Genomic DNA, 106,784 nt, shown 5'->3' with positions numbered 1-106,784 from the left:
CTTGAAGGTTAATTTGAGTAGTTTCCCTCCAAGAGTTCCTAGTCATCACAAACAGATGTTATCAATCTTGGATGTATATTCCACTTGGATGTATAAAGCCAACTTTCGAAGTGCTGAGGAGTTTCCTTGACATTATATCTCCCCCAAATCAGGCATGGACCCATATTCCTCCTGAAATAAACTGTTGTACCTTGCGAAGTCATCCTTCTGAAGAGCCATGTTGCTTTCCTGGCTACTCAGTCTGTGTTTATCTATATGCCCTCTGTTGATACAGGTGGATCCTGATCATGTCACCTCATCACCTAATAGCTGGCATGCAACTACTTATTGCCAAGCAAGAAAAGGTTTTTACAGTGTCCAGTTGCCTGCCTGTGAATTAGTACTTGTTTAAACACAAACATGAAACAACAGCATCTAAGCAAGGAACACATTTATGCCACCAAAACAGAAAGGTTCTCTCTGTGGACTGAGGGAATAGTAACATCAGCACAATGCATTGGAGGGAACCGGTGCAGTTTTACTAGGAAGGGAACTGTATCTGTTCAAGTTCCGTCGTCTTTCAGTGACTATAGTGATACGGACTTTTCTGAGCGTTACACGAAACTGATGTTTTGTCCATCTGGTGAAACCCGTGAACTCTGACATGCATAGAGATCCTGGAGCATCCTGAATGACAATCAGCAGATCAACCTGAACTCGAGATCCAAACCAAGCAGAGGACTGAATCCATGGGCTCCTAATGGTGAGTTTGTGTGCACTGCATTGCTGTCTTTGTAAACAAGCAAACCCAAATCACTGTGTAACTTTATGTCCAGAGAGTGGATATTCAACCCACTTGCCCATTCCACTTCAAAATGGTGGCTGTGCTTGGTCTGACTGAGAAGCTCTCTCATGGGAAAGCCACAGAAGAAAAAGGCAGGTTTTTTAGATCAAGAGCCTATGCAGAGTAGAAAATAAATTCACCGATGAATCCCAGACAGCTACAGACAAACTTATACCAAGTTTTCCTTTTACCTAGCTGACAAAGTAGTCTGTGAGACAGTGCTTTACATCTCAAGCATATTGTGCTTTACCCAGAAAGCAGGCTATACTGGAGGGGCAGTCTTCTTGTAGCATGTGATCTTGTGATTGTTTAATTTTGCATAGCATAATAAATATGCAGTAAACTTCATTTTTTAATCATTTGTTATGTTTCCAGTGGTATATTCTAGTGGTTCTGATTTCAAAAAGATCTGAAGGGAAGTGGATTTACATATGACATATACAGAGGTTCTTCTTTAACTGCCCTAATATCCAGATAGCCTAGTCATGATATAGTTGTAGTGGGCCACACATTATACTTTCATCTTGAGTGATCTTTTCCCAGATTTCTTCTTCTAGCAATAGCTGGAATCGGAGGGTTTCGATTTCTGAAAACTCTCAGAACTTGCATCTTTCGTATTTATGTATGGCTGATTGTGTGGCTGATTTTCTCCAGTCCACATGTATAGCTCTTCTGTACTTGCATCTCCACAAAGAACATAACTAGTCATCTTGCTTTCTGTTGGGAATAACCTGCAGGGATTGTCCAAGTACCTTATCAATATGACATAATCATATTAATGAATGTTAAGGATGTGATAAATGCTGTTTATTCACTGATGTTCTTAATGGCTCTGACCTGTTCCTTTCACTGATCCTCAAGGTTTGTCCCTTGCTCTCAGGAAGGCTACCTAAAACATGGAAAGCAGCTATTTAGGCTCCATCTGTGCATTGATTGTATCAATTTCCCATTCTGCAGCTACTCACAGTACACCTCACAGCTCCTTTTTCCTATTCAAGTGTCAGGTAAGGAAGGGCTGGGAAAGTAGGGACTAAACCTTATCTCCCAGAATTAATGGACTACTACTGTCAAGGGAGACCAAAGTAGGAAATATTTCTGTGCTGTAACAGAACAGGCAAATGTCCCTCAAGATCTTGGAGATCTAAAGATCTCTGCAAAAATTATTTGTCCTTCAATGGCAATCTACCATAGAGAAAACCCTTCTTCTGTGGAAGATTATAAGACCAGGTGCAAGGGGTTAAGCACAGACACCCAGACTCTTCCAAAGGCCCAGACATCTTTAGGGAACTGAGCTGGCTAAGAAGATAGCTGGGTGTTCCTGGGAGGCGCTCTGAGACCCACAGAGATGCAGTGGGTAGTTCTGCTGCAACAGCCTTGATGATTAATCTGCTTGTGCCAAGCTGGGTGCCGAGGCCCTGGAACATAACAGTCACAGAAATCAAGGGGAAAGCTCTCATACATGTTTTCCACTCTCACAGCTGCAGTAAGAAACACCAAGAAAGTGCGATTTTGCCATTCTGGAGTTCAGGTTCCAGACACTCGTTGGGATGACCAGCACTCTCTTGAGCTTCTTTTTCACATTCACCTCTGAATTTCCCCACTTTGCGCCCTACAGTGTTTGTCTCCCAGTACTTGCATAGCCTTTGTCTCCTTCTCCTCTCCATGTCATTGCTGCTTTTCAGATTTTGTTAATATTTCCACAATATATTTAATATATATTCCCTCTAGACGTATAAAAAATAGTTTCATACAAAGAGCTTGCAAACTATTCTGCGAATACTCTTACATGTCCTAATTTTTGGTAATTACATGTGAAAATATTTGTAGAATTGGATCAATAAAGAAGCATATAGCAAGAGGATTTACTCCTTTTTTAAAGTGTTTTACTATCCATCTATTTCATACCCTGCCTTTCTTCTTTTATTGTAGAGTTTTAGTTTTTCATAGCTTCTACCTGAAAGCCACCTGGAAGTGGTTTCCAGTATATGGTGTGTTTTAGCCTGAGGAGGACTCTGATGGGACCAGCTGCACTAGAGAAACTTGAACAAGACAGGTAGTTCTTGTACATGACTTGTTTTTGTTACCAGAATAATACTTTTTTTTTTACTAAATATGAAACCGGAAAAGCAAGGGGAATCCCCCACCCCAGCTGCCCTACAAATTGAAACCTCTTTCTAAGTACTAGTGGGCAATATAGATCAGGATAACATCCACAGTCTTTATCACAGGAAGGCAGGGTTTGGAGACAGAGAAGTATTAATCCAAATGGTATATGAATTTTTGAAGGATGTGTGTGCCATTAAGGTTGTTTTTTTGCCGCCTCCTGTGGGTCCATTAGCTGGTCTGACAGACATTACCTCCATTTACAAGCCTTCAGCCTCAGCCCATGCTAGCTTTGTAAGGCGGTTTGTCAGTGACGGTTTTCTGGTGATTTTGCCATCTGGTGGAGAAAAGGGTTTTTTCCATCTTCAGCACACAAAGAAAGGCTCTTAGAAATGCATGGAGAAAACTTGCACAAACCCATTGATGCCACTGGAAAAGCAGGACACAAACGAAACCCTGACTGCAGATGAAGAAGCCACGCAAACTATTGTTCTGTGCTTTGTTTGGTTCCATTGAAGTATTAGTATCTCAGTTATCTCTTGCCTCTGGAGAAAGCAACTGCATGGACTTCTGCCATTCCTTCATTCAGCTGGTTTCACAGGGTCCATCTTAGCATCTTAGTTTAGATCACCCCTGTCATTTAAAAATAATCTTTTTAGCTGTGGTAGCTTTGATTCTGTGCACTTTTCTTGGCAGTTTCTTCTGCCTTTCTTTGTGTACCTGGAGAGATATGCAGGCACTGGACTTTGACTTCTGGCCCACCTTACTTCGCTTAACACCATGTAGTTCAGATATGAGCCAAGGCCAGAGGGAGCACAGCATGGTAGAACATTTTGAGAGAAATACACCATGGTAGTGTTACTCACAAGGGAAAAATCCCAAATCCACCGTTGTGGGTCTGTAAGATATTGCTGCATCATGACGTGGCTGTCAGGAGAAAGGCTGCAGTTTCCTCACGTAAGTAAAATAAGCCTCACACAAACATATCCCGAATTGCAGTGCAGTGAGGTATTTCAGAGCACAGGTCTTCTGGATTTCCATGCCAAAATACAAAGTTTCAACAAGATTCATGAGAACACTTGTTTTCCCCAATATTTACTGAAGAAGGTCTGGTAGAATACAGACCATCCCTTTTGGCAGATAATTGCCTATCCCGATCTTTAAATCATTCAGTGCAGGAGATGCCACAGTATCTAATTTCCTCTTTCTTACTGGATGGAATGCAGGTAAAGCTGCAGAGAATCATTGACCTGGGCCTGCCTTACCCTCTTCCTGATCTCTCATCAGCCATACCTGCTCTGCTCAAAGAAACCTGCCAGTTGCGGGGATTACTCAGCTGCACAGCCACACTAGAATGGTTGTGTTTAATGGTGAGATAGTGAAGATTCAGCATCCATGCATTTGGTCAGCATGCTACTTCACAGAGATCTGTTCCCATCCACCTCTTTCATCCTCTTGCTGCCCCTTCTGTTATACTGATACAGATATTTGTGCATTTATGGCATAAAGTGGATAAAGTGATGTGGCACACCTGAGAAATAGTGCATTTTTTCTGTAGGTTACTTTTCAGGCAGATCAGTTCCCTGAGGTAATCCTGAGTAGCTACACAGCAGCTGGGCCACAACATCACTGGAATGGTGGCAGACAGGTAGGCAGGGGAAAAGGTGGGATCTGCTTCAGTTAGCTTAGGCAGCTGTAGTACTGAAGGTGAAGCTTACAGAAAGCTTGGCTGATTTCAGAGCACACCCACTGCAAAAGAGGTGTCCCATTCTCATCCTTGTCTCCTCACTACTGGCTGCAAGCTCTGATGGCGAGACCTTTTTTGAAAGCAGTGTGGTGTCGGATTGACTCAGCCACCTTGCATGGTTAGGTGATGCAGATGAGCCCATCAAATATCTCACTGAAAGAATGTCCCGAGGCCATCTAATGCCCTGTTGAAACAATGGCCTTGCCAGAGCTGTGTACTCCCAGCCAAGTATTTTGTTGAGCTGGCTTTGGCATACTTGACCACAGATTTAGCTGATTCAACAGCAGGACATTTACTTTTATTTGCTCCTAGTATGTCAGCTTGCTTTATCATGCAGTCACATGAGCACATGAGACATCAGCAGGAAAGCAGCAGGAACACGGCTGGAAGCAGAGAATTGGAGATGAAAATGGAGAAATAACCCCTTCTGAAGGCAGGGAGCCATTCAGTGGTCTTTCCCTTATCATCTAACCACACCTTGAATGTCCTGCTGTTACCTGCGGTATCAGTCACCTGGGTTGATAAGCCCCTGCAGTATCTCCTGTGATAGAACTGGGTCCAAATTCCCAGAAGTTTCCCTCAGGTGTTACTTAGGGAGAAGTAAAGAGTACATGTTACCACTGATAATTACTGTAGCTAGCCCTAGCCAGCTTTTCCTGTGTTGCAAAGGAGCTGAAAGCTTTCTTTGTAAGATGAGTTGGGTTGATTGTATCATTGAAGACACTTCTGATAGTAATTTGCAGGCTGTTCTGTTTTATAGCTCATTGGCTCTGTACTTCAAGCTGAACTTGTTCTCTTCTGTGAAAGCTTCTTTGGAAATGTACATCCTGACATCTGTAGACAGCATGTTTCAGCTGTGTATTTTGCATTCCACTTGTACAGATATTAAGGGAATTTCCTTTGTGATAGCGAATACGCACATTTTACTGTGGCAACTTCTTCTTTTTGATGAAAGACTGAGAAATGAGACCCTCTTTCATCTTGTAGCTGATCTTTCCATCGCTTTTAAAGCTTCTTCCCCACACAGTTTCAAAATTATGATCTTGATATTTCTTCACCTACTAGCAGGCATGATTTCCTGTTGTTATTACAGCTTTGATCAAGCAGCTCTAGCAAATAAAGTTGCTGCAGCTCAAGACATCACTCTTCTCTGCTGTTGATGGTACTTTCTTAGCAAAAGTTACTGCCTTTGCAACACACTAAGTCGGAGGGATCACTACCCACATCTCAGTGGGTTCAGTTCAGAGTCTGGCACGTTAAACTATTACTCAACGATTGCATCCAAGGGAGACCATGGCATAGGCACACATTCCTCTTTGCTGACACAGATGGGAAAGGACAACCATCTGGAAGAGCAGAAGCCACAAGTAGCTGGGGAGCAGTACTGTCTCATACCACCATCAGTGTGTGCACACGGAGTAAGAGTTAAGAGTCCTTGTGGTCCATGTAGCCATACAATTATTTTATGCAAGACCAAAAAGAGGACTGCAGTAAAACTAAGGAGACTTTATGGCTTTGTCTGTGCTTTATATATGCGTATCAGCTCTCCATTTTTACTAGGTTTTGGTTTGAGTTTTCAATGCAAGCAATGCCTCTTTAGAGCCCAAGGTCTCTGGCTTCTTCTTCTGCTACAACCCAATTCTGTCAAGCCACTTTTGCAAAAAAGTCTTTCTGGAAGTTTGTTTCATTTCAGTCATTGCTAGCACCAAAATGTTAAATCCTGTTAGTCAATATGGATGTCACATCCCAAAATAATTTCTTAGATATCTTTGTATGCATTGATTTACATCAATTTTTAAAAGGAAACTCTGGAGGTCAGGGGACTGCTTATCTTTTACACCCAATGAAAACACTGAGAATACTTAACTACAAGATATTTAAATTCTGGCTTGCTTAGGGACAAGTAACTGATTAGAAAATTAACCAGCCTTTAAAAATAATATCCCAATGATTTCCGATTTGTGTGACACCCTGTGAATTATTATAGGCTATCCTATGAGTAAAGCTGTCTTCACAGAAGCAGAAACAGCTGATGTAGCACAGACTGGTTCAGCTAAATACAGCACACTGAAAAATAGGACCAACATACAAACCTTTCAAAGATTTCCCTTTATACGGGGAACAAGGAGAATAGAGAGTTGCCAGTTCATGGGAGGCTGCAGAGGCAGGCAACGAGCCACTGAGGCTCAGAGGCAGCCAGTCTTCCAAAGACTTCAAGACCACTTATAGGCACATAAATATGTTGTGGAGTGCTTGAGAAACTCTTTGAGGGCTTCTGGCTGAGAGGTTGGTAGCTGTACATGAAAAAAGGGCTTTCTCGCCGTTTCATTTGTGTGTGAAACCTTCTCCTTCAAAACCTGCCTTCTGAGGCTGGGCATGTGGACATTACATCCGGATTACTGAAAGAAGAGCCTCCCACCCTGCCCCACTTCCCTCAATCCTGTTTCTAGCCGTGTGGTGTCACTCTTCTCCCTTGTCCCAGCACTGAAACTTGCCTGCCTGCACAATAAGGCATCAACTTGCTGTCTGCACCAGTCATGGTCTAGCAGAGGGCCAGATGAAGTGCTTTATTTCACAACAGTTGATGCTGTATAATACAAGCAGCTTTTCCCATTCAGCTCAGAGACAGAAACCTGAGTGGAATCAACATACACACGTGTAGATAAATTACAAGATCTTAATCAAAGTTTTTAATATGCAAATCCAGTGTATTGTAAAACAAAACCTATTCAGTTACTGCAGTTAGTTACTCCACAGAAAATAGAAGTGTGCAAATGGTTTCTTTTTCCCCAAAGAGTAAGGAGGATTAAAAACACTATGGACAGAGTAAGGAAGCAGAAAAAGGACTCAGTTTCTGTGTTAAACAGCATACCTAATTTAGTTGGAGACCAAAAAATGTCAAATTTGTCAACTATGCAGCTTTATTTCTGGAAATGTCAAGCACATGCCATTCTCCACTAAGTACAACTGAAAGGGAAGAAATTCACACTGACAAATCTGGCTCTGCTATTCAGATGCCTAATCATGGAGTTAAACATCTAAACTTAGACCTTATATATAAAAACCTGCCTAGATGTAGATGTGCTGTATACTCCCCTCAGTTGTCTCTTAATCCACTGTCTCACTTTTTTTTTCCTTTTTTTTTTTAATCACAGCCACCTCTATTCTGTGGTCCCACTAGCCATGATTACTCCACGTGTTTCACCCGATCAGAACACAGCTCCTTTAAACAAATTTGCTTCTCAGCCTTTGCTTTGTAAGAAAGTGAAAAATACAACTGTTTTCTGTGCCAAAGTCATTAAAAATTACATTCTTATGTTGTGCTTCAACCAGAGATCTCCTCCCTGCGCTTCCTGGATGTGACACAGCCATCTACAGTTCTAAAAATAATACTGCTCTTTTCTGACACACTGCTAGCCTGCATGTGCATCCTGCATGTGCATCCTGCATGTGCTAGTTACCCACATGGCTGTACTGGGCTTCTTGGAGCTCCTTAAATATAACCATGTGCCTTCAAATGAAAGGCTTGTATTCATACTCCTGTGAAGCCACTAACAAATCAGAATATATCTTTGCAATGCTAATCCTCAAGCAACCTTTGGATCATCCCCACTACTTGCTTCTAAATAAATAATTTACTTTCATTACATTATATTTAATCTGTCCATGTCTGTTCCTGCCTTTCCATTATAAAGGCAGCATGTTGTGCCTATTAGGTACTGAGTTACTGCAGCTGGGAATGCACATGCAACTCCTGAGCTGACAAATTACTTCTTAATTCAGGTTAACATCACTCATCCTGTATTTTAAGCAATTTTTTTTTTCTGGATTGGAAGGCAGTCAAGGGTCCCTTTAAAAAAAGCAACACTGGGTGAGGTCAATACATTTATGTGAGCAGTGAATACAATTTCTGTCTCAATTCCAGAATTCCCTGAAATATGGCATAATTATACAGAAAGAACAGACTGAAACAGGAGAGGGAGCTTTCTTATGCATCTACTGAAGGGAAATGACAAAGACAAAAATTTGAAAGGATTAGTAACTGCCTTGCAACTAAAACAATGAAAAGGGATCACATTTTCCCTTTCTTTAGTTCTTGTTGTACTGCAGATTGTTACTATGACCCTTTGGGCTGGGTTGGATTCCCTACAGCAGGGCTGACTGGGCACTGCAGTTACACAAGGCAAGGCAGTGTGTTCTACTCCCCAAGGTCCATTAGACCTTTTAGCTGCTGGAGGAAGATAGGAGCACGATCCAAGTCAGTTAGATGAAAGCAGAAACAGTAACTTCAGCAAGACAAGCTCTGTAGGGAGAGGTGGTATGTTTTCATTGGACCAACTGATACCGTTGAAAACAAGCAGACCAGCTTTCAGGAACACAAACTCTCCTTCACTAAGCCCAGCATCACTGGGCTAAGGGGAGGCGGAACAATAGCTCCCTTCTCTCAGAAAGGTTAACCATCGCTGTGGGACGAGTCTGGCAAAGATTTTATACTGTCTGAATCCAGCTATTTATTTTTCTGCATGGCATTTATATTTTCATAGTATTAAATGCTAGTTTAAACTAAATTTGTCAACTACTGCAGCACAGCGAGAATTCATACAATTCAGGTTTTGCATTCTTTGCAATACCTGCCTGGAGATAAACTCACACCTCTCCCCACTGCTTAGCACAGGTCTTTTTGCTAAGATGTCTCTGTGTCTTAGAATAGGATTTCTCATTACCTTAGATTATATCAGGCTCCTGCTAATAGTTTTTCACTTTGTGTTCTTAACCTTCTGCGGCTGACATCCCAATCATTCTTTGCAGCAACTGAGCTGTCAAATGGAAGGCTGAGACTGCCATCAGAGAGAGAGCACCAGCAGGAAGACAGTGAATTTGTATGGAGCAGAAAAATGGTGCCTGTGTGAATCTACCTACCTGATTGTAACAGTAGAGAAACAAACAGAAAGAGCTGCATCTTTACAGTTAGAAGAGTGAAATTCTTGTGCAAAACAAAACATATCTTCACTATATATCCAGTCTATCTTTTGTTTCTTCAACATTCCTTTCTTTTTTGTTTTCTCATTAAACAGGGAAGTTGGTTTGTGAATGGCTAACACAAAATTTTAAGAGGAAAAAACCCGTAACACAAGCAAACACCTGCAAGTCTGCAATCCAAACTCTGTTCTTTTAAAATCTAGGTCAGACACCAACTATGTAACTGGGAGCAAAACAGACATCTTGGGAGAAAAATCTTATTATGAAAGGTGATTTGAGGGAGAGTAAGGCCTGCTCCCAAAATTCTCTTAAACTGCAAGCCTCGAGTTTGTTGTTAAAAGCAAGATAAAAAGCTCTCTCACCTATGAGAGCGAGTCTCCTTTTTCCCTTCCTAAGCACATTGGTGAATTTCAGGCTGGATGTTTCTAAATCACTGCTAAATACATTAACAGTATGTCAGTGTTTAGTAGCACAGTATTGCTCAAGAGCAAGCCCCTTCTCCACATCCCAACTGTATAAATATGTATAGCCAGTTACAAAATCCATCACTACCTTTTGATAGATTTTGCAGAAAATGTGACAAACCAGACAAGGGTTAGACATCAGCTGTACTCCAGAATGTTATAAAACACTCTTCTGAAGCTCCTATTATACAAGACAGAATAAAAATGAGATTTTTACCTTAAATACTTAACCAGCATTAACTACCACTACTATTATTAAAAAAGTTTAACAAAAACTATGGGTAGCCCAAACAAGGCTTTAATGTTGCTTTAGCCCCAGGCCATCACTAGGCATTCATTTCACTAAATGAGACAGGGAGAGGATACATTCCTGCTGAATTGCAGCTCTGTCTTGATGGTAGGCTTCCTGCAAGACAAATCTCCTTTTCATACATGTAACAGTAGCAAACTGCTCTCCTCCAACCTCAAGCCTGAGAGCATAGCTGTTCACCCATCAACAGGAAAACTCCTCTGGCACAGTGCCCCCAGAGCCTGCAAGAACTTAGGAAGTTGTACAAAACCAGATGCAAAATGTCAAGCACCAAAGTTAAAGGTAACACAGAGCTTTTAACTGAGGATCTAAGTGAAGGCATACTTCCTATTCCTTTGGGGAAAATGAGAAAAACTCATATATGTTGTTCTAAAGTGTTTTCAGGGACAAGGCTAGCAAAGATAACTTAACACCAGCCACTAATATTTTAATAAGAATCATCTGGAGATCTGCTCTAATTTTTAAATACCACCCTGGTATCTACACTAGCTTTTCCACTGGAACTGTATTAATGGTAACTTTTTAAAGTAAAGAATGCTAATATAAGCAGCAAAGCACTTGATGGCAGAAAAGGACCAAGCTCTATCTTGTTACCACAGTTTAGTCATATGTAGAATAAGAAGTAAAATGAAAAGCAGAAAGTAAACACTGGGGTTTGTACAGTACGGCTCCAATTGTGACAGCACATACAGGGTGATGACTACGTATTGTTAAAGACGCCAAGTCTCTGATTTCTCTTTCAGGAAAGCCAAAACTGAATGAAATACATACAATTAACAGGAAAACATATTAAAGTGATGTAGTAAGAACTAGACTAATCAAGTTTCCCACCAGGTAAGTATCAGTAATTTTTATAAGACTCCACTTTTACCTCAGGATTTAAAAGTTTGGCCAAGTACGTTATCACAGTGCTTGCAGTAAAACCATTCAACCTGGAAGTCTCTCACACCCCTTCCTTCTCTTTGTTGTTTTACAATCTCCCAAAGAAAGATCAGTCGCCCTAATATATAACTCGACATATACTTGCCTGTGAAGGAAGGAGTTGGCTGATGCCAGTTACCCTACTCTGGCATGGTAATAGTTAATTTCGTTTTGCTCCTGCCCTCCTCCCCAGGACCACTGGGAGAGCATGAGGACTTCTCTGCTAAGGGATTCGGGAAGAGGTCTGAGTGGCAAGGGAAGCATGCACAGTTTTAGCATAGGGGAAAGCGAGACCAAACAACCTGAGCACTGGGGACCTTTGTGCAGGACACAGAAGGAAATGCAGAACTTGCAGAGACTGGAGCATTCAGGAAGGACTTAGGTGCGGGAAAGAAAAGGCAAAGAAAAGCCCACAGGCGGCTTGTCAGTAGCCAAGTGTGTGCATACATACATGCAGGTTCCTGTATTTGCCCAGGGGAGGGGAGGCATGCAGCCTCCCTCATTTGTGTCATGAGTTCAGCCGCAAAACATGCAAACTCATTGAAATATTTATATAGACAGAAATCCAAGTGGCACCATTTTGTCTTGTACACACCTAGACACCCAAAGTGTATGCAATTCAAGCAGAAGATGAAAAAAGACAAGAACAACTGTTCTCCCCTGCAATAAACAGGTATCAGTCAAGTGATCAAAAAATTTATTCCCACCCTACACATGGTATCCAAAGAAACAATACATACAAAGATCTATTTATCCCACGATTACACAAGCCGCCTGGATTTAGTATTTTGAACCGTATGACAAAGTTCAAGATACTTTATTAGATACAACAGGTAAATCTCGAAAGAGAGTTCTTGAACGTATTAAAAAAAATCACGTCACTTAAGTGACCTCCACGACTTACACGTTCCAGCAACAAAATGTATTTATAATGTATTGGTTTGATGATACTGTTAACTTTCTCTTGCAGATATGCTCCTCTCCTTAAGAATTCTTTTGTACTTTCAGACATGGTTCTTTTGTTCATTCTACCACTTTCTATTTACATCAGTATCATCCCAAATATTGTTGTCACACAGGCTTCTAATTCAGTTGTTTTCTAACTGTAAGAGTCTTTGCAGTCTATCTACATTTTAGAAGAACTTGTGCACAGCACAAATTAATGCAAATGGCTTTCTCAGTGTACGTACTGAAGGATATGCATCCAGAGGTTGACCGTCTGAACACATCCTTCAGTAGTCCAGGCTGTATTTTTAAACTTATTATAGATTTATAAAAACATATACAAAAAATTATCCTTGGACCAGTACAATGTCTAAGACATAGTTGGTAAAGATGTAAAATTATTCAGATATTTCTAACTCTGAAATGATATAGAGTATTATGGTGTAAACTCGGGTTACACAGAGAAATAACTTTTTCTTAAATCAAAAACTCTGTAACAGAATAAATAATTTACAAGCTTGAGAAGATCTGCATTGTTTCTTACACAAAGACTTGTTACCTGTATTGTAAAAAGCTCAGAGGAACTAAATACCATTTCTGTTGGTGCTTGTAAAACTTAAATACCTGTTTTTGTTCACATAATTCCCCTCTTTAAATCTGCTAGAGGTAGATGAAGATAAAATGAACCCCAAAATGTAAGGATTAAGATACTGCAAATAAATTCTAACCCTGTGAATCTAGTGAACATATGTTCTCACCAGATTTACTGAAAGCAGTTATTTTTTCTTTCTTTTTTTAAATAGAACAGCACTCAACTTCTTCCTTCCACACTGTCAAAATCAGTGCTTGATACTGGCATAAAATAATTTTCAAAGCATTCCCAAATTAGAGCAGAAGCAGGTCCCACCTCAGGCTCTTCAGTCACTCTGACACGTTTCCGGGGACTTGTCTGTTGAGGAAACACTGCCTACCCAGCACTGCCCAGACAGCCCCTGGGCCTCCCCCCGAAACAACAGCAGAAAAATCTGCAGATCCCACTGAACCTAACTCTTGGGGAAAGGTGTGGGAGCGAGGGAGGTGGGGTTGAAGGCAGGAGAGAGAACCAGGCAACCTTCACGTCCATTATAGATGGTGAGCCTTCCGAAGGTTTCTCCAAAAATATTTTTAGCATGGGTGTCTGCGTGCACAGGCTGCAAAACATTTGGTTACTACCTCAAAATCAGAGATTTTATTAGGCTCACGAGTATTTACAAGATCTCATGTAAAGCCTTGGTTTTGGCATAGAGAAAATAATAAAGCAGTAACAGAATTTTCTAAAACATGAATGACTTGATTAACGGTCTGATGGACCAAAAGAAAAATTTAAGATGAACTGTTTAGATCTGATTTCCTACTTTTCTATAGCTTGGCCTGTGGCTTCAAGTGTTCCAATGTCTCCTCTAGTCTCTCTCCACCTGTAGTTTCCTCTACTTTCTTCAGACAAAATTTATCAATGTGTTGAAGCCAAACGTACATAAGAAGTATAGAAGAAATAGGAATGAGCTTGGTGGCCCTTTTTAAAACTACTGGATAAAGTATGTTTCCTCTCCATCGTTGACCAGACAAAAAGGAAGAAGCATCACTACATACCAGAACATCTGCATAAAAATGCCTCCAAGTTTCTTCACAACAGTAATACTGGCATGATCACAAAAACAAGATTCCTTTTCTTTCTCTCCCTATTATAACTGTAGCCATCATGATCTCATTTGGAATGCAAAAAAATATAATTACTTCAGTACAATTTCCACAGCAATTTGAAGTGTGCCATTTTCTCTTTTAAGTTACCATTTAAATTTAATGAAAACGATAGGATGGACTGAGATGGCAGAACACCAGCATTTTACATAATTCAGTTCGTTTGATTTAGTTACAGAATAACGATCCTGGTGGTTAAACTAAAACCATAGTTCTAAATGAATTTTGTGGAGGCAATTTTGTGCATTCTAGAATCAATGCATATTTAAATATTTGTCTTCCTTCACAATATTATTAATCTCCAGAAACCCTTGCTTTATGGACGCTGAACCAATTTACTGTTACTGCTTTCCTGCTCACTAAGCTTGAAGTGGGTGTAAGCCAAAATGCCCAACAATGTGCACAGAATCCCAAGGCCTTGATTAACAGACAGTGGATCCTTAAATAAGAGGCACCCTCCCAGGAGGGTGATGCAGAACTTGAAATGTCCAAACATGTTATACCTAGACACCTGTTAAGGATAATAGCAAATATCAGTATTATTATTTGTAAATAGAAACACTTAGGAATTTCATTAATTACATCCAAAGCAGGCAATGGTATGTCACACTGACTTCAACTCATGCAACTTTCTGCAGCTCTGCAGCTATGAGAATTAACCTCCATGTAAAGCCTTTCACCCATCGTACACTACAAACTGACACACCAACACTTCCTGAAGGTAGCCAAATTGTGGGTAAATGTTCTTCATAGGTATGAAGGTCATGTCACTAAGTTAACCGCCTTTATCTACACAAACCACGAACAAAGAAACAGAATACACTAAAACATGAACATGCTTTTCCAGCTTCATCATTTAAGATAAAAGCAAGTTACCAACCAATTTTCCCACAGCAAATCAATCCGAATGAATGCTAACATAATTCATCTGGAAACAGGAGCAACAACTAATGTTACAAAGGATACGTGACAGGTGATGTATTTCCAATGATCCAGTAAATGGACAAGTTTACCATAAAGGCTATTACACCAGACAGCAGTACCATTATCTGTGGATTAATGGACACAGTCAGTAATCTGACCCGTTTTTGGCCATTTGTAGATACATTTCAGGTTATTTAGTTAGTTTCCTTTACTTTCAGATGTAAAATATCAGGCAAGAAAAACATATGGAGAACAAAAATAGAAACAGCTTCAAATCAGTATAGACATTGGTGTTATGTATAAGTAGCTCAGGGTATGATGTCCATAAATAAATACTGATATAACCACAAGCCTTTTCTCCTTACTCTCAGTGACCATTTAAGAGTGATTTGGAAAACCTGGCTACTCACACACGTAGAAGTTGTATTCTTTACCTTTGAGACAAAGACTTATTTATGGTCACACAAAAAAACTCTTTTGGAAAAATAACTGATTTTATTATTGCGAATACTTGCTATTCCATTCATGAACTGCAGCACTATGAGAAATGACCCATCACTGAGCGGCATGAACAGCAGAGGTAAGAATATGCCACTGGTTCTTTTTTGGACAGAAGGATAAAGAGAGAAAGTATATCCTTCTTGGTGAAAATAAACTAGCAATTCTAAAGAACAATCGATGTTGGCATCCTTCCACAGAAGAGGAGTTTAGAGTGTCAAAAGTGAGCATGCTTATCTCTTTTCTGAGTGGACAGTAAGAGCTGGGACTAGGGCACTTACATATTTTTAATTTAATACACTAGGGGAAGCTTCTGGATTTTGTCAGATTTTCCTGCTGTTCAGATGCCCTCTAAACAGAAACAAGAATAAGGAGGTAAATCAATTGACAGACAGACTCCTCTAGGAGGAAGTGGGGCAGACACAACAAGGGTTTTCTTTTTCTCTTCCACATACCCCCCTCATCTCATCGTAGTCAATGACTGTACAAAAATCTGTTTCACAAAGAAACAGATATTAGTATCAAATTTAACTACATCAATGATGATTATTTATTTAATTAAAGTAAATAAAAGCCTTACCACAGCAGAAAGTGTCCAGGGCCCAAATATTCCCCCTTCTCCAAAGACTGGCTCAAAGAAGGGTATGATGAACAACAACATAGCCGAGGACATTGGTGCCTGATAGTACAGCAACTGCATAGAGTTTACCTGCAACTCATGCTGCTTAGCTCCTACCCACTAAAACCAAAAGAGAAAGCTGTTAAACGTAAGGAAAAAAAACCCGTAACGAAAACTTGAGCAAAAGCAAACTGGGTACTAACACAGAGGGATTCTCATGTGGACAATACTACACAAATGGACTGTTGAGCATCATCTTCCACCTTTGCCTAACCAGAGGCCTACATGTTTGTCTCTTGTGAGCAGGCAAGCGGTAGAGCGCAGTCATGTGAGGACGAAAGCATATGCAGGGGCAGTGAAAACCCCCTTAGATACCTAAACTTTCCTTTTCCCATAGCCTGGAGGTAAGGTATTATACTTGAGGAAGAACAAAAACGTAGCGGAGCTGGGAAGAAAATGCCAGCTCCCTTTTATTCTCAAGACAAGTTCCAGATCCTGTCTATGACTGAGCTGAGTGCCTTTACCTAAGCAGACATCTGCTTTTGCTCTTTTGCCTTTTCCTCCACACAGAAGCTAACAAAACCAGTTTATTCCAAATTTACTGGATGTCATTTCAATATTGATTATAACTTGGATTTGCAATGTAGCACACTTTAAGAGACACTAGTTATCTCCAGATATGAAGATAGATGCAACAGGCAAAAGGATGTACCTTTATATCATACTGAAGAGTGACGTTTACATTAATACTTCATAAATCACATTAATCGGTAACATGGGTTCCAGTGTATACAATATGAACTTACTAAGTTTTTTTAAAAACTACAGGGTACTTTCACTCAGTTACTATCATTTCTGCAGTACACAAACCATCACCTAAAGTTACTAGGCAGCATCTCTTGCCTCCTCCTACCCCAAAACAGGACAAAAGACCCGTTATTTGTCATCTTGCACACTACAGGTCAAAGAGCCTTGCTTCTTTTGGAGGCAAATTCACGTTTAAATGGATGCAGACTATCACATCAACATGACAGTGGACTCTAATCTGGGAGGCTTTTACAATCATGGCCAATAACGAACTGGTAGTGAGCTTTCTGTACAGTGTTACAGCAGAAAGCGTTAAGGCAGCAGTCCTTGGATGTATTTATTTTTTCAACCATAATCAGCAAGAAAGGTTATATTGTACCTATATTTGGCCTTAGTGCACCCTCTGCAAAAACACCTTGAACTGTGTATAGTTGAAATTGAAGAAGGATGCTTGTAAAATGTCAATAGCTCAAGGATAAGCCATGGGATTAACTGAAGGACTGGAAAACGTCCTTTCTAGGGAAAGGCTCAAACGCAAGGCACTTGCTTCAGCTAAGAGAAAACCCCTACTCTCTACTAAAACAGAGTTTTACCAATGAAGCAATCTTCACCCCTTGAAAATATGCTCATGAACATATTAAAGATAACACACGGATTTTTAGCAGCGAGGACAATCAATTCCTTGAACAATTTTCCACGGGTTGTGGTGGATTATAACAATTCGGGTTTGTTTTTTATTTTAATAAATAACTGAGTATGGAGGGTTTCCTGGGAGGCAGGGTGCTGTTTAAAGGTGATCTAAGTGAGGGACAGCAGACTGAAGACCAAACACCACATCGCTCCCGCCCTCCCGCCCCCCCCCGCCGCCATTACCCACCACTTGGTAGAGGGAGGTCACCAGGACGCCCAAGGTGGCGAAGGCCATCCCGAGGACGCTGAACTTCACGTCGTAGTAGGAGTTGAGAAAGACGCCCAGCGTGATGGGGACCTGTGGAGGAGGACAGAGGGGTTTTAGGCCGGGCCGCTGCCCCCCCCCCGCTCCCCTCAGCCCCGCCGCCTCCTCACCAGAGTAAGCTTGATACGGAGGGGGAAGGTCTTTCCATAAGCCAGGCTCTGGATGACCACGATGACCGGCGTGGTCATGGCCTTAGCCAGCTGGTAGGTACCGATGGTGTTGCTCTGCAGGGAGAGGTTGGTGAAGACGACGAAGCCGCAGAAGCTGAGGGCCAACGGCAGCACCTGGGCGGGCTGCAGGCTCTTGGGGGAGAAGGCGCCGAGCACCTGGCACAGGTAGAGGCCGAGCCAGGTGATGGCGAAGTGCACCAGGGTGAGGCTGAGGTTGGGGAAGCCCAGCCGCACGTACAGCCACTTGTTCAGGAAGACGATGCAGATGGAGGCAGCCAGGTTCACCAGCAGCCCCGCCGCCAGCCGACCCTGCGCCGGCATCCAGCCCATGGCGCCCCGCGGGGCCGGGCAGCAGCGGCTGAGGCAGCCCGCCGGCCGCCAGCGCACCGGCCGGGCCGCCGCCGCCTGCCCCCGCCCCCGCCGGGACACGTGGACTCGCGCCTTCCGGTGGCCCCGCCCGCCCCAGCCCCAGCCCCAGGCCCCGCCCCGTGGGCGGAGCTGCGGCTCCGCCCGCCCTCGGGAGCTGCCGGACGCGGGGGGGGCGCTGCAGCCGCCCCTCCCGGGGCAGGAGCCACGCTTCCGCGGCCCCCCTGCCACGAGCGAGAGGCACACGGAGAACGGGCGCCGGAAGACGCGCCCTGCGGCCCGCGCGAACGTGCAGGACCCCTCCCCAACCCGCGTAGCCCCACGCAGGCCGACCCGCCCCCCCCGCTCCTGCCCCGCTGTCCCACAGTCCGGCGAGGGGCAGAAACACACCTTCTCTCCAAGGTACAAGTACCTCTCAACTGCACTGGGCGTTTCTATAAACACAGACGTAAAAACATACCTACGGATAGGTATAGCACAAACGACGTTCTCCATCAAGTGTCAGAAGACACCGAGTGGGTGAAGGAGCTGAAGCCCTTGCCTAACTGTGCTACAGCTCTCCTCCGCACTCTCCAGTTAAGGGAAAAGCAGCTAAATGTGTGCTTACATATGTAAACATGGCCAGAACAAGGTTTCTAAATAAAGTACAGAATCCCAAACTTGGGAGTTTCAAGGTACAATCACCTTTCCTCCGGTTCAGGATTACATCAGCATTTTAGTAACGACAAAATTCATGGGAGAACAGCACAAATCCTGAAGCAAGCCCTTCTCTCTTCCGAAGGGCTAGCGGTAGCCCTTCACTTTCTCTCTTCCTTTAATGCTCCTTTCCTCCAGCCCCTCGCATCTGCTTTCTTCTCCCCTGCTTTCCGCATACATCCTCCTCCCGTCTTGCCTTCCTCTCCGTGGTACCCTTGCACATTCTTCTTCTGCCAAGTAATGTTTCCAGTCTACAGGCAGCTCTTTGGCATGTAGCAAAGAGATCAAGGAGGTACATACAATCACTGTATTTATATAATGACATTTTAGATTAGAATGAAAAAACATTTTCTGTTTGTGAAGCACTTTTATTAGAAAAAAAAAAACCATTATGAAAAAGGTTGTATAACAAATATCCTCTGCGAAGCTGGTCAGAATTTTTCAAGTTGAATTGAAATCTGAGGGGTGGGTGTGTGTCCCGCCCCCCCCAAAGATCAGTTTATCTGAGTCTTTTTTATAAGCATATTGTTCTTTTTTATAAGCAAAATGTCCACATTGAGAAGTTTTTGCAAGTGTCTACAATAAATCCTATGACTGAATTTCATATCCCAAAGGATCAAGATCCTGGTCCAGAAGCATCAGAGAAGATTCCCTTAGCTTCTGTAGAAGCTTTCGGAGTTCTTCTTTTGAAAATACCTAAGAATAAAAAAAGACATAAAGAAGTTAAATTTATTTGGAATGAATAGCACTGATATAAAAGTAAATGGTGGTTAAGTTAATAAATGTTTTCTTTTTTTTTTTTCTCTCTTCCTTTTTTCTATTTAGGACAGTGTGAACACCAGACATTTCAGAATGGCATTTATTAAAGGACTGGAAGCTAGTAGTAGTATCCAAAATCTGAAGATACTCTCAAGATAGCTCTGCCTCATATCTACTACAAAGATCACTGGTAAACAGCCAAATTTAACTTTCTTGTTATTACTGGCAGAGATCTTAAGCCAATCCAGCCGAATGCATCACAGTATTTTTCTTAGCCTTGATGTTTCTTTTCAGATTTCTAATCCTTGGTTGTTTGGGTTTTTTTTTTTTTTTTCGGGGTGGGAGTGCTGTGGTTTAGTTTTTTTGATTGGTTTGATGAAGGTTTTTTGTGTTGTTTTTCAGGCTTTTGGAGAGAGAGAAGATTAGATAAACCAATTACTCCAGAACAAAACCTGCTTATACAATGTTCTGAAATGTAATGGAAATACATAAAAATTAATCAATTACAATTCTACCGTTCAACTTATTTCAATAGCCCCCATTCAAAAATTAGTAACTGCACTACTCAGAAGAACTGCTTGTCAAAACATTGGCATCATCTTTGGTGTTTCAGAGTTAACTCTTTGATTCCTTAAGTCAGCATAGAAGGAAACCCTTTACTACTGCAGTGAATGGGAAGAGATGAAGGAACTTACGAAGTTAAGGAACATATGGCATCTTCCTCTCTCTACAGAAGTTTTTTCCACAGTCAACCCACAGAACTTTTAAATGGAAGCTAAGCTGCCTGCAGCTCTCAATAACGCACCGTATAAAGCTTGTGCCGCTCAGAGGCAACCATGTCGGCCAGTCGCAGGCACTCCTGATACTGTCCAGTACTATGTAACACCGTGTGCAGTAAAAAGCACATCATTGGCAGACACAGCTTTCGCAGCAAAATCATCTGGTGTGTTCGTTCAGGGTCATCCTCGGCATCCTTACCATAGCAAAATAATATATTAGTATTATGAACATTTACCTTTAAAAGGCAACTCAGCACAACCACATAATCAGCAGCGTCAGACACAAAAAACCGGACTAACCAGCCTAGACTGGACTGCCAGATCCGATTTACGTGGTAACTGAAGGGGAAGCAATCCGTAACTGGTCACAGCAAGGCCAGAGTGAATTATAACAGAGTAAACAGAAGCACATCAAATTAAAGATGACAAAGGTACAACCGGATACAATCTGGCTTTGTGGTCTACGCCATGATACAAAAAAATAATTTTACCTCTCTAACATCAACCATCCATCCTCCATCAACAAACAGCAACACATTGTACATTTTCTCTTTCACATCAGCTGTAAGAGCATCCAAGAGGCCTTTCCAAATACCATAGTCCATCTGGCAAAGAAACAGAAAATAAGCTACTGCAGAACAGGATAATTTCCAAGGCTATTTTAACACAGGCTCTTCACCTAGCATGCAACAGCCAGTGCAGCTCCAATTCAAATTAGAATCTTCAGCCATTTGCCAAAACCTAAAAGCCTGCTGCTAACAGCTATTTCCATCCTTGCTTAATTCCCTGTCCAGAGAGTCAGACAGGTTGTTCAGAAGCAGTCGAAGCCACTAGAGAAAGATAATTTTAAACAACTTGTTCTGCCATGTTTATATAACAAATACTTGTATAAACTGAATACAGTTTTCATACTGGCCAGACGTGCACAGAGAACTTTTGGGAAAACAAAGAGAACTGCAGCATCTTTTAGAGAAGAAAATGTGACAAATGCAAGAACACAAGACAGCCTTCATCCTCCATTTCCAGGGAAGAGTTAACAGCAAAATCGAGTACTCAGGTTTATTAATAACACTGACAGTCAACATATTATAATGAATATTTACTATTACAGTAGACAATATTCTATGTAAAGCTGAGTCATATAAAAACAAAGCATGAGAATTTATTGTGCAGTGGCATTACCATTCTCTCTCATACTCCCTCTTTTCACATAAAATGAGAACAATTTATAATAGAGTTCTTAAGCAATATGAATTAGCAGACTTCTACTCTGTTTCATTAAACTAAGACTGCCTCCTAAGCAAGAACGTAAATGTTTATAGAACTTCTACCTACCTCATACTTCTTTTCTTTATGTTCATGGGCCACTTTTTCAGTGAAACTTGCTTGTGGTGACAAAGAAGGCTTCTGTGGAGCAGCGTTCATGTGTTTAAACCATTCATTGAAGGTTTCGTGGGCTTCCTGGATTGCATTGAAAACAGTGTTTTGACAATTTTGACTAATTTACATAATTACAAGAATGTCACTAAATGTACAAAAGCCAAAAATTAGTTTTAAGTATAAAAAGAATCTCACTGTTCTGTAAACTCTGAGGTATAGTGCATCCAGGAATCAGAAGTTAAATGGACAAAGCTTAAAGTTTCACTACCAAGGCAAAACCACCATTATTTCTAAGTTATAACTTGGAATAACAGCATATTTGAAACTCACCAAATATGCCCGAATACATAAATGTTCCCGTATAGCATTGTCATCTTCAGCTGGAAGTGGAGTATCCATTCCCTGTTCTTCCCATTGGTTATATATTTCTGCTATAGAGTCTTGGGGAATCTTCACAAACACATCTTTTGCCGCTTCATGTTTCTTGGATGCTATGAGAATGTGAACTGAGTATCAACAGCTTTGCAATTTCCATACTTTATTTTTATAAACTGACAAACCCATGCTTTTTAACAGACTAGATTCAAAGTTGTATCAAATGTACCGCCAAGAGCCAATGAGAACAAAACCAATGTTTAAGAAGTATACAATATTTGTGAAGTTTAGTACCCAAGAACTTCCTCATGATTGCATTGCTTTGCTTAAGTGCTTCTGCCCTCTGTGCAGGATCAAATACGAGCCAGTCAATTACATCTATTTTCAGCCGATCCGCCTGTAAAAACCAATATATAGATTCACTAACATTTCAAGCATACAGCTGATGTTAGACGCGTTAAATCTGATCAATGAAGTACACCCGTTTCTAGAGATCTTTGGATAGCATTATGACATACTAACAAGGATCGCCTTATTCACAACTTTAGTATCAAAAGCTTAGAAAACAATCTTTGCAATCTAAAATCGTTTAAAAATCCATTTCTAAGTATTCCCAAGATATTCAGACCAATGGATGAGCAACAGCTCTCAAAAATTTTTATGGATTGCCATGCATCCTCCTCAAACTTTAATATGAATACACTGTACAAACATGGTTTATGGAGCCCTTGCTACATCTTCAGGGGTGCTATCAGCCTGCAACCACAGTTTTCCAACTCTTGCATTAGATAAACTACCTGTTTGGCTTAGAAAGTTTGAACTTTGTACTGAACAGCAAAAAAATTGCCACAAGTTGGGAAACCATCAGTTGTTTTCTAAACAGTACTTTCAATTCAAGCTATTAGTGACAGTGAGGTACTGTTAAAGTACTGAGTTGGATCCAACCAAAACTCAATAGTGATAACAAGGAAACTGTCAGTAAAGGCAATGTCTGTTGTAGCTAGAATATGTCACTTGAGCATGTAATAAGGTACATCTGAGATCCAAAGTATTAATCCTCATAATTCTTAGAAGCTACAATGATATCCTACTCTCAGCTACAATATATTTTGTTACAGTCATTTCAAGGGCTTTATCTTCACTTATTGTTTGCATACAGACATGCTGCTGAGCAATATACACCACAGCCCAGAAGATCAAGGAGATGTAGAAACAGAAGTTATGAATTAATGCAATTCAACTCCTCATACTTGGTCACATGGAAAGTGCATTTCCCTCACAGGCTTTTTCAAGGCAATTTCTACCATCGTTGAAAGAGAAATATGGATCATGTACGGTAAAAGACACTGTAGTTGATTGCAAACTAGAATATCTGCTCTACAAAGTATACTCACCTCCGTTGTGCCTGTATCTAACATATGGTCATGGTGACTGAATTCACCAGCATCCTTCTTGCGGATGTTTTCAACAACAGTTTTTGTTATTGTTGCAACATCCAGACCTGGGATAAGAGAGAACTATGTAAGAGCAATCATGAATTCAAACTTGCCACAAAATTAATTTCAGACTCCAGTTGTTGATCTTATTCCTTACTACTAGTAATTCTTATCACTCTGTTCACACTCAGATTGTCAGACTAAATTATAAGCTTTTGAGATACGTAATTTATTGCAGGTATTTTAGAAGAATGATATTTGACATAACAGAGAACATAAAACATGGGAAGAAGAACAAAACAACTACCAAGTTTTTCAGTCTGTGCTGTGTACCAGCATATAGATATATAGATCTCTCCCTCTCTAGATATATATATATAGAGATATATTTGCCAAGACCATCGACTCCTACAATTCTGACGGCAAGACTATGATTTGACAGGAATGCACCAGGAAAAGCTCAGAATAGTTCTTTTACAGATCCTGAAGCAGGACGTTTTATTTTTTGAAACCTTACCCAAGTTTTTAAAAGAAAATGACTAAAAAATGATTGAAGAAAAATTAGACACTGAAGTGTGCAGTAAATCTATTTCTTTGTGAATTTTGAGTGGCACAGAGGCATTGTAAAACAACGGACAGTGTGCTGCTTCACTGTAGTCCTTTTTAGTTTGATGTATGGGCCTGGAAGGAAGCTTACAATTAATGCAAGCAACCCACCACAGCTAAGAAAGAGCACTATAAATAGGACAAAAAACTTAAGATACTCATAACCTTCCTAAATCCACAAACAGGTATGTATTTTTATAATTAATTTTCTGAAAACATTATGATCATGTCAAGCTTCAGAGCATATACTTGAGACAGGCAGCTGGCATTTACTTCCTGCTGTGTTTGGATATAATCCAGAAGCAAATGTGGTATTTGGTTTAATTCAGAAAAAGAATTGCAATTCCAGGTTAGTTAAAAACCACAATATACCTACTTGAAGAAGTGATCAGCAAATTAATTTTATTTAATTGAAAAATGAAGAGACATAGGAAGGAAACAGTATCATCTTCATAGCTAGGTCTTGCATTAAAAACTACTGAAAGACAAAATAACCCAGGATTTAAAATGATAATTTGAATATCAGCATATCTCACCTGCATCTTTTGCTAATTCAAGGCAGTGGTGGCGTTGATCACTGTCAGTAACATCTTCGAGAAATAAAGCATACTGAGCAACAGCTAGGTCTGGGGGCAAGTGACTAACATAAAATGCTATTAAATCTGTGTGCTTCTCAGATATCATCCGCTGCAGAATAAGAAGCAAATATTTAGAAAAACATACTATATTCCTCTGCGTAAACACGTGTTTACACATATGTAAAAACATGTTTTATGTAAAAACATGAATGTGTAACAAATTCGTGATTATTTTGTTGTGATGTAGGAAGATTCCACTTCTCAGCTTCTAAACAAGATTCAATAAAACTGCCTCTTATTTCAGCACTGCTGACAGAAACTCTGCATACTAGGCAAGCTTCCATGTATCTCTTGAGAAAAGACCATTAATTGCATCATAGCTCTTTCCATCCTGTAACCTTAAGTCTCCTCTTCTTCCTCCTTTACATGTAAATTACATCATAGAAAGCAAACTATATTTTTGAAAGCTTACCTGAATGTAGGTCTTTAGGACTTCAACAGAAACTTCCTCCTTATTGCAAACAAATATAAATTCAATGTTAAATCAGATAATGGGGGGCGGGGGGGGGAGGGGGGGGGGGAAGAAAAAAGATACTTTACAGGCTCCCACTGTTACATAGACACAAGGTTATTGCTTATCCCTGCTTCAGTAATCTACACACTCAAACAGGCTCAGCTGGAAGAACTGTTTCTCTCAGAGAGTGATTAAAAAAACATCTTCTGATTCAAAGATTTAGTGTTCCAACGATTGTCTTTTTCAGCGACTGGATAATATAGTTTTTGGTCTAACTGGAAAGTTACTTCTAAAATTATTTTTCAAGTATTTCCATTTTACCATATTTTTTTAATTAATAAATAAGATGTCAGGCGAACAGATGACTATTGCAGTGTGCTACATGCACTGTTGATTACAGAAAATTCTAATGTTCCTGTGTACAGGGTGTAAGTATCACCTGGCTCATCTGTAACAGCCTATACTAAACAACCGAAGTATAGTCTGAGCACCTGAGACTGCTTTAGCTAAGACTCAAGTGTTTGTTAGTGTGAAGAACTATCATTTTAGTTTTATATGTGTAAATGAAATTAGAGATCTTCGTCTAAGCATATACCTATATGAATTGTACTCAAACATCAAATAAGGATCATCATAAAACCTTGCACAACTGCCTCTTCCCTCTGAGGTCTACTCAGGGTCGATAGAGTAATTTTTCAGTAAATTCACCTACTCCAAAATTGTAGAGGCAGTAATCAACAGTTACTCAGAATCCCACAATGGAATTTATGTAGGAAATTGCACCTTTTTTGTCCCCTCTGTTAAACATATGCTAGTAACTAGTTCCACCATACTTTAGCTTAAAGACCTACTCTATCAAATTTTGAGTCTAGCTAAAACATGTGTATGTATACACACACACACAAGTTCCTCTTAATTAGCTAAATGTTAACTGACTTCAAAATAATTTTCAACAAGGGAACAAAGCAATGATTAGAGGCATGAAAAAAACGTAACAACTCAGAGCTGTGTTTAGATCATCTAATGAAAACACATATTTGTCTTTTGCCAAAATAGGTTACATTCAGAAATTTGATACATAAGTGCTTCTAATTTTTAAAACAGTAGAAAAGGAGAGCTTCTAATTACTTGTGATTGCCTCAGAAAAGAAAATTGCAGCCTATGTGACCCATCTGTGTATTTAGCATAAATGGCTAGGTAGCTAGGAGGCTATACTTAGTATATATTTGGGGAAAACATAGAAGTTTCAGCTAGTACCAATTACCTCAAGCAAAAACATTTATGAATTTACAGCAACAGGTACAATTCCAAGGACTGTGTATAAGATCAGGTTATATTCAAAGCATCTTGGGTGCTATGAATAAGCCTAACATTGAAGTTTGAGTGAGGTCCTTCTCAATAAAGGGCTTATGAGTAGAATCCATCATCCTCACAAAACAAATTTCAAGCTGAAGTGGAGGGGAGGATGCTCTTTCCTAATTTGACTGTTGTATTTAGGCTCCAAGATCAACAAATACACGATTTAAGCATGCAGCTCCTCATCAGCCTGGTAGTAATTTACCATCATTGTATGCAGTTTATATACTTACACACAATCATTTCTACTTCAAAGACTAGCTATTGCTAATACAACAAATCAAATACAAATGAACTTACCTTAGTCTGCAGACCCAAAGTGCGGAAAAACAAAATAAGATGCGTCATGAAACGAAGGAGGTGTCCTGGTAGCACACTTCTGTCTTTGGAAAGCCATCTGTTGAATTCTTCCATCAAACCTACAGCCACCAAGGAAATGTTGATATTAGCCATATCACAGGGAAAAAACACCTAAAGTAGTATTTCAAAATTATGCATTTATTCAACAAATGTAATTTAGCCTCAAAAGCCCAACAAAACAGAACAGCAACAGTTTTGGAAAGATTTAGCTGTTAGATTAAATATCTGCTGTATGTATTTTGTCATTTCGCAGAAAAAGTTATAGCAATAGTCTTACATATATTCTGATACATTTACATGATTTCATTACTTCTTTGAAAACTACCTTGTATGTCAAACTGCAGAAAGTCCCTATCGTTCTTGATTAAAGAAGCAGTGTAGCTTTAAGGTGGAGTTTGCCTACTGTGTGTTTCTAAAATCCATTCACATATAAGTTTCTGGAAAGGTCACTTAGAAATAATGTAGTCAGTTGACATTTAAAAATCACTTAAGAGAAAAGCTCACCATCCACATCTCCCAGTATAAGGAATTTCTGAATCACGTGATAGTGTTCTTGATTCTCCTCTATAACCCTCTGGGGAAAGAAAAAGAAAGTTCAAACTTTGAACAAAATCTTATAGCATAATTTACAAAGAAAGCAAACATAAATAAAGCACAGGTTTCTTAGGGAAAAAAAGCTTTCCTATTTCAAAGGGTATTCTGCAAAAAAAGCAGGAGAAAAGGCACTTGCTATCTCAATGTCAAGTTACAAGAACATTGACAAACTGAAGAAAGAACCAGAATACAGATCTGTGGAGTTAATACTTCCATGGAAGAGATCCAAGACTAAGGGCTTTTGGCTCTGAAGAGGAGAATAAATAACCATGTTCAGTTACACAGAATAGATTCTTCAAAGTCATAGAAGCAATAATGTGTATAAATTCTTAAAGAAAAGGTATGTGAAACTTACTTGAGAAGGAAGAATTGGGGTTTTTTTTGGTAGAGGAATTAATGCATGAAATACAATTCAAATGCACCTGTAAAGTTGCTATATGGTGAGGATTGCACCAGAAAGGCAAAGGCAGCTGGGTGTATCTGTGGCTGACTGCATCGATCTGTAAGCTGTCTTGCAACATGTCTTTCTCTTAGCAATGTGATAAATGCTGTATGTCTAGTCTACCAAACAAAAGTTTCAATTTAATCTTTAGAAAATTAACATGTAAGTTATATATTCCATCTTAAATGAAATAAGTATCCTGGGTGTTAAAGGTAACAAAGAAATACAGTCTGTTTAAGCAAATACGCTTTTAAATTTTGAAAGGCCTGTTTTGAAATATGCACACAAACCTCTTGTAAAGAAAACTGAAACACCCTATAAAGAAAACAGCATGTAATCAATCTTTGCACATTTTATCAAAGTGTTAAATAGGTGATTTACTCTGTCTCCTTTGTACATCTGACAACACTTGACAGTCAGCTATTTCTTCAGCACACCCAGCTACTTTGGCAGATATGGGGCAAGACAAAGCCTGTATCTTATTCATCATTAAAAGGTGGCAGCATAATGAAAAATCTATTTGAATTGAGAAATTACACATTACAGAGGTAGAAAACCTACAATCAGTCACTGTGCATATTTGAGCATTTCATTAAATAGTGTAGTAAAAGTAGAACCTAGTGAATAGTTAAAAATTGTAAACAGTGAGGAGAAACACTGTAATTAATATGTACCTTTTTGTCTGTTGCCTGAAGTTCTTCAAAAACTTTTTCTGAAGTCCAGCTTCAAAGTAGGAGAGAAAAGACAAAAAACGTTACCTTGACTATTCCAAACAGATTATACAGGATGCTTTGTTGAGTGTAGGAGCATAATTTTACTTAAAACTTACTTTGTTTCTAAATAATCTCTAGGGAGCTCTTCCATCTCCTCTGCAGTTATTACTGAGGTTCGTATTTCCTGCTCAACAAGAGTGTCCACCATGACCCTGAAATACGCCCAAACAGTATCTTCCCAGGTATCGCAAACTGGAAGAAGCTACATATTAAAAAAACAGCCAAAATTATCAAGAGATGGAGAACTATCAGAATCCGAACACAGCAACTGTAACTTAGGATCAGATTTCCAGGCACCAAAGCAGACTAATAACCATCCTGAACAGCAGCCTTTCCATCATCAAAGCAGGATACAAAAAATCCTTTCGCTGAATAATGCTCTAGTTCCTTGATTATCTTATATCAAAAGTAGTCAAAAGAAATCATCCTATTCTCTTTCCAGAGGCAGCACCACTCTGGCACCATTCCCCTTCGTGTAGCACCTCAGAAAACCAATCCAGATGAAGACTATCCACTTTTCTGCATGACCATTTTAAAGCAGGATCACTTTGCCTTACTGGTTTATGTCATGGTTGCATAAGTCACAGTGCAGTAGCGAGCAGTGAAGGGTAGAAGGAAGGGAGTACTGCTGCTGTGGTGATATAAAGATTTTTATATCCAGTTCTTCTCTGAATCTTGCTAGGCTCTTTCAGCAGTGAAACCCTGGGACAAGTTCCAGGGAAAACACTGCATTTCATGAAACACTTCTCTCTTACAGTAATTTAAAAATTACTGACTTTTACTGAAATTACTGAAATTTAGTTCCATTAAATGTCTCTTTGCTCTGTCACTAGAAGGTAAGTATCTTCTGTTCTGTAAGTCTGTATAATTTTACAATGCCTTTTTTCCTGTAAAAAGAATTAATTTTAAATTTCAATGAATAAAACCTGAAAACATTCCTTATTCCCCCTCCTTTTGTTTTCTGAATTATCTTCATTTCTACTACATCATACCAAGATTGGGGGGGGGGGGGTGGGGGGGTGGTGGTGGAGATGACAGCAGGAAATCAAGCTCCTCAAGTAGGAGCTTCCCACTGATTACTGTAACAGCAAGGAAACTTTTATGATAGTCTGCAATGTTCCTCATTGTTCTTAAAAAAAAAAAATTAAAAATCACTCATTAGGAGTGGGAGAGCACAAAAACATCTGGAAGATTAAAACTAATAAAAAGAAAGAACTACTTAAAGGTAAAAGTGAGCATCGTACAGAGTGTAAAACCTACTGATAATCAAATTCAGGTACAGAATAATCTTTGGATACACCAACTTGTCTGTAAGAATACTATGCATGCACAGGAAAGTGACTAAATAAGTTCTTAAATAATAGTAAACTAGAAAAGAACTAAAACAACATTAGAACTGTTTTACCGGAAGTCAGCAGGAATACTACTACGAAAAGTCTATCGTATATTTAATTAAGGCAGGTCAATCCTACAAAGAACACGTCTACTAAAGCAGCAATGTTTGCTATTGTACTGTTTACTAGATCTTTAAAAGTACAATAACCAGTAATTGCAGTATTTCTGATGATATCACTGTCACATGAAAAAGAAAATGCACAACTACCAAACACCACTTAACTAGGAGGTTTGACGTACCTGTTTGAGGTTTCCACTCAGTGCTGCATAGATTGCTTTCTCATATCTATTAAACTGCTCCTAAAATAAACAGTAAAAAAACCCCCACTTTTAATTACAAAGCGTCTAAGTTTTCTAGTCACTTTACATTTTATTAGAGATTAATCCATTACAAAATGTTTCATCTAACAATTTCCAAAAGCTGGAAATCACAGGACACATCAGGAGCCAAAATAAGAATAGCAAGTGACTTCCCCTTTTACTGGTATCCCCTTGTAACTTACCTGAAAAATTTACATTGACCTGGAAAGAAAGCAATGTTTTTTCCCTTCCCATTCAATTAAGTCAAGATGAAAGTCAAAGTTAGTGTCAACAGTTTCAATTTCAACCATGTAAAAAAAAGTCAGACATTTCCTAAGCCTGAAAAATTGGTGATGATTATGTAGATTTCTCACTACAAGACAAATACATTATTTCAGAAGTCCTCTTACAAACATTAATTGCAAATCGTATAAGCAGCAAACACAGAGGGGGTAGGTTTACTTAAAATCATGTTACAGAGTTCAGGAAAGTTCAAATTTATATATTAATATCAAGCAAATCAGCATTATCTTACCTCTTCAGCCATACGCCAACAACTTATTTTCCAAATGCACCTGTAAGGATTCCCTTGAACAGGCTCCAGCTCTTTTCCTACATGTAAAGGATAATTAATTAAAAAAAAAAAAAAAAAAGGTGCTATTAAAAAAAGAGAAACCAGTAACAAGATAAAGCCTATTTTCTGTTACTAACCCAATTTCAGTCTCTTTGGAACTCTTCCCAAAGCATTTTGATGGTTTCGACTGGACCACAAGGTGTTTTTTCTTAGAAGTTTTGTAAATGCACATCTTAAAATTACAGTATTTTGAAAGCTTTGCTGCTATCTAGTTCTGAAGAAAATAATGTTTTTGACCATAACATATCTACAATGTTTACATTTGGAAAACACAAAGTTAAGGAGAAAAGGAATTTTTATATCTTAAGGAACAAAATTCTAAAAAATGTCACTGCTTCAGTGCTGTTATCCTGCACACATCTGCATGAGGGCATGCATCATGGAATTAGAACCCATAAAACAGCATGCTAGGTAGGTACACTCAAAATAAGACTAGGAAAGTGGTGAAGCACGCGTATAAAAGTAACAGGCTGTCAGGATTTGAAAAGTAGGAAAGCATTATGCCTTCCAGACCCAGCTATGCACACGCTTAGACACATTCTTAAATTCTTTGCTAAATCCTGCAATGTCCTGAGCATAGAGAGAAGAAAGGTACTGTGTTATAAACAGGACCATGTGCAAGGAACCCCAGAACCAAGGAGAAAGGTAATTTAACAATTTTCAGATATCTTAAAAGCACCTCTTTTTCCTGCATTTAAATTTGTTGAACTCTAGTCCTACTATACCTTTCTGAAGTTGGATATAGAGTCCAACTTTGAGTCTGTAAGCAACAAAATGTTTGCTAGGTGGCACAAGTCAGATGTTGAGAAAATACAAACGGAATTATTATATGGAGGTGGAGAAGATCTGTCCAGAACTCCGAGATATCTATTTCCTAGTGAATAGGCTTGATTTTCAAAAAGAAAGTGCCTTTAGCATGTTAAGTGGATTCAGTGACTTCATACCTTCAACTAAAATAATTTCATATAAGTTTTTACATGTTCAGACATGGTAAAATATTTTAGATACAAAAAAGGCTCTTAAGATGAAAGAGTTGATTCTCTTTGCCACAGACAGATATTAAGAGAAAGCCCTTTGCCCTATTTTTACATCTGTCTCAAATGTATTTTGAAGTAGATACCTCCATTTATGTTAGGATCGTGATACAACTTCCATCCTTCCAAAGTTGCAGCTCTCCAGGCCTGTCCACATCGTTTGCATAAGCGCTGTGCCTGAAAAATAATGGATTTTCTCAGCAACAGACTTCAAGGTAGGAAAACGACTAGCTTCTCCTTTAAAAATTTGAACATTATTAAAATAGTTAATTTGTGTAGAGATTCTACTATGCAAAAAATAAGCACAAAGACCCTTAAACTCAAAACAACTGAAAGATTTCAAAGGAAATAAAATATCATTGATTTTTTTTTCACTAAACATTTTCGTTTTGCAGTCAGTATTTATTGCAGTGTGAGAAATATGCTACAGTCTCATCTTTGCTAGCTTAAACAGCTGTTACATATCATTCTGGTAAGTTTAGTTTCAGGTGTCGTCTTGTTGCTTAGATGTATAATCCATCTCTTCATGCAGTCACCTACTTTTCCAGTTGACTTTGTCTTCCAAACCCCTCATGCACTTCCAAAAATTGCAATCCCACCTTTCCCATAACAATAGTCAATAGTCTATGCACAAGCACAAACAGGTTTAATTCAAAACTATTTTGAATAGCATGGAAAGTAGAACAGAAACTGTACAAAAAAAGCTTGCCTACAATTCTTCCAATCCTACACCCCTACAAAAAAAAAAAAGTCAGCTAAAGATTACCTAATTAGTCTGACTGGTACTGTTCCAGGATGGACAAAACAGTATGAACGGTAAGAGACATTGCAATATGCAGTCTTGGTTTGTTTAGCCAAATTCTGTTCTTTTCACACTGGAAGGCTGCAGACATTCGGCCATTTTGGCAATGGTGGCAAACAGTAAATTTAAAGAATAGACAAGCAAATTGTTCTAGCTTACCTGCTGTGTATTAACTATCGTACGGTAAATGAACCAAGGTTCATTCTTAATTCAGAGAAAACTCAAAGTATTTTAACTTCCTTTTTCAATAGTGAATAACCCAATTCATGCTTATCAGACAGTAGGGACATCATAGCAGTGACCGCAGAACAACTGATGCTGCAAATTTATATTCATATTGCCTTGCAGCAACATGCTCACGTGCCCATACTATCAGAAAATGAATAGATGTGCACCACAGTGGAAAAGAACACTAGCAAGTAACCATATTCCTAAGTCTAAGGTCTTGGGCACAAGTCCCATCTCAAGTCCCCTTTTTTCCCCGCATTACTCAAATGCCATTATATATACATAGAGCCTAGTATAAGTGAATCAGTTTCCAGCTGACACCTTTAGACAACACCATAATAGAATTTACATGATTAAATCATGAAAGCCACTTCTCACTGGGAATCATTATTCAGAACAGCTTTAGGACCAAAATTGCCTGGATGTTACTCAGCTAAGGATTAATGCAAACTACACACATCATCTATTCTCTCTAAGGTAGGGGAACAAGCAGACTTATGGTGAAAAAGTTAATGAAGGATAATAATGTGCTTTCTAGAATACTCAGATAAAGTCTAGCAGAGTTTTCTCTGCTGAAGACCTTGCCAAACAATAAAGGTAAGAAAATGAAAGGTAGAAAGCAAGAAAGAAAAGTTATTTTACATATACGCAAGGGAACAGTAGAGGAGCAGAGCAAGTGAAGTTTGCTTAACTTAATGCTATTTTAATGCAAGTGCATTACACTCTGATATATCTAGAAGGAAGCCTGTATGATAACCCACTGATTATTAGAGATGCAATTAGGAAGTTCTTTCAAACATTCTGTGTGTTTGTCTGGAAGTATTTAGTATTGAGCCCCTACAGTAAAAAATTATTGTCAAACAACCAAAAAACCCAAAAGATACAATGTTTTTTCCATAACATCTATACTACCCAAAATAAATGCAGTATTTTATTAAAATAATAATTTGGCAGTCCATCACTGTCAGTATTGATAATAAAATGGAAAATAAATCACTACAAGCCAAATTTTCATTAGCTTTAATGACACTTCTCATTAGCTTTAATACAGATTTAAATATAGATTTAAAATAAGTTAAACTAGTTAACCGAGAAGACACTATAACTTTCTCCAGCTTACCTCATCTGTCATTCCTGCTCTGATGAGGGTGAAGAGATACTTCAATAACCTTGCATCATCTTCTCGATCTAAATCATCAAGTGGCAGTTTCTGTCTTATAGGAGCATCTGGATCCTGCAAGAAAAAAAGTCACCATCCATCCACACAATGCCTATCTATCTCTTCCAATGATTTTCTGCCCTGTTTTATAATCTGGAGTCACTTTTTCATGTTGGCACAACAATCTGTACAACCCCCATAATATCTAGCGCGATAACCTCCTCGTCCTTCCTCTCTCGTTTCTTCTATTCCTCTTTTGTCACTGTTCCTATCAGAAGGAGCCACTGCAATTTCTTTGTTTACTTCACCACCTTGTTTTTTTGCCCCAAACTTCTCATCTTCCAGCTCGTCTCACCTTCAAACACCCCTTCCCCTTCTGCCTCTCTACCTACCAGACTGTTTCTCCACTTCCACCTTCTAACTGAGAAGGCTTTTCACAGCAGCTGTACTTGCTTCTAATCCAAACAGATATTCTCAAGCCAATCAATACCTCAGATCACTCCCCAATTGAATTTATCTTCTACGACTGCTTCACTGTCACTGAGACAGTTCATTACCTCCTTCTACTGGACAGTCCTTTCTTTCCTTGACTTCCCTCCTATTAGCTTTTACTATAGTAGCTCTCAAGGAATCCCATCAGGACTTGGTTTCATTGTACTAGTTACTGTATAAAGACAGCACACCCTGCAAGGGCTTCCAAGCAGTTTTATAAGCTTTTCTGGTTAGGAACGTAAGTTTGTTTCAGATATAAAAAGTACTAATAAAGTCATTTACTTCACCAAATAGACCACAGGTACTTGTGATGGGGGGTAGGGGTGTGGAAGTGACTGCTGAAAGAAAACAGAAGTCCACATGTCCCAAAAGGAACTCCAGAGGTGTCCTGCCTCACAATTTCTGTACTAATTTTAATCTTTTCCAACTTAAATGTCTTGCAAGGCTGTGAAAATAGCATATATGCTCTCTCTAACCCATTTTGAAACCAAACCTTATTTTTAAATAATACTTACCAACTCTGTTACCAGAGCTCGAGAACTTCCAATGTATGTACTTAACTGTCGCTGCTTCAGGGTATGGAGTGTGTTCTCCCTTAAAGCAGTGAAATGTTTTTGAGAAAAATGTTTTTTTAGCAAGCTTCTTTTAATAAGACACAAATATTGAAAGATATTTTTTGTTACATGGAATATGGTTACAGAACAGACACACATGGTTTGGTTGGTTTATCAATGGATTGTGTCACTGTTGTGAAAATGCAACATTTCACAAGAAGTACAATATTAGAATCAATTCACATACCTTTGATTTCTTTCAAAAGTATCCCTTATTTCAATCATTCATGTATCTAACTATGAATTGATTTCTGCATGAGCAAAATTTCCCATTAGCATTCACCAGAAAGTCACTCTAGGACAGAAATTCAGCTTAGGATGAACAGATGATTCCAAAAGCCTGTATTCACTGGCCATTAAAAGCAGACTTATTCTAGACATCTAGAATCAAAGGTAGGCTTTGGTCTTTTTTGCCATAAAACCCATCATTGATAATAAAGATGACAATAGCTTCTGGTGAAAGGTCAGTGACGCAAGTGATGACAAGAATTTAAACAGGCAAAAATTAAAGCCAGTCAAAGTAGTAACTGCCTGAGAAACATGCAATAAAAATGGTTTTATCCAGCATAAATAACAGGCTGATCAGTAGGTGACCATCTCTTATTGTGCCTTATTATGAAAAATCAAATCTGCATCCAGATAAAGATGAAATTAAGTTGCTTTGATGGTTTTCCTTCTATCCTCGCCTCCAAAAGCAGTAATTGCCTTTTGAGAAGACATACTTCAGTGGGCAGGTAGAAAATCTCAATTTTTACATCTAAGAATTTAAAGAAAAAAAGTGAATGAACTGAACAACTTTTACAAATCCACTTCAAGAGTGATTCTGTGTCTGTGAATCTTGTACTTAATGGGAGCATGTATATAATCAAAGAAATTCAGAACTCACCAATATACAGATTTTGCATAAAACTCAATATTATCGGAGAAGTCCCCAATTTCATCCTTGGCAATGCTCTCTAGCCAATCTACCACCAGCTGGAATAAAATTAAATTGCATTTTTAAAACAAATATGTAACAAATAATATTTTAACTGCCTTCCTCTCGTCTCTGGATCTACTTGTTATCTACATGGTAACCAAAGGCATACACATCCTGAAGATTATTCCACTTTCATTTTAAGTATCCAATATGAAGGTTGTTTAGGCACTTGATCTCTATTTCTCACTAAATGCTGCAGTTACTACAGAGCTACTTAACAATTTATTAATCACCATCAACAGTAACCGATGCTCCAAATGGGAATGGCTCTCAGGCTTCCATCCTCTCCAAGCTAGCCTGAAGAACATTTCTGATCTTTAGACACTAGCGCGCATTATTTTTATGCATACAAAGAGTAATGTACTTCAGCAAATATAAAGAAATAAGTATTACTAGTTTCTAAAGATCAGAAATTTAAAAGCATTATTTTTACGCATACAAAGAGTAACACACTTCAGTGAATATGAAGAAATAAGTATTAGAAACAGCTTAATAAAGGGCACAGAACATTAGTGTTATAAACATTTACGTGTCTACTGATCTATTTCCATTCTCATCTTAAAAACCTTCCGTCATACCTGGCTTTGTCGAACAAGTGAATCTTTCTGAAACAAGTTGTCTACATTCGTCTTTTCACTAGCAGTTAAAACCTATTTAAGAAAAAGCTGATTATTACTTCATGGAAAAGAAAACTTGCCACAAAACCACGAATACCAAACCGAACACATGCGAACTCATAAAATTCCTAAAAGTTCAGTATGCTATCTCTCCACTACCTCCTTTTTAGAAACGGATGACACTATACAATTGTTTTATTTGGATGATCATTTACATCCAGTTACTCTAACAAACTGTTAAAATGATATTCAGAATATAATTCACAAATGTATGATCAGAGAAAGATGCTACATAGTAGGTCCATTGATTCCACTGACTGCACTCATGTTATCTTAAACCCCATTTATTACTGTATACATAAAAAAAGATGACATTTTCCAAGACTATATGCACACTTAACATGAACAAGTGAAAAAACCCCCAAAAACCTAAAACCCCAAAAACCCAACCCAACCCCAGAACCCTGATCTTTCTATCTGCTCTTCTGCATTAATTTAGCTTTCATTAGACTTGCAACAAAAGGAGAACAGAAGATGCGTTTTCGTAAAAAACACAGGTAGAAGGAGATTGGTTTTTGGCACAACAGTGTCTAATTTAATAGTGAGAACTTAGCAGTGGGAATCCTAGAAGAAGCTATTTTATGACTGAGAAAAAAGCAACTGTGATCGTAACTTTTACACAGGCAAAGTCCCCTTACTTATTGTTTTGTCTTCCTAAGCATATTCTGGCAGCAAAGGCTGGAAGCACTGTATTGACATAGACAAGACGACTCCAGCTGAAGCAAGAATGCTAAAAAATTTGGATTTCTCTTGAGATAAATTGGAATCAGGATTGCAAAGGCTGGACAGCTTGAGAGCACATGTTCTTCTTTTATGCAAAGCAAAATTATCTCCGACCTATGGGAACATTACCACTACGGATATAACTTTTTAAAATAAATAAATAGTTATTTCTAGTGGATTTTCCAAGTGTATGTGGAATACTTAAGGAAATAAAACATGAGGTATAGTTTATAATATTTTTACACTAGCATTTTCTATTTAGAACTATTTAAATTCACTTTTCACAATATATGAAATAATGTAATATTTGTCTTGATAAAAATCGAATCAGTCTCATTTTTGTTTACATTCTTTCACCTCGGAATTTGAGTGGCTGCAATATTGAGACTGTAAAAATAAAATGCAAGCATTTAGCTTATATTTAGCTTATTATATCACTTAAAAAACCCGAGAAGTCCAAGCTTACTGTGATATCAAATGCAGTTTCATCTTCCAATGCAGACTGTATTCTGTCTCTAGAAATAAAAGTGCAAAACCGTAATGATTAAAATAAAGCTGAGAAAATTCAGCAGAATGCATAAGTGAAAGCACTTAAAAATACCTTTACAAAAATGTTCTTTTAAAAAAATACTAGAAGTTGCAAAAGTAATAAGAATAGGCCCATTTACAACTTTCATTTCTGTAAACAGACAATAAACGGACATATATATCAGCACGTAGTTCTGTAAGATTATTAATAGGTACTTAATTGCTTCACTCCACATTTATAAACACATTAAAAAATATATCCAAGAAGGTCAGCTCAGTGCAAAAACATAATGTGCTTTTCAAAGGAATTACCTATAAAGCGAGGACAACAGTCTCCAAGTTACCATCTCCTGCTTGAGAAGCCACAAGACACTGGCAGTTTTTGAAAACTTTTGCTGTCCAGGAGTTGCCCGATAAACTATTTTACCCAGTATATTCACCTGAGGTAAATAAATTTATACATAGTTAATATTGCTCACCATTGTATTTTTCTTTCTAAGCCATTACAGCAATCTTTTCATTATCCTGAATGCTTTCAACAACCAAGTTTGACTACCATCTCTTCAAAATAGGTAGATGATACTCCATCCCATAAACCTTAATTATTAATAAAAATAATATTAACACAGCCTAGACGGCATAAACCAAGAGAATAGCTTTGTTTTGCAAGGCACTGTACAAACCCAGGATAAAACCAGCTTATGTTGATCAACTGAAAAGCACCAATAGACTAGAAGGGAAAGAAGGCAACCACTGGAAAAAAACAAAACCAAAAAACAACAAACCACCAACCCCCCCATCTTTGTTTCCATATACATCAATATCTAACGTAAAGTCAGCCCTACTGGTATTTGTGACAGTATTTATCACTGCCTGAAATATACCCTTTCCTTTAGCTCCGGTAAATGAGAAAACCCAAACTGTTGGTTCCCACATAATTTCCAGTGTCACCAAAAAGAAATTCTGTTATATTTTCCTTTATTTATTATGAAGAAAACTTGGGCAGTAAGTCTTCTCCATCAGTAGCTAGTCCCAGAGCTCCTACTACTTCTAAGAATGGCCCCAAACTCTTACGTTTTTAGGAGTACCCAATTTGTCAGGCATCAATATATTCACCAGTTTTCAAGTGAGAGGTGAGCAACAGATTTAGAGGAAAGAATGAAATGTACAATCACAGTGCAAGAGAGGAGCATGATCTTCTGTTCCTTTCTATTATCTCCCAGAAAAAAAATGAAAAGAGTTCATGGCTGCTAGGAGCCACTGGTCTGATCACAGGGTACAGCTAAGAGGCAGCATGAGAACTCAGGGCTGCCTCTACACCCCCATCCCAAGCCTTGTCAGCAACATCCAAGCTGACCCTTGCAGCAACATCCTTCACTCTACTTCTGTAGGTCCTTGGCAACATACAATCAACTCCCCACAATTCCAGGTGGCTTAAACCAACCACTCTATAGTCCATGATTTTGTAGACGGTATCCCTTTTTCTCAAACAGGAGGAATGGAAGAGACCTTGGAAGTTCTACCATCTCACAAAATAATCAAGTTCACGTTTATTTTCCTTCTCGTCTGCTTCCCACTTGGGAACACAATTGTGATACACGCCTCATTAAAAATTTCAGCATTCTCCAACTCAACCCCAACAACAAATTTGCACAAAACAGGCCTAGCAACCTTCTACCAAGAACGCATCTTCTTAACAGACACAGGCACAAAGTCTCTTAAAACAATTATCTGCCCACCTCCCTCTTTTGTGATCAACACTTACTGACAGAAGCATCATAGTTTCTTCCTTTCAAACTGTCAATCCCTGCTGATCCTGAACTGTCAATGAACAGCCAATCAAATAAAAAACTGTGTCTAAAAAGCACAGACACCTTAAATCTAACATTGAGCCCTCTATTGCCAGCTTGTCAGTAATGTAGCAGAAAACTCTTAAAGCATCATAATACGATTTTATTTATTTATACCCGACAGAAATAAGTACTTTTTAATCCAGCCCATTATCGTTAACAAAAAAATCCATACATCTGCTCATGTTTATTGACACTTGCGGTGGAATGGCAGCCAGATGACATTTTTAGTATTCAGCAAGCTAACACATTCCTGTGCCAAAGGAGTGTATAAGGAAAGAGAGACGCTATTCGATGCTAGTGTTCAGTGACTCATAAGACTGCAACCAGCTGGAAGATTTAAATTATCTATGTTAAGCACTGTGACTTCTCAGCTTAAAGAAAAATAGCAATACTACTTAGGGAATGGACTGTAAACTAAAGTAAATAAAAAACCTCAAGCAGACCACTTACCTGACTGTTACAAATACTTTCATACTCATCCACAAGATCAAAAATGGTAGTTGATGTATGCTTCAGGAAGGAATGCAGAAAATCTGAGTACATGCTCATAGTAGCTAGAACAGATTTAAGGAGAAACAGCCATATTAGTCAGACACAACTTGATAAAAAAAGCCAACACACTACAAAAAAATCCTTCTGATGACAAAGCATCTCATCTTTCAAAATCTAAATGAGGACAATGATGATATGAACTATTTATATCACATAAAATCAGAAGAACTTATCAGCTAAGATAGTAAGATACACAGAAGCTACAAGGTAAGCCAAATAATTATAAAACTTTTGCTGTAAACATGTCATCTGAGAAAGTTTTAACAACAAACTCATTTGCGTATCTTCACAAAACTAATCCAGTTTGCGTCTTACATCACCAGAGCATCCCATTTGTGCCATCAGGTTCCACAGAAGACACAAACTCTCAAAACTCCAATAACTGGGAGAGATATGTGGTCAATTATTATGAAAACTTCAGATTGCCTCACCAGCTTCCCCAGGATCATCCTCACGCAATAGCACAGCGCTCATAGTGACATCTTCCATCATATTGGACATGTCTAGATTTGCAAATGTTCCTGTCTGCTGAGGCGAGAGTGCCATTGTCCAGCTACTTTCATCCAACTAAAAGCATAAAAAGAACATAAGGAAAATAAATAGCAATCTCAGACTATTATAAGCCTAGCTGCAAGTTTTTTCATTCTATACAAATAGTATAAACAGAGCACTTCTAAAAACGAATAGTGAAATAACTGCCTTTAGATAAGGTGCAACTATGCCTTTAACAAACAGCTCTGAAAAGATAAATTTTAATCTGGAAAAAGGAAATTCCTCATGTTTTTTCAGGAAATAACGAAGTAGAAGCTAATCTAATAAGACCTTCTACTTTAAAGCACCATGTATCACTTATCATCTTAAAACAAATAAAGCACTCTAAGCTTTCATATTCTATTACACTAAATGTTTACTTAGTATTTTGTCATTCAGAGTAAAAAATAACAGAATAACCTTGACTAAGTGGTAAAGCAGCTGTGGAAAGTTAAGCAAAATAGTTACAATTTGAATCAGAACCATTTACCACAGTCTTTCAACCTTCTTGGTGAATTGCTCAAAACCATTTGATCGAATGAATTATTTAAAGTAACAGCAAGTATCAGAATATTAAAGAGGGAAATAAAGACTTATCTATACTTTTTGGAGGGTATTTCAGGGGAGGTATTTGATAACATATCTGACACCAGAGCTGCAAAATGGCCAAAAGAGAAGACAGACTGTACATACACTGCACTAACAGGACAGTTTCCTGTAGCTGTTCCTGTGACAGCAATTGCTTTCTCAGCAACAATTAATGGTATACAAAGACCCAGAGATGTGTCACTGGTTGATTCTTTTTCCAGGCTCTTAAAATGGTCCCACCCAAACAAGTACAAACAGGGAACCAGATGACATTGTTGTAGCAGTCTCTGAAGCATATCCAAAACCTGTGGACATACACCTGTTATTCTTCCTTTATGCCCCATTTCTACCCACAGTACTCCTCTTGCCTGATTTCTCTCTGCCATTATTACCCTCTAGCCAACCAGAACAGAATGCTATAACACTCTGACTGCAGAGTAAAACCAACAAGAAACTCAGTTCCAGTAAAATCGTATCAGGTCTCTGTGGGAAATACAAAAAGGGCTGATGAGTGTTCTTACCTACCCCAAGTAAATTTCCACAAGACATAATCTTAAGTCCTTTTTCCATCACCCTCCTGTGAAAGCCTTTGTCTAGTCCCAAGTTTCCCCACTGCTACTCTAAACTGGATTCAAGTCAGGGCACTAAATGCCAACCTAAAATGTACTCTACTCACAAGACACTAGTTACAGAATGACAAGAGGTTCTGAATCAGAAGAAAAGTGCCACTGCTAAGAGCTGTATACATGTTGATCAACAAGGCCCCAGAACCTGATAATTCAAAGAAACAAATGGGCTGTAACAAACTACAGAAACAACCAGAAGGGAGAATGAATTAAAATGCATATACAGAAAGACATCTTAACTTGGTTTGAGTTAATTTACAAATAAAAGGAGATAAAATACTTCAGATGTCCCTACTGATAACTTTTCTAATCACTGTTTTTCCAAAGACGTCACAGTAGAAAATAACTAACGTAATCTGAAAAGACATCAGAAGAGCTTGTTCTTTGAAGTCCAAACTTTAACATCCAAGTGAAGCCTAATACTGCAGAGCGATAAAATCGGAAAAATTCCGAAGGTTTAACTTGCTGACATAGAACAATTGTCTTTGAAGAATTTGTAAACAAGCAAAGTCTAGATTTTTGTAGTCACAAACTGATGTTACAAGGACTAGCTTAACACACATGGTGTATTTAGCGAGTCCTTAAACCCCTCTATTATTCCTCACTGCATCATCTCAAAGAACACCACAGGTAAAAATAATACTAGTAGCAAGCAGCAATAGTAGTACTAGCAAACAACACTGAAACACTGTAAACTTGTAGTTTCTTCTAAGTTTCACCGGAACAAAAGAGGAAAAGGTGCTCTAATGGTCTTACCATTGACAGATTGCCAAAAAGTCCAGGAGTTGGTAGAATCAGAGGAGATTTTCCTCCTGTTCCCAGGATGGCAGACATATCTGATGGCTTCACGGAGCTTCGATTTAGTGCAGTAACTGAAAGAGAGACAGCCTTTTCTGAAAAGAAAAAGTACATAATGCCACTATGGTCTATCGAGGAGCTCTAAAGGAAATCTTATAACAGAGACTGAAGTATTTATGAAATCCTGCTCAGTCACACAAGAAACAGACAAATCAACCTGATGGAGAAGGAACTTGCTCCTGTCCATCTTAATTTTCCTTCCATCAGAAGGCTTGTACCAAACCCACAAATGCCAGTTATAAAAGAAAAACAAGTCTTAGGCCCAACAACACTTAGAAATAAGGAGGTTAATTATTAATAATGGAACTTAATCTACACATCTAGTTAGGATTATACAAACACCCTCTTACCCAAGCCTAGAGCATACTCAAGCCCTAGTTTTCCAAGTAGGGCATGTATAAATGTAAAAACAAAACATATCTATTGTCATTTCAGTTCTTCCTCAAGTGCAGCAGCATTCCAGATAGAAATCTGAAGCCAGGTTGAACACAAGTGTATATATGCACCAAATATGTGACACACCTTCAGTTACCAAAGAGTTCATTGGTACACTCACACCATAAGCATGAATAGCAATACATCTCCAGTCACTCTTTGGAAATTGGTCTCCAATCCCTTAAAGCAAAAGGCAACAAGTCTGCTCTACCAAACACTACATCTGCTCCAGACACTCCTGCACATCAGTGCAGCAGCTAGTGTTCCCAGGGATATCTGACCCATGTTAAAAATGGAGGCACTGTTTTACAAGATGATTAATGCCCCATCCTATGACAACAGCGAGCTCCACCACAACAGACCTTCATACAGCCCAAAGACCACAGAATTTGCACCGAGACAGTAGCTGGTACAACCACAAAATAAAGAGCATGCCCAGGGTCTCCATCAGACTCATCCTGAAGATTACAAGAGTGTATCTCATCAGATCTCTGACACCCTCAAATTATAAAGGGGGAAGGCCATTGCAAACAGGTACAGGGACCCTAAAAGGCTTTGTATCAATAGGTAGATTTGGTTTTCCATGCATCAGTTTCACACGGATTGAGAAAGCTGAAAAACCAAAGGTTTCTGTCCTTGTATTAGCACAGACCTTGAATCACCACAAATAAATTTTAGCTCTTGAGACATGAAAGTCAGGCATACTGAAGATCAAAGAGACAAATCAATTCTCAATCCGTAGAACTAGAATTATGACTTCTAACATTAACAGTCTGACTTCTGAAGTTGCACATCAAAACATTTAAATTGTTAATGGGTCATCATTCTCCTCTCCTCCATGGTACCAGAAAACAATCACTATGAACCCCGCTACCCATATGATACCATGCACTCAAGGATTAGGAATTTACAGGGTGGAAGAAAAGAACTATGTTGAATAATCCTCAAACACAGTTTCTAATACCCCCAAATCCACAATTAGGAGCAACTGACATCAAAGGAAGCAAAAAACCTTGTCCCCAAGAGAGGAGATAATGGCTGCACTTCATAAGAACACTTTAAAAGTTCCACTGTAGGAATGGGATTATACAATGGGCTTTGTTTGTTGCAGAATCTTCAGACAGTTTGAAAGAAAAGTAGCTCTAGCCTATGTAGCAGATGACACGTGTGACTCTCAGAAAATCTGTAAGGTGCAGTGGCAGAGATAAAACAGAAGAAAGCCAGGATGCCAAGGAGAAATGCAGAGTCATGATGAAGAAATGCAGAAGTCTTTGGATTAAATAGTGCAGGAACGTCAAATAGCAAACCTTTTGTAAGGACTGCCTGTCCACCCATAATGCTGTTTGAAGAAAGTTTATCACAAATGATAGCCACGCATGCAGGTAATTGTCAGCTGTGTTTAGGGAAGTTTGCAGAGAGAATCATTATTCAGAAATCAGAAAGTCTCATTCTGAAGTCCATTAAAATATAGATGGTAGGTTTACAGAGTATATTCTGTTTAGTAACATCTCCTAATGTAACATCTCTGTGCTGACCGGCCATACAAATGACCGGAATTGCTCAACATTAAACCTTGATCACTGTGTTTTGCATCTGCAATCTCTACTTTCACCTGACATCAACTCTCTATATTTTTTGGGAGCAGCTGCTGTACAAGCAAACGGTACACTACTTCTTACTGAAATTCTGTATTGTTGAGCTTTCTGAAAATAGACAAACCAGAAACTTCATAGTGACAAAAACACGGCAAGCTGTTAGATCAACATGCTAACTGAAATCAAGATCTTCACTGAAGACAACGGTCAAAATGGTATCCACATGTTCTAATTTGAAGATGAAAGTGGGAAAAGAGCTACTTGACTTTGAAGCGCTCTCTGACCATCAGAGTAAGACACACAATGCTTCTCTTGTAAAACAACTAACACATCACGCCATCTCCAAGCAGTCCTAAGAGGAAGATGTCGAGCAGCAGAAGGTGCAACTATCCTCTTGGAGCTTGACGGAAAACACACTGGCTAGATGACGATGAAAAAGAGGAATCCCTTATACAAAGGCCTGAATCATGACAAAATAAAGACTACAGGAAGAGACTGTGACACGGAAAAGGGAGGTAAGCCCTGGTGATGACATGGAAATGTAAGGAACGGGCACGTTTCTTTATTTCACCCACAACTAGTGAGGGAGGCTCTAAGAGGATTACAGACCTTTTCACAGTATGTTTAGTGTCAAGTCAACACTAAGAACAATCGCAGTTTCACTGTGAGAGCTGTCAATGCTGACACCCAAGTAGCTCGTGCCTGAGCAGAAGGCTGATGCTAACAGCATTTATCTTTGCTGCTCGCCACTAAAACACAAACCACTAGATATTATGCTAAACGAGAACAAGCAGGGGCTACGCAGAACTTGCCAGGAACCCTGAGAAATCATGAAGAATCAGTCTCTCTGGAACTTCGTATCTTTGCACCAGTGCCAGTTTGGGAACAATCCCCAACACACTCCTAATGTGGGTCAGCTGATGCAGAACACAGGGGTTGAGACTGGGACGTTTCAGGGCAACCTGACCCCAGCCACCATGTGTGGTTCCAGAGCCTTTCTGTGAGGTGTGCCATCTAATTTCTTCTCCTGCTAGTGGAGAGGAAAATCATTTACCAATGCAACCAATAAATATGCCTGGTAGAAAGCTCAGCGACAGAATTAACCTGCCACAAAAACAAGGATGGAAAAATACCTGAAGAGACACTACATGACAGACAATCTTGAAGAAATAAAAGCTACTGCAAAACCAAAAGAAGGTTGCAAAAAGAAGGAAACACAACAAACTACATTGCTGACTAGTAAGGCAAGAATCAGTTTCAACACGGTACTTGAGAGAAACTGAAATGATACTGGACATACTCTTGTGCCAAACAAAGAAAATGAAGCTCGAACACCCTCTAAAAACTGAACGGCAAAAATCCATTGGCATTCAGCAATAGCATAAATATATAACATATGAACATATATGTTGACTGCTATTAGGTGTTTTTTCCATATTTATAAATGTGCTTAACTTCAGAATCACAGAATCGCCAAGTAGTTGAGGTTGGAAGAAACCTCTGGAGATCATCTGCTCCAACGCTCCTGCCCAAAGGACTGTTATCTAGAAAAGGTTGTTCAGGACCTTGTCCAGTCAGCTTTGGTTATCTCCAAGGATGGAGACTCCACAGACCATCTGAGCAAACAGTTCTAGCGTTCAATCACCCTTACAGTAAAAAGTTTTTTTCTTATGTTTAAACAGAATTCCCTTTAAGTCCTGTTGTGCCTATTACCTCTTCTCTTTGTCCTGGGCACCACCAAGAAGAGCCTGGCTGTCTTTTTACTCCCTCCCATCAGGTATTGACATACATTCACAAGATCCCCCCGAACTTTCTCTTTCCCAAGCTAAACAACCCCAGGTCTTCTCAGCCTCTCATACGTCAGATGCTCCAATCCCCTAATCAACTTTGCGGCCCTTCACTGGACCCACTACAGTAAGTCCATGTCTTTCTCCTTATGAGTTGTTATCGATTATGAAGCCCAAGAGTATTATTCCTTTAACTAAATACTAAAGAAAGAAAGTAGTCTTACCTGGCTGGCGAAGCAATGAACTAGGAGTTCGGGAAATCAACTGGCCTCTGGGCGTCATGTTTCCAATAGTGTCATCCAGGGATGTAAGAACTGATTAATAAACAAGTTAAGAAACACCCTCCAAAGCATGCTTTCGGCTCTATTCAAAACGGTTGTGAATACTTGGAAAGAAAAAATATTTTGCTGTAGCTCAAATATCATGAAGATTACACAACTTGTCTTTCAGACTAAAGCAGAAAGTCCCATTCATAAGCCTGAGTTAGGTCACAAAATGTTTCACCAGAAGCTTAAAAGCTGGAGGGCTAAAAGGGTTGCTGCAAAGTAAAGTTCAGAAACCTGAGCACAACAGGTCTGGGCCTCCTCATAACAGCTCAGATCAAAGAGAATACTTTTGCCCCTTAAGGAGCTACTTTATGCTACATAAACCATAACAAGAAAATCTGAGACTGAATGCATTTAAAAAAAAAGTTCTCTCTCTCTCTCTCGGTTCCAGAATGCTGATGACTTTAACAAAAAAGTCTCTATTGCTCTACTTTGCTTCTTCCTGTCAGCAACTAGGTTCAGTGCTCTAGGTATGGTTTAATAAGAAGTAGTTGTGTAAAAGTTTCTGTATCCTATGTTATATCAGTGTCCAAGAACATCATGATTCTTAGGGACAATATAATCAGGGCTAATATCTCACTAGTTTTATTCTGCTTGCAAAAGACAGGACAAGCAAATGTACTGGATTCCTTCGCCAACATAACCAGAAAAATACCATTATATTAGCTGTCGAATTACATGATAAATAAGTTCTGTGGAAACTTAAATGTCTGTGCACTCCTCTTGCTATTACTATGGATGGAAAGCTAAGACACACTAAGTACTTACAATATTCTGATAACACAATACACGCAAAAGAGCATAAAGCCATAAAATTAAGATATAATGGAATGAAGAAAACTTCGTTTTTGAAAAAACTCAAATATGGAGTCAGCTGTGGCTCACAGAGTTCTTTGGGCTGACATCAACCTGTGCTCACAAGCCCATGAAAAACTGTAAACCACCACACTAAACAAATGTGATGGCACAAGTTCAGGAGATAGGCAATGAAACATCCGTGCAATCATATTTAACCCACAACCAAAATAATCAATCTAAATATAGTCAAGAATTGACTGTACAAGCATTTTGACAATCTCTTACTTTTCCTGAAGTCTAGTGAATAATCTTCTAAGCCGTCACTACAACAGGTTTGACGTGGTTTGAGAGCACAATGCGGGGAAAAGGAGAGGAGAGAGAAAATTCCATTCAGAGGAAATGCTATTCTGTGAAAAGGCAAGGAATTGCATCTTTTGGCCAAGTAATGTACCATGTTGCTGAAAACACAGTATTTTTCTAAATGAAACTCATCCAGATTTCCTAGTCACACTTCCAGTCAGTCAATAATATCCCTCCCTACTAGTTTTTAGATATCGCAATCATAGTTTTGGTTTTGAACTTTTCTCCTTCTTAATGCATGAAAATGCCACACAGAAAAGAAAACAGACTACAGAAGGGGAAAATATGAGACAGTTCAATAGCAAAATTTTGACTGCAGAATACCTCACAAATCAGGTAACATTTTCACATTATATTGATACATTCCTCACTTTAAACTGGTATAAAACAGAGTAACTTGCTGTTTATTTGAAAACCATTCTCAACATGCTCAAAATCAAAGCAGCGGTAAAAATACACGCAGCTTGTGAACAAAACAAGTAATGATTAAAGAGAAGATAAAAAGTCTTTACAGAAAAAGGATACTAGAAACTCTTTTCTGAGAGCTTTGCTTCCGTCCATGTCTGGCCACCTCTGCATCTCGGGGGGATGACATGTCTCCAAAACCACTTCTAGAGAACAGCAACACAATAAGAAAGTAAATCCAAGCAGAACATGCAAGATTTTTTTGTTGCTTCAAGTAACTCCACAACTGGGAAACTTAAAGCGTAAGTCACCTCCAATTCTACTACTGATGTCCAGTTTCCTCTACAGAACATCTAGTATTGCTCATCAGCTCAGGAAAATAAGTTTGTTGGTAAACCCCCACTTTGTTTCTCCTACACCACAACAGACGTTTTCTTATTAAAAAAAAAAAACCCCACAAACTAGTAAGAGATGCAACGGTGCGAAATTAAATTTTGAATTGAAAAATTCAATTGAAATAATGACATGATTTCCCTATTTGATTTTTTTCTTCAGATACGCAAAATCACCACAGACTGGGAAAGTTTACGTGTCTTGCAGGAGAGGAAAAAAATCGCTAACAATTACTAACATGCAAAGGGGAAGCTCCAGGCGGACTGTGAAGGCCACAGCTGTGACTGCCTGAGCAAGCGGGTCTGCAGAGCACCCTGCGAAGGCCCGCCTCAAGGATTCCTGCGTAATTAACAACTCCCGTTCAATCTATGCCAAAAGAAATCAGACAGATTCAAAGCTCTCGGGCGACATAATAGTCTTTGATACCCCTCAGAAACCGTTCCAGCCTTGCTGCGTTTTCCAGCCCGCACTGCGAGCACACCGCTCCCCGCTCCTCCGCGGCCGACAGGGGAACGTGTCACATCGCATCTCACCCGCGGGGGGTCCGCGCTCCCCCGGGACGCCCCGCCGGCACCGGCCGCCCCCTCCGCGCCTCCCACCTCTCCATGGCGGCCTCCGGCCCGGCACAGCCCGCGATCGAGTGTTCCCGCCTCCGCCAGCGCCGGCCCGCGGCCCGGAAGGAGAGGGGAGAGCTTCCGCTCGCGCAAGGCGGGGCCACCGCACCGCGCCTGCGCCGCTCCGGGGCCCGCGCCCGCCGGCAGCCTGACCTGGGCGCGGACGGGCCGCGGGCACCGAGCTCCGCCGGCGGGGCGGCCCCGGGGGAGGACGGCCGGGGAGCGGCTGTGCTGGGGGCAGCCGAGCCGCGGCCGGGCAGGCAGGGCCGCCCCGCCGCCGTGCTGAGGCAGGCCAGGCCGTGGTGGTGGGGAAGAGGTAAGGGTATGACCTGCCCGCCTCTGCCCGGGCGGCAGCTGCGGCTGGGCAAAGGCCGCGGTTCTCTGTCAGTCCCCGGGCAGTGGGATCCCACATTAAGCGACAAAGCCTATTAAAAAAAGAAGTCAGTGGAAACGTTTCCAGTGTTGTTTAGGTTATGGCATTCCACAGAGGAGAACTAATCCAGTGCTGAAAAAGTTTTCTTACGCATTCAGCTGGAGCAACCTGCCTCCCACCCCTGGCTTTGTCAAGATGAGCCTGTTTTCACCGCTTCACAAACTTGGGCCTATTTCTCTTCCTTCACCGTTTCTCCCAGCGTAACTCGGACTACTGGCACCAAGGTAAAGTAGTAACCACCATGGAGGGTCACTCAGCCCTTACCTCTCTGGAGAAACTGAGTTACAGAACTACCTCTCGTCTTCATCCCCAGAATGGATTTTGCACTTTTTTTTTAACTGCAGGAAAATATTAGTCCAGCAGAGAAGTGAGTAGGTGCTACTGACAGTTCACTTAGTTATGCTTTAGTACAGGAAAAATGCTGCTAACTGCATTTTTAGTGTAGACAGGCCCGTTCTGAAAAACACTCGGAAGTACTCGGGTGTATTTGAGGCCACAGTGATAAGGGGGTACTTTGAGCGAGTTAGGCATTTAAATTCCTCGTACAGAGGGATACATCTGAAAACAGCTGCAAAAGGCTGCAGAATTGCAAGACCTCATCTGAAGTCCCATAGCTTGCTTAAGATGCTGATAAAATGCTGCAACTCCCAACCTTGGGTGTCTCACTGAAGCTGCTGGAGAGCCTAACTGTAGAAGGCTTCACAAGAAGAAGAAAGCTGAGAATCCTGATGAAGATTGGGTATGCAAAAGCACAAGCAATTAGAAGACCCTTAGTAGATTAGTCACCCAGGAAATGTAGTTTCGTATTAGAAGTCCCTCTATTATGTAGACCGTCATGAAAGTGTAAGTGAAGGAAACCACCTTCATTACATCAGAAAACTCAAAGAATGTTAAAGAACTATTATATCCTAATTCATTACTACATCTTTAATAGAATTTACCTCTCACAAAACAGTGTAGCATTATTGTCTCTGTAGTGCAGTGGGAAATTCAGAGTAATGCATAGATTAATATCTAGTTCAATTCTTTGCCAACAGCTCAAGCTCTCAGGCTAGCCCGTTCTCAGGGAAGAAAAGGGTAAACAAATAGGAGATGTCATGACAGAGAAAACACTTCCTTTGCGTGCTGCCTCAAGTTTACTCAAATCAATGGCAGATGAGAACGAAGCAAAAGAAATAAGGCTAAGGAGAGGTTAAGAGAGCAATGTACATGCTTTAAAAAAAACCCAACCAAACAGAAAAAAACCCGAACCCCCACCAACAAGCCTGTAAAAGAAAAGATTTGGGGCCCTTGAGAGAACTTGTCTTAGTGTATACAGCCTCTTTGAACACAAACTGGGGAAGCACCTTAGAGGCTTCAGGTTGTCTCTGGTAAGGAGGTGAGGAGGGAAACAGGACAAAACCCCTGAGGTGTGTTTTCAGGCAGTATTCTTTTTGACTAGCATCCCACTTCATATTTATCCAACAGGAGGGAAAGAAGAAAAAAAGGAGAAAAAAAGAACTGAAGGTCTCATGTAAGCATCTTACACTTTCAAGCAGAAGGGAATGCAAAATTTTCAGCCAGTTCTTACATAAAATGTTCCTTTAGCATGATATAAAGGACTCTGAATTTAAATTTATAATTGAAAATTATAAATCCATCTTAAGTTTCACATATTTGCATCAACACTGATCCTAACTGCAGCCATGTTGTCAAGTATCACAAGGGGTAGTAATGCTCCGTACTTACAGAGGCAGGACAAGCAAAGACAACTCAACAGCTAGTACAACTAACACAGAAACATGGCAGGTTTATCGCCAAAGCCTAAGATTCCTCTGTTCCCTACTAGCCTTCTATGAAGTTAATAGGGTTTGCAGGAGGTACTAGGTTAAAGTTCAGGATATACAAGTAAACTAACTCAAAACTCCAATTACTCTTTACAAAATATGTTTTAACATAGATGGTTCATGGAAATCAAAGGAATTACTCTAATGCATTACTAAGCTGCAAACATGACAAAACTGTAGTCTTAATTCAGAACTATCAAAAGCAAGAGCACGACAAAGTTCTTGTGCAATGTGTGATAGCAGCACAACTGCATTCAGTACAAAGAAAACCACAGAACCTACACTATACCTTGCCTTTTTGTAAGAGAAGGAAGCTTGCTTGTGCTTTAGCCCATCTTTTCTTAGTTGAAACACATTCCTGGAAGTGTGTAATTTTTCACTTTCTTTAATGTAAGGGAACTTTTTTTAAAACCAATCTCAAGAATTTAACTGAAGCATTTATGTGGTTGCGTAGTATTTCAATACCCGCGTTGACTCTCAGATTAATGTTTTCTGGGGGGGTCTTACCCTAAACAAATTGATTTCCATGCCTATTCCTATTGAGGAAGCTCAGCTAAACCCCCTTTTTTATTAAAAAGGAAAAAGAAAGACAAATTTGTAACTGTCATTTTATTTGTGTCTGCAAATCATGACAGTAGTGCCAACAGTCTTTGTTGTATTGGGCACATTACAAGCAGTAAACCCAGTTTATGAGAGCTGGGATTTCACATGTAGATTTTTGTACTTAGTACAGGAGTGAAGTTGCTGACTCCTCCCTGCTAGATTTAGAAGGATAAGGTAAAAATGCCACATAGTGTGAAAAGGTAAAGTATACTGACCAAAGAAGGAACTGTAACTTCTACTATAATTTCACTCAGTATCCAAGATTGCAGAAATTACCCCTCCCCCCAAGTTTATGATAGCCAAAAAGATATTACATGAATTAATTAGAAATTACAATGTCTTTCAAATGAAATAGTTCACCCCAGCTACAACCTCAAAGAAAAAAAAAAAAATCCTGGTGGCAGTGAAGTTTCTTAAAACAATGAAGCTGTAGAACTTCTTGTTCTGCAGAACTAGTATTTCTTGAGGCTGAAGGGAGTACAGTGGAATTATGAAGACATTCCTTTCTCCATTCACAAATGTCTGCCTAAAGAACATCTCACTGAAAACAGGAAGCCATGATCTGCTTGATGGTTCAAAATTCTGAAAATAAATGGTTTTGGAGGGTATTTGAGAAACCAGACAAATAAACCCCCAAACACAGAAAAAAAAAAAAAAAAGAAGCATCCAAATCCACATTTATCTGTTGTTGAAGCCCAGATATCACAACACTGAGAACAAAATCAAGACTACAAAACAACTTCACTTATAGTTCCAGACTAAGAATGTAAAGTTTGCAACAGATGTATCATTCCAGAGTTTTACTTCATAGAACAGAGAAGTTAAATTAGGTTTTAAGAATCTTCAAGTTGTTCATAAACCTTTCAAAGAAAAGCAGAAGGTGCTTCTGACTCAGAAATAAGAACCTAAGTTGATTAAGAGCTCTGCTTCTCTAATGGTACCTTAGAGAACTACATACAACCAACTGCATTTTGTTACGTATTTGAGCAAATTTTTCTTTGCTTTTATTCTCCTCCCCATACACAGGCAAAATAAAAGCTATATATTGAAGAATAGCCTAATGCTGTCGGGACAGTTTAAAACTGGACAAAAAGCTTTCAGTCTATGCTGATGCTTGGCTGCATGTTCATATCGCAATTCAAAAAGTGCTACAGACAGCTGTATATAGACGACTATTTTTGACCATTCACATCTAGAAATAACTTTCTATTACTGATACATCTAGACTGAAGTCTATCTAGAACTAATACAGTATTGTGGCAAAATTTCTCCCCCTTTAACTTATTCCCAAAACTGGCAAATGTTAGAAAACTTTGTAAAAAACCCATCAAGTTTGATTCATCCGTAGTTTGCTTAGAGCATTTTAAAAGAAGAAAATCCTCATGTTTAGTGTTCACCCATGAGAAAACAGCAGAAAAGGAGAAAAATGCACAATTAAATCCAAATTCCAGGAATATTCTCCTCCCACCTCCCATTTCTAGTATTGCAATATCAGTACACATTATGAAACAATATCTAACTCTACAATGCTTTTCCACAAGTTACGTTCTCTTATGCAGAAGAGCAGTAGTAGTTTGAGCTTACAGTCCGTTTGTTTGGACATCTGAAAACATCTTGCAAAGTCTCAAAATATTCTTGTAAGTTCAGCAAGTAGACATTCATTTCACAGAATAATTTCAGGATTAAGAAGGGCATTAGTAACAAGGTAAGACATAAGAAATAAATTTATACTGACAGGAAAGAGTCCTAATAGGAAGAGTGCAATTCCATTAAATAATACTTCTATATTTCAGGACATAAACATTACTTTTTCCATAGAAAGTGCAGACATTTAAATACATATACCAACTTCAGATTAGGGTGGAAATAAAGCAGTCACAACCTTTGTCTGTACTGTAAGCATAAACTAACTTTACAAGCAGTAATACATGTGTATTAACACTGAATTTGGAAAATTACTGCATTGGTTCTCAAGATATGAATTATGCATGTTTTCATCCAAAGGTTTATGAGAAGTGTTCTGTTTCTGTACAAGTAGTTCAAGTGTGAACTTCTTAAGCGTTGGTACACAAAGCAGCTATCCTGAAGATATGTAAAAGTTTGTTCAAAAATTTCAGACGATAGGATTCTTTTCTAGAATTGGTAACTGCTTACATAGTTCCAATTCCTGCAGGGAACTGGATGTTCACTTCCTCAGTGGGAACAGCTTCTTATGCCGTAATTATTTAGATATGAAGAAAATTCTTTCATGCATTTTTCCTTATGCTTCATGTCCATCACTTCCTCAGCATCATTTTGTCATGCATCTTTCCTTTAACAACCAGGACACTGCTCCCTTGAAGCCTGCCTAAGTTTTCAAGGAGAAAAATACTGTTTTTTAGGTATTACCTGGGTTATGATGTGTTGATTTTACAAATCTGGCCTAAGTTCTAAATATAGGCGGGAAAAAGTATATTTCACATATTTAGCACAATCTTTGGATGGCAACGCCTGGAGTTTCTGAGAATTTTACTTTCCTGGGGTTTGATCAAACTGACTACCTCTAATGCTGGGGAACTTCACATTTACTGTTCCACAGAGCAACCAAGATTACTTCAGTACAGAGCTTTCAGGACAAAGCCTGATGTTCCCTGTAATCAGTACTCTGGCTGGACACTGAGACCAGACCAGGGCCCCCTCTCCGATGCTATCAAAGAATTTTCTCTCCCTCCCACCCAATGCCATCTACACAGCTGCCTGGAAAAGAAATACATTAAAAAGAACACAGACAAAAGGACAATTGGGACATAAAAGTGTTATAAGACCTGAATAAGCCGAGGTTGAAAGTGAAGGGAGGAAAAATACTGATTAGCTCATCAAGGAGGAAAATACTTAGTGAAAAAGGAACTAGAGCATCCAGTGCTCCAGTCTCATCTACTCTGGGGACCAATCAGGATGCAGAGTACCAAGAGATATTTATGGGGATCATCAACCACGTGCTCTCATTTCCAGTGATAAATGAAAAGGAATTTCAGTCTTAACTTTGACTCACCACAGTGAAAGAGTGTATTACCTCCATTAAACAACGGTGATGACTGATGAAATTACCAGCAGGAAGGATCAGCTGGGCTCCTTAATTCACTTTGGGCAATGTAAACCATCTCAAAGCTTACCGGTATTAGCTAACCTAATCTGATTGCATTTGTAGGAATGGGTTAGAACAAGCTCTGTAATTCTGTGCCAGAGAAACAGGAGGCACCAAGTATTTGGGTGTGACATTAATTTTCAGCAGCACAGCCAAGATCAGGAAATCATCCACAGTCCATGCATTCCACTTCACAGTGCAAAAGTGTTAACAGACATTTAAAGTCTGCAAAACTCTACACTCAATACCGCAAGAATGCTCTTCTGCAGATTTCTTTGAAACCAAATTGGTTTCATCATGCATAAAAATCATGTTTTCTCCCAAGAGAATTTTTTTTTTTAGCTACACTAAGTAAATTTTAACAATGAGTTTTTGCTGGAAAGAAGGAAAATAGCAGGCAACATATTTGCAAGTTCCCAAAACAGCCACTCATAGCCTAACTTTTGAAGACAGGTATTTTCTGTGAGACTTTCTCCCTTACGTTAGAACCTGGAATATTCCAAGTCCAAAACCGTACGTGGAATTTCATTCAGTCAGAAATTCATCCACCCTAGCACATGGGATGCTATTAGAAGAAATATCTACGGCATGTATTTGTCAGAAGACAAAGTCATAATGGTTCCTTTTCATCCTAAGATGTATGAATCTGCACTGTGCAAGAGATTTAAAAATCAATATTTACTAGCACTACTAAAACACAAAACATTCAAGTAGTATATAACTGTAATGCAAGCCCTTGCATGGCAATCCAAATTTATTGAACTACTGATGCTAATTCATACAAAATTGCACCACTTTAATTAAGGCTTTTAGTTTACATTTGGCCACCTCAAAGCAGTTGTAACATTAGGTTGGTCAATTTAAATACTGTGGCTCCCTGTTGGATATACACACAATCTTTACACCCAAACGTTAATGCATACAAAGCAACAAGGCATTGTTAAATAAATCAGCAAAAGTTAATTACTGCAACTTAGGCCCTGTGACCAATTACACATGATTAAAATTACTTCCCACATTCACATCCACAGTACTCTTCCACCATTTAACATCTCAACCAAAACGTTACACATGTAAAACAATCACTAACAGGCAAAAGTACTAAACCTGTATATTTGGTATTGCAAATACACTTATGCATGAGCAAGCAAGGGAATTCACAGTGAGAATCTACAGCTGCAGAAGCCCGAAAATGATTTACAAAAAATTGTTAAATCATTAAAAAATTGTTTTAAAATATACACTTCTTGTTGTAGACCCCCACTGTACACACAACTATAAACATTGTTCCCTATGTAAACAAGGAAAAGGAAACATACAATAAAAGGTTGAAAAGTCTGGACATTTCCTTCCCAACAGATATTAAAGGCCATGTCTTTAGTCAGACATTATACTGAAAGGACTCTTAAAGACTAGATCACTGTCTCCACAGGTTTTTCCTAAAATTAAAAAACTATATAGCTGTTGTGTTAATCAAAGCGCTTTTGTACAATACGATGATGATGATCCTGTATTTCTTTAAAAAAGTTACAATAAGCTACAAATACCGATGAAGCAAAGTTATCTGGAGTAGTCTATATAGGAGCTCTTTGGACTTTCTTTTATTATGCTAAAATAGTGGTGCTTTTAGGATTTACATTATTGTACTCTCCAATAGAAAGTGGGGATTGTTGAAGTATACAGTACACAGTTTTCATACATGTACAACATTGGTGGATGAACAATGTCTCTTATCAGTAATACTGGATGTAGGCTCTGGTTTTACCAGTTGCATACACTTAGAATATTTATAAGTAAAAATCTCTCGTGACACTGGAAAGTGATTAGAATGTGCAAACTGATGTAGTAGCTTTCATCCATTTCTTAAAGGGTACCACCACAGGAAAGTCCATTTAAGATGTTGGTAGGTTTAATAAAGTTGGAATGCTGGCACTGTTGAATTGGGCAACAGTTCTTCAGACCTGTAACAACAAAACAAGAAGTTAGTATTAGTAACAGCTATTTGTCATTTCTCTTTAGTTAAAAGAACTAAAGCGGGAACTAGCAAAGTTCTTAGCAAACACACTTAGAAGATAACCTTATCACTTCTGCTCTACTAATATAATTTCTACTGTACAAACAAGTAACAGACTGTCTCAATTAGTAAAACTGAATTGGGATACATATGGTAATCCATGCTGAACTGCGGAAGTAGTATTTGATGGGTGGGACTGGTTTTGCTTACAGTATGACAGTTCCAGTGGCTTTAAAAACAAAAACACATTTGGAGGATCAAAGCTCCTGAATCGAAAGCCCTGTTAGGGAAATGCAGCATCCATTTCTGCCATCTTCAACAAATGCTTTTGGAACTCTCTCAGTTTTACTTTGAACTGATTCAAGTTGTTCAAATTAAGTTTTAATATTGATACCAAAAAGAGTTAAACATGGCACTATCTGAATATTAATAAAAGTCTGCAATTTATGGCAGTGAAATGTCCTACACCAGGATCTTCCACTGTATCAAACACGTGTATATCAGATAACAAAATAATGGATCATAGCACTGAAGCAACCAAACCACCATATGTCCAGAAAAATTGGAGGGAATCGAGATGAACAGGCAACTTGCATGATGTCAGGTCAATCAAGAGAGACCTCTGTCCATACTAAGGCTCAGAGGTGGAAAGGGGGAAACAACCTGCCCAAGAACAAGTTGCAGAAAAAAAATTCATGCCTGCTGACTAACTTCTGAAAAGGCTTGCTTAAAGAGCAGGCCGGAGCTTGTTTGAGCCTTCAGCAGCATTCTTAAAGCATGGATTTAGTCATATAGAACATTAGCCAACTGCCAGCAAGTAAGAAATTGATCTGGTAACCAACAGCTCCAGGTCAAATATTTGGAGTGTTACAATGATCACTTCACTGTTATCTTCCAAATGTACTAATTACAATGCAGCCTATAAAATATCCATATAATCCAAAGAAACCAAGCTAAAATTCCTATGACATCATGCAAGTATGTGTAGGAGTTTAAAGCAGAAAGTGACATTTTAGCATGCAAACTGCAATATTTTACAGTGTACATTCCTGATAATTGGGCTCTTGCAGTATATTCTATCAGCCTTTAAAAAAAACCACGCTGTTTCCAAAAGCTAAAGTTTTGAAGTATCAGAATGAACATCCTCAATTTGAGCTCTACCAACACCTTAAAGCTTGGAAAAAAAGTATGATACAGTGTGAACAGTGTATCTTGCACATATTTGTAGTTCTGACTTTGGAATGGCAAAATAAAGACCATAAAAATTTCTATGATAATGTAAATCAAGAATTTTCAATGCTGTTCTGCATCAACAGCTACCACAGTTGTTTAGGTTTTTTTGTTTGTTTTTAATAGCCATAATACACAGAAAATTTTAAAAGGTTTACCTGGCTCAGAGCTACAGTACAGCTATGTATTAAAGTAGCTGACATGATGACTTTTTGCGTGCTTTTCCAGGCACTGGAGTTTTTCTGTTAATTTGCCGCACAAGGTCGTAAAAGATCTGAGAATATAAAAATCAGTTGGTTATTGAAATTAAGAGGCATCTCTCATAACCTTAAGCCTTGAATCTTCATACATAATGTACTCACATACTCAAGAACCCCTGTAAATATTTAGTTATCACAAAGCCATAAAGTTAAATTGTATACTTAATTAATACCTGTTTATTTTCTGTTTAAGATAACTCTCTGTTGTAGCTTTTCTGCTTCCAATGAAGCAAACTGGAAAGGTATCTATAATCTGCACCTGTTTAATCTCTGGGTCAAATTTATCTGAACATGCATGATATATGTCACAATGATCAACTACTATATGCTATTACTTTGCAATTTAGCACTGAGGCCAAGAAACAGGCCACAGCTTTCCTCTAACTCAAATCACTCTAAAGATATTCTTTTAAACAAAAGTTCTAGTAAGTTCAACTCCACATTTTCATGGTTAACTCAAGGACACTGCATATTCTGTAATATTGTACTCGAATGAGATCATGCTTTTCCAGATACTATAAAAATACTGAAGTTTAGGGAATTAATTCAGCAGCCTCTCTAGGACTACAGCATGACATAAGCATAACATTTCCTAGAAAAGTAACTCATGTATGAGACTCCTTCACACTTTGAATCTCCTAGAATTCTAATTAGAACATGATTTTGTTGAACAGCTAATTTAAGACAAGTCTACATACTACAATTAAATAGCATCTGTTTTGTTCATAACTGACCATTGTTCCAGTTATTTCTGCATCTCTTAAATCAAGGAAGGCCTCATACTGAAGCTATCCTAGCAGTTTCCTAAGCGCTGGCTGCAAAGCAGCAAACATTCTAACACGGGCCTTCAGTATTTGATGGAAGTAAGCTCTAGTTTATTAAACATATGACTTCTATATAGTTAAACTGATTAATTTGTATTTAAGAAAAACTGAATATTTTCTAGAAATTCCCAACTAATTAAACACACATTACTAATTTTTAAAATCAGCTATGCTTAAAACCACCATCCTCATTTGATTACATGCAAGTCTTGCACAGAGGCCCTTTCAACTTGACTGATGCTGCCAACAATGTTTTCCAGAAGACACAATGAATTGCAGGGTTTATCATAATATTCAAGCTGTTCCAGAAACAAACACTAACACAGCTTCTTTTTCTAAATGTTTTTGCATCCCTTTCTTTATGTTGGCACCCCCACTGGATAAGAAGGCATGCACTATGGCAAGTCCCAAAAATGCATGTGTTTCACAGAATCACTAAGGTTGGAAAAGACCTGTAAGATCAAGTCCAACCATCAACCCAACACCACCATGCCCACTAAACCATGTCCCACAATGCCGTGTCCACACGTTCCTTGAACACCTCCAGTGATGGGGACTCCACACGTCCCTGGGCAGCCTGTTCCAATGTCTGACCACTCTCTCAGTAAAGAAATTTTTCCTAATATCCAGTCCAAACCTCCCGTGGCGCAACTTGAGGCCATTTCCTCTTGTTCTACCACTAGTTACGTGGGAGAAGAGACCAACACTCACCTTACCACAACCTCCTTTCAGGTAATTGTAGAGAGCAATAAGGTGTCCCCTCAGCCTCCCCTTCTCCAGACTAAACAACCCCAGTTCCCTCAGCCATTCCTCATAGGACTTGTTCTCCAGACCCCTCACCAGCTTCGTTGCCTAGCTCCTGCTAAATACAAAAGTAGCTAGGTAGTAGAGGTGTTTGCCTCTTCCTTTTTTTTTTTTTGCAGACCACTTATTTAGGTCTCTTCTCTAATCAGCTGCTAATTTGGACAAAACCCTTAAGAGTTTTTGTCCTTACTATCTCAAATAATTTAATACCAAATAACTTAAATCAATTAGTTTTAAGGACTTAACTCTCTTAAAGGTCTTTTTTTTTTTAAAAAAAAGTAGTCTAGCAATGCATTCTCAGTGGACCGATCATATCAACTAGGGAATGTAACATGAAAAAAGTATTTATCCTGAATTCATATGAATATAATTTGAAAACAAATTATACTAGAATTAGTAAAATTTTAAAAAGTCCGAAGTCAAAGGTAACTACATCCCTTACTAGAAACATCTCACAAATTCTCACAATAGTTTTGTACAGTTTTGTGCATTCCAGTGAATGCTATTCATAATTTTGTTAATTTTTCTTGACAAACAGTAATGTTTGGTTACCAGAACAGTGTCCCATCCTTCTCTCCCTGCCACCCCTCCCCCCACAGGTAGTGTGCCTTACCTCATTAACATTTATCTTTGATTTTGCAGACGACTCTAAGAATGCACAGTTATTCCATTGCCTTGCGAGGTTCTGACCTTGTTCCTTTCCCACAACTCTTTCATCTTCCAAGTCACACTTATTGCCAACCAGAATCATAGGGACCTAGAAACAATTTAATACCAGCAATGAATTCATTAAAATTTTGGTAAGTCACAATGTAAATGCACACCAAAAATGCTATCTGAATCCTTAGAGGATCCTGACCTCCAGAATAATCAAGCTCTGGTATAACAGAAACTTAAGTTAAAGATTGAAGTCGCATACAACTATAAAAACAAAGTGACTGCATTTTTTGCCTGCTGTTTGGCAGTGCAGTTGGGGGAATGGTTTGAAGGTTCAGTACACCGCCAACTGAGAAAAAAATTTCACATCTTCTAGAAGACCTAATGAGATTTCATTTCTAGATATTTAAGGTATCAAGAAGTCTACTGAAGAATCTGCTACAAGATTCCTGGATGTTCAGAAGCCCTGGAAAAAGTGGCCTGCATTGGGTAGCATAATGAAGGATGCTGAAGCTCCTTTCACCATTACACTGGAAGCAGAGGATCTGCACTCCTTTCAAGTGCAGTTTGCTCACACAGTTCTTATTAGTAATCTGATGCACATAGAGGAAAGAAACATGCTAGCTTATCAAAATTACTAACTACAGAAAACACTGAATTGACCTTTGTGGCAAGAAAAGGCAATCATACAAAGTTGGGGCTTTTTTTCCTTCCGTTTACTAATTTTAGGACATAGCTATTTCTCCCAAATTCAAGTGTTGAAAAAAGGTTTACAATATTTTGATCATTAAATTTCCCCACACTAAGAAAGCAAGTCATGCCTAAACGTCGGCGTAGGAAAAAACTTAATGTAAATTTTGGTGAGAACTAAAGTTGCAACTTGAAGCTCATTATCTTTCTCCTGATACTATGGAATGGCTTTCAAGACTGAGGGGAGTGTTCTAAAGAGAAATACAATTCCAAGGAAATACTACCAAAATACTACCGAAGAAAGCTTAGGTGAATCAGTATAAATATACCATGTAAACTAAGGTTTCAAATATAGTCACATTTTCTTTATTTTAGTGTACAAAAATTAATTTTATGCTAAACAAGGCTATAACTTAGTAGGTTCTGGGTGGGAAAGGCACATGCAACTTAAATACTACCCTTCTGAGATACATTTGTGATAATGGGTAATAAATCACTTCTGGAAGAAATCTGCTGAACATAGGCAAGATCCGCAAATGCTTACGGTTAAGAAAGTGCAAGGTGGCATGTATTACAAGAGTCACAATGAACTTTCCTGAAATTGAAAAGTTTAATACATTCTGTGTCTGCTGGCAGCAGAAGCATATGTGGATACATGCAGTAAGGAAGGGATCAAAGTTTCCATAAGCACAGTTTAAATGAGATGAGCACACTTAACAAAACTGTTCATTGCTTACATTATTTTTTTTTTCCAAGGAAGACTTCTAGTCTGATGGCTACAACCTGCAAGGCGTTTCTTCTAAAAATACACTTTTACTGCTGTTTCACATTTGAAATACCTTTCTTCCTTTTATTAAGGGACTAAGCATTCACTTCCTACAACCACAGTAAGTTTTTTTTAATCAATTATAAACTGGAATGTTTTAGCCTCTCTTGCTAGCTTTAATAATGCTAAGAGGTGCATATTGAAATTGTGTGGAAATAGTATGACCAAACTTACTTGCAAGCACACACACACAAAAGACAAAAGCTACATAACATGCAAGTTTAAAGCTTGTAGTACTGTATTCTGTAAGAACTCAGAATTTTGTGCTTTTAAAATATCATAAACTGTAGGCATATTGAACAGAAAAATTGAACTGTAGTTTTTTTAAACCTTCCTTGATAGTAACTGAGGTAAGAATAGAGTTGCTTTAGAAATATTTTCTGCAGTACTAGTGAGTAAGGTTATATACCGTTTCAAATAGAGTATTTTTAAGGAAGAGATTAAAAAAACAATTCTCTTTATATACACCACATGACAATTTACAATTTCTCCAGTTTGCCTTAAGAGTTGCATTTCTGTACTACGCATCTACTGGTTGATTTGTCTCTTAATTTAAAGCTTGGAAGCTATCTGATCACAGCATATACATTACAACATCTGTAATGAAAACCGTAAATATAAGTATTAAGCATTTTTAGAGATGCTTACATCATCAGTGTCTTTGACTCGAAGAATCTGTTCTCTTAGATCCTGTAAATCATTAAATGTGGACTGCGCTGTGATGGAATATACTAATGCAAAACCTTGTCCATTTTTCATGTATAGGTCTCTCATTGCTGTAAACTGTTCCTGTGATTAAAAAAAAGATACAGATGTTGCATTCAATTTGCACTTCCCTTACACAAACTGCCATATACTTCAGGTCACAAATAGATCACAAGTATGATGCATTTGTGCCCTCCCCCATTTTTTAAACTGACCAATGTTTTACTGTTTGACTATAAGCATTACAAGTAAACTGAACCACTTTTAAATAAATCTGGTTTGGAACATTATCTGGGGTGGCTGAACAGTATCTGGATATTGCAAAGGGCTATACCCTGGGGGTGAGGGGAAATCACAGAAACTAAAGTGATTTCAAAAAAGAGGAGGTACAGTAGAAGGTACAGTGTAATCTGTAGATTCCTCCCTAATAGTTACATTCCTCCCAAATCCTTCCTTGCATACCAACTTTTTCCCCATCTCCTGACCGTTCTTTAAAACGCACCACAAAGTAAATGCATCCCTTTTCAGCCTCCATTTTGTAGTCTAGGCACTTTCCTATGTTAAATTCTACTTTCATTTTCAAGGAGATTGACTAGAGAATGGAGACACTCAATAGACTTGTCACATTTCCTAGGCTTTGGTGACAACTACAATATTGCTTACGAAGACTCGCTGGTGCACTGCAGAGCAGCATTAGGTGTTCTCCCTGTTTGAAAACTCTCACCAGTATGACTGCGGAACAGCATTTGCCTTTCTCACATTGGTGACTTGTCTATCTTGTGACTGATCAATCACTCACCAAGTCCCTTGCTGTATGAAAGCGAAGGAATGCTGTATCCCAGATGAAAAGCCCAATATAGTTTGAGAGAACAGCCACTCCATCTTTCTGTAGTTTTACATGGCCTTACTCTCATATGGAATTTAAATAAATTATTACTGGACCAGATTACTATCATAGTTCAGAGAACACATGCTACACTTCAAGGGTCTTCAGCCTGTGCTCACTGGAATCAATGAAGGAAATGACTGCTTTCAGTAGATTTTGGAACAAGTCAGAAAAACCTGACCAGTAAGCAAAGGGTCAGCATAAACCCTGCGCTTTGAGTTCACATAAGCTGACTAAAGCAATACTATTTTTATCCCTATGTCAGAGTACATCTCACACACAAAAGAAAAAGGAGATGAGAAGAAAGCATGTATTCTCTACAGCAACAGAAGTCAAACCCGAGTAACCACTGGGCCTAAATTTTCCTCTGGGCAATATAAACTTAAAACAGCAGCACAACCTCTTTTAAAATTCTCAGTCTCATGTTTCCCCTATTACAGAACATGAGCTCACAGGAAACTTGGAATTCATTTTCTGCTGCAATACTCAAGTTTTGTTTAAATACTAGTATGTTAAAGAACATCCTTTAATCCAGTGCAGTGACCACAGTTACTCTTTAGAGAATGAGGAAGGAAATGTGTCATCATTTACATCCCTACAGCTTTTGATGGTTTTAACACTGTACATCAGTATTTAGGAAAGTTGGTTTTACATACCGTTCCTGCAGTATCTAAGATTTCAAGCATACACTGTTGTGCATCTACTTCAACTTGCTGTCAAGAGAGAAAGATGTGATTAGTGTTTTTCCTCTTGCAACTGTCCCCTCCAAAGACACCAGGAATTGTGTGATTTTATAAGAAAATTCATAATGTATAAAGCAACATAATGGCTTAAGAAGTTTATATGGATATACACTTTGAAAACAGCAGGAAGAAGCCTTTCAAAGAGCCCTAGTGACATTTTCAAAAGCAGCATCAGCAGCCAAGTACCACTTTGCAAAGTGATTAGAGATTTTTATTATTATTAAAAAGGAGGCTGCTAAATTTTAATGACAGTTATCAGCAACTAGCACAACTAATTTCTATTTATTTCAGGGATCATTCACAGACTGAAAGAAAAGTACAGGTGAAAGCTAGAAAGTTAGATTGGCATACTTATGGTGATTTAATAGTAATTTAGATGAACAAGAGAATAAGTAGTACACAGCAAACAATAAACCAAGCAAACCACTAAGAGTGGTGTCCCCAAAACAAGTCTTTAGTGACACTGTTAGGAAACTGATTCAGCTTAGAAAAATTTGCAAAAACCAGAAGGTTTAAGAAGCCAGCTAATTTTCTGTATCTATTTCAGAGTTCCTCTTGGGTTTTTTTTGAGGTAGAAACTAGACAGAAAACAGCCTTGAGGGCATCAAAGGACATGGAAATGCCCTCAAGCTGTTTCATTACCCACATTTTTTTTTTTCTTTCAAGCTATTGGTACACTTCCCTTGTTTCCATTTGCATGTAAAGTTCCTAGCTGGCAGATCAGCACGCAGAAATAACTTTGTGTCCACCATTCCCGATATATGCATTATCACTAGTTTAACTTGGAGCTTTTCTTTTGTAACTAGATTTGAGCTTGGGGGGCAGGGAAGAGGACTGTTTCCACTCCTCTCACACCTCCCCCATGTCTTCCTAGGGATGGAGATTCCTTCAGTAGCCACTATTTTAGCATGTATTGCTGACAAAGTTACTCAGCTAATTAAGCAGCATCTATTCTCTTTATGAAGAAATATTTGGGGAGTAAACCAAGGCGTCAAGTTTCAAGCCTTCATGCTCAAATTATTTAGTTTCAGACAAACTTAAAATATTTCAAGCCACATCCTCTCAACTTCAAACATTATAAAATTAGATTTAAGATTAGTAGTACTGAATTGCAACTGCCAAACCAGTACATTTTAAAATCACTCAAGTCAAGCAGCAAGTTAGAATGGTAACTAGCAAAGAGGGGAAGAAAATGACTGCATAAAGCACTGTCCAGACTTAAGCAAGACTTCAACAATCTGGCTGATTTGAAAAGAATACATAGAGACATTCCTAGTCATTTCAGGACCAAACCTGAAAGGAACATTATAAGATCTCTGCTAAAAAAATTACTTAGCAAAAGGCAAAATTTCTTGAGATGGCTTTACTTTTTCAGGTTCCGTGGAAACAGTCTTTGGAAAAATTCACCCAGCAAACACCATGAACCTAGTATGACCTGAAGAACGTAAATATGTAGCAAAGGAAACATTTCACTCTACTACAGCTTGTGAGTATTTTTTGGAGCCATTTATTGGGCCTGACCCAGCAAAGGCCTGCACCAAACATTGGGATAGGATCCATAATTCCTGCTCCTCTAATACAGAAAAAATAAGTGGCTATATAGAATTTTTTGTTGCTGTTGCCTCTTTAATAAGAGTTCTCGCTTTGGCTGGAAGCCCATATGCTTAAGACAGGCTAGGATTTTTCTAGCATATAGATTTCTATGAGGTCAAAGAAAACAAGTGCGAAATTATTATTTTGCTCTCACTAATTCCTTTTCTGTTCAGAAGAGATTCTGGTAACTATAGGCTGCAATGGCTGTTAATGCAGCCTCTTTATTGCAATATAAATGTAGCCCAGTGGTGAAAAGGAGGTACTGCAGTTACTACCCATTCGCAGCTACGGTTTGTGCATCTTGCCTCCCTTGTATAGACACTGGTATTTTTGTAGCCACATGGCGAGCTACATTAGACCATCAATGCATCTGAAAAGTAATTCAGCTAGAAAAAGAAAAAAAATATTAAGAAACTGACACAGCCAAAAACTAATCTGCTTCACCAAATGGTTAACTCTTTTGGTAGCAGTCCAGATGTAAACTATCTTAGCCTGGAATATTAATCATGGTCTCAGCTGAAATTGAAGAGTGAGCAATATGGAGATTCAAGATGATGCAAGCAGAGTCAGACCTTTCAGCCTGTCATGCTGAAGACGGGAAACTAACAGGCCACTGTAAGTGTTTGTTCATTTATGATAGGTTTGTGTTAACTTATTAATAAAACAACAACCCGTCTAATGGAAGCATATCAAGCTATCAGTGAAATTGTTAAGAATACAGTATGTCGCCTCCAGTGTTCTAAAGGTGAGCCTCAAGCTGTTTTTAAGCAGATTTTCCTAGTAGCAAAGAAGCTTAGAACCTCCAACACACAGGTCCAAATCTACCTGCAAATACTAACATACACAGACACAAAGTAATAATAAATATTATGAAAAATAGAAAGTGGTAGTTTTACTTTTTAAAAAAAAATAAAATCAATGTTCCCAATTCTGACAATGAAATTACCATTTCTTACTGACTAGCTAGTAAGGTATTATGCTTAAACATTAAAAAGCTAGTCTTGAATTATTCCTTTTAGACAGACTTTAATAGCACCTTTACATTTCAAACTTGTTATGTTACCAGGTATCACGTGGCATTACCAGGCATATCCTTTTTCAAGCAATGACTCAAATACTCGACAGTGTGTACTGCAGTTTTAAGTTTCTGTAATGCTAGGGAGGTCTTTTGCATATACCTTTCTGTAGGAGTCTTCTATCGTAGGATCGTATTTTTCAACAAATATTCCTTGAACAAACTGTACAGTCTGCAACACAAAAGTTCTTGTAAGGTTCTTCTTGTATAGTGACATTTTGTAAACATTGTACACAAATTACTGTTCTAGGTGTATACTCAGTTATCCATTACATTTTTGAAGGCAAATTAAGTGATTGACATAACTATAAGAAACAACAGGAAGTTAGATGTATATGCCTATTTGACTAAGTACTGTTAGATGAAGCAATGCTACACCTTCCTTTATCCACTCTCACTTGGAGCGTAAGAATTAAAGCATGCATTGATTTAAGGTTTGTCTAACTGTTGGAATCATTATTAGTTTTTAGTTGAATAGGATACTGTATACAGCTGCATGGCTTTTACGTTTGCATTTAGAACTACTGCATCTTCTGCTACTTATCTGCCACCACAGGAATTAGTAAAAAAATGACTGCCAGCATTTACTAGTCTTAACTAGACTCAGTAGGATATTCCTATGTACCTAGCACGCAAGACGTTTTTAGCACAAGTGGAACTTTAAGACTCAATGGCCAAGTCAGAGCAGACAGGTTCAAATCCAGAAATGCTGCAGTAAGATAAAGTATTAAGAGGTGAAGGAAAAAGTTCTTCCACAATCTAAGATGATTTGTCATTTAAGTTTTCCTTTAGAAACTGCTTTGTAAGAGAATAGTTCTTACCTGATAGAGTGGACCTTTGGACCTTACTTTACGATAAGGTGCACAATTAAACTGAAAGATGTAAAGTTCTTAGGTGGGTTGAGAACATCATATTCTGTGAACTTTTTCAGTGCTAGTCTAAGTCAGACTAAACTTCTCTGTAATTAACTAAAATACACGAGCTCTTTGGTTTACAATCATCTACCTGCTGCAGCTATACACCTACTTGCAGGGAAAATGTAGAAAACATGCTAAACTTCCTACAAACATGCCAATATATATTTGTATTTGCATAAAAGAAATATTAGTGCCTTAGAGAGTGCTATCAAACATTAAGCAAACAGCACCCTGAAGACCTTTCTAGAGACAGGAGTTACCAAGGCCAGACACAGGCAAACCAGTTCATTGTGCGAGTTTCATGAAGCAGCCTGATTTTGCACAGACTTATAGCTGGGTTCCCCTGTGAAGCCAGAGACATTCATAATGCTGTGGCTATGCACTTCACTGCGTAAGACAGGCAAAGATCTGACCAAGCACCATCAACCAACCCCATACAGAAATATTAGCATGCGAGAGCGCACCAATGGATGTGGATACACCCAGTAAAGGATGTACCTATTCTAGCCAGGAACCTTCAGCAGTCATTACTCACATTTGTGTTTATTTGTGCACACTATATAGGTTAGTAGAGAGCATATTACAGGAAAAAAAAAGACATGAGAAGCTTAAGAAAAGGTACTTGAGCTGCCTCACAGAGTACTTACCAGAGCAGACTTTCCAACACCCCCAGAACCAAGAACCACTAGCTTGTATTCACGCATGATGCAAGAGATAGATCACCCTCAATACCTAAAACAGACAGTAAATTGTTCACCATTTTGATCAACAGGATAACTGTTTTAGCATTACTGCAGCCACTGTAAGATCACATATATAACAAGACATGAACAGTTAAATATTGATATCAACTGATAAATGCAGGAGACACACCACTATAACCAGGCATAACCTAAGCAGGATGTCTAATTATTACGCAATATGGAAACTATGGACATTTATTCAAGACACAGCAACTGCTGAAAAATGCTACTTTTTCATCTAGCACAAATAAAGTACCTCCAAGGTTTTCTTGTTACCAGGATTTTAACACTTGAAGAAGCATTGTATGTTATCGAGCCTAATTTTATAGTCAAGATAGTACAGACTTGGAAAGTTTTTTCAAATGCAGATTTTTTTATATTCCATGAAACAGTAATTTAGAGAAAAGGCAAGAACAGATTAAGACTCTCTGTAATAAAGACCTCAGTATCATGATCTTGCCAAAATATCACAGGTGTTTCAAAGAAAGTACAGAAGTATCTGGAAGAACTGCTCACATCCATATGCATGTATCACTTCCTCAGAGGCCTTTGGATGGATTCATCTCCTTTATTTACAGCACGGAGGATCCAGCCACAGAAATTAATTTAGTCCAATTGATAAGCCAATTACTTAGATTACAGTATACCATCCAGTGAGGTGTGTTCACCTCTCAACATTTTACAGAAACCTACAAAATCTCTTCTGGTCATGCAAACAAGTCCATGGCACCCTTCAACTATAGTCACAGCAACCATTAAGGTATTTCACAGGTTTCTCAAGATCTTTCATTCATTCACAAGACATTGCTTGCACTATGTATTTTGCAACAACAGACCAAAACCAATATTCTCAAGAGACACACAGATACCTAAAGAGCTTGCAGTTTTACAACCACTACATTCACAGTAACTGAATAGGTTTATCGGGTAAACAGCTGCTAATGTTTGTTACCTATGGTACTGATACAGTAAGTCTAAAAATGTGTGTCTTAAATTTCTTAGCCACTACATCCTTTCCTCATCCATCCCCCAAAACTTCTATCACTCAAGTTTTTGTAATTTCATATATATACACATACACATGTAAATGATTTCATTCATATAAGCCAACATGCATGGAAAGTTTCCAGTCTCCACTGAAGAACTGAAAGCATCAACATGCTGACAAAAAAAACCAGCTGGAATGGGGAAACTTCTCTAGGCAACAGCATCTCTTTATTTGTATTGTCATTTACTTGAAATAACATCCAAAGTTTGTGTCTACTGATGCAAAGTTTGATCTATACGCAGAAAGTACAACCATGACACCACAATCCAGTTCACTAAGCAGGGTTTGATAAAAGGGCTTAGTTTGAAAATGACCACTGTATTAAAAAAAAACAACTGTCAACTGTTAATGCAGCTACAATAAAATGCTGCAAACCATCAGATATAGTATTTCCTCTACTTCATTACTGTTCTCCTGTAAAGAAATAGTGAACAAACCCTACTATAGTAAAGCTAACAGTTACTATTGATAAGAAACAATTATCCAAGAGGATATAGAATGCATTTTCTCTTTCTGAAACACTTAAATGCTAAACAAAGAATCACAGAGAGAGACTTGTATAAGAAAATTAAACCAACCTCTGCCCAGCAAACAAACATTTCTCAAAAAGAACAGCAGGATCCCAGAAGTCAGTTTTCAAAAAAATCCCTTCTTAAGTCTGAAAGTTGATTAATGTTTTGCTAGATATCTAACCACAGTTATAATGACTGTAGTTTCATGAATAACTGGAGGCAACCAAAATACTCTTTTGAGACCATTCCTCTCCTACAAGCTAGATCTGCTCCCCTGTTCTACACTAGCTAGTGTCGCAGTCTACAGCAGTCTGCCAAATATGCTTGCTCATCTTTGTTGAAAACTGACCTCGCAAAAACAAAACAAGGCCACAGATTTTGGGACATGTCTTTGGGTCTTACTGCTCAAGAAAACACACCTCTGAGTCCTGCTAGCAACTGAGCTAACAGCACTGTTACTGCTGCTCTGGGAGGAAGGTCTCAGTTCCTCTCTTGCACTGGCTCCAGCACTCACCAGATTGAGTTACCCGTTTTCTCCCCTCTCCGCGCTCCCAGAAAGATGAAACCCTCCCCCAACAGACAAATAATTTGGGGTTTAGGGGAGACAGGAAGTGCAGGTAATCCAACACAGGCAGCTGTACAAGGTAAGCGGCGGAAGCAAGATACGAAAGACCCCTCTCATCAGCAGTAATCTCACAGCATCTCTGGGAGTCACACCATCTGTTAGGTGTTCAGCACAAAATGCTAAGATGATTTACGTAGAAATTAGAGCACCTCCACGTCAGTGTCCATCTTTGCCATCACTGATTAACTCCACATTGTCAGAAGACTTGAGAAATCAAGAGACCTGGTCCTATTTAATTTTCTTGCAAACATATAATGAGCAATCTTTCAACCTACCTAAGCCATTCCTTGCACCTTAAGCAAGTAAAAGGAATGCAAGGAGAAAGCCATAAGGAAATAATTGACCTGATATCCAGCAAAGCAGGTCTCTCCACAGGCTTCTGTTACCAATAACTTATGAGACTTAAGTGATTTTCCCACCTAAATAGAACATCTTAACATCTTTTCACTCCTGACTTTAAAAACTATGTTTCCTTCCCTACACAGATTTTTTGCAACCATGGACCACCAGAACCATTCACACCACATGTTTAATCTATTTGGCACCACTGTAAATGTTCAGTTAGATCCACAAATCCATAAGTTGTCCAGCCTTTCTACAAAAAATAGGAAAAAGGATTGTCTCTAACTGTACTAAAATGTACCTTCCAAAGTCATGACAAATTAAGCCTACATTACCTGTCATTTCTTTAAAACAAACATTCAGTTATGCCTTTATTTTTGGAAAGGTGTCACTAGAATGACACAGACATAGTGGGTGTAAGGGAAATCCCAGTACAGTAATCTGGGTGAACTGTGGCAATTTCACTGTCTTGAAAAGAACAGTTTAAGCTGAATTTTTCAGTCTTCAGTCTGAAGTTAACAACTAAATATGGATATGTCAATAACGAAGGCTGACAGTAATTTAGAAGTAACAGAACTTAAGCAGCAGCTACCAAATATCTGTTTTACCTAGCAGTTTGAGTCATTTGTGACTTTTTCTTACTGACTGATTTAAGGCTCCTTAAAAAAATTCCAAATCCTGAAATAAGAAGCTAACAACTTGGTTTTAATGAGAGACTGGCAATTCCATTTTGGGTCTCCAACAGGGATTCAGGAATTTAACGCAAGCCAAGGCTTCTTTTGTCATCCAGATTTGGAAGTTCAGCCATAAATATCCAATTGCTGTACAACACTCTGGAGCCGATTTCACTACTTTAGGTGGTGGTTATATAATTAAAGCACATACATACACTATTACAGCTTGGTTGACCAATTTTCTTAATCTCTAAGGCACCTAAGCAAAAAGCTTAAGATCTTTGACGACATGACAAAGCCAGACTGCAGTACACAAATATTTTTCTGACTCTCCCTCCAAACTCAGGCAATGAGCAAAGTACATACTAACTTCCTCTTTCCCCTTGACAACTGTTTTGTCATTTGTACAGTTACTTCTTAGCCCACCGAGAGCACGCAGTGATACGTGCAGTTATACATACACACACCTATACAGAATAGAGGTAGCTTGGCATCTCTGCACTGGTCTATCATCAGGTAGTCTGGCAATGACATCTTGGAATGAAACACAAACCAACATATTCTTCAAAATGCTTTAAGAAAGCTAACTTGGACATCTCTATGACAGCATGCAGCAGAAGCACCATCTATCGTCTACTCCCACTTAGATCTACCACCCCACTGGCTTTGAGCAGCAGTCCTGATGTCATTTCACCTTCCTCTTACTATTTTCTAACAGAAAATAAAAACTCAATTCCTAGTTCAGAGAACCTTCCTAAGGAAACTTTCCTGGTTACAGGTCTTTGCCTCCTTCTCAGCTAAGAAGCCACCAGAGCACAAAGCTAGGAGCTGCTTTAGGACACTCCAGTCTGCCACACTATTTGGTATAATAAAAGCCTAGCACGCACTTTTTCACTGACCAGTATGCCTGTTGGCTGCAAGTGTGCCCCAGACTGAGTTAGGGCTCTGATCCTGCCTGAACTTGACTTCCCACTGATTGCCAACTAGCCTGACCTGACTCTGCTCTAGCTCAGACCTATTCTTCCGTATCACGTGTTGTACGGACTGCTTGCATCCTAAACCTCGATCTTGCTCTTACTTTACTTTTCAGATTGACACAACGCTTGACTTTGGAACTAATATTGTATTCAGCTCCATCCAGCGCCAACATGATTTCCTTTTGACTCATTTATGACAAACAAGTGGGGGCAGAGGAGGAAGAAGACAAAGTATAAAAGAGGATGTTTAAGCCATAAAGCACCCTTTCAGTTACCTGATAGTATTTGAAACAACAGAAGTCATCAAGCTTCAAGCAAGACATTAAAGTAAAAGTTCAGCTGCTGAAAGAGATGCAAACTATAAAACCTGAGATGGAAGCTCAAACTTCTGGTGGATTTCCTTTTCTGCCAAAAAAAAAAAAAGAAAGCACTTCTCTAGCCATTTTGAAACAGATACTGGACTTACTGAATGCAGTATCTCTTCACAGTCTGTGCCTTGCATTTCACATATTGTCATCCCCTCCCACCCCCAAAAAAAGAAGTTACTGGAAGAACTTTGGAAGAATATGTAATTATGAAACCATTTGTAGAGTCAAGACAGAGCTCAGTGTAGCACCTTAAGAATAATTTTCAGCAGTCTGTGCTAACCAGTCATTTCAATGATACCCTTCAGTTCTAAAGCTATCAGAAAGCAATTGTATTAACTCGAAGGGAGGTAAAAGGATCATTAGATTACATGATCTCAGTCATTCAAATAAGGAGACCAACAGGTTTACTTGTTTCCTTGTCTAAAACGTAGCATGCTACAGCTATATGTAGTGTGGACATGGCATTGCAGGACATGGTTTAGCGGGCATGGTGGTGTTGGGTTGATGGTTGGACTTGATGATCTTACAGGTCTTTTTCAACCTTAGTGATTCTGTGATTCTATCACAGCATGGCCAGCATTTCTAGAATACGATACGGTTAAGTCCAACAACAGTATTTCTCTGTACTCTCCAGATCACCCAATCTCAGGGCTGTAAAATGGATATACTCAAAGGGGCACAATAGAAATGAAGAGACTATGATAGCTAAGTGAGTAGCAGATCAGCAAACACCACCTCCCCCCCTTTTCACCCCCCCGATTTATTGGGACAGGTGATGAGAAGGATCCACTGAATCACCCAACAATTAGATACAAATAATTTTAAACTTATTCCTACCAAATAAACCAAGTAACTTGTTTGTATCCCTCTTCATTTATTGGAGTCTATTTTAAGAGAGAAATTTTGCTTTGAAGGCTGGCTACCTTTAAAGTGACAGACCTGCAAGGAGTGAGAGCAATGCCAACTTCCTTTGCTTTTTCATTTTTCTGCTCCTCCATCTTTATGCAGGAAAATACTGTCCACTGTGGTCTCTATGTAGGCGCTAAAGAATAAGAAGATAGGAAGCATGCAAGAAGTAAGGCCTCTTATTCCTCTTAATTGGAGCCAGTACTGGATTTGGACAGCTGAGTCAAGTATTTATATGCACAGATATTTGGCATAACTGTAAACTATGGAGATGTCTAATGCAAGATTTAGCTAGAAAGAGAAAAATTAAGGTAGCTACTGTTCTTCAAGAAATAGTGTTTTCACACAAACCGGATTCCAGTGCTGTCAAGTATAGAGTCTCTCAGAAGTACAGAGCTCACTTTCAGATTGCCTCCTTTAACTGCAAGTAGCACTTCAGTAACTGCTTTCCATACTTCCTGAAATGTAACAGTCCATAAAACCACCACACCTGTGCAGCCTCTCTTGCTAGTCTGTTCATACTACTTTTTCTAATTAATGCATGTATTAATGCATTAGTGTAGTGTGTTAAAGTAACTGCTTAATTCTAATTTTAAGAAGTGTGCCATTAAGAAGTAAAGTACTTGATAAACTAGAGGAGCAAGAGCTTTACATGCACATGGATACTTTTTCCAATAAAAATTCTCTTTGAAGGATGAGCAGATCTTCGAATAAACGCCATTTGAACAGAAGGAAGAAAGGTTAACCAAGACAACTCAGTGGAAATTAAGTATTTTAAAAGCTTCACATCTGTCAAGGACCATGAACATGGACCTTGATTTCCGCTTCTGCCCTTATCGGATAAACTGGGAAAAAAGTGCCTCCTGGACATTTTCTTGAACAATTTCTTGAAGCATGTCTCCAGAAAAAGGCAAACCAAAGTGACGATGCTAAGAAAGTTGAGGAGTAAGAAACCCTACTTTAGTGGTCAATGAAGAAACTGCACACTTATTGCCTGTAAAGCTTTCCTAAAAAGCAACCATGCAATGAAGAATTCAGGACAGTTCAAATACCATTGGTAATTGGGCTTGATATGATAGTTTTTAAAGTGGGTTGGTGGTGGGTTTTTTGTAGAATTTTTTTTTCTTTCAACTCCTTCAGCTTCAAATGGTTGAACTTTATGATCTTACAGGTCTTTTCCAACCTTAATGATTCTATGATTCTGTGAAATTTTGGTTTCTGATTCAACTTTGTTACCTGTCTGAGGAATGGGAAAGCTAATAATATTAAACCAAATGAAGCTATAACTGGAGCTAAGCCCCAGGCCAAAGACAGGAACTAAATACCATCAACTACTTGAAGATATCCCTGAGACTTGCTTATGGGAACTAGTTGTTCAGGTATGGAAATAAACAAATAGTCCCTCCCAGCAGCTTTATCATTTTCAGAAGGGATCATAATTATTCAGCACTTTACAGATACCATGATTCTTGTCAGACCCTGACATTCTGGTTGTATTGTGAAGTTGCAGTGTATTCACTAAAATTTTCATAATGCTTCTGCCCCAGCACATTTACCTCTCTGGAAGAGACACTTTGTTAGAACCACCTTGGGAACAGCACTCCTAAATTAAATCTCAACTGTTTGCATGAGAAAAAAAAAATTCAAACATTAGAATGACAGATGAAGCAGATTAACCAACTGGTTTACCTGCTTACAGTTAGCAGTGGAGGGAAAAAAGCCAAGGAAAAAACCCTGCTTCTCAGAGACGGGATACTAGCCCTGAGATGGAACAAGACAGCAATGGTCAGACATTTGGAAAAATAGCTCTCGTTCAGTCACAGGACCAACCAAGGTCAGAGGATTAAGTCTTCCCAGACAAGATGTTTCCTATTTCTGGTACTGGAGCAGTTTCAGATGGCCAAACCTAAATCTAATTGTCTGTACCCTCCAGATTCCACTAAGTTTAGAGTCTCTTGGTTTAGAATCCCTTCTTCAGGGAAGGAGCTAATTAGAAAGCATGCATGCTGTTCTTAAATTTCCCCAAATACTTACAACAGGTAAGGGGAAGTCCTAAATTCTTATCGCTCAACTCCAAGGACTTGTTTTGGTTTGGGTTTATTGGTTTTGTTTTTTTTTTTTTTTTTTCCCTCCAGAATAATTTCAGCGCCTAAGCAGCACCTTGACATCATAGCCCGAAGTGGAAGCCTGTTCATTTTCACCAACTTTTAGATGCTTTAGGAATTAAAGCAACTCGGTTAATCCTTACTCAACAGGGTAAGCAGTATCTCTTATAAAAGAGAAATTAAAATACTCCAGAGCGGACTTTCACACTTACAGAAAACGTTATTCAGAAATCAATACTGAAGACAAGATACACTTAAAAGCTGATCGGGTCTAATTAAAGACTTCTACACTCAAGGCTCCTGGAAGTAGAGCTGTTTCATTACTAATGCAGACTCTTTGTAAGCGAGTCAACTGTTCAGTAAACAAAGCTAGAAGCAATTTGTATTTCTAGTTTTTACCTGGTTTTGATAGTGTCTTGTCTTGACAAATAAGTATTTTATCAGTTGGACAGCTAGTTCTTCTGGGCACTAATACAATAATTTATCTTGGACAAAAACATTTCTTCATTTACGTTCAAATATTTTAACTGATGCCAGAGATCTTCAGAGGATTTTCAAAAAGCTATCTGGATGATTGAGCTTATCCAGTGACATGAAATCATACTAACCACCTGAGAAAAAGGCAGAGTCCTAAGGACAAGTTACTGCAGCACTAACAGGGCACTGAGGTTTAAGTTGATCCTTGAACTGCCCACGGGGACACTAACCCACAGAGACAGCTTAACCAAGTTTTCCTCCTTTCATTGAAGGGAGCCACCTTGATTAATGCTGCACACAGGGGCAATTTCTGCAAAGCAGCTAACATGAGCTTACCTTGTGAGACTAGTTCCACTGTCTAGAATTAGTATAGCTGAATAAAATCTTTTTTTTTTTTCCCCCAAGTCAAAGTTAACTCCCAGCTAGATCTTAAATCTGAACACAAACTTAATGCATGTTCTAAGGATGAAAACTGGCCTGCTTGAAGCCACTGATATCTCAAGATGAAAGCTTCCTAATGTGAGAGACTAACAAGCATGTGCAACTTGCAGTAGTTTCATATGAAGTGTAAAAAGTCATTTCAAAGCAAGTGATGTAATGAACATTCTTAAGCTACTAAAAAATATGCTGCTTCAACACTTACTGAGTTCAAGCTTCAACTTTGTGCAAAAATTCAAATGTCAATTCAAATTTGGAGTCCCTTATAAAACGTAAGCTATAGAGTCTATGTAAACTTCAACTGGAATTTGTAACATTTATCAGATTTATTCTTATTTTTGGTGACTGTTTGCCACAGTTTTGCATTTTCTCCCTATTTCTGTAAAATAGTCACCATCCCCCATGAAAGTCGTTTGTCATGTTCTACCAGTCAGACTTCCAGCTAAAATGATGATCTCAGAATTCCTGAAGAAACTGAATTGCAAATGTTTTTTATGCTTGCAAAGAAAATCCAGGCGGACAATAAAGGACACCACTCAGATTTTTAAAAATACTACAAGTATATTAAATTCAGAGAATGCATAATTACCACATTGTGGTATCTTGATAACCGTAAGCTAAGTATTCAACCATACAGCAAGTTTTGAGAACTGAGACAGCAATTTACTGCCATGAATATGGCTCTACTGTCATTGCAGAGAAAGATCAGTATTTAGCTCTAAAACTTTTATCAATTAACAGATTGCCACACTATGGTATAGCCAACATGCTTTACCTGATATGCGTCCTTCTGATTAAAAGCACATATAAGCATTTATTTCTCTCCATAGTTGTTACAGTAAATTTTATCTCTCAAGCTACAAAAACAGTTAAAACTGCAGGACTACAAGTAAGGCATGGAAATTTTCAGAGTCAAGATACTTCTCTTGTAAAAATGCACTCATGCAGTTTGAAAGTTACTTCAAGAATAAATTTGCCAGTTGGCTTAAAATACTCTTCTTTGGAAAAAGGCAGCTTAATTTCTGTTGCAGAAACAAGACCTAGCCTCAAATTCCATGTGTTATCTGCTTAACATCTGGCAATGCTAGCTCTACTCTGATTGTGACACTGGCTGCTGAACCAGTAAACCCTTGTATTGGGTTTCCTTCTATGGACATAAGGCAATGCTCAGTTCAACTACAATTCCAATATCACCTGAATTTTCATCCCTCCTGTTTATTCTTCCTCTATAACCCACACATCATGTACATCCCTGGCAATGCCAGAGCTTGCATACCAAGGTATCATTACTTGCACTGTCTTCATTATTAAAAGTTTGGTTTCAATTCAGCTTTGTTTAGATTACTAATACATTGTCAAGGCACAGATATATAGTTTTCCTTCATTATATGAACTTCTGTTACTGGTCATTTAAGACTGGCTGGTGTAGGCCCTTTACATACAAAGTATCCTTCCATAGTATGATTCACAGTAATTCTATTACAAATCAGGTTGGTAGCCCGAGAGCAGTCTTACAAATTCCCATATGTCATTTTAATTAAGATTAGAAGTTTTATCTGTTGAAAGAACACTGATTCTGTGCAAATTGAGAATACTAGCTACTAGCATTCATTAACAAGAATAAAATTAGTTCTTCCATGATAAATGAACCGTACCAGCCAAGTCCCAAGTAATTGTAACTCATGTCTGTTTTGACCTCTCAATCAATACTTCTTCAACAGAAACACAGTATTTGTACATAAGCAACAAATATCACTCAAAGTCACCCAAGTTATACAGGATTTCACAAACAGTTATTTTGTTAAAGCTCAAGACATCCGTCCTGAGGTTAAAGTTGAAAAAAGCATACACCAACACCCAGCAACAACTACCATCTTCTGCCACACGTTTTTACTACCTCTGCAATAATAGGGTGCAACCTTAACTGCATCTTTTCAGTTAACTTTATTAGCTGAATCCACTGATGAAGGTGGGTTTGTAAAAGGTCTGAAATGCTTAACTGAAGTGGCCAAAACTTGGGCAGAACATCTTGTTCTGTTTCTGGCAGCAAGGCAGCAGCACCTTGAACCTAGGGATGGAAGCTCCTCAGGGAACGTCCAACTCACAAACATACCTTGACTAGATGATGACAACTGTAGAAGTTGACCTCTACACCTCTGCCAATACGCAGAGGCACATGCAACTTGGTTGTTTCTGAGGCAACTGCTAAGTTGTCACAAGCTTCAGATGAGGGTATTTAAAAAAAAAAAAAAATTCACTAAAACAAATGCTGGCTTATTTTAACATGCCAAGCTGTGAACTGCTGTAGTTCCACATCTGCTTTGTGAGCAGCTGATGCATCTTAGCCCCCAAAAAAGTCTCATTTAATGGGTCAGGAATTTCCAAGAGAAGGAAAAATCTAACAGTTTTTAGCAAGAATCCAAAGGTAAGCAATTCACTCTTGCAAGCCTAAGCTCATAGACACAATGACACCTACACAAAAAGCTGAATAGTTTTAGCCAAATGAATTTGAATCACACTCATCCCTACACCACTTTCTATTACATGGATTAGATTTTTAGTAGAGTTACCAAATTAATGAGGGTTACACTTGTTTAATCAAGTCTCCACAAGAGTCTATTTGAATCTTCTTAAGATCACTCTAGTTCTTGTTTAGACTGTACTTTTTCGTTCCTCTGCATCTTCAAAGCTTGCCATTTTCTGGAGAAACCTGTTGTACCTTAAGACTCACTTTGCTCTTAAGTCAAATCAAACATGCATGTACTTTGATAAGGTAGCAGAAGATGTCCAAAGCATACTGAAATTTAAAATCTGCTCCAGAGGTTTGGATAGGAAGACCTTTCTAAATACAGATCAGCATGTCTGGTCTTCTAAGAGTCATCTATTATTTAGACTATGACAGTCACCACAGCATTTGAACAAGTGTTAATACTAAATCCCAAATCTTTTACGGAAGAAGAGTTTTACCTCCAGCAAGTTAAATGTATGCATCTCAAAACAAGCTATATTTTGGCCAAAGCCTAAGTGGAAGAACGGCTTTTCAGTCCACCCTGACTGTTCCAGTGAAGCAAGGTTACTCTTCATGAAACCACAATCTTTTATTTCTACATTGCTTAGGATGCTCCCAGTTTACCCAGTGCGTCCTCTGTTTAGGTTCTTGAGATCTATGACTTCAGCCTTCTGTAGATAAGGCTGTGAACGGTTCCTTATTTTCACTTCTACTATCACAGCAGATTCAGCATTCAGCTTGGAAAAGAGGTTTCAGCTTTCCTCTGTGAAACTTACAGCACGGAATTTCATTTAAAAAGTAGTCCACAATAAGATTAAGCAATGGAAGAGTTGCATTACCTGAAAATACAAATATTTTCAAGTTGATATATTTGTCTTTGAAAAAATTATTTGCAAACTGCGTCTTAAGATCTTGCCTCTGGCTAGAAGCAAGATGTACTTTCAGTTAGCAAGACTGTACATTGTTCAAAATATTGGTTACTGTAGTTAAATTAAGTCCAAACTAACGTGCACCTAATGTTGCTTCTTCATCAGTTTCCTAGCTAGACAGGACCCAGATTTCTAACAGAAAAGGAGGAGGTGGCATCAGGACTCCTTTGTTCATCAAGAATAAAACTGTACAACCTACTTGACCTTTTCATTCTAGGCTTCATATGAAATGCTCTTATTTTCTCTCTCCAATTCCTACTCATATACATACAGCATTTTTCTTCTGAGATTACTCTTAAGAGTTTGATGAAAAGCAACACACAGATCAAAAGGATGCCAAATACCAGCACATGCGGTGGCCTAAAGCACTTAATTGTAAACCCCTGTTTTCAGCTACTCAGTTTTTGCAGAACTTCAGCTATCACACTTAAGTCTTCTCTGTGAGATCTCTGGCTGAACCTCAATTTAGCTTAGGGCATTTCTGGGAATAAAAGGTTTAGGGAGATCCGGGGGAAAAAAAAAAAAGGATAATTAGAAAAAAGCAATGGACTTGCTCAAATATAAAAGAAAGGTGAAAAGGTAACAATAAACTGGAAGAATATACAATGAGCAGAAGTAGGTATCATTCAGAAATGCTTGTTTCTCTCTAGTATTCAGATATAGAAAGCAAGTAGAAAATTGTACACAGAAGTAAGAACATTTGAAGACCAAGCATCCAGTTAAAAAATGAGAGTTATGAATGCCTGTTCATTATAGTATCACAGACTTCTCTCTATTGGCCTCCAAACTTACTCAATGCCCAGGATGATCTATATCAAGTAACAGGGTGTCTATTCTTTGTTGAGATCCCATCTAATCTGCTACTTAAGTCAAAAAAAGATATCAGAAAAATGGTCGAGTGATTCTCCAGCATGACAGTCAGCTTCTTCCAGCACTGCTTCTTGATGCCACAGGACTACTACAGTCTCTTATGTTCCACCAAGTGCTAAGATGACAATATGACATCAATTTCTAGAAGCATGGCATATTCTCAAATAACTAATGTCAGCAGACGTTAGATTTTGAACCCAGCATTTTGCAGCACACTAAGAACATAAGTCCAAGGCATCTCAAATTGGGTACTTATGTTCAGTGAATACTGTTGATCTAAAACTATCTTGGAAATTAATCTATGGACTGGTATAGTATGTGCAAGAACTCTGAAGGTGAAGTCATGCTCACCAAGAACTCATTTCTTATGCCGTGCATCATAAAAATCCATGAAAACACATAGTATTTTCTGTACACTTGCACCATATTGTTTATATACAATAGGCAGTAAATAACAAGAGGACCATTCCCTGCATGGGAATAAAACCACCACACTCACAGAATGCCTACTGCCCATCAATTCTCCATTTTAAACAACTCAGAAGGGTCACAGAAAGTCAGTATGGTATATCCTATATACTAACTATATAACTCCAGAAGCTTAAGAGCCAAGATTCTGCACGCACTATCAATTTATACACTTTCCCAATCCCAAGAAAATCCTTCAACAATATTGTATGCAAAAAGCAATCACATAAAGCCAAGCAGGCTACACTTCTGGGTCATCTTGTACATCAAGCTTTCAGAATGTTATCTTGTAAGTAGCTTCACAATGGAAGATCAGAGGAGGGTTACTGACTGCATCTTAATGTCTAACAACTCACCTTAACCACTTCACATTTACAAGGTTAATAAAAGATGTTCCTGCACTGTACGTTGCTGGGCTGCCCCCACACTTAACTAACCACATAAGCCTGGACACACAGCCACACTCAGCTCAGTCTCAACTGTAAACGTCACATTACAAACAAATAATTTAGTCCTAAATACTGTATTGCAGAGAATAAGATTCTTAGATAACTTCCACTTAATAGATTACTTCCATTCCACATTCCAGTTTACCCTTCTCCACATTCAGAAAAAACAAAACACGTTGCAACTTTCCACTAGTCTTCTAATGAATCACTTTGGGGGGAAGTATCAGACCAGATGTTACAGAAGTTTGATTAACTGCAAGCAAGGATTGTACGACTGCACAGCTTAACTATCAGTATTGTCTGGGTTCTAATGCAGTCCAAGCACTGTTCAGCATACTAGCTTCATCTTAAATAAAAAATACTGATTGTACAGGAAACCTTTAGAAAAAACACAAGTAACTGGTCTGGCCCTGCAACTACCAAGAACACTTTGATTTCAGTAATGCTCAAGTGCCACACCTAGCAAGGTACAGGTCCTCCTTCTGTCTCCTGTACCTCCCCTCTTGAACTCCACACAGGTAACACCACACAGATATGTGTACTCTTTTTGCTTCTTCCTGATATATGAAGAATGCTTTTAAGAAATTTCCCTTCATTGCAGACATGAAAAAAAAATGAAGGCGCAACTGGTTAGGTTGCAGAAACAGAGACTATGAGTGGAAAAAATAGAACAAGACTTCAAAAGCTAAGACAACTAATACAGAGAAACAAAAAGAAACAGTTGCAGGGACTATCTGTGTTCACAAGTTATTTTAGATTAACTGAAGAAGGGGCTAGCCAACATACATTATTTGAGATATAGCTAGCAAATTCATTTAAGAAAAAACTTTCATGATCTAATTTCACATGAAGTAAGCCACACTGAAGGAAATATTGTTAAACTACATCTTTTCCTTTAATCCAGATTACCTACTGAAATCAAGACTTAATAACTGTTACAATTAAAGCAAGTAAGAATAACATTCACCTCCATGTCAACAAATTTTGATGCACATTGCATCAAAGAGCACATTCTCCTCAGAGTTTCTATGAAAAAAGACAAGAATTCTCACTACAGATCCTTGCTTTGTCTTCAGTTATGAAAATAAACTGTTCTGTTCCAGTTCTGCAATATTGTCCAGAAGTTTAATGATGCAAAGTTTCTCACAGCTCTATGATTAGTTATATTGAAAATTACTTCATGAATGAGTAACAGCGGCACACAATATCCTTTTTGCAGAAGACCTGGTCAAGTCATTCAGGTTTAGGACACCTTCCTGTGTTGTAACAGCTGCAAGAATGATATGAAGTGATCTAAGAAACTAGGGGTTCCCTGAAGAGAATCTCAGGCTGGAAAGAAACACGAGATGCTGCTTCTCTGCCACAGGATGCAAACACCAGTCCATTAGAAGGGCTAGGCTGTCCCACTCCTGCACTACGGTCTGGCCTTCCTCCCTTGGCCAAGAACAAACTAACCATGTGTACAGTAACTGGCAGTCTTTTTTCACAGTTGCATAGGAGGGATTTACTTCAAATAACATCAAGCCCTTAGATTAATAACTAGAAAGCTGAGTGGCACAGTGTACAAGATATCATTGAATGCCTCCTCTTCTTCCTGGTTCAGCTCTAAAAGTTCCTTTAACTCTGCTACACACAATCCTGTAGGGTCTTATAGTAACTTTCACTCTACTGCTTCAGTAGTAAAAGTTATTGTTAAAACACTGCTCTTGAAAAAAGAGCATCCTGAATAGCTAGAGGGCCCCCAAATAATTTCATATCTCAAAAGTTGCCTAATAGGCAGATTTCCAACCTGGTGTTTACAGCCTTCCTCCCTTTCCTTGCTGCTGGAGGAGATGAACACATAGTATGTCAGGAGCTCACAACAGCATACATAAACAGGCACACACAGTAATTAAAAAAAAAAAAATCCTTTTCACTTTTAGTTGTCCAGTGTTTCTTCAGGCATTCTAGAGCTCGAGAGATGAGAGCTTCAAGCCAGAACTTACTGCTGCTTTTGAAGGTAGCCTCATTCAGCTGTTCCTTGAGGAAACAGTTTGTGCCAGCAGACAAGGTCTTTGACTTTCTCCAAATAGTGCTTGCCTACTACAAGCATATTGCACCATAACTTCAACAGAATATTGCTTCGACTACGCCTGTCCCACTCTGTTTTCTCATGGCTGACAGGCCCTAAGGAGAAAGTGATACATTAGATGCTTTAAGTGAGATACTAAAGCTCTACTACAGCCAACTGCTAAACAACTTTGAAAACTCAATCAACTTGAAAACAGGTCTCCTATTAACGGCATTCAAGTCACAAAAAACCTTCCTTTTTACCTGCTTTATGCAAGAAAAATAGAAACAGACCATCTTAACTACGTCTGAGCAGGAATACAAAGTTTGCCTTCGAAGATGAAGGTGTAGTTACTGTAGATACCCCTTCAACCTCTCCAAACAAGGAGGCTGTCTAAAATATCCCTCTGCCTGACCTAGATGCAACAGAACACAGCAGAAGCCTGCCCCAACTCAGCAGGGATTCAACACACTGACATTACACAGTGCACTTCAGTCTGCTTTTCTATTTGTTCTGTGGCAAAAGAGTGGCAGTGCTTGCAAACACAAGCTAAACATGAACTTCTGTTGCGCAGGGTATGCTTAGTGATCTGTTTACTAAGAGAGCAATTTTGATTACAACTCACAACAACTTGAGCTTACCCTGAAGAACACTCTCAAATGTCAGTTAGGTATCTGAAGGTCATCTAAGCATTACTTAGACAGGCCAATTCACAAATGACCCACCTACCCTCTTACCATACACCCAAGGACAACAGAGAGCCTGTTTTTATCTGTAAGATATTCTTACCCTTAAGAGCACCTCTCCGTACCTAACTCCAAGCAGCCAGCAGAGCCCTGCGGATTACAGGATTGGCACTATAGCAGTAAGCATGAAGTACTTCTGTGACTCTTGCACTTCCCACATCCCAGATGACAGCTGGACAACTGTTTGTTTTAGTTGCCAGTCACATTTACTGTTAGGTCACAAGCTACAGTGTGGTCTTCAGCACACTTCCTTCCTCCCTCAGCCATACAAGTAATTCCTTTCTCCTTTTGTAGGCCCTCACCTAGATTCCCATCTGTTTGCCTCTGCTCCAGAAATTAAAAAGACAGTCGGTTTTACTCTGCAAAACTGGCACAGCACAAAGAGAACTGTCATGGCTCACTTCAGATTTATTTTTTATGAACTGTCCTACAGCAGAGCTTCGGAACAAAATAGCACAATTTTAATCCCGCTCAGAAAACTTATCTAGTGCATGTATGTAGTAATAGAAGCAAGACACGCAGTTACAGACAGTAAAGAGACTATTGGCTTTTTTTTCCCCCCTCATATGCAAGTTCTGTTTTTACACTTATAGTCTTTCAACTCTGTTTTGCAGATTATTTCACCCCCAGGCAGACAGGTACTCCAAGTAGGATCAGCTTTGCTGCAAAAAAGATACACGACATTTATGTTGTACTGTGCAACTCAAAACTCAGCCATTTAGCTACAGATAATCATAAAGCTTTACACTACAGTTGCAAGTTGAACTTGAAGTAGTTCATACCACTACAAGAAGCATCCCTTGAAATATGCAGGTACTAGGGAATAAAACACTGCATCTAATTAGTTAGAAAGTTTATTTGCAAAGCCTTTGATGTGAACAGCCAAGGTAACCTCCACTATTCACTCAGCTCATTTTTAGCTAGAAAGTCTACGGGATGGACATTGAGCAAGATTAAAAAGAGATGCGATGAATAAAGAAAGTGAAAACACCTGACTGTAGCAAGTTGGGTTTGGTTTTTCCTTCTCCCCCCTCCCCCCGCCAAGTTTCTGATTTTAACACCGAGGCAAGTCATCCAAAAGATGATAATTTGATTCATTCTGCATGTTTTTCCATAGAGGAGAAAAGAATGTCTTTCCAAAGGGAAATATATAGTAACCATTCAAAAACAAATGTAAGACAATGTGATTGCTTCTCTGCCTTTTAATTAGAATTTATGAAAAAGAAGAGCATTTTGTGTCTTCTTTTTTACAACAGTAATTTCAATGTACATTTTACCGTGAAAGAGTACTGAAGTCTTTGTCATACATTTCACACTGGGGTAAGATGTAGCTGTTATATGCTGGAAATAACAAATTACACTAATCAAAACATCTAAATGCAAGAACACACACACAACCTGTGCAATTTTCAAGTTGGGCATCTCTGAAATACCCTCTCTCTTGGAACTGTACTACCGTACTACCATACCCCAAAGCAGTATAAAAAAAGCTATTTTTTTTTTTTATAACCCCTGAAAAGGACAACCCATCCCTTTAAGAAGGAAAAGCGAGTAAAAGCACGCTGATTTTTTTTTTGTAGGAAACCTGGGTTTATTATCCTCTTTTTGTTATCCGAGGCCAAGGAGATAACACTCGGATTTTGTTTTATTTGACCCTTTGCAAACTTCGTTTTCCTTCCACCGCTTCTTCACCAACACACGCAGAAGGGTATAAGCTATCTGGGGGTTATTAAATGGGTTTGGTGCAGGAAGCGTCAGTCAAATTCTTCCATTTGCTTTGACACGGGTGTGGGGGTTGTTTAGACGAGATGAACGTCTCTGTCATCCCCTTTTTTCTTTTTATTTTGTGACAAGCAGGAGGGGAACTCGCTGGCCACGACGTTGCCTGCTTGTCCCACCCCGTGGCTACCCCAGGCACAAGCACCGGCGGTCGGCAGGGAGACCGGCCGGGCAACCCGCCGGCCGCAGCCGGCCTGTGCCCCCCCTCGCCTCGCCCCCACGCACCGGCCGGAAAGAGCGAGCAGCTTCTCTCCGACGACCGGACTAGGTGGGGCTCCGGCTCCGACTTCCCGCTGACAACGACGGCGGCAGCAGCCGGGGACCGTCCCCTTCCCCGCCCGCGGCGGGGCCGAGCCGGGCGTCACCCGCCCCTCCCCGCACCCGGCCGGGCCCCACGTCGCGGCCCCGAGCCGCGGGGTTACAACTTTCCGCTTCCGCTCCAACTTCTGCTCCGGGGACAGGCGGGAGGGGGGTGGCGGCGGCGAATGGCGGGGCCGGGCCCTCGACCCGGCTGGCAGCCGCTGCCCCTTCAGCGCTCCGCTCTCCCCCCACCCCCCCCGCGGTGTCCCCCCGCGCCTGAGGCCGGACGAGGCGGCGGCTCCCAGTTCCTCCTCCGCCATGTTTCAGGCTCGTGCCCCTTCCCTCACAGCGCGCCGCTCTCCGCCGCTGTCTCTCACACACACCCCCCCACCCCCCCCCGCCACTGCCACCGCCACCACCGCCCCCACCGGCCCGTCCCCGCCCCGCCGCACCACCTGTACCAGACACGCCGCTCCGCTCCGCGCCGCTCCCCTCCCCACCCCACCGCCACAGCGGCGCGGCCCGCGCTCCCCGCCGCGACCTACCGGACAGCGCCTCCGCTCCCCCCCGACCGCCGCCGCCTCGCCGGCCGAGCCCGCTGCGCTCCGCCCGCTCCGCTCCGCTCCCTCTCGCTGCCTGTGCCGGGGCGCGGCTTGGGGCCGTCGCCGTGACGCCGCACGCCCAGCCTCGCTCTGGCGCGGCGGGGGCGGGAGCGGCGCGGAGGGGAGGGGTGACCTCGCCGCTCCGCTCCCCCTGCGCAGGCGCACGGCGCGGCGCCGCGCGGCCGCCCATCCCCCCCACCGCTCCCCACCCCGCCTCGCTGCCCGCCGGGCCTCCTGTTGGTGCGGCCGCCGGGGCGGCGGGGGGCGGTTTCGCCTCCGCGGGGCACTGACACCCCCCCCCGGACACACACCCCCGGCGCGGAGCGGAGGGTGGCGGAGGGGAGGGGAGGGGAGGGTGGGTAGGAAGGGATGGCCGCCGCTCCAGCGGCGCTGGCCTGACGGGAAACCCCGCTGGGCCGGGCCGGGCCTCCCGCGGTGCGGCTCTGCGGCCTCCCCCGGCCTGCCGCCACCGCCTCTGGTGGCAGCGAGGGAGGAAGGGAGGAAGGGAGGAAGGGAGGCCTCCCCCGGGGCCGGGGTGTGTGGGGGCCGGCGGCGGGCGGGCAGGACGTGTGAGCTGTCGTCGTCGTCGTCCACACGCCCCTGCTTTGGACTTGGGAGATTGTTACTCGGGGATGGAGCACGAGCAAAACGTGCTGTTTCAGCGGCCAGGGGCTGGAAAAGTGTGTTAAAGCTGGAGACCAGAGCCCAGGGTTGCCTTGCGGTGCCAGGCCTCGGCTCTGCACCCTGTCTCCAGCCCCGTCAGGCATTCCCGAAGACGCATTGTGTTCCATAGCAGCGCATCCATTGGGATAACGTGGTCCCTCTCTCCCCAAGTTCCCGTTGGGACAAGCGGTTCTTCTCTCCCCAAGTTCTTCTAAGCCCCAAGCAAGAGCCGTAGATTAGTTACAGCTCAACGGTGGGTCAAAAGCACGTTATAGTTGCTTTAAGTTAATTTAGAACATCAAAAGCTGGAAACATAAGTGCCAGGGCAGTATTTCTTACATTTCTGAAAGGGTTTTGAGATCCATTGCTGAAGGGTGTTTTAGAAATGCAACATACTGCTGTTTTTATGTACATTCTTATGCCTCTGGATGTGAACAGCCTATCATTAGCCCTGCTGATACAAAGCAGGATGGCCGCTGCCTGCAAATAATCACGGTATTTCTTAGCCTTTCTCTTATTTTAGTCCTAAATAATGTAAGTCACCTTTTTTCTGAGTGTCACTAATATTTTCCAGTTACAAAGGGTTTAACTGATAAAGGTCAAAAATAAATGAGCATTTGTGTTTCTAGGAAACACTTAGTAAGCAAATAGTTAACATGGTACGTTCAGATAAAACTTTTGCTCCGAGGAAGTCCATGGCAGAGCGTGTAAAACTGACAGGAAGTTGCAGTGAGGCTTTTGGCAAGGAGAGTGGGTGTGGAGGAAGCACAGGCTTTCTGTTTGTAGCACAAAGATAGAAAAGGGATAAAAAAAAGAGATTACATTTCCCCAAGTTGCATGATGGAGAGTTCCTTGCTATAAATGTTTGGAGGCCATACAGCTTCAAATGAATGTGTGGGAGACGCTAGAGCTCAGAGCAAACGGAGTCAAAGAATGACCGAAGAAATGAGCTGCCCTCGGTAAGAGAAGCTTCATCTAGATTCAAGGCATCCAGAAAGTGACGCACTTGAAAACCACTTTTCTTTAGAGTGTTGCTTCCAAATCCCAAACGTCATAAAATCTCTTCCAAAGTCCAGATAAATCTCTTGGTGTTTTACAGCTAAACCCTTGTGCAGTACTTTGACCATGGATTCCTGTAAATGACGGATAATGCAAGAGAGCTCAGGTTGTGAGAAATCGAGTATGTAGAAACTAGTCCTTTCTCAGTGGGGCATCCTATGCGGGGCAAAAATCATTAATGAGAGGTGTCAGAATACATAAAATACAGTCTCTCGGGTAAAAATCATAAAGGCATCTCTTGCAATTATTAGCTGTATAGTATGTTTACTCACCAGATGATAGAAAAATGTTTCTGTTTCTTTAGTCTTCTGTCAGTAGATACTATTATCAGCTCCCAGAAATATTCATTGTACAGAGGAAAAGAACAGACAGAAAGATATATCCTCTGCCCTCACAACTTTCTCCAGTGGACTAGATTAATCACAAATAACAAGCAGTGTTCTGGGAACAGATGTGTGTCATTACTATAATAATATTTTACAGTGTGCTTTCAATTGCCCTGTGTTTTATAGGCAGTAGGGCAAATACTGCTCTTCGCTATACACCAAGGAAACAGGAAGGGGCCTTTGGGAGTGTGAGTGAATCTTCCCTGAGCAGATATTGGCATTCTGAGTTTCACACAGGGGAATCTGAAACCCAGTATTTTAAAGGAAGTGTATATACACATATATACACATATGGTTTACTTAATATAGATACGCTTGGAGATTGATCACTGTAACTAGAAGAAATAGAGAATTAGGATCCATTCTGAGCAAGAGACAGTGTTGCCTTTTCCCAACTCTTTCAGCCACGTACTTTGAATGTAAATTGGGCCCTTAGAGTTTGGATTTTCCTATGAATCATCTAGCTAATCCTCAGCACAATTCTTAAACCAGCTTTACTCCTATCAGTGTGACTGGTGAATAGAAATTGGTGTGCTTGTTAAGCATACTCACCCGGTACTCCATGGGGCTTGTTCTGCTCAGCTTGTTAAGCGTTTCACATGTGCCTGAGCCGCTCGCTGATGGTCACTCAAGCAACTGCGCCAGTGCGGAGGTGCCTCTGTGACAGGGCAACTCCCCAAAGAACTATGAGTACAGGCGAAATGGGGGAGATGGGGCCAAAGTGCTGTTGTATTGAGTAGGAATAAAACAGCTGCATCAGCTTTCCTGCTTAGTGGGCCTGCCTGTGCCCAGCATCGATCTGGCATTTTTAAAAGGAGGAGGTCAAATACCCAGCTGCCTGCTCGCCAAACAAAAAACCAGAAGAGACCTGCTTATGCCCATAAACCATAGTGACAAAGAGACCTTTCCAAAGCACTGCAGCACTTGTCCTTTGGGCTGTAACTTCTGTCTCCCAATTTACCAGTTGCCTGCCTGTACTTCAAAAACCTCTTATTTCAATGACTGGCGCTTAGCTGGAGCTAATTCAGCCTGCTTGTCACTAACACACACGGCGAGTTGTCTGATAATGTCACGGCTGTTGTGAGGAACAGCTACAAGGGAATATAGAAGATACCCTCTGATGGAAGAAGAGGAGGAAAATACTGACAGATCTTGTTAAAAAGTTCTGTGGAATTAGTGGGGGGCGAGGGGGAGTTGATAGATTATTTGGGGAAAACAAAGGAATATTTTTTTAAACAATGCTTTAATAAAAACTTGACAGGGTGGCCCTTGGTCACCTCCATATAATTTTTCTAACTTTGCCTGTATTGCTCTATGTGTATTGCAGTTTCATTACTGCTGAAATGCAGCCATCTCTGGGACAGAATGCAGAGCTGGCTTGTGCCAGCAAACTCTGAAGTTTAATGGGCATGTGGTGCCAGGGAATGTTATGCTGGCTGCATGCCAACTGGCTGTGAACTTTTCTAGAAATTTGTCCTGAAGGGAAAAGAGATGTCATTTGGTCAGTCTAGGAGGATGCTTTGCTTTCAGAGAGGAAGCAAAGTTCTCGTCTTTTCTGGTGAATGGACTGAAAGGGGTCGAGTCTTAGCTCGGCGACTCAGTTGTTCCAGCAAGAGAGTGTTTACTAGATCAGAATGTGCTTTGGATCATGAGAACAATAAGGAGACAACATCTCCAACACTGAAGAAAAATGTCTGTTATTTCTGAGACATAGATGTGTGAGATATTTTTCTCATTCTTTATCCTTCAACATGATTTTTGTTTGGTATTTCTTCAAACTCAGAAGATTTAGTCATGTCAAGTGGGAATACCTGCCTGCCTGAATAGCTCCTTAAGAGGTTTCAGAGACGTGTCTTCCCCTGCAAACTCGATGCAATTTCTCTGTCTCTTTGCATCTGTTGATACAGCTTCAGCTCTGTTCTACCAGTTCATCATCTACACTTCGGACATAGCTTCCATTATGCAGTTCTGCATTTTAACCTCTCTTCATTGCATCTTCTTGATGTGTTGCCATTTACTAATCAAAGTTGTTTAAACAGGGGTTTAATCACAAGCTTGACCGAAACTTAACTCCAAGATTTTTTTTTTCCCCCAAGACTTTTTCACTGTCCGTATGTTTACCTCATTGTTGGGGAAAATCCTCAGTCACTTCTCTGCTCTTTCTCCTCCTCCAAACTACCTTGAATTAATGCTTTTTCCTATCTCTTAGGGATGTTCAGTGACTCTTCCAATTTATCTGCCAATATCTCTTACTGGGCTAACCCTTTTCCTTGCTGTTGGCTCAAATCCTACCATTTGTTCATATAGTATAGCCCTACCTTTATCTTGTGATTTGTCTCCCTCCCCACCCCACGATAACTGCTTTGAGGAGCAAAATTTGCCTTTGTTTTTCTAAGTTGGCGGAGAACAGGCAATGGACACTACTGCAATCTGAATTGTAAATGTCAACATTTACTTACAGGGGTCTCATCTTTTAATCTATTTTCTCCTGTATTTGAGAGACTACTTTTTATATCACTGCAGTTACTTCAGATAAAGCAAGGAATAGCTGTTTCACAACATGGCTGTTGTGAAAGCACAGTACTCTGACTTGCAGAGAGATTCAAGAAAATGCCCTAAGCTCTGGAATTTAAACTCTTAAAAATAAGGATTAATTTGGCAAAAGGAAAAGCCCACTTTATTTTATCCTGTGTTGAAAAGATCTTTCAAATTGCATTGGACAACCAGCTGATCAGATAAGGAGGAAGACTGTGACAGCAACATAAGTGTTTTAAAAGAGTAAATGAAGAATAATGTATCCAATTGGAACTAGAGAGGAAATGTAGTTACCTGGAGCTGAATCTGTCCAGGATATGGGTGAACACTTCTCTTAAAAAAAAAAGTCACACATGTTTTAACAATTTAAAAGCTTCAGAAGTTTTACTTCCCTCCTTTTCCAGGAGAACACTTTTAGCAGCACAAGATGCAAAAAGATGATTACTACCTTCTGAATCACCAGCTCCTGTGATACCTGGGTAGTTCTTCAAAGTCTTCCATAAAAGGACTGGGTGCAACGGCAGTTAACTGATGATGACCGATACATTCACAATTTAGATAACACGGCAGTATAAAGTTCTAAACTGACACTTAGTTTCCCCCATTTATAATGCTGCACTCTTCCTGAGAATGTCCTCCTTCACCCTGTAACCAGATATTTTAGAATAATGCGTTGAGCGGAATAGAATAGCCTGAGCAAAGACAGCATTGGGACCGTAGAGGTAGTCGCAATGAAGTATATGGGAAGTGGGTACTTTTGACTCTGCTTTACCAGCACATGAAAGTACAGAATTTTGACTTGGGAAAAGAGTATTTATAATTATCACTCAATGCCAGTATCAACATTTTAACTATTGTACCTTTCTTTGACTTTTTTCTTTTTCATTGTTACTCTTTTTTAGAATACTCATTTGCATCCAGATTCAGACTCTACTGGAGACAGAGCAGAAGTTACTGTTGATTTTAATGAGCTTTATACGAGGACTTAAATTCAGCCTTTGAGGGATGTGCAACATTTAGCAATACTTACATTTAAAATATATATTCACTTCTGGTTTACGTCAATATTAAGACAGGAGCAAGTATATTTAAAGACGACAGGTCTAAAAATACTCAAGGTTTTTTGTCCTGCTTCCCCCAGCAGCAGAATTATATCCCAATTAATGTAGCAATTTACACTGAAATATAGATATGATTTTTCTTTGCTTCCTTTAGTTTCTCTCTTACAAGCCTTAATTAACACAATGGGCCAAAAGCATTCACAGGGATCTCTTGAAATCATTAGTTATGTTAGCAGTTCATTAGTTTTGGGACTCAGTTTGGTTAGAATAACAAAATATACAGCACAGAAAGGAGAATTTATTTCATAACTCTCTTAGATCATTTTCTCCTAAGCTTTCTTCATAGGTACGGCCTTGTTCTGCCCCTAAGCTTTCTTCATAGATATGGCCTTGTTCTGCCATATCTTTCCTCTGGCCATGGAAGCTGTTGCTGAAGCTACGATCAGGAGAGACATCTTAATGAGGATTGTTAAAGTCTACACCAAGGAATACACATATTCCTTGCCTTTTAAAGCTAGCCAAAAAGCAGGGTATTTTTTTTCCATTAATCTTTTTTGGAAAAGAATGTATTGTGGGTTTTTTAGCTGATAAAAATTTCTTTGTTTTACGTCTTTATTAACAATGGCAAACCCCTCAAACAGCCATTTCATTAAAGTGTTTACCAATAATCCACCTATATATTTTAGTTACAAGGTAATATTTTAGTGAAACTTTGTATCCCCCAAATAACCAATGTGAAAACAGGAAAACGTTGACAAGCAATCTAATTTTGGGTGAGTGCATATATTCAAACCATTTCCAAATAAGTTGCTGCATCTGCCACAGGTCATGGCTCATAGTTTGGTCTGGAAAAGTTTTGATGTTTTTTTGTGTCATATGGGTGCTATGATAATCAATGGCATTGGAGCTGTGCATAGATGTGTTGATGCCCCGCTCTGCCTCCTCTCACTCCTTCTCACCATACTCTTTGCAGCTTGCCTGGTTCATTTTAGCCCATCTTTCAGGGTGGTTTATCAGCTAGTAGGCCTACAACCTATTTGCCCCTTTCTGCTGTCACTTTCAGAAGGACTCGGGTCAAATCCCTTCTTGTTCCTTAACTGGCCTGAGGTTCTGAACAGATTATTTGTGTAATAAATTTATTTTATGAATCCTTTCATTTTACTACTGCTATACTATGCAGTTCTGCTGAACTTCAAATTGGAGATTTCATAATATCCTATTCCCATGAGATGTCTGTGTTGTTATATTCAATTTTTATCAATAAAAATATGCATTTGAAATGAAAACGCTGTCCTCGCCAAACCTTTCTTACCAATTCAGAATTGCTCCAAGGTCCCAAGCCTTCTAACTACCTCTGCACTACACAGAATCTTCTATTACAACCTCGAGCAGCATAGAATTTATTCTAATTTGAGCTCTAGACGGTATTTTAACATTCAGAGGAGGCTGGGTGAAGAGGAGGCCTGTGAATCACTACCCGAGACAGGGACGTAGTGGAAGCTGTAGCCCTGGTGTTGAGTTTCCTTGTGTGAAGGCAATACTCCTGTTGCCCTGGTGCTGTGTTTCACATGCGCAGGTGATACTCCACGGGCAATGCTAGTTCTGCAGCTGGTTTGTGTGCACCGTGTGGCACATCCAAATTCAGTTCAAGTGAAAGAAGACACAGGGCCATGACTGTAATGATGTGACTTAAAATAAAACTTCCAGATTTTTTTTTTAAATGGTATTGCTACTTGAGTTGTTAGTTTTGCTCCCTGCTTTTTCTAATTCTTGTTGTTTTCTACATTCTTCCTTTTCCTTCCATTCTTCCTTTTCCTTAAAAAATTAACAAATTCTGGCAGTTTCAGATGCCCGTGACAACACAATGAATTGTAGTAATAGATTTCACGCTGTCTTTCTCTAACTCACATAATTTCGTCTAAGCTTTATTATATATCATTCCATTATTTTATAAAACAACAACTTTCCCCCTCCCCCCTGCTTCTCTTTATCTTCTAACTTGTCTCCCTTTTTGCTTTAACACAGCCGTTTAAAGAGTGCAAGTTAGTTCTGGGGTGGGGTTGTGTGATATAATCAGCTTCAAGATAGTCTTTACATTTCCTTTCATCCACTACAATACTGAAATTTATGCTCAGAGATCAGCATTTACTCTTACTTTATTTCTTTATGGTCCTTGAATGCTATAAAAAGAGAGGACACTAGCTTTTTTTTCCTGAAAACACTCTTAGATTAGCACCATGTTATTTAACAATTTTGGTACATGACAGTGGATTCAGAGAAAGAGCAGTGCCTTGGAGATAACAGTCATTTTATAGCCAGTTCTTGTGAATAGCTTTTTATCATTTAAGTGAATTTTTTTGTCTGTCTTTGGGCATTCAGTAATGGAGGAAAAGCCCTCAGGAGGGAATCCTTCCTTTTATAGAAGTTCTGAGGCACTTCAGGTTTTCCTAGGTTGGCCCATATCCTGCTCTCCCTGTATCTGCCCTGTTCCAGGCATAACATCATATTTTAGTTCCCAGGAACATTCTGTGCATGGTTTAGGCTGTTCATGAAGGCTGCATGTGTGGGGATTGCTGTGTACGGGCACAAGGACTCAAGAAAGTGAACAGAGCTGCCCACATTATTTAATGTACAGAGAACACTGAGTGGCATCAATTCAATGGGCCAGTAATTCTCAGCATTTTCCATACTCAGGTTTTCTGCTCATCTAGCCAGAGTGTGATTAGATGGCTCTCTCAGATTGCAGGGTAGGGAGGACAGTCAGTCATGACTCCTTGCCACATACATACATTCGTGACACCCATGTTGAAAAGCTGTGGGCGTACTTGTCCACTCTGGAGATGTATTTTTTAAATGCTCTGTAATAAGCTACCTATTCACAACAGAGTCATGAACCATTCTGTTATATAGATTCCTGTCAGCTCATTACAGCTTATTTCAGGTTTGGTAGTGTATTTCCAAGGTGGCTTGCCCCATGATCAGGAATCCCAAACACCAGTAATAAATCTCAACCCCATTTTCTTTCAGAGTATATCAGTGGTGTAAATCTTACCAGCTGAACCTATATGGAAACTTTCATTTCCCTAAAGGACAGTTAAAAACATATCATATACCCAGCGTTCTGTGGTTTGGTACCAGTATCACATAAAATGGATTCCATGTAGTTACATGGAATTTGTAAGATGGACAGATCAACCTTAATTCCACCCTCCTATATATGCAATCACATAATACATAAACAAATTACAAAAATCGTCAAAGAATATTGTGAAATACATGTCCAGAGTGAAATTGAACTAATTGGTTATTTGCTTACCCACACACTTCATAAACACAGACATGGAGGCAAATAAACAAATAAGCAATTTTTGAGACATCAGTTTCCTAATAATTTGTCCGTATTTCTAATAGGTTTTGAGTGACAGCAGTAATAATATTTGGGAAAATGCACCGTACCTATATATATATATATAAACATACAGTTAGGATTGCTCTGGGAATCCTATTTTTGAATTTCCACACTTCTTTGCAATGAAATGTTTGACCTTCATGATGTATTAACATACAGATCTTTTTTTTTTTAATTTAATATACCGATGAAATTGGGGCAGAGAACACAGATGACTGCCTCTGAGCCCTCAGGCTCCTGATTATCTCAGGATAACTGTGCCTTCCTGGAGTTGCTCAACTGCTGCATTAACAGTCTTTACTGTGAAGAAAGCAGCGTTAGATAAACATCATTCAGAAGGATATCTCTAATTGTTTGAGCCTACAGAAATAATTTGCCCCAAGCATCAGCAGTAGATAGGTGCGGTTTTCAGGTCATCAAGAAATATCTTTGGCTAGTATCAACTCAGTGCTGTGTCATCCTCATGTTTTAATTGACACTGAGTGTATCACTTACTCATTCTAACGTATTTACAAATCTTGATAAAGTCACAATAGTTAAATGTCAATATATTCATAGCGGTTTTATAGGCTAGGGGGTTACCTGCCTTTTTTGTGTTTGAATACCTCATGCAGAGAGAGTAAAGGACATTTATTTATGCCTGGGTGTTGGCTAGTGCCAGCAGCAGCTGCCAGCAGCTGAGGGTGGCACCGGGAAGATGCAGCGCTCAACAGAGGCATCCCAGTAGGTATCTTCATTCCCCAGTTAAGCAGCTTTTTGAAACAAGCCACCATCCTCGTGCTTGCAGTCATGACAGAGAACAGATCTATGGAATAAGGAGCTTCTAAGCCTCACAGGGCCACCACATGGATTCAAAACCGGCCAATAACTCCACTGGAGCAGGAGACCTTGCAGTTGTCCTCTCTGCGTGTTGTTGGCAAGGGGTGTTTTGAAGATGACTCTGTTTGCCTCTCAGCTTCACATCTTCAGTGTGTGTTTGCTCCTTTTTACACATCTTCAGTGTGTGTTTGCTCCTTTTTACACATCCACCATTTTGTCCTCCTGCATATGTCACCCAAATCTTCTTATAAATGTCCTGCAGTTTCCCCCATGCTGAAGTGCGGAGGCTATGCACCCAGTGTCACTACACCTGGAGATCATAGCTCATGTAACTGCCAGCACAGAAAATGGGTATATACCCTACAGGAAGCTTGGCAAAGTAGAAGTGTTGGGCTGCTTGGAAACTCCAACTGGAAGGTCTGTCCCACGTAAGTGAGGCCACTATTCCAGTAAATGACATCTATTTCTGCTGCGTAAAACTAGCGAAAGATTGGTTTCCTGGGACCTTACCGTACTTCCAGATCAATTGCATCCAAATGAAATAGAAGGTGCTGATATTATACTGGCAATATCAGATGTTCCTGTTTCATTTACTGAAAGTCGAGTTCTGTGGTATTTCCCCATGAATAACAAGTGGCCTGATGGCAGTTCCTGGATGTTGGGATCTATTTGAATACAGTAAAAATCAAAGTCATTCTATGAGGGAAAGAAAAGAAAATATAGTTTGATTGTTGATTACTTTTTTTTTCCTTTTTGGGTAGTTTTATGTTAATTTGTCCTCAAAAGTGCTTTATCACTAACAATTTGGATATTGATAGAATATCTATAGCAGTGACTTGCCATCAGAATCTGTATCTAGGCTATATTTTATACACTGCTTTTATTTAGGTCTTCTCTCTTGTTTTGTCTCCAGGGAATTTAGTTTGATCTAACATAGCCCCTTTTTTTTTATTTCTCAAATTTTTATTCATATGTGACTCAAAATATGATACCGTATGTCAAAGTATCCATCACTCCCTTGTGCAAGTATGTATCAAAGCACATACCTATACACTAATATTTGCCATTTATTTATACAACACACATTATTTTAATGACATAATACATATACTTACACATACCTATAGCATATATAATTATTATATGGGGCTATGTAATAATTACAATTGTGTATAAATGTACGTGATGAGAAAGATCATAAGAGGATTGTAACAACATGCTATCTATTACTAGTGGTACTTATTTGCAGAAAGAAAATTAACCAAAATAACTGTATTGGATTACATGTGCCTGAAAAAGTGGCTGTCCTGGAATTGTCACTGTAATTAAAATTCATACCTTACTTTAATCCAGAGAAATGTTACGAGGTACAGAAACCCCATTGTTATTAGTAATAGATTCCCCATAAGTTGAGAGATGCATGTTGTGAACATTTGTCTGTAGGCAGAAGTTACTGTACTTTTTTACAAAGGCGATGCATTGCCACAGAAAGGCGTTAACGATTCGATTCTGCTTTAACATTGTGGTTTGTCAACATTGACGGCTTCTGAAGCCTCTCCTCTTTCCAGAGCAAACACTCACAAATCTGTTGAAGGAAGAGATAAATAGCTAGACTTCAATCCCAGCCTGCTTCCACTCCTCTGAATAGCTTATTCAGGAGCACTCGGCTTTACAGACCTTTTATCCCGAGGCTTTTATCACTGAAAGGACATGCGGACATGACTGCCCTGTTCCCACTGCCAGCTCCCCAGGTTGCGCATAGATCCGCTGACACAATAGGCTGTAGTAGTGTTTCAGCAGCAAACACGAAACAGGCCATAGCTACAACCAATAGAGAGAGAGGAATAATAATAATAATAATAATAATAATAATAATAATAATAATAATAATAATAATAATAATAATAACCACCTCAGCTATTCTCAAGCTGAGATAGATCTACAAAGTGCCACTGGTACTTTGGTTGTAAGATGACAATATGTGAACTTGTTTAAATGATACAAAGTAATCTGTTATAATTATACTGATTAAAATGAGAAGGATGGCTGACCAAGCACTTTTGCATCATAGATATTGGCTGTAAGGTTTTAAGGTCTGAAAATCATTTGTTCAGTCTTTAAAAAAAATGTTTCTATCAGTGCAAAGTTTAGCAATTTAACAATACCTGCATTCTATGCAACATATATTCCTCCATTTAAACAAGTCAAGGGTCTGATCTCATATTTACAACCAAGCTAAAACTTTCAGAGCTCTGAGTGCAGAAGGAATGCATAATCAGATTTTAAGAGACTCATGTCTTCAGCTCACAGCTGCCTTGAATATCCCTTACAACATCTATTCCTAAGGCTTCCTTAGGGAGGAGGAAAGACGGAGAGGAAAAGATATTAATTAAGGGTGCTATGCCAGTTCATACCAGCCAGAGATCCAACCTAATAGTTATAGCCCACAATAGAAAGAAGAGTCTTGATGGAGATCTCCAGGATACATATGCTAATTACTCTGAAGATAATTACTGGGTGCAATGGTAGGGGATGATGACTACTCTTTACGCACACTGGAACCTGTGGGCCAAGTGTAAAATGGTGCTGGCTCCTTTCCTACTGGCTGATAAAGTATTAACATGAGAATCAAAGATACTCAGCAATGCTAAGGAAAAACTCTTACATGAAAACTGCATATATATTAACCGGCAGCTCTTTTGAACAGAGCAGAAATTTTCAGACTTCTGTTGATAGCCAAAAGGGGTGCAAGAAACTGGCTGTAAGATTTCCAGTAATGAAAACTTTATCCCTTTCTCCTGTCCTGTCACAGTAATATAATATTTCTTCTGGGTTTCTCCAGTCCACATGTTCTGTATTGTGCCCATGAGGTTTTCCCTACGATCAGTCTGAGATGTCGATCTGCTGAAAGGATTCCTCTGGACCAGAAGATAACTTGGCACTGTGGCCCGCTGTGGCCAACCTGCAAATCTTTAGCCCAAGTGCAACAGAAGCTTTCCTGAACACCCTCAGTACATTTATAGCATAGGACACTACAAGAGAGAGAATGGGGTTGTGAGCTTAAGTTGATGTTTACTCTGTCATCTAATACAACATTTCTGAAAGGATTTAAGCACACAAGCACGTAAGAAATGCCCTACAAGGTCAGACCAACGATCTGTCTTGTCCTGTATTCTGCCTTTGACACAGATGGGGGACATTGTACAGGTAGAAGAGCAAGTGACCCCTGACACTCTCTGTGGTCCCCGCCTCGCATATAACCCCAGCATCCAGAACTGTTGTATTGGGGGTGTTGGAGGGTACCTGGTGCTTTTGATACTCCTTTATGGACCTGTTGTCTGTGCACGTGTTGGAAGTTGTTCAACTGTTGTTCAGCTGAAATCTGACTACATGCCTGAAAATACTTGAAAGCTCAGAGTAAGGTTTGCCACTAATGCTATGCACTAAATAGTTGCAGTTTTATCAGCATGAAGACAGGTCATATGGAAAGACAAAGAAATCAGTTTCTCTGTCTTGCTTCTACAATATTTTCCCTTGAAATTCCTTGGTTCCATGTCTTATTTGTAGCACTTCATCATATTACTGTTGCTGTTTGAGTCCTGCAAGATTCTCAGTCTACCTCTTTGTACGCATTTCCTTCTTTCCAATATCTGAATGGTTTTGCATATTAGATTTTCACTATTTCTTTTCTGTTCTTTTCTGGTTCTTGTACTCATGTTTCCTTTCATACTGCACATCCATCTTGTAAAGCAAACAGATTAGTGTCATCTACCTCATTGCATTATACTGCATTTATTTCACAAAGATTTTTCAAAGTAGTTCTCAGAAAAAAAATCTGTGACCCTTCGTGTTTAAACTGGATATCACATGTGGCTTCTCATGTGGTTTTCTCAACTGAAAGGCGTGGGAAAGCGTTCGTGAACAAATAGTGGTGGCTTCTAATACATGGGAGAGTTGAGATAGGTGCCTGCATTTCTGTTACAGTTGTCAGTAGAAACACCATGTGAGATACAGAGTTATGGGGAGGGGCAAAGCCAAAATTCAGAGGCAATCTACTGATCCCCATCTGGCACTGTAGTCTCTTTTGGACCTTTAAATGTTAGTAAGTCTCAGTGGCCAAGTGAGGAGGCACCAGCTCAGGTGCCTGAAGCGGTCCCAGTATTTCGTGCCACACTTCCATCCCTCACTTGTAGACAAGTTGTGCTCACTGTGAGATCAGGCTGGTGAGAGCCTCGCCCCTGCTGTCCTGCTCGAGGTCATGCCAGGACCTCTCCAGGGAGGACCAGGGCAGTGTGTGGGGTGTGTGTCCAGAGACATTGCTGTGAGGGCCACGAGGCCACGGAGGTCCATCTGGTTGCCTTCCTCAGTGCCCAGGAAAGCGCAAGGCACAGCAAGGGGTTTCCCAGGCTGGGCGCCCAAAGCCAGGCACAAGGGCGCGAGCCAGCTGGGGTAGCCCAACCAGATAGGAGCCAGCAGCTCCACAGTGTGCTGTACAACAGCATGTCCTTCTGCCTGGCCTTGTGGTTGTGCCGCTCTGCTGCTGAGATATAGTCAGTAGTTTTAAAGCTGCTTTAAAGCTGGCTGTTAGTGATCGTGAGGAGTGGGGGACACAGAGCTCTAACTTCAGTCCCTGTCAGGTTTGCCACTAAGTAGAGTCTGGCCATATCTACAGGTTGACATTCCTTAGTAATGATTGTCCACATAAATCAGAACCTTTTTATTAACTGAGCTGCATATCTCCTTCTCTACCATGCTCATTTAAAGAGTTCTGCCAACAAATTAAAAATCACCTGCAAAATACTTTTCATTCCCCAGGGATCATAGAGCACCTCCAAAGTCTGTCTTACTGTCATTCTCCCAATCTGTTTTGCACTGCTGTTGAACAGAGCTCATACCTAGCAGCAGTTCTTCCAGAGTGCTATATGTCAACTATAGGTCCTCGTAGACCTGGTGCCTGTTGTTCTGTTTGTCTTGAACTTAGTCCTCCAGGGACCTAAGCAGATTTTTCATTAAGAAGTAGATGGAGTATAAGGTGATATCAGTACAACTGCAGGAAATTTTAAAAATAAATACATCTGCATTGTAAGAGAAATGAAGCTCTTAATTATTCAGAATTCATCATCTGCTTGGGACAATATAGCTTTGTGATTCATTAAAAGCTTCATTTTCTTTGAATTCTTTTCCAACTTTATATAGTTATATCAACCTTTCCTATATGCCTTTCAACTCCACAGTCTGCAAGCAGCTCTGCCCTGCAGACACAGTTTTAGGGAAAGCCACAATCCTTTTATAAGCTAGATATTATTGAAAGATAAGGCTACACCTTGGGCACTATTCTTCCCTAGCTTTGCTACATGGGGGAAATATGCAGATGGTCTCAACTTCACAGTATCTCCTGCAGAGGAAAGTTAGACCCGAGTCCTTGTTTCCTTCCCAGTGCAGGAGCCGAGCCGCTGCTTCATGCAGTAAAAAGAAATACTCCCTGTACAAGACCTTCCTTTAATTTTTTACTAGGGTATTGTGGGAAGGTCAGATGAAATCTGGCCCTAGGGCATTTAATCTGACTCATTTTTTTGTACAGCTTCTTTCATGTAAACAGTACAGTAAAGCACTTTGCAGAACAAAGGAGGATTTGAGAAGCCTGCTAAAGATGTTGGGTTCATTAGATTCACATAAGGCCAAACTCTGTCCTTCAGGACACACCTTTCATTAGGAGTTAGATCATGCATCCGGGGAATGGAAATTATCCTTTAATGCAGTTGTATCAAAGAGATTCCACTTGACAGTTTTCTCATTTCTTTCCACAATTAGAAATGCTAGCAAAAGCCCTAGAACAATAGTTAGTTTTTCCTTTGATTTATTCCCTGTCTCAGGCTTGATGCTTATTTTTTTAAAAATTCTGTATGACCACAGGAGATCCCTGTTTCTGTTGGCAACTTGCAAATGGCTAACTTTCCTCTCCTGCCTTTGCTCTCCCACAGAAACCAGCTCTTCAGTTTCAAACTATTTCTTGGCCACTGCAGAATGAAAAGGAAGATGTTGTTCCAGGAAGGGACCCACATGTTGGCATTCATGGCCCAAAGTCTGTCTCTCTGAGTCAGCTGGGCCTTCCTTGTGAAGACGTGGATGGAGAGTGGAAAGGCTTTGTTGTGTTACACAAGTGATATGGGAGGTTGGGAGGCAGATGGTATCAGCAGGGCAAAAAGATACAAGGCAAATTTGCACATAAAAAAGCCAGTAAATTTGCTAACAGCACTAGGCAGCAATGCACCATCTAACATCCCTCAAACAGCAATTCTGCTTGTTGGGAGATGGAGAAGAATGGACCGCAGAAGGTGTCTAGACTCACATGTTCTCCATGAACAACATCTTCCGCCGTCCACATTGAAGACAGAATACTGGATGAGATGGGTCATAAGTTTGACTTAGTGGGACGTTTCTGCTGCTCTTAATTAGGACCTGATATTTGAAATTATTATTATTTTTCAGTGAAATTTTCATAGCACTTGGATTGTAAAAGCAATCATGAATCAAATTAAATAATCAGAAGTCATGTTTGTCCTAGTTTTTATTGCCATAGGATGTGTTTCTATCTTGTAGGTGTTCTTCTTTACTGTCCACTTGCAGCATGTCATATAACTATTGGTGTCTCAGTCTGTATTTCTGAGGGGGTGCATCTGAACGCCACTGCCTGAAAGGGAGAGAGGAAGGGAAAGTGAGAGAGCTGGAAACAGATAATGTATCAGATGTGGGCTCATTCTTTTAAAATCCAAAATTTCTGTTCCAATTTTAAAAAAAATCTAGGTTTTATTCCAGGTAGAAGGGTGATCAAGTCTGACATAGTGAATTTTTTCAGACTCATATTCAGTTATCAATCTGATTTACCTCACTTAATCCCTTTGGAAACTGTGTCTGACCTAATTTTTTCAGCAATGACTCTTACGGCAAGAACAAATAATAGGGGTGACCCTGTGCATTCCTGCCATATCTCTTTCTGTGTAACGTGGATTATTCTAGTTTCAGTCCACATTCGTCTGTGAAGAGGCAAAGTCAAAGATCAGTTCAAAACAGCCGATACATTCCTGCAAATTCACATTTGGCAGTACTGTAAGTGGGTAAATATTGCCAACATGTATTGATTGCTTTTTCTGCTTCAGCCAACAGACCCAAAGTTATCTGCCAAATAGTTGTTTTTTGTAAATGACACCTCATATTGCCTGATGTGGCATGAGCTCTATCAATTCACTGTGAGCCTCACCTGCTCTGAGAGTGTTATTGCCTCTATAGGGGATTCTGCTCTTTTCAACAACAGATTTTGTGATTCCTCCTTTAATCCAAATTTAGTGGAGAAACAGACTGCTGATAGTGACACTTCCAGTTGCGGTCATTTGCCACGTTTTGGGGAGTTGTCTGTCTCTTAAC

The 106,784-nt window shown here is 39.5% G+C and overlaps 3 protein-coding genes across 5 annotated transcripts; all 3 read right to left on the bottom strand.

Annotated features, from left to right (window-relative positions):
* Positions 1-12,028: 12,028 nt before the first annotated feature.
* On the bottom strand, positions 12,029-18,333 carry SLC35E3 (solute carrier family 35 member E3). The gene is made up of 5 exons (XM_059816660.1): positions 17,944-18,333; positions 17,756-17,866; positions 16,033-16,191; positions 14,997-15,079; positions 12,029-14,533 (listed from the first exon to the last, which is right to left on the bottom strand). Exons 1-5 carry the CDS (start codon positions 18,331-18,333, stop codon positions 14,347-14,349), a joined length of 930 nt encoding a protein of 309 aa, XP_059672643.1. The 3' UTR covers positions 12,029-14,346.
* A 1,117-nt stretch (positions 18,334-19,450) lies between these two features.
* On the bottom strand, positions 19,451-50,318 carry NUP107 (nucleoporin 107). 3 transcript variants are annotated; one of them, XM_059816380.1, is made up of 29 exons: positions 50,289-50,318; positions 49,417-49,502; positions 47,632-47,721; positions 43,489-43,604; positions 43,080-43,088; positions 41,419-41,554; positions 40,886-40,989; positions 38,895-39,022; positions 38,521-38,569; positions 37,233-37,304; positions 36,562-36,650; positions 35,577-35,655; positions 34,531-34,644; positions 32,467-32,557; positions 31,248-31,324; positions 30,653-30,712; positions 29,074-29,219; positions 28,919-28,967; positions 27,713-27,782; positions 27,149-27,267; positions 25,451-25,489; positions 24,937-25,087; positions 23,753-23,859; positions 22,653-22,755; positions 22,314-22,474; positions 21,939-22,064; positions 21,095-21,208; positions 20,630-20,797; positions 19,451-19,761 (listed from the first exon to the last, which is right to left on the bottom strand). In XM_059816380.1, the coding sequence occupies exons 1-29, from the start codon at positions 50,294-50,296 to the stop codon at positions 19,654-19,656; spliced, it is 2,769 nt and encodes a 922-aa protein (XP_059672363.1). In that variant the 5' UTR covers positions 50,297-50,318; the 3' UTR covers positions 19,451-19,653. The 3 variants fall into 3 exon arrangements, with proteins under 3 accessions (XP_059672363.1, XP_059672360.1, XP_059672362.1); XM_059816377.1 differs by lacking the exon at positions 43,080-43,088 and having other exon boundaries at positions 43,489-43,625; XM_059816379.1 differs by lacking the exon at positions 43,080-43,088.
* A 6,693-nt stretch (positions 50,319-57,011) lies between these two features.
* Positions 57,012-89,405, bottom strand: RAP1B (RAP1B, member of RAS oncogene family). Its single transcript, XM_059816998.1, has 8 exons — positions 89,374-89,405; positions 70,161-70,245; positions 68,700-68,768; positions 65,842-65,898; positions 64,243-64,383; positions 62,035-62,178; positions 59,692-59,807; positions 57,012-58,250 (listed from the first exon to the last, which is right to left on the bottom strand). Exons 2-7 carry the CDS (start codon positions 70,215-70,217, stop codon positions 59,721-59,723), a joined length of 555 nt encoding a protein of 184 aa, XP_059672981.1. The 5' UTR covers positions 70,218-70,245; positions 89,374-89,405; the 3' UTR covers positions 57,012-58,250; positions 59,692-59,720.
* Between the last annotated feature and the right edge of the window lie 17,379 nt (positions 89,406-106,784).

This window comes from Gavia stellata, chromosome 4, assembly GCF_030936135.1.
Source record: "Gavia stellata isolate bGavSte3 chromosome 4, bGavSte3.hap2, whole genome shotgun sequence".
Classification (NCBI taxonomy): domain Eukaryota; kingdom Metazoa; phylum Chordata; class Aves; order Gaviiformes; family Gaviidae; genus Gavia; species Gavia stellata.
Note: the sequence above shows the minus strand (reverse complement) of the source record. Positions and strands in the feature narration are given on the sequence as shown.

Bases quoted from the DNA above. Each gene is read 5' to 3' on its own strand.
- SLC35E3 (XM_059816660.1), bottom strand. From the start codon at position 18,333: ATGGGCTGGATGCCGGCGCAGGGTCGGCTGGCGGCGGGGCTGCTGGTG. The intron at 16,192-17,755 runs GTGGGTAATGGC...TTTTGGTTTTAG, and splicing joins TGACCTCCCTCTACCAAGTG to TGGGTAGGAGCTAAGCAGCA. The intron at 14,534-14,996 runs GTATCCTTTGTA...ACAGGTGTCTAG, and splicing joins GGAAATACATCACCTGTCAC to GTATAACATGTTTGGACATT.
- NUP107 (XM_059816377.1), bottom strand. The intron at 25,088-25,450 runs GTAAGCTTTCAA...CTTATTCTGCAG, and splicing joins TCCTAAAGACCTACATTCAG to CGGATGATATCTGAGAAGCA. The intron at 23,860-24,936 runs GTGAGATATGCT...CTCTTATCCCAG, and splicing joins TGAATTAGCAAAAGATGCAG to GTCTGGATGTTGCAACAATA.
- RAP1B (XM_059816998.1), bottom strand. From the start codon at position 70,217: ATGCGTGAATACAAGCTAGTGGTTCTTGGTTCTGGGGGTGTTGGAAAG. The intron at 68,769-70,160 runs GTAAGTACTCTG...TTTGTGTTGCAG, and splicing joins GTGTTGGAAAGTCTGCTCTG to ACTGTACAGTTTGTTCAAGG. The intron at 65,899-68,699 runs GTATATGCAAAA...CTCTCTTGACAG, and splicing joins TAGAAGACTCCTACAGAAAG to CAAGTTGAAGTAGATGCACA.